Source organism: Equus caballus, chromosome 21 (genome assembly GCF_041296265.1).
Source record: "Equus caballus isolate H_3958 breed thoroughbred chromosome 21, TB-T2T, whole genome shotgun sequence".
NCBI lineage: Eukaryota > Metazoa > Chordata > Mammalia > Perissodactyla > Equidae > Equus > Equus caballus.
The window spans coordinates 38,062,090-38,165,680 of NC_091704.1; the positions used below are offsets into that span (position 1 = coordinate 38,062,090).

At 41.4% G+C, this 103,591-nt stretch overlaps 2 protein-coding genes and 1 long non-coding RNA gene across 11 annotated transcripts; 2 read left to right on the plus strand and 1 right to left on the minus strand.

The window, feature by feature from the left end:
• The first annotated feature begins 246 nt into the window (after positions 1-246).
• On the plus strand, positions 247-37,376 carry CCL28 (C-C motif chemokine ligand 28). Of its 2 annotated transcripts, XR_011430382.1 has the most exons (4): positions 247-444; positions 22,090-22,216; positions 27,774-28,018; positions 36,983-37,376. XR_011430382.1 is itself a non-coding variant. In XM_070246301.1 (3 exons), exons 1-3 carry the CDS (start codon positions 375-377, stop codon positions 27,964-27,966), a joined length of 390 nt encoding a protein of 129 aa, XP_070102402.1. In that variant the 5' UTR covers positions 285-374; the 3' UTR covers positions 27,967-33,249. The 2 variants fall into 2 exon arrangements, 1 of the variants encoding a protein (XP_070102402.1); XM_070246301.1 differs by lacking the exon at positions 36,983-37,376 and having other exon boundaries at positions 285-444; positions 27,774-33,249.
• On the minus strand, positions 32,943-52,169 carry LOC138919812 (uncharacterized). The gene is made up of 3 exons (XR_011430383.1): positions 51,967-52,169; positions 47,191-47,306; positions 32,943-33,730 (listed from the first exon to the last, which is right to left on the minus strand). It is a non-coding gene; the product is annotated as an uncharacterized lncRNA (long non-coding RNA).
• Positions 52,170-58,662: 6,493 nt separating this feature from the next.
• On the plus strand, positions 58,663-94,751 carry HMGCS1 (3-hydroxy-3-methylglutaryl-CoA synthase 1). Of its 8 annotated transcripts, XM_070246317.1 has the most exons (13): positions 72,932-73,068; positions 78,986-79,046; positions 80,419-80,556; positions 82,762-82,916; positions 85,879-86,336; positions 86,664-86,789; positions 87,337-87,501; positions 88,975-89,140; positions 89,967-90,137; positions 90,607-90,713; positions 91,541-91,666; positions 91,883-92,046; positions 92,953-94,751. In XM_070246317.1, exons 5-13 carry the CDS (start codon positions 85,889-85,891, stop codon positions 93,040-93,042), a joined length of 1,563 nt encoding a protein of 520 aa, XP_070102418.1. In that variant the 5' UTR covers positions 72,932-73,068; positions 78,986-79,046; positions 80,419-80,556; positions 82,762-82,916; positions 85,879-85,888; the 3' UTR covers positions 93,043-94,751. The 8 variants fall into 8 exon arrangements, with proteins under 8 accessions (XP_070102421.1, XP_001498396.1, XP_005604347.1 ...); XM_023625687.2 differs by lacking the exon at positions 82,762-82,916 and having other exon boundaries at positions 72,924-73,068; XM_023625686.2 differs by lacking the exon at positions 80,419-80,556.
• Positions 94,752-103,591: the final 8,840 nt, after the last annotated feature.

Here is a 103,591-nt window from a genome sequence, read left to right on the forward strand (position 1 = left end):
CGTGCCCCCAATTCTGATGTATAGATCTGTGGAGAAATTCATGTAGACAGCTATTTTTTTTTAATAGTTCCCAAGTGATTCTGATGCACACCCCCAACTCACAATGACCTCACCAGCTGCCAGATTGTCTGGCCACCGACATCGTCTAACACTGCTCCCCATTCCGTGGTTTGACCACAAGTCTGCTCTTAAGAAAGAATCTGGTCTCAAGGAAAGAAACAGGAGAAACAGGTACCCCAGCACCTCCCAGGGCGGGGCTTCCTGGCTTATTTTTCCTCCGCGCGCTTTTTCTGCACCCAAGGACACCTTTGGCTTCATTTCCTGATCTCACTGCCTCACCTGCGGTGCTGTCCCAGCTGGTGGAGCAGGCGGGCATGCAGCAGACAGGACTCGCTCTCGCCCTCGCGGCTTTGGCTGCCTGTGTGGCTCTTCGCACCTCCGAAGGTGAGTGGGGGCGCCTGCTAACTAAGCCTCCGGTGGGAGGAGGGGGGGGGGTGCCGCCCAAGATGGAGCTGGAAGGAGCTCCGTGCTGCCATCAATTTGGGGTAGGAATTTCAATCTCTTCAGGTAGGAATTTCCAGTTATCTACAAGAGAATGGCATAGGTTTAAATTCCGGATCTTCAAGAAGAAATTTCGGGAAGGAACCTCATGAGCAACAAGATTAGTAATTTACCACCTGGAGGATGAGATCTTTCACGTCAGTCAGTGCAACTTTGAGCTGCGTGTCCTTTTCTGAGGACAGTGTCTTAGAAAATCCCCAGGTAGAGGTTGGAGGAAAGACCCTGTTGTTCATCTGTCTCCCCCTGCCCCTAACCTGCTAACCTGTCTGGGTACGAGTGTGCACATTCCTGGAAGAGAGACTCGCTTGACCTTCTGTGTTAGGATTTGGGAAACTGCAACTTCTCTGAACAAAGTCAGCCCTGTGGATACAGAAAACCAAAACTTCACTCTGACCTTTAAAAAGGGACCCAAGATAAAGGAGGTTGAACCATACAAATTACGTCAAAGAGAAACTTAAACTGTGAGTTGCTAGCATATATATGAAGATTACAACCATATTTGGACAGGAGGCAATCTTTTCTACTGTATTTAGGAAACTCTAAATATAGCTACTTAATACTTGGCTGATTTGACTCTTTTCCACTGTCTTCTTTTCTGAAACTTTATCCTGAACAGATTCTCTAAATCCAGAACAGAGGAGAAATATAGATTTTGTTTGGTCTGCTTTTTAAAAAAGTAAGCCAACATTTTAAAACTGATGAATTTCACATATGCATATTCATATCTAAACATACATACAAACTGGATTTTAAAGCTTCTCTTGAAAAATCAGGTCTGGCGTCTATGGTTCCACGTTCCCTGGCAAGAACTGGCTGGAGCAGACTAGCCTCTGTCCTTCTCTGAAGTTGGCTATCATCCCATTAACTGCATTTGTTTAGGGACCCACATGTAGTGCATCAATATACTGGGCTTGTATTACTGAGCACAGGAAAAATCTGGATAATCTCTGATTGATTTCTATCAATCTATCTTTTCAAGACAAAGACAAAAGTCTATTTTATATGTTTCTGTAAAATTTTTCAGAAAAACTCACCATTGAAATTTTACGACTCACTTGCACCGTTTCTCAAAGGTCTAGCTGCTAAGGCTTTATTCCTAGTTTTAGCAATGCAAGGGTTTTTTTCATATAAAACTTTGCAATAAAGGTGTATTATTTCTCTCCCTTCAGCTTTCTGACCTGTTTCCAGCTGTCCCCACAGCAGCAGCCGCCCTCCTACAGGCAAGGAGGGAGGGCAGGGCAGGGCAGGCCAAGGGCAGGGGTGATGAGGGAAGCCCTGCCAGACCCAAGGCCAGGCATCATATGGGACAGTCTTGGCAGAGGGAGTGCTACAGCAAAACACAGAGTTGTTTGAAAAGCAACAACTGGTGAAGATAAGAAAGAAAGGGAGCTGAGGAGACTCAGCAGTAGCCTTTTGGGTTGATTTCAGGGCTTTTCCTAAGTCAGTTTGGGCCACAGGACAATCCCAGTGTCTGAGAAGCCCCAAGCCTCCACCATTTAAAAATAAGTGATGTTGGGTTAAAATACCTGAAAGTACGCCTGAGAACAGTTGTGGAACTGAGAGGGGCAACCCCACTGCCTTGTGTGGCAAACTTCCATTCAAGTGTCTGTGTGTGCCAATGCCCCGGGGGAGGCTCTAAGGGGTTCAGGCTTCAGGGAGGGAGGTGGGGAATACTGAGCAGTGCAGGCAAGAGGGTATAGGTGGCCTTGACAACTGTTGCAGGCTGGGGGAGGGGATAAGGAAGTGGCCTGTGCCAGTTTGGGACTTTGGAAAATACTTTTTGTTCTTCCAGGCACTAACAGTTCCATTGCCTTAATGATACCTTAAATGGCCACCTTGATGTGATGGCTCAGTAGTTAGTATTCCCAAAGGGTTCTGCATAAATCAAGAAGCAGTTGACTAACCCATAATTAAAAGCCTAGGATTCTACACAAAGGTAAGGCATGCTCCACACCTGCTGACATGGCTTTTGGCTCCCAGAACTCAATACCGAGTCCATAAAAATGTTGATCATCCACTCTCGGGGGCCCTGAGCCAGATTATTTAAAGCCACAACCTAGGGCTTTGTGGGCCCGGCTGTTTTTATTGTACGTTCAGACTGGGGCTCTGCTTGTGTCCAGCAGATGCGAGTTGAGGGCTTTTGCTTCACTGAGTCCCCAACTGGCTTCCTTCTGACAAGCTGCTTTCTCGGAGTAGATGGCTCTTGATTATACAGATGCTTGCTAGGGACTTGCTGCTTGCATCCTAAAAGAAAACTTTCTCTTTTGTTTGTTTGAATCATAGGAGGCTCACTAGGGAGCGTTACGCAGAGTATGCATTTGTGCTTGAAAGCTGTTCTGCACAGCTGGGACTCTCCATTTCACCAGGCGTGGTCCCTGAGAGGCCTGGCATGATGCGCCGGTAATTGGCTGTTCAGTTTCTCTCCAGGTGTGCCCTTTAGTTAAAACAATACGTCCTGCATTCCCTGAATTCAGTACCATTGTTAGATTAAGCATCTAGATTTTGGTTCCAAAACCCTGTCATCATATCTGTAATGTATTTCAGGGTTTTTTTTATGTCCTTTTCTATGTCTAGAGAAGCAGAGTGGTATAATAGCAATCTTCTCAAATTTGAGTCATAAATGAGTCTCTTTAAAGGAAGACGTTCTCTTTACTGTCGATGGGAGGATGCCTTTCAAATTATTTTACTATGTTACTTGATGTATAAACATAAAGCCAGGTATAAACCCTTGTGTATCTCTCTCTTCTGCAATTGTAGAGCCAAAATAAATTTAAAATTTAAATAAAAACACAACTACAAAGCCAAGAAAATTTAAATGTGACAACATTAATTTAATGTAGTACTGTTTGGCCAAAACTAAAATCACCATTCCAAACGTGAGTACAGCACTAATTCTTGAGTTGCAGTTTTTTTGAGTTTTCTGTGCATATGTTGCCATGTTCAGAATGTGAGGTGTTTTCTTCCCCACCACTGTTTTCTGTTTGAGCCATGATATAATCTGGCCCTCCCTTGGCATGAATGCCTTATGAAATTCCACTCTGTTCTTTTCTGATTCGCCTGGGACAATTAAGGGAGGATGTGACTTTGGTAAGAACACTAGCATAAACATAAGCAAAATTCAGATGTCTGAAGTGCTCTTTTAAGATGGTCTTCCAGAAGATCCAGAACATATCTACTTAAAGATTATCATTGAAATGACATACTAAAATTTAGGAATTGTCTGGAGAGTTCATGAACCTTGAGAACACATCTATGGGCCTCCTCTCAGAGGTCTATAAAACTCAGTTTAAGAAACACTAGCATGGTGGGAAGAGTCTGGACTTTGGATTCCAAAAGGCCAAGGCAGAATTCTAACATGAAGTTGGGAAATTGCTTAATCACTCTGAGACCCAGTTTTCTTATCAGTAAAATAGGAATAACAATGCCTCTCTCATTCGCACGATTAAATGAGATAATATATGGAAAGTGTCTGGCATATAATAGGTGCTCAATAATTGTTAGTTCCTTCCCTGTCCTCCCACACAAGGTTCTATCACCTGCTGACTTTTTTAAATTGAAATTACAAAAGTCACAAAAATTAAAGAATTTAATTCCTAAAATTATAAAAATTATAACAGTAACAAGAGTGTACATTTTTAAAATATAAAATATAAAATAAAAAAGTGAAAGTCACCCTTCTCCATTCCCTTAATCCCTCTTCCCTCCCCAGAGGTCATATCCCTTCTGGGCTCTCTGTATCCTTCCAGAACTTCCTCGATACTTACAAATATGAACCCGTGCACATCCACACAGATTTTTTGTTTTGTAAAGATTGGCACCTGAGCTAACAACTGTTGCCAAGTTTCTTTTTTTTTTTCTGTTTTTTCTCCCCAAATCCCCCCAGTACGTGGTTGTATATTTTAGTTGTGGGTCCTTCTAGTTGTGGCATGTGGGATGCCGCCTCAACATGGCCTGACGAACGGTGCCATGTCTGCACCCAGGATCCAAACCAGCGAAACCCTGGGCTGTGGAAGCAGAGAGTACGAACTTAACCACTCGGCCAGGGGGCCGGCCCCCACACAGATTTTTAAAAGTATAAATAGGACTATCATCTACATATTGTTTTACTTATTTTTTTCACTTAATCACAGATAGCAGTATATCTGTTCAACACACATAGTCATTTCTTAAAAGTTTGCATCATTCATCTTACAGACAACATACAAATTTCCCAGAGCAATTGGAAATGTTAAAATTTCATTATCTTTCAGGGTCCTATCAAGAGACAGAAACCAGATGATAATTTGAATAGGGAAAGTTTAATATAACAAATTATTAACTAAAACAAGAGACAGGCTAAAAGAAGTAAAGAGATCGCTAACGAATATAGGAATAGTAGATATTCCTAGGACTGAAACGGAGTTTTCAAGGAAAAGATCCTGTACCCTCGCCTGCCCAGTGGAGATCCAGACCTTGTTGGAGAGGACATAGCCAGGGCTCGCCAAATCCATTTTTTGTCTGTCTTCCAGTTTGTGGGGGGAAGTTCCTCACAGGGAGCTGTCTCCCTAGAGGCCTCTGCTACTGAAATGCCTGGGGAGGGGAGGATGCTCCGAGCCACCCCGCACTCCCAGGGCCAGGGCTGGGGCAGCCGCAGCTCTGCAGGAGTTGGGCCTAGAGGAGCCTGCTGCCCGGAGCACACTGGAGCCAGGAAGGAAAGCCCCTTCTTCCTGCAATGTCTTTCCTGGGTCCTCTACCAACAAAGTTTAACATCATGCCAGCTGGCAGAGGAAAAATATTTCAAGGGCCCATCTTAATTTCCTAGGACTGGCAATTAAGGGTGAATTTGAAGCTGAGAGGCAGTAAATAGACAATGGGCACATCCCATGAACACTTAATAGGCACCTGAATACCTACTATGGGGCAGGCACTATGCTGCTCATTGGCCCCTAGATAATGTTTTTTTGTTTGTTTGTTTCCTTTTATTGAGTCTACTACTTGTCACCCCCGTTCTAAGCACCTAAATCTATCAACTTATGCAATCTTCATAACCACCCTATGAGGTAGGTGTTATTACCATCCTCATATTACAGAGAAATAAACTGAGACACAGAGAATTAAGTAACTCACCCAACTTCAGCTAGTCAGTGCCAGGAACTGAACCTGGTTGTCTGTGTCCATATGCTTAACTACTGTGCAGTAATGCCTCTCAGCACATCTCTATGGCATAAAATCATCCAGTCCCTTTCGAGACTCCCCCCGACCAGTCCAGCTTCCATGCTGGGAGAAGTACTGGTGACCAAATGTGTTCATATAAAGGTAAAGAAAAACCCTCACTCACTCTCCATTACTCCAACATTATCCCAGGGTTCCAAATAGTGTCTGGGAGGACTTTATTTGGGCATAGCAGTTTCAGGCATCATGGCTTGGTAAGCCCTTCCTGCCTGCTCAGTGACACCAGAGGATACCTTTAAAGGCATCCACAATGTGATGTGGCTCCATGAAGGCAGGAAGTCCACTAGAATGGGGAAGTGTGTCCCTAACCAACCACATTCAGAATGTTATGTTTATTTACAAATTGCCTCGCTTAAATTGCATTCATAGACTGGAGATACGACAGCAGCCAAGTGAATCTTTCTTACTGTTTTTTATCTTTATCCTGGGAATCCTTTCTCCAACAATGGCATGTACCTTTACTCTATATCCATTTTGCTGTGTCCTATGAAGTGTTCTTTATACCAGTACTTTTTCAAACTACATTTCTAATAAGCCCCCAAGTAATGCCATTGCTGCAGCTCTGGGAACTGCACTTTGAGTAGCAAGACCCTGTACAAAACATCTAAGTAAGAGAGGAGGCTGGTTCACCTCTCTACAGTAACAGGATCCTTTCCTTAAAACCCAGAATCTCATTTTTACATCACGAATTTGATGTGTAGTGTTTTAGGTCATGAGTACAGAAATCTTTAAAGCCTTCTAGTGACCACAATTGGGTCACAGACAGAACCAAGTCAGGGAGACATTCGTGGCAAATCACCCATCCGACTCTCTGACACTTAATACTGGAAACAATGACAACCACCCCAAACCAACAGGATCAATTGCAATAACACTCTAATTAATGACAAATAGTAATGCTTTTAATGAGATACTAACACCATCTTTAAAATATGAAATATAGGGGCCAGCCAGGTGGCACAGCAGTTAAGTGTGCACATTCTGCTTCGGAGGCCCAGGGTTCGCCAGTTTGGATCCCAGGTCAAGACATGGCACTGCTTGGCAAGCCATGCTGTGGTAGGTGTTCCACATATAAAGTGGAGGAAGATGGGCACGAATGTTAGCTCAGGGCCAGTCTTCCTCAGTAAAAAGAGGAGGATTGGCAGATGTTGGCTCAGGGCTAACCTTCCTAAAAAAAAAAATTAAATACACTGAACAAATGATTTATCATATTGAGTTGACCCCTAATTACCTGAGGGTGGAAGAACGGTATGTTTCTGAAAAGTACTGTGTAGTTTTAGGACATTTGGGACATAAGACCTTGACCAAAAACTGCTAATCTTATTTCCTAAAAAAGGAAAAATATTTTAATGGCATTAAAAGCCTTAAAACAAAATAAAATGAAACATCACTTAAGACTACAACAGAGCTTAGCTCAGCTCAAGAGACATTTCCTCAGCACTAATGCCAAGCGCTGTGCTATGTGGTGTGGGTACAAAGATATCCTGAGGGAGCTCACAATCAAAATGCGTAGTCACATAAATCCTTAATTTTACATATGGTGAAGACAGGAAAGCACAGGGTGCTGTGGGACTGCAGATTGATGTGGGGAAAGGGCAAGGCTGGGAGAAGGAGGCAGCTGGGAGGCTCAGCAGGCCAGGAGCCAACTAATGAGGTCTTGAACTTGAGCAGTGGAGGGGAGGAATGCAGAGGAGACAAATCTGAGAAATGTTAATGGAGTAAAATTGACAGGACCTTGGGATTGGCTGTGAAGAGTGCAGACGGATGGAATGACACAGGGGTTTCTGGCTTGGGCAAATGGGCAAATGGTAAATGATGGTTAACTGAGATGAGAAAAGGAAAAGGAATAGATTTACATTGGCAGATGTCTTCAGCTGGGGATTTATTGAGGTAGGAAACCTGTGGGATATCCAAACGGATGTTCAACAGCAGTTGGATATATGTCAGGACATTAGGGTAGAGATTAGACAAAGATGTGTATTTTTGTGTGTGTGAGGAAGAGGTTGGCCCTGAGCTAACATCTGTGCCCATCTTCCTCTATTTTATGTGGAATGCTGCCACAGTGTGGCTTGGCAAGCGGTGCATAGGTCTGAGCCCTGGATGCGGGCCCACAAACCTGGGGCCACGGAAGTGGAGTGCGTGAACTTAACCACTACACCACCGGGCTAGGCCCTAGACAAAGATATTTTGAAGTTACTGACATATATCATGATTTAAAGCATGAGAGATGTAAATGGCAAGAAAAGAGTGGAAGGTCAAGGATGGAACTTTGAGGAATGCTAACTATTGAGGAGAGGGCAAAGGAGTTCAAGAGGCAGAGAAAGTAATTTCTCAGTACTAGGAGAACGGGGAGAGATGAGTGTCTTGTAAACCAAGGATATGGAAAACTTCCAGGAAGGAATGAGTAACAATGTCACAGGCAGCAGGGAGGTTTCGTAAGATAACGTTAGAAAAACATCTATTGTAGGCACTCTGAGGGCAGGTACAATGAGTTACTAATTTTTGTATACTTAGTTCCTGGAACAATGAATGACACAGGTAGGTACTCAATAAATGCTTAAGGAATTTTACTGATATGGCAATCACTTTCTTTTTTTTCCTATCAAATTCCTTTTTTTTTATTGCAGTAACATTGGTTTATAACATTATATAAATTTCAGGTGTATATCGTTATATATTTTGATTTCTGTGTAGTTTACATCATGTTCACCACCCAAAGACTAATTACAATCCTTCACCACATACATGTGCCTGATCACTCCTTTCACCCTACCCCCTCGCCCCTTCCCCTCTGGTAACCGTCAATCCAATCTCTGTCTCTGTGAGATTGTTTGTTGTTGTTTTTATCTTCTACTTACGAGTGAGATCATATGGTATCTGACTTTCTCTTTCCAACTTATTTCACTCAGCATAATACCCTCAAGGTCCATCCATGTTGTCACAAATGGCCGGATTTCATCGTTTCTTATGGCTGAGTAGTATTTCATTGTGTATAAATACCACATCTTCTTTATCCATTCCTCCCTTGATGGGCACCTAGGCTGCTTCCAAGTCTTGGCTATTGTGAATAATACTGTGATGAACATAGGGGTGCATGTATCTTTATGCATTCATGTTTTCATGTTCTTTGGATATATACAGTGGAATAGCTGGATCATATAGATCTATGCTCAATTTTTTTAAGGAATCACCATACTGTTTTCCAATCACTTTCCTTAGTAAAATAATACACTTAAACGTTTCAAACTGGAGAACATTTGTGTTGATATTTTCTCAAGGATGTTTTTTCTTGATCTAACCCAGTCTAAATTTTCAGTAAAAAAAAAAATAAAGGAAATGTAGAAAACTTATCAATCCAACAGAAGGGGGAAAAAAGCAAAGAAAAGGGATGATAAGAAAACAAAATGTGGATAAATAAATTTAACCAAAAGTTCGTTGTTGCACTATTAAATCAGAAAACACAGAATTTAAGCAAAAAGCTGTAATAGGACTGGAGAAATCTTACGGAAGGATAAAAAGAATCAATTCACTAAGAAGGTACACCCAGGGCTGGAGAATAAGGTGAGGCAAGTGAGGTGATTGAGGTGAGTCGTTAAAGGGCAGGGTCGGATTTTCTTTTCATTTAAAATTGTAGTATTTTAGTCTTCATCTATTTTTGGCATTTTTACTTTAAAAAATATTGCATTAAAATGTGATTTATCTTGATTACTGGGGTTTTTGGAGCCTCTTTAAATTTTCCACCCAAGGTCAGTGCCTCACTCTAACCCGGGCTGTGGACCAGGAGGTTATTTGTACGCATCCGAAAATATAAACCCAAGGGATTACTGCAGGAGAGAACAGATTCGCAAGAAAAAAATCTGCTATAAACCCCAACAATAGTGTAAGATTTTTAACATATCCACATCGGAAACTGATATATCAATCAAAAAACTAACAGGAGTAGGAAAGACGGGCACAACACAACTAAGTTTTGCTCCAGGAAAAGCAGCCCGCGGGAGGCCAGGTCTGGGCGCCTCCGAGCTGGCGCGGGCAGCCGAGACGCTGGGGAACAAAGGCTGGGGTGCGATGGGCCTGGGGACGGAGCAGGCACCGCGGAGCAGGCGCCCGCAGCTCCCCCACGTCGCGGCGCAAGACGCTTGAGCTTGCAGGCGCCTGTGGGCGAAGGAGTAGTGCCGCCGCCCCGCGCTGGCCACGCGCCGCCATCCTCCTCTCCCGTGGTCCTGATGACACCAGGGCCGCTTCTCGGCGCCACACGCACCATCCACCGCTGAGGGAGAAGCCGCCCAACGGCGCCGCTGGCGCCAACCAGGTTGCGCACGAGTAGATACCAGAAGAGCAGCGGGATGTGGCCCCGGTACATATGACAAGCACAACGGCTTCTTGTGGCTGCCATTCGGCACTCCTCCTCCTCCTTGGTCTTGGGCTTTGCTTCGCTCCAGGTCCCACACTTGGCGTCCCGCTCCCAGGCTCGCCAGCAGCACGGCCGCCCTGACGGCAGATACGCGTAGCGCGAAAGCCGTAAAGCGTCTCGATGTCGTGCTTTGGTCTTTTTCCCGTGTTTGAGAAGGTTTTCCTTTCCTAGGTTGTTGAGTTAACGGCTAGTTGTTTTTTCGTGTGTGTGTTTTAAATAAGTGCACTTAGGCTAGATTTAACTATATCCCACTTGTTATAGTAAGTTGTACTTCCACCGTTTATCAGAATATTTTGTGATTTCCTCTTTAACCCAGGAGTTAAATGAATTTTTTAGTTTCAAAACAAACGATATTTGTAAATTTATAAATATGTTTTATATATTATTTAGATCCAAACTTTTAAATGATTATTTTTGCGTAGAAACTCCCTATTCAAACACTATATAAGAACGAAAAAGGAGTCCTAACTACAGATAGGGTAAGATAATACTATGCAGCTCTGTGATGTAGGGGAGGAAGAAACAATCTTTCCCTCTACTCTTCTAGGTTCTGGACTGGGGCTCCTGTAACAAAAATAGATTAACAGGAGAAAAGCATACAAATTTATTTATTGATTTTTATTAAATTTTTTTAAATTGAAGTGTAGTTGGCATACAATATTGTATTAATTTCAGGTGTTCAACATAATGATTTGGCATTTATTTACATTACAAAATGGTTACCTTGATAAGGCTAGTAATCATCTGTCATCATACAAAGGGATTACAATACTGTTGACTATATTCTGTATGCTGTACATTACATCCTCATGACTTATTTTATAACTGCAAATTTGTTCTCTTAATCCCCTTCACCTATTTCACTCTTCTCCCCTACCCCTTCCCCTCTGGCAGCTACCAATTTGTCCTCTGTATCTATGAGTCTGTTTCTGTTTTGTTCATTTGGTTTTTTTTTTTGTTTTTTAGATTCCACATATAAGTAAAATCATATGGTGGTCTTCTTTCTCTGGCTAGCTTATTTCACTCAGCATAATATCCTCTAGATCCATCCATGTTGTTGCAAATGGCAGGCTTTCATTCTTTTTTATGGCTGAGTAATATTCCACATTATACATATCTATCTATCACATCTTCTTTACCCATTCGTATACTGATGGACACTTAAGTTGCTTCCCTATCTTGTCTATTGTAAATAATGATGCAGTGAACATATGGGTGCATATATCTTTTCAAATTAGTGTTTTATTTTCTTCAGATAAATACCCAGAAGTGGTATTGCTGAATTGTATAGTAGTTCTGTTTTTAATTTTTTGAGGAACCTCCATACTGTTTTCCATAGTGGTTGCACCAATTACATTCCCGCCAATAATGCACAGAGGTCCCCTTTTCTCCACATCCTTGCCAACACTTGTTATTTCTTATCTTTTTGATAATAGCCATTTTGACAAATGTGAGGTAATAATCTCATTGTGGTTTTGATCTGCATTTCCCTGATGATTAGTGATGTTGAGCACCTTTTCGTGTACCTGTTGGCCATCTGTTTGTCTTCTTTGAAAAAACGTCTATTCAGGTCCTCTGCCCATTTTTTGATTGGATTGTTTTTTTGATATTGAGTTGTATGAATTGTTTATATATTTTGGATATTAACCCCTTATTGGATATATAATTTGCAAATATATTCCTCCATTCAGTAGGTTGCCTTTTCATTTTGTTGAAGGAAACCATCAACAAAAGCTTCTTAGTTTGATGTAGTCCCATTTGTTTATTTGCTTTTGTTGCCCTTGCCATATCCCAAAAATATTGCTAAGACTAATGTCAAAGAGCTGGCTGCCTGTGTTTTCTTCTAGGAGTTTTATGGTTTCAGGGCTTAACTTAAGTCTTTAATTCATTTTGAGTTTATTTTTGTATATGGTGTAAGAAAGTAGTCAAGTTTCATTCTTTTGCATGTATCTGTCCACTTTTCCCAACCTCATTTATTTGAAGAGACTGTATTTTCCGCAATGTATATTCTTGTCTCTTTGTTGAGGAGTAATTGACCATACATGCCTGGGTTTATTTGTGGCTCTCCATTGTGTTCCATTGACCTATGCGTCCATTTTTGTGGCATACAAATTTATTTAATGTAAGTAAGTTTTACTTGACATGGGAGCATAAGGAAATGAAGACTCAAAGAAGCAGTTTGAGCCAATGCTCAAATATTGTTATTATATTAATATTGTATCAAGTTGAACAAAGAGTGCTAAACTATGAAAACATGACAAGACAGAGGGGCTTGGGCTAGGGCAGTTAATCATGGGAAAGTACCAGAAAGATAAGGGTTAGTTTAACAAGGTGTGTTTGTACAGATTTCTCTTGGCCCAAGCTTCCAGTGGAGTAGAGGTGGGATGTTGCCCTTTGATGATAAAAAATGTCTTTCTTCCTCCAGGTGCAAGGAGGGGACCTTTTACTTGAGAGTTTTATTTCCTGCTTCTAGGAAGGTCAGAGTGCCCTTTTTGCATCTGCTGTTTTTTTAAGTGGCTTTAACTTAAAATAATATGCCAGAGTGGCGTATTTTGGGGTGGTATATTCTGAATTCTTCAGTGACAAAAATGAGAAATTGTAGATGAAATGGACAATTACTTAGAAAACTAAGATATCAATATTGACTCAAGAAGATATGGAAAATCTAAATAAGTGAATAACTATTAAAGAATTAAATCAGAGTTGAACATCTTTCCCTCAAACAGACACCAGGCCTGGATGGTTTTGGCAAATATTGGAAGAACAGAGAATCCTTATCTTATACAAACTCTTTCAAATAACAGAAAAACAGAGAAAACTACCCAATGCAATTTGAGATGAATATAACCTTAATACCCCAAATATTCAACTATGATATCAGGGAATAAAAGTATGGACTAATCTTGTTTATGAACATAGATGCAAAAACCTAAATAAATAGCAAATTAAACACAGGATCATGTAAAATTAATACTTTATGACTAAGTATGGTTTATCCCAGGAGAGCAAGGAAGAAAATAGATTAATCCATAATATTAAGTTAAGATTTAGGTATTGAGGTTAAATGGGCTAGGCTCTGTTCTATGCATTTAGCAAAGTAACACATTTTAAAGGAGAAAAGCCTTTAATTCCTATACAGGAATTGAAAACAAATAGATAAAAACATCTCTTTACCTAGAAAACCAAAGAGTATTTACCCCAAACTATTACAACTAAAAAAGTTCGGCAAAGTTGCTGGATACAAGATCAACATAAAACAATCAATAGCACTCTTATACATCAAAAATAACTAATTAGAAAAAGGAATTTTTAAAAAAACCGTTCACAATAGCACAAAATCTATCAGTTACCCAGGAATAGATCTAAGATAAGATATACAACGTTTTACAACTTTCTTCACAAAGGTCTGGAAGGCCATAAAAGAAAATCTGAATAGCTAGAGAGATAATTAAGTCCATATTTATGGATAAGAAAACAATATTTTTTAGACGTCAGGTCTCCCAAAACTTAGTCACCAATTTATTACAACTCCAACCAAAATTTCAAAGATTTTTGCAAAACTTAACATGAGGATCCTAAAATTTATAAGAGGGATAAAAAAGCCCAAGAACAGCCCAGACAATTCTGAAGAAGAAGAAGTTGGGTGGGGGACTTATTGCATCAGATAGCAAGATATATTGAAAAGTCATCTTAGTTGAGACAGTATGGAATTGGTGCAAAGACAGATAAATAGAGCAATGAAATGGAAGTGAAAGCCCAGAAACAGACCTGTGTGTATACGGAAACGTGAAGATTTAAGGGGACTGTGTGGTTCTCTTGGGAAAAGGAAGCCATCCTGCCAACAAAAGATCCCTCTGTACGCGTATAGAAGAGAGAATACAGTATATGATTGAGTAAGCCTTAACAGATTTACAAGCTGTGAGGTAAAACGAAGGTGACTGAAATTAGAACAGAATCTCACACATTTTATACAGCAAAGCAGAAGGAAGGATAATAACTTCTCTTATCTCCTCAAAAGACAAAAGAGTCGTACCTTGTGACAGTCCCTGTCCATCTTGTGAGAGACCCTGAGCTAATTCTGGAGGTACATTATACGTATCTAGAGGTCGTTTGCCCAGTGACCTTAGATATCTAGCTATAATATAACAACTGGAGGCTGGCTTTAATCCTTAGAGAGATTTACCTCTTCTCCAAAGGTTAGAGCAAGGATTCAAATTCACGATGTCTCTAAGGAAACTCTCTTAAGAAAGGAGGAAGGGGAAAAATGTCTCTTTCCCTTTTGTAAATGGAGAAAATAACTTTCATTTACACTTAAAGTTCTGAGACATTATGCAAAAAAAAATCTTTTCCTGACTCACGGCATACATAAAATAAATTCCAGATGTAAAAAGCAGAGTTTTTTATTTTTCATTAGAAAATATTTACTGAACACCAATTATGTCCTGGGTACCAAAGATATGAAAATGGATAAAGCACAGTCCCTTTGATCAAGGAACTTAGATTCTTGTAAAGGAAGTAGACATATAAACAAAAAATGATGATAAAATGTAAATACTCTAAAAGGAAGTGCAGGGTGCCCGAGGGAAGACAGGTGGGGCCAGTGCTGTGATGTTGAGATTTGATCGTGGGATCTGACACCAGGTCCCAAGTCCTCAACTGCCTGTGCTAAGCTACATTTTGGGGGGAAATTGGCCAAGAAGCTGCTCTAGTTAAGGAAGTACTCACACTAGCTGGAACCTTGGCCTCAAACCCCAACATGGATCCGGAGGCTTTGTGAGCTGGCCTGCGCCGCCTGGAATTGACAGCCTCAGTTGCCAAAAAGCAAAACTTTTACAACAAAATGTTATTTTCATGACTTCTGGCTAGGGAAAGATTCGCTAAATAAGACAAATAGCAAACTATAAAGAAAAATTTTAAACAAAGTGAAAAGATAAGCTACCAAGTGAGAGAAAATATTTTCTAATAACTAATGAAACATTGGTGTCCAAAATATTTTTTGAATTCCTGTAAATAAATAAGAAACATTGGTGTCCAAAATATTTTTTGAATTCCTGTAAATAAATAAGACAAAAACCGAACAAAAAAAACCTGGCAAAAATAGGATTTGGCACTTTAAAAAGGAAATTTAATGATCAATAATTCACTAATAGAGAAATGGCAAGTTAAGCCAACTGAGATATTTCAACCCCATCAGATTGGCAAAAAAATTTTGTGTGTGTGTGAGGAAGATTGGCTCTGAGCTAATATCTGTGCCAGTCTTCCTCTGTTTTATGTGGGATGCCACCACAGCGGGGCTTGGTGAGTGGTACTAGGTCTGCAACCAAGATCCCAAACTGTGAACCACGGCTGCCCAGGCAGAGCACGTAAACTTAACCACTACCCCACCAGGCTGGCCCCTGGGAAAATTTTAAAGTGGCATTTTGAAGTGTTGTTGAGGATATGCAGAAATGGAACTCTCATCTGCTGCAAGTGGGAGTGTAAATTGGCGCGATCACTTTGTAGAGCAATGTTTCTGTATCAAATACTGTTGAAGGAGCGTGTATCCTCTGTGTCTCGTTTCAATTTTAGTATGTGTGCTGCCTAAGCGACCGTATCCTACAACCTAGCAATTCCATGTACAGGTCCATCTTCCTAGAGCGGTGGTTCTCCAAGTGCGTTCCAGGATTTGCAGTATCAGCACCCTTTGGGTAGTCGTTAGATATGCACATTTTCAATCCTCATCCCGGACTACTGAATCAGGAACCTGAGGTGGGGGAGGGAGTGACAACAAGCTGTGGTTTCGAAAGCCCTCCAAATGATTCTGATGCTCGTTCAACTTTGAGAACCACTGCCCTAGAGAAATTCTTTCAGAAACCCCAAAGAGACATATAGAGGAATAACAAAGCATAGCCCAGTGGTTTAAAAAGGTGCCAGACATGGGGCCAGCCCGGTGGTGTAGTAGTTAGGTTCCCGTGCTCTGCCTTGGCAGCCTGGGTTCACAGGCCAGGATCCTGATCATGGACCTAGCACTGCTTGTCAAGCCCTGCTGTGGTGGCATCCCACATAAAATAGAGGAAGATTAGCACAGATGTTAGCTCAATGACAGTCTTCCTCAAGCAAAAAGAGAAAGATTGGCAACAGATATTAGCTCAGGGCCAGTATTCCTCACCAAAAAAAAAAAAGTGCCAGACTGTCTCCATTCCAATTTCAGCCCCACCATTTCTTGGCCGTTTGATCTGGGGAAAGTTATATAGCTTTTCTCTGTATTAGGTATCCATCTATAAAATGGGAATGAATGTAGTACCTTCTGCATATAGTTCCTGTGATGAACTAATTCACATATGGCAGTCACACTAGCGCCTGGCACAGAGTGAGGACTCAAGAAATGTGACCTCTTATTGTCATGAGGAGCCTCTTATGATTCATTGCAGCCTTGCTTGTAACACTAAAGTATTGCAAACAGATTTCTTAAAAATAAGACTGAAAGCAAGCATGGAAAAGGATTAAAATTAGTAAAATTTGGATGGTGGGTATATAGGTGTTTTTATCCTTCTTGGTACTTTTCTATGTGTTGAAATATTTTACGAGCAAAGAATAGTAGTAATGTCATCAATTATCTATTCACATTTAGATTTCCACAGAAGAGTGTTAAAATAAATCATCTTGTCTTCATTAAAAATGTTTCCATAGAAAGAGGTTACTGAACTTGTGTTATTGATATAAAATATAAGGCAATCTGGTGCCAACATCCTTTTCACTTCTTCCCCTTACAAATTACATTCATAAATTCTATAATTCCAACCAAATTTGCATAAGTTCTGTCTTTTCCCACTTTTGTGCCATTCTACCTGTTGTCTCCTTAACATTTACTGCCCTATTCAAATTCTGTCCACCTTTCAAGTCCCCAGCTTACGTTAGAAATGTTTTCCCTCTATTTCACACTTCTTATACAGAAGCAAATCATCCTTTATAATGGAGCAAAGATGGACATAATCCCCAAAATGATTCAAATATTGACTTCAATTCACTGAGTACACACATCAAATGCTACCCATGGAAACTGTATGGCCTGGGTTTCACTGGCTGGTGAATAGAAATTATGATGTTCTGGGTCCCCACCTTCTTGCCTAGCAGTCATTACAGGTTTTTTTCAGGATTTCCGAATCCAAAGATTTTTGATAATTCTCAGATTGCAGGTCCTCGAGAAGGGTCCGTTCCTTCTAACAGTCTGCCGGGAGGTGGGCTGATAGGGTAGGGAGGCTCATCTCTCGCATGAGCAGAGCCCCTCCCTGCAGTTTTATGTGCCTCTGTGGGCATTTGACCCACTCCCCACCCACTAGTGGCCACCTGCTTCCTTCAGAGGACTGACCTTAGCCCAGCAGAGAAATGCATTAACTGCTCTCGTAAATCACCTTTCAAAGGAGCTTCCCAGGTGGAGCTCTTGGGCTGACACACTCTGTAGTGTCCTTCCCAAAGTAAAGAGGAATGTCTGGAGGGGTTAGGGAAGGGGCTGGGGGTGGAGCGGGTAAAACCTCACAACAAACCTCAGATCCTTGCTCCTTCATACCTCCGCCCTGCTGTTTTATCAAGCCCACTCTACAAGACTTCTTTCTTATTTGCAATAATTTTCACTATTTTCCTCCAGGGAAACCCTTACTCCATCAGATAGGTCTGTTTGTGTGAACTCCAGTTTGGGAATAAAAGCAGGTTCTTTCCCATGAGATTCCTGGCCTTATGCACCAGAGAGGTCTTTGAGGGGAGGCTTCGCTTCTTTAATCTCTTATCAGCTTGCTTCCCCAACCAAGCAATTGTATTATCTCAATAGAAAATATGTAAATGCAGAAGAAACGTCACCAAATCTTTTTTTGACCTTATTGACACCGATAAATCTCTCCTATATGGAAATTCAGGATCATTGTTGAAATCAGAAGAAATTGCTCACTCGTCTTTAAAAATGGAAATATTCTGACAAGAGGCTTCTCGAGAAAACCTCTAGGGGGCAATGTTTTCTAAAAGAATCTTACCATTGCCTTAGTCCAACCATTCTGACAGCATTCTTCATTGCCCAAGTGGGTAGGCGCTCTTCAAAGGATCTCATCTTTCCTGGCCTTCTGTATTTCCAGCTGCCTCAGGAGGGCGCCGGTCACATCTACCAACATGTAATAAATGCTCTAATTACATGCCTCTTGCCTTTTGATCGTTAATCTGACTTAGGTCAAGTGATCTCCAGGTGAGCCATCCTACCTTTATATTTGAGAAATGTAATCCAGTTTTCTAAGTACATATAGGTCCTGGGTGCCTTTCTGGCTTAAAATTATTCCTTGAATTGATGTCATCACTCAGACAACTCAAAATCCTAAACATACAGGTTTGCCTATGATTCCCATAGTGCATTTGAAAGTCTGTTTTGTGTTTTATAGTTGCTTGGGTCTCAACTAATAGCAGTGGTCTGTGTAGGAGCTCTTTGAAGCTAGTAACTCTTCATCTTTCTACCCCCAGAGTCTAGCAGAGTGATTCACTCTATAAGAATTCATGGATATAGATAGTGGTTCAGGGCCAGCCCCGAGGCCGAGTGTTTAGGTTTACACGCTCTGCTGCGGAGGCCCAGGGTTTTGCCGGTTCAAATGCTGGGCACAGACATGGCACTGCTCATCAGGCCTTGCTGAGGCGGCGTCCCACATGCCTCAACTAGAAGGACCCACAACTAAAATATACAACTATGTACCAGGGGGCTTTGGGGAGAAAACAGAAAAAAAAAAAAGATAGTGATTCACTCTATAAGAATTCATATAGTGATTCTTATAGCGTAAGATGGGTAAATGAATGCATAGATACACGAATATACCCAAAACCTTATTTTGGGATGTTAAACAGTTTGACTTAGAGAATAGGCAGCACAGTGTAGCTAAAGAAAGAAACAATTGATTTTAGGAAATCAATGTATTAATAAATATAAGGACAACCAGTGTCCCATTCTCCTATAGCACTTTTTAAAAAAATTGAAATATTGGGCTGGCCTGGTGGCGTAGTGATTAAGCTCGTGTGCTCTGCTTTGGTGGCCAGGGGTTCACAGGTTCGAGTTCCATGTGCAGACCTAGGGCTGCTTGTCAAGCCGCACTGTGGCGGCATCCCACATGAAATAGAGGAAGGTTGACACAGATCTTAGCAACAATCTTCCTCAAGCAAAAAATGTAGAACTGTTAACACTCTGTATCACTTGTGTGGGTATATTTCAACTACATCTATTAATTTAAATGCATGGTTTAGAAGTTATTGAAGACATACATTTTTGTAAATGAATTTATGTAAAAATGAATTCATGTAAATATATAATTAATATATATTTGGGGATTTTATGTATATTCTAATTTCCCGAGAATTAAAAAGTATGCATATTGGGCTGATGCTGGGTTGTTACTGATCTAGATCTCAAGCTGAGAGTCTCTTCCAAATGGAGCAGCACTGGGTTATTCAGGACAGGCAGGACAAGAGAGGCAGGTCAAAGTCTTTCTTTCTGGAGGGAGACAGCTCCAATTAATTTTATGCAGATCCTCCTTGAGGCTCTGGGACTAGGGTCAAGGCATTTTCCCCAGGGCCTGAGCATGACTTGAAGTCAACGCAGAGATTTCTGTGCCATTGTTAACAAGAATCTTGCCAGAGTAGACTTGCCCCACTCTAAGACATCAGATTCTGTGAGTTTGACTCAGATTCTGTGAGATATACAACTCAAACAAGCAATCTGTTCTTGTCTACCCCAGCACTCTTGACGTATAGCTCCTTCTACTTAGATCGCTCCACTCCCTTTCTCAGTCAGGTGAATTCTGCTCCTCCTTTAAAATTCAGTCCAAACTTCATGTCCTCTGTCTTCCTACCCTGTCTCCCCTAGGCAGAGTTAATTTCTGTAATCTTCTGTGTTTCTCTAGGGCTTGGTTCAGCTCTGCATAGCAATAGAGGTTTTAAAAAACTGCAAGTTTTACATGCTAGTTGAAAATCTCCCTGCTTTTTGGAAGTAGTCATTGCTTATAAATTTGGGCATATACTTCCATATCTTTCCCTCTGTGTATGTATGTACACTCTTTTTATGAAAATGGGATCATATATAATTCTTGCACTGAAACTTACATTTCTCACTTAACAATAAATTATGGACATTCATCTATCTCTGTGTAAATATATCTACCTCGTCCTTTATTGCATTTGGATGTACCATTGTTTATTTAACTATTGATAGACATTGAGATGGCCTCTAGTGTTTTGCTATAGTGAACAGCTGTGCACCTGTCTTTATGACTTGGGAGACCTTTAGAAGAACAGAATTCCAGAAGTACAGTTATAGTGAGTCAATGGGATTGTATCCTAAGCACTTAGTTCCAAATCTGTCTCCTCTACCACAGCCTCTTGGGGACAGGGTCATATTGTTTTATTTATGTTTGTATCCCCCAGTGATTAGCATTGTGCCTGGAACATTTTAATTGCTCAATAAATGTTTGCTGAATAATTGAATAAGTGAAAGAATGAATGGCAATGGAAGGTTTTGAGACCCAGTGGGTGAGTCACATGGACACGCTTAATTTGGTATTCAGCTCCTCCTTCTCTACTGCATGGCTGTGAGTAGGCCCCATGTTTCCATGGGGGCAAAGCGTGGGTACAGAGATCTCTCCCTGTTACAAGGGCAGCTACCTCTATTGCTTAGAGCTGACCGCGTAGAGGGCTTCAACCATTTCTTTTAATCCCTAATTCAGTGGCTAACTTCTTTCTGCTATGATGAGATTGCCACCTGCAGCCACCATTGGCTGTAATTTCTAATTTTTTTATTTTATTTACTACTCACTTGGTGGATTGGGAAGCATAGGAGAATACTGTGTGCATGTGACATTAGGAATTTGCAGATACACGTTTTCCTAGGGGAGTGGATTTCCTTTCATATTTGTGTTTCCTTCTTTTCCTTACATCTGAGTAACACAAGCTCCTTGTACCCTCACCTCCTGCCCCGGTCTCTCCCCACTTTCATCCGTCTTATCACTGCGAGACGGATTTTCCTAAAACCCTTCTCCTTTCTCAAATCTTTAGTGGTCCCTATTTCATAAAAGCTAAACCTCCTTAGAGTAACATTCAAGACCTTAGTGGTGTAACCTCAGTCTATCCTTTAATCACGTCTCCCATCACTCACCTTCCTAGACACTCAATACAGAGAAAGTGGTCTATTTTCCTCCATACCCTAAATGTGCCTTGGGCTTTCCTGTCTCAGAAGTCTTAACCTTGCACTTCCTTTAGTCTGAACAAGTCTTCTCCATTTTTCTTCATCCATCCAAATCCTTTAAGACTCAGTCAAGTCCTTCCCTGGTGGGAAAATTTCAAAGCTGCTCCAGGGGCCCATGTGGTCGTTCTCTTCTAATTGTGTGGGACATTCTGTCAACCTCTTCTTTCCTCTTCAGTCAAGTCAGTCTGCAACCCCACTAATATCCTTGACAGGAGCTGTTTTGGTTTTTGTGAGGAAGACTGGCCCTGAGCTAACATCTGTGCCAGTCTTTCTCTATTTTGTATGTGGGATGCTGCCACAGCATAGCTTGATGAGTGGTGTGTAGGTCCATGCCCAGGATTTCATACCGCGAACCCCCAGCCCTCAAAGTGAAGCACGCGAATTTAACCACAGCTCCACTGGGCCTGCCCCCTGGAGCTGTTTTTTTCATTTCTTCACTTGTTTTGTGTCCTTGCCTGTACTTAGTTTTATCTCCTGCAAATACTGTGTAAGTTCTGGAAGGTAGAGATGTGTCCTGCCCCAGATCTGCATGCACAAAGCCCTCAGTTAGTGTTTATCCTTTGCTAGAGTGGATTAACATTCTGCTCCTCTGGAGTCTTTAAGATGAGGGCCAGGCCATTTTTTTACAAACTGTAATTTTTAAGGTTTTTTTCTTTTCTTCTTTTAGCCATACTTCCCATTGCTTCCAGCTGCTGCACCGAGGTTTCCCATCATATTTCCAGAAGGCTTTTGGAAAAAGTGAATTCATGTCGCATTCAGAGAGCTGATGGGGATTGTGACTTGGCTGCTGTCATGTGAGTGTTCTTCAGCAGGGGGATCTAAATCTGCACAGTGGTCATTTCTTGGCCAATGAACAGTAGGCCGAGAAGGCTTTACCTAATACGCAACATACAAATAATCATCTAAACAAGAGTGGGAGAGTAAATATTCTGCCTTCTGTCCGGGCTCCCTGGAGTGAACGCACAATCTTTCTGCACTAGGATGTCCAGAGCCCACATTACCCTCTGCCCCCCACCTCTGTAATGCTATGATAAGGGCTAAATGCCTTCAGTCACCCGACAGCGTGCCGACTTTCCTAAGCAAAACAAGGGACACTCTGGGTGAAAAAATACAACAAAAATAAAAACGGAAGGCCACAGTTCTATTTCATGGCTTTAACTGTAACTTTTTCCAGGCAAGTATATAAGTTGCTGTCATTTTCACTCTCTGAATTCATCAGGAGTGTATGTGTATGTAAGGTTCAGATAGAAGTGTAGAGATGAGATGTCTGTGCCTGTCACAAGTGCTACTTGCAATCAAGCACAAATGCCTTTCTTTGCCTTTGGTTCTGGGCTGTTGGCTCATGGTGAAGCCTCTCCCCACTCCTACCCCCATCCCTGGCTCAGTTATTGAAAACTTTAGACTTATATGTACTTAAGGTCTCCATGGAGACTTTACAATTTGAAATGCATTGATATTTAGCAAATCTAGATTCTGACAACAATGCTGTGAGAAAGACATAAATTATCTCCATGTCACCCAGGAGAAAGCTGTGACTGAGGAGATTATGTAGCTCACCTGGTGACATACAGCTAGTGAATGGCAGAAACGGGATGTGAGCTGCCCAGGTCTCTTTGTTCAGAACACTGTATACCTCCAAGCTCTCTCAAAAGCACTGGTGGGGGCCGGCCCTGTGGCTGAGTGGTTAAGTTCAGGTGCTCCACTTCAACAACCCAGGGTTTCACTGGTTCGGATTCTGGGCGCGGACGTGGCACCACTCATCAGGCCATGCTGAGGCGGCAACCCACATAGCAGAACCAGAAGGACCTACAACTAGTATATACAGCTATGTACTAGAGGCCTTAAGGAAGAAGAAGAAGGAAAAAAAAGCGATGGCGGGACTAGCCATAAAATGCTCTCCCCAAACTCCATTACATTTGGCACCTTCAAAGCATATCAGGCATCTCCCTGGCATGCTCATTTAATACCACTTATGGCTCCAGGTGATGCTGATGAGCCATTTGGTACCCCTTCTTTGGGCTACAAATAAGCCCATTGCTTATACCTGTGTTTCTGAGAACTGGGGAACCTCTTTATTTATTCAATGAATTCAACCAATATTTGTTGCTTAGCATTTATGTACCAAGCACCGTTCCATGTGGCGGAGATGCAGCAGTGATAAAATAGACTCTGCCCTCTTACAGTCTCTAGAAGACTCTATCCAGCCCATCCTGCAGACCATTTTTTCCCCTCTTCAGAGGAATCCATCCATTACCCAACTTTGAGAAACACTGCTCCAAGAAACGGTTCTTAAAAGTTCAGAGGATGAGTTTGTAAGATGTCCATTGATAGACTTCCCTTAGGTCAAGGAGCTGTGAACTCCCTGAAATTTATGGGTATGAATGTCTGAACATTTTTCTGGGGTGAAGGTCCATAGGTTTTATAAGATCCTCAAAAGGGGCTTCAATCTAATAAAGTTTAAAAATCACACTTGGAGTTAGATATGCAGAGGAAGACAATTCCTGGCCCAAACGTTTCATAAGGATGAGCGTCTATGTGGGAGAAGGGAGAGGATTGAGAACTCTCTTAGCAGCTCCTCAGTTCATGCCACCACACTCCATCCATCGGCTCAGGTGGTTTAGTCACTGGGAACCAGTGTATCCGATAGCAATCCACAAAATACTTACTAATGAGGTACGTTCTGAGGGGTGCTTCCAGTTCCCAGCTTCTTTGAAAAACTCCCTTAGTAAGTGCCTGGCTGAGATTCTATCAGTCTTCTGTTTAATCTTAATATATAGTGCTGGTAATAGTTGGAGAGTAAAAATTCATAGGCACTTCATGGACAAACAGTGCTCTGGAAAATTGGAAACATCTGGATATTTGTGTGACATCTACCTAGCTGAATTAAATCTGCCTGAGGCTGCCCTGGCTATTCCAGAAACTCCAAATTCTTAACTTTTGGTTCCTTCCACCTCCTTGACATTTGTCACTTCAGACTAATGAAGGCTTCAAAACTTGAAAGGGCTCCCATTGGACTCCCAGGCAGGCATGGGGAAAGAACCAGAGGAAGTTTCTGTGTGTGTGTAAGAGTAAGAGATAGATGCTGGGGATTATTGCTATTGGTAACAGGATTTTCAGAGAAGTTTCTTTGGGACAAGCAGGTGTGAGATAGAGATCTTAAAGGTATAAGAACAGAAATTATGTAAGTCCTCATTTTGATAAGGAAAAGTATGATCAAAAACATGAGTCTTCACTTTAAAAAGGACTTAATTTTAATTGAAGGGAAACTATGAAGCCAATCCCTTGGATCTAAGAATATTTTATTCAAATACAAGTTTGTAAGTTGAGCTCTCTGTGCTGATAAGACAGCTGAAAAATATAGAGTAGTTATGACCTGGTCTCAAGATTAAATTTGACTGTGTAGCATTTTTAATCATAAATTACAGATCTTCTCTGTTGTGTTTCCTGAAATTCAACATAAAAATATAAAAGTTCTCTTGTTTTCAATTTATTTTTCTACAGAACACATCTTTACTTATCCAAAATATAGCCCCTTAACTTTGAATGTGTATAAAGACTTTAATGTTTGAGTCAAGTGTGTTAGATAGAGGAAATATTGCAAGCATTGGAAATATAATTCCCAAAGGGCATGTGTTATTATAAATCGCAATTAACTAATATCAATTAAGTTACAGTGAACTCACTAGATTTCTTTCCTCTTTCTTTTCTGCCTAGAAATGGGTCCTTTGTTTCACACCCTGTGAATGATCATTGTAATTTTTGATGTCTAAGACTGCAGTTTGCTTGCTTAAATCTCTACAGTGACTTAGTTAAAGAGCTTCTGGCTGTTTCTAACCATAAATACAATGAAAAGTTGTTTATCTTGGGCAGAGAGCTGAGCTTTCTTGAACCATACAGATATTATCTGTTAGGAAGAAAATTGGGGGTTATTAAATAAGGATGTCTGGGAGGCTTGAGTATTTTTTCAGGAGTGGTTGTTAAGGGCTGTTGTGCTTAGAGGAATGGGTAAACAAAGAGAGTGTAGGGAACAATGACAGTGACGATCTCTGGCAGGGCCACCCCTTTGGGTCCATTGGACTGTCTCTAGCTCCCCTCTTGCGGGTAAAAGAAGCAGGGAATTTGCCTTATGGTTTCTTAGAGTCAAACTCTCCACCTAGAAATTCACAATGGGTGGGTCGCTCGGAGCCCATCAGAATACTGTGGAGTTGGCAGTAGGGGAGGGAGTGTGGAATAGGCCACGTCCTTGCCCAGCATGACTTCGTCTCTTTTTATCCTGATGGAATACACAGAGGATACAGGTGGAGGTTTAAGCAGTCTTTAAACTTTAGGATTTGAAAACATCATAGCATCTTGGGTTTGGGAGCTGTGTTCTGGTAGCTGATTTTCCCCTTGTGTGACATTGACAGGTTGAGGCCTCACTGGTAGGCCTTTGAAAAGCGTCCCCATGGGGTTGTTGCCTGTTTTTCTGTGGCTCTCTGCCTCCCTGCATCCTCTGTCTCCAGCCCCCATCCAGTTCTCCCTTCGGCCCCCTGCCAGTGCCCATCCCTGAAGCTCCTCACTGCCCACGGAATAATGGAGTTGAGCCCTAGTTTTCTTCTGTGTAATCTGTGGGCTTGTCTGGTTGTCAGTGGACTGTCAGTGGACTCCACTGCCTGTTGCCCGGGTTCTTGCTGACACCACAGGGAAAGGAGACAGTTTTAGTCCTTTGCAAAGCATAGGAGCTTCAACTCTTTATTTTTGTTTTTTCCTCCACATTAGTACTACAGCCAAGTTTCCTCCTGTAATAGTTAAAGGCAAACCAACCAGCATAGTGAGAAGTAGCTTTCCTTTTGCAGCCTCCCAGGCTAATACACTTAGAGAATATATTGTCCTCCTATTAAGATGCCTCACTTCTTTCAAACTAATATCCCCACATGCCAGCTTTATTATGCTTAAGTTTGTTCAAGCCTGTCCTAACTTTCCCTCCCATTTGTTGGCTGGTGATTCTGCCTGGGTCATCTGGAGATATGGCAGCCTACTCTCTGTCCCCCATACTTTCCCCCCACATAACAGGGTCAGGAGTTTCAGTTTATCCAGACACAGAAATATCGTATATGTACAGCCAGCAGGATTTGTGACATTTAATAAGAGCTGGAGGGCACCTGATGGGGAGTTAAAAGTCACAATATCTTTTGTAACAAGAAATTCTTCTATTTAACAGAAATTGTGAATGCTGCTATAGGATTCTCCTACCCCAAGTTCAAAGTTTCATATAGCAAAAATGAAAGGAAAACAAATTCTGACATATGGTATAGATTTATATTACATTAAAATATTAACAAAAGCTTAGAATATTTTAGTTAATTGTTTGTTGAAAACAGAACCAGACTTTTCTTATTTTGAACAATTTTCCCTTTATATATACAAGTAATTACTGAATTGCTACTGTGCACAAGGCCTTTTCAAGACAAACTTCCAGACTAGTCCTCCTTCAAGGAGCATAACATCACAGGGAAAGGAGAAAGTTTGAGACCCCACTCAAATAAAAGAGCAAACAAGGGCCGGCCCAGTGGCGCAGTGGTTAAGTCCACACATTCTGCTTCGGTGGCCCTGGGGTTCGCAGGTTCAGATCCTGGGTGTGAACATGGCACCGCTTGGCGGGCCATGCCGTGGTAAGCGTCCCACATATAAAGTGGAGGAAAATGGGCACGGATGTTAGCTCAGGACCAGTCTTCCTCAGCAAACAGGGGAAGATAGGCGGCAGATGTTAGCTCAGGGCTAATCTTCCTTAAAAAAAAAAAAAAAAAGAGCAAACTAAGCCCCAGTAGAGAAGTAATCAGCACCACAGAGACGCAAAGGAAAAAAGAGAGCATTTAGCTGAGAAGATCTAGAAAAACCTAATGGAGGAGGATATGTTTGAGATGCGCAATGAGGAGTGAATTGGTTTTGATGAGTGAAGCTTGGGGTCTGGAAAGAAAATTTTCACCTGGTTTTTCTTCTCTCCCTCCTCTGCCTCCTCCTCATATTCTTTTCTCCTTTGTCTTTTTCTTTTTTACTCACTGACTTGTAAAGTACCCTCCTTTTTATTCAGGTTCTTCCTTTTTAAAAAATTTTTTTCTATTATAGTTTATATATACATATACATTTTATTGCAATCTCCTTCTCCATCTTTTCACACTTCCTGCCGATGTCTGAGGAAACACAGGCAACAGTGTAGTAAGGTTAAGATTCAGCCTTGTGGTGCTCAGCTTTAGGATTCAGTCTCTAAGAAAACACTAAAAGTGTCTGAAAGTGGGAACTGCCCAGAAGTCACTAAGCTTTTACTTACTTGTACTTTCTATCAGTGATTTTATTTTATTCCCTTCTTGGCAGCCTTCATGTCAAGCGCAGAAGAATCTGTGTCAGCCCGCACAGTCATAATATTAAGAAGTGGATGAAAGAACAAGCAGCCAAGAAAAATGCTAAAGGCACCATTTGCCATAAGAAGAAACACCCCAGCAAGAGGAACAGTAAAGGGGCACATCATAGGAAACATGAAACACACGACCATGAAACGCCTTATTAGAGAGTTGACGAGTGAATCTACGCAGATGATTCCTGAAGTGAACTTGGCCACGGTTGGTTATAAATTTATCACGTGAATGTTCCTTATTGGAAGCCAAGAGGGCAAAACAAAATATTTGTTTTTAAAAGGAACAATTATACAGTAGGCAAATGTAATCAGTAATATACTCAACTGAAAAATGAAATCAAAAGATAATACAGTCATGTGCCACATAAGGACGTTTCTATAAACAATGGACCACATATCCGATGGCAGTTCCATCAGATTAGTACCACAGAGCCTAGGTGTGTAGAAGGCTATGCCATCTGGTTTGTGTAAGTACACTCTATGATGTTCGCACAAGGACGAAATTGCCTAACAACACATTTCTCAGAATGAATCCCCATCGTTAAGCGGAGTATAACTGTACTTATCTTCATATGATATTTTGAGAGCAGCATACAGACATAATTTCCCCAACTTTTTTATTATGAAATTTTCCAAACCTACAAAGAAGTTGAAAGAATGGTACAGTGAACACCTGTATATCTTTCACTTAATCATTGTTAATATTTTGCCACATTTGCTTTCTCTCTCTCTTCTCTTTGTATGTATGTGTATATAAAACATTTTATATCTATATAAATATGTAACTTTTTGCTAAACAATTTGAAAATAAGGTGCAAACATCATGATACTTCACTCCTAAATTTTTTTTGGTGTTACAACTTGGCATCCCTCAAGAATAAAGACATTTTATATATAATCACATTACCAGCTTTAGACCTAAAAAATTAATAGTTTCAATAATATATACAAATACATATTAATCTAACCTAATATATAATATTGTCATCTAATATATATTATATATATTTATGTTTCTACATCCAAATTTCCCCGACTATTTCCAGAGCATTTTATATAGGTTTTTTTAAAACCAATCAAGGTTCACATATTGCAATGAATTGTTATATTTCTTTCATATCTTTTAATCTAAGAAAGTTCTTCCGCTTTTTTTCTTTTCTGTCCTCCCATGACATGGACTTTTTAACAGAGCATGAGCCATAATCTGCTCCACATTCTGGATTTGTCTGTTTTCTCATGATCACGTTCAGGTTTAACATTTTTGGTAAGAATGCTTCCTGTATGAATTTGTATATTTATTATTGCAGTATTTGGAGTTCATGAACATTAGAGTTCATTTTCTACGTAGAAAAGTTTTAGCTGCATATCACTTTAAAACACCTAGTTTGAGCACTACTGTTGTTTGGATTGATAAATTCTGATGCTGAAAAAAAAAATCTGCTTTGCTTCAGCGGCTGTCTGCCTCCCACAGTCAGCTCTTGGAGCAGCACTAGGGAGGGGTCCAGAGTTGGGTTTCAGGAGGGACGATTTGACGCTTTCCCTAAACAAGGGGCCTACGTCTTTCAACTCCTAACCTTTCCCACATCTTGTGCATTGATTCCCATGGCACTGCTCCTCTTTTGGACTCTTTTTTGCTCACAGAAGCTTCGAGATATAGAGTAAGATCTAGCTTTCATAAACAGTGTCAACACAAATAATCCATAATCAATCTATAAATCAAAATTGGGGGGCCGGCCCAGTGGTGCAGTGGTTGGGTTCTCACATTCTGCTTTAGCAGCCCAGGGTTCACTGGTTTGGATCCCGGGTGCGGACATGGCACCACTTGGCAAGCCATTGCTGTGGTAGGTGTCCCACATATAAAGTAGAGGAAGATGAGCACGGATGTCAGCTCAGGGCCAGTCTTCCTCAGCAAAAGGAGGAGGATTGGCAGCAGATGTTAGCTCAGGGCTAATCTTCCTAAAAAAAAAAAAAAATTGGGATGAATTTATTATATGATCAAGTTTTTTAAAATTATCTTTTTAAAGATTGGCACCTGAGCTAACATCTGTTGCCAATCTTCTTTTTTTCCCCCTCTCCTCCCCAAAGCCCCCCAGTACATAGTTGTATATTCTAGCTGTAGGTCCTTCTGGTTATGCTATGTGGGACACTGCCTTAGCATGGCTTGATGAGTGGTGCCATGTCCGCACGCAGGATCCAAACCGGCAAAACCCTGGGCCACTGAAGTGGACTGTGCAAACTTAACTACTAGGCCATGGGGTCGGCCCCTACATGAGGCAGTTTTGAGGACTATGGCCTGGGAGAGAACCTTCACCAAGGAAGGAAGCACTCTGAAGAACCGTGGTCATATATCGTCTTAGAACAAAGAACTCCCATCAAATATGACAGGAATCTCTCTCTTACTACAGTCACAAGATGTTTTTCTAGCACAGCAGGTCAGTGGTCACAAGATGAGCACAGCAGATCAGTAATCAATCCTTAGGTTCTGGGAAGAAAGGCTTATCTTTAGAGAAATGCTGATATGGGGAGGAGGCATACATCCTTATCTTTAAGGGCATCATTCTTGGCTTTGGGACATTATAAATGTTTAAAGCAGATGTACAATGTATGCTTGATAGGCCATGTTCAGCTTTTCTGGAAAAACAAGGCCAGGCCAAGTTAGTTTTAAACTAAGTGGCTTCCTCATATACCCCAATATATCTTATTGCTTTTCACTTATTCATCAACAGCCATCAGATGGCAGGAGCACAGCGTTCACTTTGCCAGGGGTCAGGTGTCCTGTGCCTCCCTTCTGGCCAGTCCCAGGAAGTGGTGTTGCCAGGACAATTTGGAGCGGATAATGGGACACATGGAGGTGCTGAACGTGATGTAGGTTAAAGTATCACCAAATAGCCTTTGTGATAAAATATCACCAAATTGCTCCTTGACACTAATTTAGCATGTGATTTATTTATTCTCACCAACAATCCTGCAAGCTTTGTACTGATATTTCCACCTTATGGAGGAGGAAACCTGAGGCTCATAGAGATAAAATGACTTGCTCAAGGGCAAGATAAAAGGCTCCCTCTGTGCTCTGGTCACCCTGGGGTAGTGGGTGAGTTTTATATTTACCCCCTTTTTTGTGTGTAGGAGGAAGAGTCCCCCTGAGCTAATATCCATTGTCAATCCTTCTCTTTTTTTTTGCTTGAGAAAGATTAGCGCTGAGCTAACTTCTGTACCAGTCTTCTTCTACTTTGTATGTGTGATGCCTCCACAGCATGGCTAATGCGTAGAGTAGGTCCGCACCCAGGATCCAAACCTAGAACCCCAGGCTGCTGAAGTGGAGCACACAGAACCTTAACCGCTTGGCCATGGGGCTGGCCCCCTATATTTACCCTTTTTGATGGGAAGATTACTGCAGCTTTCAATTTAATCTAAGTTGAAAAGGATCTCCCTTTTTATAGAAACATGGACTCTCTGTTTAGTGCCATTAAACATCCACTAACTATTCCAGTCCAAATTGGGTTGGCTAGCAGATAATCCAAAATGCTCCCTCTTTCTTGTACCATGGAGTTTGACTAACCAATGCGGGAAGGTGGGTGAAGATTACCTAAGAGGGGTATTAGTGCCCCTCCCTGTGAGATCTAAACTTTTATATTATCACAGAACAAATCGAACTATGACATATGTTTCACAATTTACATAATCAACGTGATGCTCTTTTGACAATTATGCACATTGTTTTTTTTATAATTATAGAATCATGCTTTCCCTCTGGTCAATTTAAGAGAACTTCAAGTTCATCCCATCCTACCCCCAATGCTGTGATTCTGCTGTTCCTCATAATTCATTGTCAGATAATTTGATTAATTGGCATATTGTAGCCTCTCCACCTCTACCTCCGCGTAAACTACCAAAACAGTGGGCATCTCCTTCCTTCATCTGGGGCTTAGCACATAGTAGATATTCAATAAATATTTACTGATAAAGCATACGTAAGCAAGTGGCCTCTCATTTGGCTAATTATGATGAAAACAAGACACCACATAACAGTCATACACCCCTGTAGTGACCAGCCTGTACTGAAGAGTGAGAAGGATAGTAAGGGTTAAATTCTGCCAAGACCTGGTTGGGAGAGTGAATTAAATAAACCCAGTGTGAGTGGGCTCCTCTGTTTTCAAGCTTTTCTTCATCTCAGAATTTTTATGTTCTTTACCTCTTCCCTACAGCTCTGACATCAACCTCCATAAAATGGACTGTGTCTCAATTCTGTTCACTTTTCTCTTCAGGGCATAATGATCTGTATCAGTGAGTTAAAGAACCTTCTTTGCAGAGGAGGTAGAGCAGAAGAGATGGCTTCTGACAGATTGACTTTGCTAAACCCAGATCACAATGGAGGCAAATTGTACAATCTGTGAGAAAACCTAGGTTTGGGAAGAAAGTGGGGTCATGGTGTCCTCAGGGATTATAAAGCATGAAGAAAAGTGATGACTCCCTGTTTGATTCTCGACTTTCAGAGTGACCCTGGACCTACCAGAATGGGTAAAATTAAAAAGATGAAAATACTAAGTGTTGGCAAGGATGTGGAGCAACCAGAACTCTTATGTGTGCTGGGGGTAGGGGGGGAGGTGTAAATTAGTAAAACCACTTTGGAAAACTGTCTAGTCTTATATACTAAAGCCATGTAACTACCCTATGACCCCAAAAATTCCACACTTAAGTAATATCGAGTTAAGTGAATATGTTCACCAAAACAAATGTATAAGAATGTTCATAGCAGCCTGAAAATGGGAAACTATCTAAGTGCCCATCAACGTTAGAATGGATAGATTTTAAATGTTATATTCATAAAATGAAATGCTATCCACCAATGAGGAAGGGCAATCTATAATTCATGCAACAATATAGATGTATCTCACAAGTTTATTGATGAGGGAACAAGATCAGACACAAAGGAGTCAGTATCACGAACCCCAACGAGCAGCTCCCCAACATGCCTACCTTATTTGTGCAGCTTAACTTCAATTCACTTCATTGTCAGTTCTGGTTAGTGATTTGAAGATTTGCAGGGGAGACATCAGAAATGCCCATTTCTAGACTTCATAGGTTAGCAAAGTGATAGACAACCAAAATTTCATATATAAAACATTCGGTGGCATAAATATACAAAATATTTTTTATTTATATATAACATCCGATACAACACACATGCACATGTTTTGCTTTTGTGGAAAACTACTGTCCTTTCTTTCTCCCCCTCAACCCCCACCTGCAACGCATCACTTTGCTCTGTGTTGCTCTAGTTAAAAAATAATCACATATGATCTCACTTGAATGTGCAATCTAAAAAACCTGAGCTCACAGAGAATAGATTGCTGGTTGCCAGAGGTGGGGGTTTGGTGGGTGGGAAAAATGAGTAAATGTGAACAAAAGGTACAAACTTCCTGCTATAAAATAAAAGAGTCATGAGATCTAATGTACAGCATGGTGACTATAGTTAACAATACTGTATTGGACATTTGAAAGTTGCTAAGAAAGTAGATCTTAAATGTTCTCATCACAAGAAAAAAAAATTGTAACGTTTCACAGCAACAGATGTTAACTAAACATACTGTGGTGATCATTTCGCAATATATACATATATCAAATCATTGTGTTGTACACCTAAAACTAATACAATGTTATATGTCAATTATATCTCAGTGAAAAAAAAATCACAATGTTTGTTGGAAAATGAAGTCTGTAAATAAGAATTCTCCGGAGTCAAGCAGATAAAGTCTCATCCTTCTCTCTCCCCAAAGATGAAGACAGGTGAAGCAGTGCTATTGTGGTTTCAATTATCTCAGCCTCTTTTTTTCTGGGCAGAGACAGGAAGTCACCTTGGGATGTGATTTGGTAGTCTCAGTTGTTCTGTGAAGGGTTTCTTGAGTGGCTTCCTTTGCTGCATAAATGTAAAGGTCAGTGGGCAAAGGCAAAGGTCACAATAAGATCTCCCACTCCCCCTTTATGGCTTAGCGGCAGTTTCTTCCACTGATCTATGCAAAATTCTGGGGAAGAAGTATACGATTTGCACAAGGGGGCCAGAGCATCTGGGAAAAGGGACCAGCACTCTAACCTGAACTGCTGAAATGAGAGTTAGGAAAACCTGTCAGGATAACAATCCAAGGTCCACGGGCAGGCAAGGCATCAACTGGCACTAAGGGAAATTCCCCTGAAGGGAGGATTCTTCTCAGCTTATGACTCAGACTCGACATCACAAGAGGCCTGGTGTTTGGGCCCGGAGGCAGATTCTTTCTACCTCAGTGTGTGGTTGAGAGACAAGGCTCACAAGACCCTGCCACTTAGGACACAGTGTCTGAGCTTGTGTGTGACCCAGGAGGGCTGCAATTGTGGAGCTCTCCCTAAGCTGGTCTGTATGTCTGGTCCAGTAAGGGCATCATCCTCTGGGCCCCATTGTATTGGGAAAGGCTGATTACAGAAGCCATCTCTAGTGTGTTTCCAGCTACATCCATGGTGCCTAACACAGTGTCTGGTACATAGAAGGTGCTCAGTGAATATCTGAGCGTAGAAGTTGCTAATAAAGGATACAGGAGCTGGAATTCAGTAACAACGCCATATGGTCGCAAGCACAGCAACCATGCTAGGAGACTCCAATCTCTGTCTCTACCTGGTTTTGGAAAGCAGGACTGCTCTGCTGTGGGTTGAATTCTTATACTATTCAGGTGGAGGAGACAGAGAGGCCTTGAGAAGGAAATAGTCTAGTTCTTGTGAATAAAGGTAAATTGATTTGCAATTGATTGATTGGAAAAATAAAAGAAATGTGACTGTATTTACAGCCCAAGCCAATGGAGCAAGGCTTACTAGTTGCATAAGATATTATTTCAGATATCTGACTCGTGTAGACAACAGATGACAATTCCAAGGTTCTGTTTCCCTTAAAGGACATGCCCAAATGAGGCTTATTTCCCCTGGGTGTGATCCTTAATACAACTACATCAATTTTTTAAGTTAGAAATAGCTCCTGGATCCAAAATGGGCTCAAGCCACTTTCCAAGAGTAAAAGGAGAAACTTGGCATTTCTAGTTCCCCAAAACCAAATGTCAAAATCTGGTCAATTTTCCCATATTTCAGGCTCATAAGTCAGAGGCATTGAAGGCAGAGCAGATGTTGTATATTATCTTGAGCTAATATACCATATTCACAATGACCACTATGTAAATAGTTAAAATATTAGTATTAATATGCTTGCCTGAGTTTTTGTTAGAGTTAGCAGTTGCTATTTAAAAACTACATATACAACTTAGGAACTGTATGTGAATCTCTTTTCTATAAACTAAACATTCCTGAAAACTATGTCAGTATTCAATTTATTTTTATAAATCGAATTCAATTGTAAATACAGTAGAAGAGTTTTTTAAAGAAATTTCTCCAAAAAATCATTTGATAAAATGAATGTTTTTTTAAAGCTAATGTTAACATTTGAGTTTTTATTCATGCAGCATTATGTGGTAGAAAAAGCACTGGATTGTTGGGGTCAGACCAGCCTTGATTGGAGTCCTTGTACAGAGTGTCAGTTTGGAAGGTAGATTTGAGAAAACCCATCCTCCCACCTTCTCATTTTGGCTGATTTGAACAAACCTTTCTCCATCTCCAAAAAAAAAAAAAAAAAAAATAAGAAGAAGAATGTTGGTTTGTTTATCTGTAAATGGCCGTAAATGGAGATGATAAAACCTGGCTCAAAGATTGTTGTTGTGAACAATCATGGATGGACCTTGAGGGTATTATGTTAAGCAAAATAAGCCAGACAGAGAAAGACAAACACCATGTGATTTCACTCATATGTGGAAGATAAAGAAACACGTGGACAAAGAGAACAATTCAGTGGTTACCAGAGGGGAGGGTGGGCAAAAGGGGTAAAGGGACACATTTATATGGTGAAGGATAAAAATTAGACTGTTAGTGGTGAGCATGATACTGTCTATACAGAAACTGATAAATAATAATGTACACCTGAAATTTCATAATGTTATAAACCATGATGACATCAACTAAAAAAAAAAAAAGATTGTGGTTTTGGAGTCAGAGACGGGGATGTGACAACAGAAGAATGATCTGTCTCTGAGAAGAACTGTGCTGGTCTGTGAGAAAAATTCGACCCACTGTGGCTGGCTTAGAATCTGGAGGAAGAGAGCCACAAGCCCATGAATAAGGCAGCTTCTAGAAGTTGGAAAGTGCAAGGACGCAGATGCTCCCCTGGGGCCTCCGAAAGGAAGGCAGCCCTGCAGATCCCTCGAGTTTAGCCCAGCAAGACTCATTTCAGATTTCTCACTTTCAGAACGTTAAGATAATAAATTTGTGTTGTTTGAGTTTGAAGTCATTAAAAACAAAAAGATTCTTGTGAGGATTTAACGTAAAGCACAGTGCTTGCTACATAAGGGGTGCTCAGTAACGATTAGTTCTTTTTAGGGGAAGACTGTATTCTGGTTCGTTTAAATTGAGAAAAACCGTTGAGATGGTATTCTCTCCAACTCGACTCTCACCCTCTGATTCCTAGCACTTGCGCCCCTGTTAGACATTACAACCTGGCCTCCATCTGGCTGTGGAGAGCTCAGGAAGGATCAGCTTTGTGTTCAGAAAGAATAGCTAAGGGGAGAGCAGTGTCCTCACAGGGCCTGGGTGGTGACATTGGGGGCCATCACCAATGGGACAGAGGATGGCTCTGCCCCTAAGAGCAGCAACTTCATGTTGGTCATTGATAGGTGAGGCAGCAGAAACAAGGCCGGAGTAAAAGCACACAAATCATCTGTCCGCAAGCACAGTTGAGACAATACCCCTGGGCCCTGGGGGGTCACACTGAAGAAAGGTAAAATCTGATCATTTGGCTGGTGGTATTACAAGATATTCTCATTGGGCATCAAAAAAACGTATCCCTATCTTTTAGACATGTGTGTTACTTGTTTCACAGCATGGAAATAGCTTCTGTTTCATTGATTTGTGTTGGATTGGAGAGAAGTTTGAGAAAATGTCACAGTCTAACCTCCTCTTGCCGTTTATCAGGAACTTCTGAGACTTGGGTGGGAGGGAGGTAGAAAGAGAGAGAACCCAAGAGCAAAGGATAAAGTATAAATACAGCTCTTTGAGATACGGGCGCTTTGTAATGTTTTGTTTTTGCTTTTTTTCCCTCTTGTGAAAGATGACATGAGTAGAGCCATATTAAAATAGAGCCAGAGCAGCCGTTTCAGAGGAACTGCCTTGCACGTCTTGTTTTCTTTATCTTCCAAACTGGACAAAACCACCAACATTCCAAGAAGTCAGTGAGAAAGAATATCCTGTCTGTCAGGACTGATGAAATCGGACTTTGCTGATGATGGAATCGCTAACCAGTCAATGAAGTACAAACCTAGCCTTCCCTTATCTAGCACCAATGAACTCTTCTTTAATACAACTCAGCTCATCTCCTTTTTTCCCATAAAACCTCCAAGTTTTTCTCCTATAATTGGGACACTATTTTAGGTTTATACCTAAATCCGTGCTCCCTGAATTGCAATTCTTTGATCCCAAATAAACGCTTTGCCTCTTAAAACCAATTTCTGTTTTTGTTGGTTGACATACGGTGTTAGAAGTGGGATCTGAAGTGATCTCACATTTGAGGACTACCATTCCCTAGAAACAGGTTTGGTACCAACACAAGCCCTCTTGTGTACTTAGCCGCTTCCACACACAGATGACTCCTCCAATCGTGGGGCCTCTCAGGCTCAGATCTCCCTCCCTTTGGTTGAGGTTAGTGCTCTTCTTTGGGATGGGTGCAGTGGCTGTGGTCATTGCAGGAGAGGTTTCCCTCATGCAATGAGGGGACTCCCGCTGACAGTGTTGATGCAGCGTTTGCTGGGAGGGAATGCCCCCCGTAGATATGTGAGTACTTTGAATTTTGGAGGGATTCACTCAGTAAAATTCTCTGCTTAGATGAACGTTGCTGTGGGTTAATGTGCACATGAAGTAAAAGCTATTGCTATGGGACATCTTGGAAGCCAAGGGCGAAAAATTGGTGGGCATGTGTTGAGCATTTAAAAGCCATTAGCATGCTCACCACCTTAAGAGATCTCCCAGATAAGGTGGTCACAAAACAGGTTAGACTAACACTGTGTTACCTGTCAACCTCAAGAAAACTTCTATGTAATGAGGTACACTGTAAAAACATCACACAATCTCCAACCCCATGAAAGATCCCTCTTAAGTATTAGTTTGGCTACAAGAGACTCAAGGCTTAGCTAACCCATTAATGTACATGTAAAAAAACCTATTGTCATTCTAAGGTGCAAGCTTTTCTTTACTATGGGACTTTTATAAATTTTTGTCCCCGTAGACTGATAATACTAAAGATGGTTTAAAATTACCGTGGACACTTTGGGGCTTCTCTAAGCTTCCAAAACTTGTCTTTTTGAGCACTAGATTTGAGAATCATGGACCAGACAAATTAAATGCAATCTTTAATTTCTAAAGAGTCAAGCACACCACCTTCCAGCACACCTGCTTAAAAACTACAGTCTTGGAAGCTATAAATATTTACAAAGAACAACAAAATCTTACTAAGCTTATTTCATGTCCTGAGAGCTTGGCTTGGTAACCATCAGGTTGGGGGCCCAAAGTATGGTCAGACAGAAATGGGGGTTGCACCCCATTTGAGTCAGATATGGCTGGACAGAAATGTGGGTTGAACTTCATTTGTGACTAGGGTCCTACCAAAGTGCTGTCAGCCTCAGAGGAATTACATTGGCAGTTAGAAGTAGTGTTCCAATTAGATGAGATTATTTAAGAAGTGCATTTAAAAGCAAAGGCTTTGAAATTCCAAAGTAGCCTTATGGAAAGTTTTGTTGCAAAAAGCTAATGAAAAATTACAATATGAGAGGGACCTAAATGAAAAGACTATAAAAAAGTCTGGTAAGTTAATGGCTTTTCAGACACCCCCATATCTACTTTGAAGGAGGGCCCTCGTATGGGCTCCTTCCAGAATTAATGAAACTCTGAGAGATTTCCTGGTACACTGCTACATTATTCCCATATACAGTCAAGGAGAAACTAAAATTAAAAATTAATGGAATTGCCGGTGGGACCAAGATGGCGGAGTGAGTGGTCTTCTTTGCCTCTCCCCCTTCGAATCTACAACTAATTGGGCATTCACCAATTAACAAAGGATGTCCAGATAGCATCTCAAGATGCCTAAGAGACTTGTGCTGCTATACATCGGAAGGAGGATGGACTTCCCCCTGGGAGGAGGTGGAAATAGGTGAAAACTCTCCGACTCCCGACCCCCAACCCCTGGACAGCCTAGTACCTGCTAGAGGCTCTCTTCCAGCGGACTCCCCCATAGCATCGTCATGCACCAAGGGTGGGAGTGTGCACTCACCAGCTGAGTGACGGTGGAAACAGGTGACAACAGCCCTACCTAAGCCCCCCGTGATGACACCTAAGCCCCCCGCGATTACACCTAAGCCCAGGGGGAATCTCCAGGGTCCCGCACCCGCTGGCAGGGAAGGCCTCTGCTCACCATTAAAAGGGAGGCCCCGCCCAGAAACCAGAGCAAAAGGAAGCTCCCAGGGAGTGGATTCCCCGGCACAGCACGAGCCCGCCAGCTGCTGCTGGGCCCATGGTCTCCGGCTGTGCACGGGTCAGTGCAGGGGGTGCCCGGACTTCCCTTGGACATACTGAGGGACTGGGTGGAACTCCAGCGCCCGGCTCTGTGGCCCAGGGAGAGGCTCCAGGGTCCTGCACCCCCTGGCAGGGAGGGCCTCTGCTCGCCATTGTCAGGGAGGCCCCGTCCAGCATTCGGAACACCAGGAAGCTCCCTAGAGAAGAATTCCCCGCAAGGCAGTGGCTTGTCAGCCGCTGCCAGGTCCACAAACTCTGGCCGTGTCCCAGACGAGGCAAGGGGCTCCCAGAGATTCCATGAGAGTGGTGTGGGGCAGAGTGGAGCTCCAGTGAAACGGCTACATGGCCCAGGGGGGAACTCCAGGTTCCTACAGCAGCCTCAGTGAAAGCCTCTTCACAGCACTAGTGGAGAGGTCCTGACTGGCAATCACAAGGCTGGAAGGCCCTGGGGCAAAAGTAGCACAGCTAGGTGAGCTAACGACAGACTGCAGAAGATACCCATAGCTCTGCTGGGACCTATAGTGGACAAGTGTGATCTTGTGGGCTCTGTCAGGGACAAAGCTGTGATTATAGGTGATCCTGCTCCTGGCTGCTGGGAAAGCCCATAACACCGCTGCAGAACCCAAGGAGGGAGCATGTCTAAGTGGGCTGCAACAGTAGGCACCAGCAGCCTGAGGCCTGCTTGTGATTGCCCCCACAACCAACGAGGGACCCCACAGGACCACTGTGACTATGAGGAGGGGTCCAGGTCCAGTCAGTAACAGCTGACAGGGTTCCTTGTTGGTGCAGTCTAAACAGCTGCTCCCCACCCCCACACCAGTCACAACAAGTGGAAGCAGCGACTAAACTCTATCTCTAGGCAGAGGCACAAATCCATGCCATCAACCAGTATGAAAAAATATATTAAATCTCCAGAACAGAAGGAAAATGATAAGCACCCAGAAAACAATCCCAAAGACAATAAAATCTATAACCTAAATGACGATGACTTCAAAACAGCCATTATTAAAAAACTCAATGAGTTAAAAGAGAATTCAGATAGACAACTCAATGAGTTCAGGAGCTATGTCACAAAAGACCTTGACACTATAAAGAAGAACCAATTAGAAATACTGGAGATGAAGAACACAATGGAGGAGATTAAGAAAAATCTGGACTCTCTGAACAGTAGGGTCGATAATATGGAGGACAGAGTTAGCAATTTGGAGGACAGGAATATAGAAATGCTGCAGACAGAGGAGGAGAGAGAACTAAGACTAAAAAGAAATGAAGAAACTCTCCGAGAATTATCTGACTCAATTAGGAGATGCAACATAAGGATTATAGGTATACCAGAGGGAGAAGAGAAGGAGAAGGGGGCAGAAGGCCTGTTCAAAGAAATAATGGCTGAGAACTTCCCAAACCTGGGGAGAGAGATGGAACTTCATCTGACAGAAGCCAATATATCTCCAAACTTTATTAATGCAAGAAGACCAACCCCAAGGCATACAGTAGTGAAACTAGCAAAAGTCAATGACAAAGAGAAAATACTAAGGGCAGCCAGGCAGAAGAAAATAACTTACAAAGGAAACCCCATAAGGCTATCAGCAGATTTCTCAGGAGAGACCTTACAGGCTAGAAGCAATTGGAATGAAATATTCAAAACTCTGAAGGACAAAAACCTGCAGCCAAGAATACTCTACCCAGCGAAAATATCCTTCAAATACGATGGAGAAATAAAAACTTTCCCAGATAAACAAAAGTTAAGGAAGTTCATTGCCACAAAACCTCCTCTTCAAGAAATGCTCAGGAAGAACCTCATTCCTGAAAAATCAAAAAAGGAAAGGGGTTACAAAACCCAGAACAAAGGAGATAAGCAGGAGGACAATACACAAAGTAACAGCTCTCCATCAGGACAGGTTAGCAAAAGTTAAATAAAACATTAAAGATAAATGGAATGGAAACACCAAGAATAAATATAGCCTAGTCATTTTAACCACAAACTCACAACACAAAAAAGAAGAGAAAAAAAAATCTGACAATAACAACTTAGAAGGGGAAGAGAAAAGGGATGGAACGTTTTACTTTAAGGAAATAAGAGGCTATCGGAAAAAGGAGTATCTCATCTACGAGATGTGTTATACAAACCACCTGGTAACCACTAAACAAATAACAAGAATAAAGACACAAATTACAAATAAGAAGAAAGCCAATACAGAAATTTACCTACTTGAATTAGGAATCCAAAAATCATGGGACGAGAAACAAAGAAAATGCAAAAGAACCGGAAAACAAGTGATAAAATGGCAACAGTAGGCCCCCACGTTTCAATAATCACTCTAAATGTAAATGGATTGAACTCTCCAATCAAAAGGCACAGAGTGGCAGGATGAATCAAAGAACAAGATCCAACAATATGCTGCCTCCAGGAAACACACCTCAGCCCCAAAGACAAACACGGACTCAGATTGAAGGGATGGAACACTATACTCCAAGCTAACAATGAACAAAAGAAAGCAGGTGTTGCCACACTTATATCAGACAAAGTAGACTTCAAAGCAAAACAGATAACGAAAGACAAAGAGGGGCAGTATATAATGATAAAAGGGACAGTCCACCAAGATGACATAACAGTTATAAATATATACGCACCTAACACAGGAGCACCAAAATTCGTAAAGAAACCATTAACAAAACTAAAAGGAGACATCAACAGCAATACAATAATAGTAGGGGACCTCAACACCCCATTAACACCAATGGACAGATCATCCAGACAGAAAATCAACAAGGAAATTATAGAATTAAATGAAAAATTAGATCAGATGGACCTAATAGATATATATAGGACACTTCATCCAAAAACAGCAGGTTACACATTCTTCTCAAGTGCGCATGGAACATTCTCAAGGACAGACCATATCTTGGGAAAGAAAGCAAGCATCAATAAGTTCAAGAGGGTTGAAATAATATCAAGCATCTTTTCTGATCATAATGCTATAAAACTAAAAATCAAGTACAAGAATAAAGCTGGGAAAGGGGCAAAAATGTGGAGACTCAACAACATGCTACTGAACAAACAATGGATTATTGAAGAAATTAAAGAAGAAATCAAATATTATCTGGAGACAAATGAAAATGAAAACACACCGTACCAACTAATTTGGGATGGAGCAAAGGCAGTCCTAAGAAGGAAATCCATTGCAATACAGGCTCACCTCAATAAGCAAGAAAAATCTTACATAAACAACCTCAAACGACAGCTAACGGAATTAGAAAAAGAAGAACAAAGCCCAAAGTCAGTAGAAGGAGGGAAATAATAAAAATTAGAGCAGAAATAAATGATATTGAAACAAAAAAGACAGTAGAAAGGATCAATGAAACAAAGAGTTGGTTCTTCGAAAAAATTAACAACATGAATAGACCTTGAGGGTACTATGTTGAGTGAAATAAGCCAGACAGAGAAAGACAAACTCTTTATGACTCCACTCACAGGTGGCAGTTAACATATGGACAAAGAGAACTGATCGGTGGTTACCAGGGAAAAGGGGGGCTGGGGGGAGGGCACTAGGGGTGAAGTGGTGTACCTACAACATGACTAGTAATGATGTACAACTGTAATTTCACAAGGTTGTTAACTACCATAATCTTAATAAAACAATATGGAAAAATATATATATATTTTCACATGTATGTAGGACTCAAAATATTCTTGCAGCACATAACATTCCAAGCCATTTCCTTATATGCAAAACAGATTTTTTAAAAAGCAGGAAGACACTGGCAGTATTCCTAAATATTTTCTGCAGATACTGTTTTATTCCTGCGTTGTCATTCAGAGTTTAATTTGTCACTACAGCATGTTTCTATAGTTGTTTGTATGATAAGACACTGGTGTTTGGCCTTTTTCTTGTAGGAAAAATAAATCTTGAATTTTGTGTATCAAGTCTTAAAAAAAATTAATTGAATTGTTTAATACTGTCAGAAATATTTACTGTTTGTCCTGGCTGAAATTTGACAAGACCTTTGAAAGGATTTAATAAGCTATGATCAGAAATTTGGCCAGACTGGAAGCTGATATTTGGAGCCAGATAGAAATTTTTTATAGGTCTTCTTCCTTAAGTTAAAATAAAACTACACACCCAGAGGGAATGAAGAAAATTAGGGATGATGTAATTGGACAGGTTGATCAAACTATAATGTCATTTAAGTTACAATCTAATTTCTGAGGAACTGAGAGCAATTATCCTTATCTCGCAAAACTAGAAATGCAGCTCTAGAAGCAGTTCAGATTCCACCCACTCCCTTTCACCATCCCAAAACCTCCCCTATTTATCTCAAAAAGCTTGTAACCAGGGCTGGCCCAGTGGTGCAGCAGTTAAGTGCGCATGTTCTGCTTCGGCAGCCTAGGGTTCACCAGTTTGGATCCTGGGTGCGCACATGGCACCGCTTGGCACGCCCTGCTGTGGTAGGCGTCCCACATATAAAGTAGAGGAAGATGGGTACAGATGTTAGCTCAGGGCCAGTCTTCCTCAGCAAAGAGAGGAGGATTGGCAGCAGTTAGCTCAGGGCTAATCTTCCTCAAAAAAAAAATCCATAAAATTAAATTTAAAAAAAGCTTGTAACCTCTCCAGGAACTGTTACCTAGACCATTACCAATTTCTAAGACTGAAAAAAAAAAGAAAAAAGAGAAAAATGTCTATAGAAATGCCCTTTTCCAAAATCTAACATCTTTAAGTAAATGTAAGTAAGATTAAAAGATTTTTTTAGGTGAACTTTTAAGCAACAATTGTGTTATGGTATATGTACTTAAAAATAACCTCAAAACATTTTGATAACTCAAAACCTTAGAGTTTTGCTAAATTAAGTTAAACAATGGAAATTTATTGAGTATCTAGTCATTTCCAAATAAGACAAAATACTAGATATTAATTACTAAACATAGGTTTATCTACTTTCAGCTTCTTATTACAGAAAAAACTAAAAGATGTTTAGGTCTGTTAATAAACATGTCTTGTGCCATGTATGTTTTCAGTAACAAAAAAGAAGGATTAAGAAATGGAGATATTTTTGTTGAGAAAGCAAATTTGTTCTAAAGTAAGCCTGGGTAAAAAAAGGGCAAATTCTGAATGTAAAAAAGAAAGTTAGAGAAGGTTTACTGAAGAGGAACCCTGAGAAAAGAGTTTTGTGGATGGTCAAGCTGGCTAAGTTTGAAATTGATTTAATTAAGTAAATGAGTTTTAGTATCAAAAGTAAGCTGGCAAAAAAATTAGACTTAAAACCAAAAAACAACCCACCAATTGGGAAAAAATATTTGTAAGTCAGGTATCTGACAAAGGGTTAATCTCCATACTACATAAAGAACTCACACAACTCAAAAAATCAAACCACCTGATCAAAAAATGGTCAGGGGACGTGAACAGACGTTTCTCCAAAGAAGATATATGGATGGCCAATAGGCACAAGAAAAGATGCTCATCATCACTGATCATCAGGGAAATGCAAATCAAAACTACACGATATCACCTGACACCTGTTAGAATGGCAAAAATAACCAAAGCAGAAAAGTAACAAATGTTGGAGATGTTGTGGAGAAAAATGAACCCTCATACACTGCTGGTGGGAATGCAAACTGGTGCAGCCACTATGGAAAACAGTATGGAGAGTTCTCAAAAAATTAAAAATAGAAATACCTTATGACTCAGCCATCCCACTACTGGGTATCTATCCAAAGAACTTGAAATCAGCAATTCCAAAAGTCCCATGCACCCCTATGTTCGTTGCAGCATTATTTACAATAGCCAAGACATGGAAACAACCTAAGTGCCCATCAACTGATGACTGGATAAAGAAGATATGGTATACACACACACACACACACACACACACACACACACAGTGGAATACTACTCAGCCATAAAAAAGGATAAAATCATCCCATTCACAACAACATGGATGGACCTTGAGGGTATTATGTTAAGTGAAATAAGCCAGATAGAGAAAGACAATCTCTGTATGACTCCACTCGTATCATATGTAGAAGTTAAACATGTAGACAAAGAGAACAGATTAGTGGCTACCAGGGGAAAGGTGGGGTGGGGAGTGGGCACAAAGGGTGGTGCACCTACAACATGAATGACAAACAATAATGTACAACTGAAATTTCACAAGGTTGTAAACTATCATAATCTCAATAAAAAGTTTTAAAAAAAGGAAATCTTTCTCCTTTGGTTTTGGCATTTTGGGTTTGTCATCAGAAGCATCATCTGTACATGAATCTAGAAAATTCTTTAGTACATTTAATTACCAATGTCTCCGCCATTCCTCCCCTAATTCATTGTGCTAGGTGTCTAGAACTTCTCGTCTAACCAATCTAACCTCCAGAGATTTAAGAGGTAACTGCTGTGAACACCTCTTGTTTTACTTGGCTAAACACCTCTGGCAAGGTAAAGATGGAACTAGACAGAATTTGGGCACAAGCCAAATGGTTAAATGGAGTGCCCACTGGCATCTTGTGGTTCCTTGATCTCTTTAGCTTGCTGCCCTCGGACATTGCCTCCTGGTCAGGTCTTTTCTTCAACTTGGACTCAGCATTTTGTTTGTTATGACAGGAATTCTTGTTGTAAAACTTTGCGTCCTCTGCATAGCTTGATGTTTCAAAAACACCACTCGGATAATGGTCACTCGGTGCTTTGAAACGATTACTAAGGCTTGTGAAACTTCACATGAGAAACTTCAAGAAACAGAAGATGTTTACCTTTAAAAGAACTTGATGGCTAGAGCCTTCTCTGCTCTGGTTCTCTTTATGCTCAAATGTGGTCTAAAAGTTCTTGAGGAAACCGCTTTCCCTCCTACGTGGGACATGGCACATCAGGAATGAGCCTTCCTGGTGCTGAGGAACCAATGATGGATGTTTAGCGATGCTTTCCAATAGTTGATCAGCAATACTTTCCAGTGTTTGATCAGTGATGCTTTTGGAGACAGATCATGATCAAAAGGGGGAAAATGTGAAAGATGATCTGAGTGGAGCGATATTAAAATAGAACCCAAGCAGCCATTTCTGAGGAATTGCCTTGCACGTTTTGTTTTCTCCTCCAAACTGGACCAAACTGCCAACATTCCAAGAAGTCAGTAAGGACAAGAATATCCTGTCTGTAAGGACTGATGAAATTGGACTTTGTTGATGATGGACTCGCTAACTAATCAATGAAACACAAGTCTAGCCTTTTGCCTGATCATTGAACCTCAAGCCAATCTACAAAGTACAAATCTAGCCTTACCTTATCTAGCACCAATGAATTCTTCCTTAAGACAACTGACTTCATCCTCCCTTTTTCCCATAAAAATCCTAAGCCCCTCTCCTATAATTGAGATACTATTTGGCTTTCTACTTAAATATGTGCTCCCTGAATTGTAATTCTTTGATCCCTAATAAAGGTTCTTGCTTTCCCTCTTAAACTAATTTCTATTTTTGAAGGTTGCCATTCTCTTTCCACTTTCCACCAAGGCTGCTTCCCCAATACCATAGCTGAAGATCAATGACAATAACTCTTACTGGCTTTCCTGTCATCCATATCAAGAGTGGTGTCAAAGCAGGTTCTTTCCTGGACTGAAATTGGGATCCACTGTGATCATCTGTGATATATTGCATTATTGGCTCCAATTCTTCATCCTTCCCTGTAGCCATGCCCATTGCCATGTAACTTTGCAGCTCCTCCCACAAAAGCAGAGTGTATTTCCTCTCCCCTTGACTTGAGACTTGACCCCATGACTTACTTTGGCACATTAGCAAAAGTGATGCAAACGGGAGCTTAAAAAGCGCTTGTGCAGCAGGCCTGGCTCTCTTGTCATTGGAGAAGAATCCTCTGCTCCAGGTAGCTTCTCCCTCCATTCTGGGTCCCAGAATGAAAACACATAGAGAAGAGATTTAAGGTGGCCAGACCCAGAGCTTCAACAGAGCTGTTCTGCTGAACCCAGTTTGAATCAGCTGATCCTGGCTAGCAAATAAATGATTGCTATTTTAAATCACTGAGTTTGGGGTGATTTGTTATACAATAGTAGCTGATTAATATACTACATTTTTGTGAAAAGGAAGTAGAGAGACAGGAATGCTTTTTTCATAGGGATTCATCTGTCACAGGGGAAATGCCACTACATCAGAAAATGGAGGAGAAGAGAAGAGGTGATGGGCCAGAGTGACAATGAAGCTATGAGAAAAACAAGACAAACCTAGAGGACGAGAGAAAATAAACTCAGAGGAGTATCACCCCTTAGTAGTAGGCTAAGTACTACTATTTCTTTAGTACATTTAATTATCGATGTAGGCTGCACCAAGTAACTTCCTTCCAAAAAGTATAGTATGGAAAGGGGAAAAAGAATATACTATACTCTCACAGTGGAGAAACCTAAGCAACACAGCATTATCCAGGTGATCAAGGTCAACATCAACAGGGATAAGTCCTGCTGATGGTATGTAACCTTGATAGGATGTGATGAGAGTGGCACTTTAACTTCTGAGGACTTCCTCCAAAAAGCCCATAAATCCAGGCTAACCATGAGAAAAACAACAGACAAACCCAAGTTGAAGGGAATTCTACAAAACAGTTGACCAGTATTTCTCAAAACTGTCAAGATCATCAAAAACAGGGAAAGTCTGAGGGGTGGGGGAATTGGATGAAGAAGGTCAAAATGTACAAACTTCCAGTTATAAGGTAAATAAGTACTGGGGATGTAATGTACAACATGATGACTATAGTTGACATTGCTGTATGGCATATTTGAAAGTTGCTAAGAGAGTCGATCCTAAAAATTCTCCTCACAAGGAAAATATATTTTTCCTTTTTTTGTACCTATTTGAGATAATGGACGTTAACTAAACTTATTGCAGTAATCATTTCACAATATATGCAAGTCCAGTCACTATGCTGTACACCTTAAATTTACACAGTGCTGTATGTCAATTATAGCTCAATAAAACTGAAAGAAAAAGTACTTTTAAAGCAAAAAAACAAAACAAAACAGGAAAAGTCTGAGAAACTGTCACAGCCTAAGGTGATGTAACAATTTAATGTAACGTGGTATCCTGGACAGAAAAAGAACATTAGGCAAAAACTGAGGAAATTTAGATTTAGAACACAATAATCTATCAATATTGGTTCATTAGTTGTGACAAATGTACCTTATGTAAGACATTAACAATAGGGGGATCTGAGTGTGGAGTATAGGGGGACTCTGTAAATATTTGCAACTTTTCTGTAAACCTAAAACTAATCTAAAATAAAAGTTTATTTAAAAAAAATACAAGAGTAGATTTTCTTAATCAAATTTTCACTTTTCCCAAAAGGCTTTTTTGATTTGATTTCACTCACTGATATCTCTTCCTCTCTTTGCTCAAGACCTAGAAATTCTGTGTCACCTGCCTCTCTGAGATAGTGCATTCAATTTCTCTTCTTGCCCTTCCATTTGCTCCCATGCCGCCTGCTGTCATCCTAGTCCTCTGACCAGGTTTCCTGCTCCCTGATTGGTGGGTGCCAGTAGCAGGCTGCCCCAGGCAGAGCAAGACAGGGCGGGTCAGGGTGGCCAAGCCAATATGGTTTCAGCAACTCAAACTTTGTCACCTTATATAACACATCTTTCTCCTCAGGGCACAGATTATCTCTCTGAAGAGCTGTGAAAACAATCTAGCATTCTCATTTTAGGCAATGAAAAGAAAATCTTAGAATTTAAGAACATCACAGGAATTCTGAAAATCATCTGACCAAAACCTCTCATTTTAAAGATGAAGAGAATGAGGGCCAGAACCGATAAGGCTATAACAAGGGTGAGCTGAAAATCAGGTTTTCTGATTCAGAGATCATATGTGCAGCTCATTACACAACATTTTTAGGGAAATAATGACCCAGATCAAATATATTCATTTCAGAAAAATAGTTGTTAAGGATCTACTTTGGGCAAAACATTGTGCTAGATGCTAGAGGCAATAGAAACATTAGCCAGAAAAGTGTCTGTCCCCAAGGAGTTTCTAATCTAAGGATGTGTGGGAAATAACATCAATATGTGGAATAACTTGTATGTGCCGTAAGAGGTATAAGGTACTAAAGAAGGAGGCATGACATCCAGTTAAGGATATCAAGAAAAATTCATGGAGTGGGTGTCATTTGTGGTGAACTTTGAAGGGCAGGTGAGATTTTGGTGGGTGGAGATGAGGGCCAAGACTCTCCAGAGAGAAGGAGAGCACAAGTCAAGGCAGAAATATGGGGAAGTGTGGACTGCATTTTAGGCAGAGTAGATGGACTGGTTTGGTGAGAAAATTCTGCAAGGGATCAGAATACTATTAAGGGAGGCTTTGAATGACTGTGGCTTTGGTATTTAATTCTGTAAGTAATGAGGAATGCCTGATTTGTGCCGCTGGTGGCAAAGATTAGGACTACCTGGCTTGGTGTTTTTCAGTGTAGAGTGGTAAGAAGGTCAGAGCCACATTTATCTCAATGTGGGGGCAGAGCATAAGATGCACTGGAGGAAGGCACGTCCCTTGAATGAGGCCGGAACCGACTGGGGAACCCAAAGTGTTCTATGAGAAGATGGGGCTTAAGTGGAACAACACAAGCATTGCCAGTTAAATGTGTGAGCCAGGAGGAATGAGACGTGCACCAGAGTACGGCCATAAGTGCAAAACTTGCCTCCAGTTTAAGAACTAGGGATGCCAAGAGATGTCCTGAGCAGTGAATGATGGAACAAGATGAGAGTGAGGGCAGGAAGTTCAGGAAACTACCAACAAAAGGCTCATTAGTCTAGACTATTCTCTTAAGCTGAACATCAGGAAGGTGCAAAAGAAAATTAAATTGGTATAATAGATATAAAATTCCAAAGTGAGTGCTAGAATAAGATGCATATTGTCAAAGGTAATACTCAAGCATTGGTTTCACAGTTCTAAAAATACTCAACCCATAATAAGGGTGTGATGGTCAGTTTTATGTTTCGACTTAGCTAGGCTACAGTTCCCAGTGATTCAGTCCAACACTGATGCAGGTGAGAAGGTATTTTGTAGATTTGATTGAAATCCAAAGTCAATTGACTATAAGGGCGATTATCCTAGATAATCTCAGTGGGCCTGATTCAATTGGTTGAAAGGCTTTAGGAGCAGAGCTGAGGCTTCCCTGAAGAAAAAGCCTTCACCTATGGAGTGCAGCCTCCTGGAGAGTTCCAGCCTGCCCTTCCTGGGGGCCTGCCCTTCCTGGGGGCCTGCCCTATGGGTTTGCCTCCACCACCATGTAAGTCAATTCCTTGCAATAACTCTCAATACATATCTCTTACTTGTTCTGTTTCTCTGGCTGAACCCTGACTAATACAAAGATATTAATGAATTGAAAGAAGAGTGCTTAAGAGACAATTTAGTGAGGAGAATTTCTTTGGACAGGGATGTGCTTTGATTTCGTCTCCTCGAATTGGGTGACGCTTCAGTGGGACCACTGAGAGTTCCCGTGTGTTCTCTGAAGTTGACAGCAGCATGGACTGAGAACAGCTCCTGAGGGGAAGAATTGGTGGGCTCCTCCTTTAGCAGAGCAGCCACTAAAACCACGGCAGAGACCTCCAAGTAAAGATGAATTAAACGTACATTGATATTTGCTTCCTAGTGAAACTGGCTAAAATGATCATACATAGATTTTCTAAAAAGCCATAAATCCAGGGGCTGGCCCCGTGGCTGAGTGGTTAAGTTAGCACGCTCCGCTTCACCGGCCCAGAGTTTCCTCAGTTCGAATCCTGGGCGCGGACACGGCACTGCTCATCAAGCCATGCTGAGGCAGGGTCCCACATGCCACAACTAGAAGGACCCACAACTAAAAATGCACGGCTATGTACCGGGGAGCTTTGGGGAGAAAAAGGAAAAATAAAATCTTTAAAAAAATAAATAAATAAAAAATAAAAAGCTATAAATCCATAAAGATTGGAAGCCTAGGAAAAGAGGTGACAGGAACAAACTTTCATTGGGAAGGAGATAAAGGAGTGGTAAAAACCTAGCAGAACCTATGAGTATCATCTGAATACATAATCAGCTATCTGGAGAAGAAAAATTCTCAGTGTTCCCTTAGAGGGAACAACAGAGAGTGCAAATATTTACCTCCAAGCTCTCAGCTGCCTGTGGATAAACACAGATATTTACTACTTTATGTGGGGTTACCCTGAACTTTCAAAAGCATTTAAGAGTGTCAGAAAATAGAATCAACTTGATATCACTGTAAAATACAATCAAATCAGTGTCTAGGTATGCCGGTTATGGATCTGTTGCCTCTCAGCTCCAAATTCACCATTTTTGCCTGCTTTGTGAAAACAGTTCTGGAACCTTTAAATATTTTTCCATTGTCAGCTGGCATGATCGATGCTAAGGTTTGTTAGTAGAGGGGTGCTAGAAAGGTATTGCAGGAGTTAAAAAGGAGATTTTGCTTCCTAATTCCTTGTCTCCCCCTCAATGGGCTCCTGGGGAGCACAGTGCACTGGGTGGCAGGGGGGTGAGTGGTGGCAGCAGCTCTCCCCCTCCCCCTTCTGGTTCCTTACCTGGAGCAGCCTTGTAGCCCAGTGCCTCCAGTGGACCCCAACAACTTCCCCAGCACCCTGGAAGGTGAATTTCCAGCAAATTCCAAAGGACATGGCACTACGTCAATTTCTCTGCCGTTCCTTGAGCCACAGCCAAGGTCTTTCCAACAAAGTCTGGCTCTCAGCCTGGTGGAGCTGAGGTGTCTCCTTTGAAGGTCTCTCTCAGCTCTAGGGATGGTGGCTACTCCCTCTATCTGCTATTCCTATATTCTGTAGAGTTCTCTTTACTTCTGGACTAGTTTATCCCTCTTATACCAATCATGTTTTTAGTTAAAACTTCTTTATATTAAAATTTTCCGGGGCCGGACCGGTGGCGCAGTGGTTAAGTTCACACGTTCCGCTTCTCGGTGGCCCAGGGTTCGCCAGTTTGGATCCCGGGTGTGGACATGGCACTGCTTGGCACGCCATGCTGTGGTAGGCATCCCACATATAAAGTAGAGGAAGATGGGCACGATGTTAACTCAGGGCCAGGCTTCCTCAGCAAAAAGAGGAGGACTGGCAGATGTTAGCTCAGGGCTAATCTTCCTCAAAATAAATAAATTAATTAATTAAATTAAATTTTCCTGTTTAAATTACTGTGCATTTTCTCTTTCCTGATTGGATCCAGACTGGTATAGAAGAAAAAAAGAATAGCAAAACAGACAAATATTAAACTTCTAAAATTTTACTCTGAAAGTACACATGGAATCATTTGTATAAATCTGTTAGAGTCTGAGGGGGGCTTAAATAAAAAGCTGTCTTCTTCTGTCAAGTTCTGAAACAGCTAGGGGTTGAGATTTAAGTATTGCCTTTGATGAAAGCCAAGGTAAAGGACGTGGTCTAGGTGTATGGTATTGATACCGACCCTCATATCAGTTTCCCTACATTAAACCCAGCATATATGGGGTTAAAACCAAAACACTCATTCCCTGCTTACTCCCTGCCTTCCTGCCTCCAGAATTCACTATCCTCTATGGAGACAGACACCACCAAGGACAAGCACCTGGTGGGAAAGCTGGTGGGAAAGCTCCGACCAGCAAGGCCATGTGCTCCCCCTCCCCTACCTAAAACCCCAAATAAAAACTCTTCCTTTTAGGTTTTCGGATTTCAGCGTTAGCTGCACTCTCTCTTTGCTCAGCTCCATGCAATAATAAAATTCCTACTTTCTTCCATCACACCCAGTGTTGGAGATTGCCTTGTTGCACAACGGGTGAGTGAACTCACTTCAGGTTCAGTATCAATTTGGCGTCCCAGATGGGACAATGTCCCAGGTGGACGTCTTGCCTGTGGCACACTGGCCTCTGGCTACAGGCCTCTCTTAGAAGCTGTCCTACAGCTGCCTGAGCCCCTTGTCTCAGGGACAGCCCCAAGTGACTGGCTGCTGACCAGACGTCATTGGCCCACAGCGCTTTTGCTTTGGTGGTGGAAGAAACTAGGTTTATGACTTAGGAAGACGTCTCTTGTAAGTAGCTGGTAGTTTTCGTCTTTGTCTTTGTGTTAACCTTTTCCAACAAGACCGGCTGGAAATAATGGGTATCCAGCAGTCCTCTGGGCTCCCTTTGTTTTGAAGTTGCGATGCCCTGGCCAGATTTTGGTAAGTCCCCTGGGTGTGCACAACCGAGGCCCCTTGTCCTCGCTCATTTGGGAAGATCTGCGTAGCATATCTTCATTTGTTGGGCGCCCCCGAGTGCAGGACACGGACTGAGCTGGGACTGGAAGCACTCTGGCTTGGGGATTTGATTTTGGTTTTTGGTTTCTGTTTGTGGCTGAGAGCTTTTGGGAAAGCGTGCTTGTTTGGTATTTGTTATTGTTTGTCTGTTTGTCTTTCCTTTTAAAAGTGTTAACATGGGAGGTGCCCCATCTATTCCACCTAAGAGCCCCTTGGGAAAAACTTTGGCTGATGGTTGACCTATAGCTATAAGCCAATGTCTAAATGGGGATGATTTTCTTTTCTAACACCACATGGCCACAATATTCTTTAGACTCCGGAGAGAAAAAAAAAATGGCCAAATGATGGATCCTCAAGTTGGGAAACTTTTTAGATAGCTCTTATAATAAACAGCTGTTTTATTGGTACCTAAAAAAGACCAAATTAAAAGGAAACTATAATGACTAGTCTTAAGAACTTAAGCAAACTTGGGGTGTCAGTTTCTTCCTGTGGTCTTACAGATGCTAATGAAAACATTAACAAAAAGAAATTAGAAAAGGATGAGTCACAGGACTCACCCCAATGGGATAAAAATCTTTAGCTAGTTATTGAAAAGAAAAATGGGATAAATGGAACAGACATGAATAAAGTTAAAACAAAAATTTTAATAAAACACTGCCTAAGTTTGGATGGGCTAAAGGGATCCCCTATTAGCTCCCCAACATTAAAGGACATCAGACAAACCTGTTCTATTTACCCCAGTTTGAAAAAATTTAAAAGATCAGGAGGCAGAAATCAGAATAAGAAACCTGACCACCAATTGTTTGGGGCAACAGTTAGACTACTAAGGTTAACAAGACTATAAAGATTAAAGAGTTTAAGCTAATATTATATGAAGGCCATGTGCTCAACTTTGCCTGAATGTTTGCTTTGGGAATAAATGTTATGTCTAACTGGAAATGTTTCCCCTACACAATATAGTAATACCAAAGCTTGTTAATGGAATTCTAATGTAAGTTATAATTAAAAGCATAAGAGTTAGTAAAACTAGGATAAAGTTTTGTAAAAATTAACACACTTAAATGGGCCAATTTCAGTTCACCCAAACTGATGTATGCAATTGAAAAAGCCAGCTACAACAACGGAAAACCTGTTTTAATCTTTTGAGCCTTCTAAATAAAATCAGAAATACTTTACTGCCTCTTTAAGAGAAAATAATTAAATAATTAAACATGCCAGCAGCCAGACCCAAATCTTGCTGAGCTTCCCAGCAAGCTGAACTTCACTTCAGCTCCCCCAAAATTCCTGATCTAAAATTGAACAAATGAAAATAAATAAGCTTTTGAAATAATTTGGAATGGTAACGGCCATTCTGAGAAACCCGTTTCAGAAAAGAGAGGATTCAAAATCTCTCAATGAAATTCAGTCTTCAATTAATATGCAAAAACTTCTAAGAGACAAAGTTATTTAACATGATATAAAATGATCTTTGATGAATGAAAGCCTGTTTCAGTTTGCTGGTTTAATTTAAAATAGACATGTCCTCAAAGTTATCAGCGTTGGATATGATGCAGACACACAGCCTGGGTTTACTGGTTATCGTGTCATCTCTGCTACAAAATTTATCAGCAAAACTGATAACTCAGTATAACAGCTGATTTTGTTTAATGTCTTGTGAGGTTTTTGTAGATGATCTAAATATAATTGCTAAAGACAAGTAAACTAAATAAATGTAAAAAGATAAACATTTTGGAACAACTTTTTAACAATAATTATATGTATCATGACATATGTACTTAAAATGACTTAAAATAATGGTTCACTACTTTAATGTCACATAAAGTTTTTAAGAGTAATTTAAACATAATTATTAAAAGTGCATAAGAGTTTTGAGTACAATAATTATGTTTCATAGTCTGCATACTTAAAAAACAGCTTCCAAAATCTTTTTGGAAACTTAAACTTTGAGCTTTATTAAGGTAAGTTAAATAATAACAGTTTATTGAGTGTCTAGGTCATTTCCACATCAGATAAAATATTAAAGGTTAACTACTAAGCATATATTTGTCTGCCTTTGGTTTCTTACATCAAAGAAACTGAAAAATGCTTAGGTTTATTGATAAACGTATGTATGCTGAGGAATTTTCTATGAAAAAACATATATTTCTAAAAGATCTGTATACAAGGAAAGTAAAATATATGTTTTCAGTAAAAAGATAGAAAGAATAAAAATATTTTTGTTTCTTGAGTTGAGAAAGATAACTTTGTCCTAAAGTACTGGGACAAATTCTGAATGTAAAAAAAAATAACTAAATATTTGTAAATATAAAGCCCTAAAGAGTTTTATATATGGTCAAGTTGGCTAAGATTAAAGTAAATCCAATTAAGTAAATAAATTTATATGTCAAAAATAAACTGGCACTAAACTAAAACTTGGTTTCCTCCTTCTTCAAAGATAATTTTCCTAAACTTTTAATCTGCTCTTGATAAAAAGATTATAAAAAGGCTTTTTTTTTTTTTTACTATTTTAACTGTTTCCCCTTGACTGTTTCTGTTGTCACTTCGAATAGGTACCTGAACATGGTTTCACAGTGAAACTGGTTTCCTATCTGAATAAATGTTTTAAAGCTTTTAATATTTTTGACAAGCTTCCCCCAACACACAAACATTCAAGTCCTGAATAAAAGCTTTCTTTCGACCTGAAGAAGGAGAAAAAGTTTCTCTGGGGATTTTCAGAGGGCCCCTGAGACTTCTCAGAGGGATTTGCTCTCTTCCTCTAAGAAAAAATGCTAAACTAATTAGGCTTGTTAGACTATATGGGAAGTGTTGTCAAATAAGTAATAATAAACTTTCTTAAATGGTATTATGTGAATGAGTGTTATTAATACAAGTATTTTAAAGATTATCTAGAATTCTGATCTGTTCTGATTGTCAGCCATGATTCTCATTATTATCTCAAAATGTACATCACAGAGATGGTCAAATGTCTTTGTAAATTGCCACTTTTTAAATGTTTTGTTATTTACGACAGTTGTTTGATGTTTTTGCAAATGTGTTTCATCTTCGGAGAAATTCATAGAAAGGACTCTAACACTCTAGAACACAGGTTTCTAATAAACTCTGAGATTATAAAACTAAACTGGGTAAAAATTACAGAACTCTAACAGAGAAACTGATGACCTCACAGACTGCTACCAAGATTAAGATCAAGAACCAATTACACAGTACTAAATAAACCAATAGGGATGATTATAATTTTTATGGCTTTTTACTTAAGATATTGCTGATTTTTTATGTTTTGTTTTTTTCAGATTTAAGGAAACCTTTTTCTCTTAAAAACCTGTGACTTATAGCAATTTGTAAACAAAATTGAAACATTTATCTTTTTCTCCCTATCTGAGCCCTCCAAAATGTAAAAACTCCTGATGAGTAAGTATTCTTATTCTCATGGCAATATGGTTGTTTGCATAAGTTCAGTAAGAATCTGTTCTTCTTATAACAGGACACGATTGGAAACACTGGTTATATTACCAAGGCTTTGACTGGAATATCATATTTGAAAAAAACATATGGGCTTGGATATAACAAGACAACTTTTGAGGAAGAAAGGTTGACATTCTGGAATAAAGCCACTTGGAAATATTGGCCTGGTACCTTGCTTATGGGTTCAGTGACCTGGTAAGGTTGAGCAAAGAATGTCACTGCCTTTGGCAGGTACAAGGAAACTCAATATTTTGGGGAACCTCGCGAAGAGAGGGATTCACCCAAATCTGTAAGTACTGCAGGTGGAATCTGATGACAGATCCTTTGCTTGGCTTTCCTTGAGAGGCCTTTAAAATTCAACTGAGATTCCTTATGAGGTTCCAGCAAAGCAGATTTAAAAGAGCCTATATAATCAATTACTATTCTTGCTATACTTATGTAAATAATTATGCCAAATTTATTTAAAACTAGACATATTTTGCAAACCAGTTAGTCTTAATTTGGCTATGTCTAGTGAAATTGAGGGTGATTTTAGAGAAAAAGATTATGTTTCAATAGAAACTATAATACACATTTATGGATATTAAATTTTGGTTTTGTCAATCATCTTTAAGATTTTTGTTACATCTGTTAACTGGACTGGATCCTGAATTCTTTTAGTCTCCTGAAATATCTGGCTACAAACCTCCGAACTAATATTTTCAGGGTTGTTTTCCCATCATTTTCATTTGGAGTCATTGAAAACGAAATCTGCCCTTTTTCTTAAAGACTTGCAAACTGAAGCTGGAGGACTCAGTCTAAACCTAAGAGAGATTCACGTCCACTGCTGTGTAAGCCTCTCAAGAAGTGACCTGAGTGACCGATGGCACCATCAGAAACCTTTCAAACTGCAAAAGATGCTTCAACCCTGACTTTAGGAATCTTGATTTGCTGCCCCCTGGGCTTAGAAACTGGTTTATAATTTGCTCCAACCATTAACCTTGTTTTTCTCTTTTTGTTTCTCTAAAAAATACTTCTTATTAAACACCTGGTTACTTACATGATACAGGCCTAACTTTGGGAGCCCACCAGCATCACTGCCTTATTAAAAGACTGGTTCAGTGAGATGAAACAACCTATGCCCCATTTCAGCAGGAAGTAGATGGATCAGTTGCCACCCCAAATCCCTCAAGATGGACATAAAATAGGGGGAATTGATACTGACCCTCATATCAGTTTCCCTACATTAAACCCAGCATATATGGGGTTAAAACCAAAACACTCATTCCCTGCTTACTCCCTGCCTTCCTGCCTCCCGAATCTGATATCCTCCATGGAGACAGACACCACCAAGGACAAGCACTTGGGTTCACTATGTCCTCCCCGCAAAGAGATACAGGCTGGTGGGAAAGCTGCTGACCAGCAAGGTCACAGGCTCCCTCCTCTCTGCAAGTAGTCTCAAGGCCAAAGACAGGCTGGTGGGAAAGCTCTGTCCAGCAAGGCCATATGCTCCCCTCCCCAACCTAAAACCTCAAATAAAAACCCTTCCTTTTAGCTTTTTGGGGAATTTGGGATTTCAGTGTTAGCTGCCCTCTCTCCTTGCTCAGTGCTGTGCAATAATAAAATTCCTACTTTCTTCCACCACTACATCCTGTGTTGGAGATTGGCTTGCTGCACAAAAGGTGAGTGAACTCACTTCAGGTTCGGTATCAGTATCTGTGGGCTTCCTAACACTGCACCCCAGAATCAGAGACTCACCCTCCCAGGTGTCAGCAGTGATAGACCAGGGCAGGCCTATTTCAGAAGGGCCAGGCTGACGCTGCAACTTACCACATGGTAGAGCGCAAAGGAAAGCACCTGTTCTCTGCAGGCTGACTGCTCCCAACAGGGACAGAGGAGGAGCTGTGCCACACATATCTGGTGCTTTCTCCCAAAGCCTATAATTAGGTAAGTCACTCTTTCCTCCCACAGGAGCCGGGAGTAAGTAAGTATGGAGAGGCCAGTAGGATTATATAGTCATGCCCTCCACATGCCTCCACCCAACCTCACCAAGGTCTATGCCATTTTTATGTTATTTTTCTGGGTTTCACAAGGACCAATTAAAAAAAGACATTGGCACAGTTGGCTTATAACACATATCCATTAAAGTCCCATGTTTATAATCTCCCAATACCAATATGAAGATCAAATAACTTCAGAGGTTTGTTTTTTTTTTAAATATAAAATTAAGTACAATAAATCCAGCAAGTTGCAACTATAGAAAGTTAGCCATTTTATCAGACACCATTTCTGGCTGGTTTAAACCAAAAAGGGATTTATTGAAATGATATTGGGCATCTTGGAGAATTTCAGGGAAGGCTGAAAAATTAGGATTGGAAAATGGGCAAAAATAAAGGGAGGCTAACCATAATCATGCCAGTCAGGAAGGGCTTGTTGCCCCTGTTGAACACATGGAGGGCAGTGGCTTGAATCACTGATTCTGAACACCCTTTTGGCTTTTGCCCCTGGGAAATGGAAGTTCAGTCACAGCAGCCACTGTCAGAAAGGACTGTCCACTTGTCTTGCTTCTTTGCAACATTAGCTTCAGATTTAAAGTCCCAGGTGGAGGCAGCTGACAGGTTGAATGCAGGTCATTTACGTTCTCTAACAGGTGATCTGGGAAAGTGATTATCTGCTGTTCTCATCTTCTGACTGTGGGAGAAAGACATCAAGAAACATTCATGCAGAAGTCCCTAAATATAGGAAAGAGGTTCATGTGCTAAGAAGTGAAGAAGAAAAACATGACAAATGTGCACTCCAACTATTTTTGACATGAGTGCAAATAACCAAATGTTTGCATGGATTAAAATAGGTCATGCCTGGGGGGCAGCCTGGTGGCATAGTGGTTAAGTTCACGGATCCACTTTGGAGGCCCAGAGTTTGTGGGCCCTGATCCCAGGCACAGACCTAGCACTGCTCTTCAGCCCACACTGTGGTGGCATCCCACATAAAATAGAGAAAGATTGGCACGGATGTTAGCTCAGGGCCAATCTTCCTCACACACACACAACAAAAGGTCATGCCTAAACCTACAATTTTGTATTCTGTACCCTTATTACAACAAGAGAGATGAGACACAAAGTTCTCCTTTTAAATAATTAAAGTCTACAAAACAAAAAGTTAGTGCAGCAAAAAATGTTTATCTTCATTCCAATTAGGAGAATCAAGTAAGAAATACCTAAACCAAGAAAGATGAAAGTTCTCATGTTCATGAAATCACATATTTACATGACTTTTTAAAGTGTAAGTATTCAGTATGTGGGTACAGTGATTTAGCATCCTTTTCTCAGTTCAGAAACTGAGTTTCAAGCCAATATTCAAAAACAGCAACCAAACTTTCATTTTTTTTCTTCTGGTCTTTTTCTCAAGCATTCTGCTTCAGTAACAGTGTTGATAAATGTTCTGGGCATAATGCCCCTTAATTATTCTTTATCTTAACATTTGCTCCAATCTGGGACTCTCATTTTTGAGAGTAAGGTTATAACGGAACATAAACAATTAGTATTTTAAAACAATTTTTGCATAGTAGCATTTCGTTCGCTAGGCTGGAAGCCATGAGAGTTAGCTCCCTCTTCTTTTCCCACATAAAGAAGGCATTAATGCTGCACGGGGCATACCTTCACACACCAAAGATATTTTCAAAAAAGTGTCTTTTTTTAACTTGTTTGTGAACTGACATTTCATATTATTGACTACATATTTTATTTGCGCTTTTCCAGGCAGCCATATTTGAAACTGGCATTCTGATTATAACACGCGTCATAAACTTGGTTGATGTGAGTTTACTTCTGAGCCTTTTACTAAAAGCGGGCTTCGGAGCCCACCAGGCCAAGTGCCAAACCCTTGAGCATGTTTAGTTCCTCAAAGAAATGAGTACTGTCCTGTGTGGCCTCTCTGTAGAAGCTACCCACCATCCGTCTCTTTCCAATGTCTGACACCCACTCCATCCCTAGACAAAACTGTGCTTCTTTTGGGTACATAGAATAGTGGAGAGAGCATGAGTTTTGGCACAGAAAACATGGATTTGAATCTCAACTTTGCCATTTATTGTGGGCAAATTACTTAAACTCTCTGCAGCTCAATTCTTCACTTATAAATTGAGAATAATATCTACTTGTAGGTTGGTGGGTAGGATAACATACCTAGGATGCCTATTACAATGCCTAGAAAACAGTAGACATTCAATAAATGGTAACTAGTATTAAAACATTTTCAAGTAATTAGCAGGAAACTCCTAGAATCACAGACCATGGAACTCACTTCTTTTGCCCAGGCGGGAACAGAGGAAAAACCCAGCATGTGAGAAAATTTCTATGCTACTGACCATAACTTCCACATTTTCCCTCATTCTCATGGTCTATTGTTACTTTTAAGATAAGTGTCTCTTTTGTGGTTACAGTTATGGTCCCCATACTGCTACTCTTCTTTTTGCCTTAAATAAATTACCATCATCCCCACCCCTCTATCTCCAAGTCTGGCTAACTCCTGTTAGTTCTTTAAAACTCGGCTCAGTCATGCCTGCCTTTCATCTGTTCTTCAAACAGGTGAAGTTATTTCTGTCTCAGAACCTTTGTACTTGCTCTTCCTCTTTTTGCAACACCCAGAGCCCATATAGTTGGCTCCTTCTCATTGATTTCTCAGCTCAACTGTCACTAGAAATGAATGTTTTCCTAACCACCTCATGTATCGCCATCCTCCTCCTAGCCAATCATATTCTAACTGTTAAAAAACAAAATCCAGCTGAGTAAATTTGGAGATCTAATTGGCTTTATTCAACAAGTCATGAACTGGGTAGCATCCCTTCTAGCAAATAGGAAGGAACTCCAAGGAGCTGTACCAAATGGAAGGCTTTTATAGGCAGAAGGGGGTGGGAAAAAGGAAGTTTCTAGCAGAGTAGATTATTTTAGGCAAGGTCACCTTCCTTTGGGGTCTTTTGTGATTTATAACAAACCCCTTTCAACCACACCTGAGTTTATGTTAACAAAGTGACTTTTGGAAAGCACTTAAGGATAGAGGCTGGTTGCCAGGGGAACCAACCATGTAATTAGAAGGTTGGAACTTTAAGTCTCACCCGCCCCCTCCCCCTGCCATGCCCCTAACCTCCAGGGAGGGAAGAGGGGCTGGAGATTGAATCCAATTACCCAATGGCCAGTGATTCAATCAACCATGCCTAAGAAACGAAGGGTTTGGAGAACTTCCGGGTTGGTGAAGAAGAAGGTACCCATATGCTGGGAGGGTGGCATACCCGAAACTCCACAAGAACTGATGCTCCTGTACTTGAGACCCTTCTGGACCTTGCCCTATGTATCTCTTCATCTGTTTGTTGGTTTATATCCTTTGCTATCCTTTGTAATAAGCCAGAAATCTAGTAGGTAAACTGTTTCCCGGAGTTCTGTGAGCTGCTATAGCAAATTAATTGAAGCTGAGGAGGGAGGGGGTCATGGGAATCTCCAATTTACAGCTGGTGGGTCTGAAACATCGGTAACAAACTAGACTTGTGATGGTGTCTAAAGTGGGTTAGATGGGGGGCAGTCTTGTCGGACTGGGCCCTTAACCTGTGGGATCTGACACTATTTCCAGGTAGATGGTGTCAGAATTAAATTGTAGAACCCCCAGCCAGTGTTGAAGAATTGCTTGCTGTGTAGAAAACTCACATCTGGTGTCAGAAGTGGAGTAGTGTTGCAGTACAGTATTGAGAGTAGAGGGGACACACAGGAATGCGTTTTTTCCTTAGACTACCACACTAGACAGTAAGCTCTATGAGGACAGTAACTTTGCCTGTCTTGTTCCTGACTGGCAACCTTGTAGGATGGGAATCTTGAGCAAGAAGGGAGCTCTTCTGAGAAAAATGCCAACACTGAGGAAATCATTCCTGAAAGATGGAGAGCACAATAATAGTAAAAGACATCAACTGTCGTCTTGGATCCAATTATCCTCGAAACAAAACAAACCTCCTGGATTTTTCATTATGTGAACCAATTGATTAAGCTAGTTTGTGTTGGTTTCTGTTCTTTACAACCAACTGTATTGACTAACACACCAATAAATGGAATCTACAAAGCAAATCAACCAGCAACCAATTAGGGCTTAGAGAGAGTATATTGTCATAAAACCCCAAGCCTGGCAGGAAGAGTCTTGTAATTGTTAAACCTCCATGCAGCCCCCAGGTACCCATACCCACCCATAGGAAGGAAGCTACTCAAGTGGACCAGCTCACAGCTGGGGATTCCTCCACATGGCAGACATAGTTTCTGCCTCTCCTTCAGCCCTTTGCTTCATCTTCCTTGTGAAGAGAATCCAGAATTTCTTTTATGGAAGGCTCAAGCTAATTATGATCATTGTATTTCCCCACAATAATTGACTTAGGAATGGGCATGTGGTGCAATTCTGCCCAATGACATATGAGAGGAAGTCCCTGGGGAGCTTCAGAAAAGTTGTCTTTGCTCTTCCAAAGTGATTTAGAGAAGGATGCCCTTTTGCCCTCTTCCAACCTTTGGATATTATGTGAGGACATGATGCTTAGACCTGTTACAACCATTTTGTGAGGTGAGGAAATAAGCCTGAAGACAAAAGCTAAACAAAGCCATGGGGGTGGTGGGGTAAAACCACAGCAAGGTCTATAGGCGGCAGCCATACAGTTCTTGCTCCTCCTGTACTATGAGCACCTTTATATGGAGCCATGGCAAGCACTGAGGTTCTCTTTATTACTCTCTTAGTGTTATGGTCTCCTAGGATAGGGGTATTCCCCCATCTTCTTCCCAGGCACTGGAAAAATGGACTACAGTCTACCCTTACCTTCATGAGACCATTCCAACAAGTTTCCTTTCAAAAATCTACAGCCCAAAAAGCAGGCACCAATTTCTATGTTTACACGCTCACCTCCTCTCCCCTGGGGGATGTATGTAAAGCTCTTCTAAAAATTCTCTCTCCACGCCCTACAGTGCTCCTAAGGCAGCAGAGGGCCCTGCATTCAGCAATCAGCCAGTGGGAGAGAGAAATATCAGTCTCCCCTTCCTGTCAACAACCCCAAACCTTGTTTTAACCTGGGGGGAACAGAGGAAGAACCACACTTCTCCACAGGGCAGGAACAAATTGCCCTCTCCTTAGAATACTGCACTCCTCCTGGGGCTGTTGCCTCTTGACCTCTCTTCCTATCCTCACCATCCCATATTCTTTCAGGTTGTGGAGGTAGAGCAGGTGGTAGTTGATCATAGAAAGGTTTTTCTTTCAACAATTCAAAAGTCCTTTGAAGGAATGTACCTGGCCCTAGTATTGCTCTTAGAATGTAAGGTATCCAGTGCTTCTTTATTTCTCAACTTTGAGCCTCAATGTTCATGCCCGCCTGTGGGCTCCAAATGTAGGGTGACTCACTTGTAACCACATTGCATAATTCGGCTGTGTCGGGGCTGGATACCGTCCTAATACATTCGTTCCATACACTACTGTGAGGCAAGTGAGGGCAGTATGTGCTTTCGGTAGGTGGGCTCTACTGTGAGGTGTCCCCCAAGGACCTGGAAATGAGATCATCTGCTGAGGAATAAGCTGTAAAAAATTGACATATATTGGAGTAGAGATAGAAAAATTCACTTTCAAGAAACCAAATGTCACTCAGGCAGTTAAGACTAGACTTTACCCTGATTGATTGTACTGATTGATTGTGACTTGTTTAGAGAAGTCACAGCTGGAAGTGGAGATGGTTAGCCATGGACTCTGAAAAAAGGGGAGTCACAGATACAAACGCAAACAGTGTCCAACTAAGGACAGTCCACAGAAGAAGAGAGCGTAGCAGTGGATTTCAAGTGTTCTAGTCTTACTAGCAAAGCCAGTCTTAAAGTGGCATGAGTAAAGGCAATCAGCAGCTTTATGACCTTGGCATATCTCCACTCCGACTGGGAAGACTATCTTATTGAGAAATGGATATGTTATGTCATCTTAACCCGATAGCTTGAAAGAGCCGTGTTTCTAACTTTCCTCCCAATTCCATCTTTACCAATCAGTGTTCCGAGGATGACTTGGTTTCCCGTGTAGGTTAACCTGGAGGGTGAGTCACGTAGACTTTGAGGGTTGTGGCCCCTCTTGTACTACAAATAGTAAACTGACATTCTGATCTTATACATCATAAACTTGGTTAATGTAGCGCACCCCTCAGAGATGGACTGTTCTTAGCAAGCTGATACAAGAAGTCTGCTGAGCCCACGAGCCAAGCATCAGAACTGTTCTGTGATAAGACTCCTCAGGGCAATAGGTGCTATCCTCTAAGGCCTCTCAGGAGAAGAAAACTACCCTCTCTTATTTGACATCTACCACCCCACCCCAGTCCACCTTATCTTTGAGCACAACTGTGTTTTTATAGAGAGAAACAGTGGAAGGAACATGGGCTATAACATCAGAAGACCTGGGTTTGAATCTCAGTTTTGCTTCTTTGTGATTGACTAACTTGGAACAAGTTACTTAACCTCTCTGAGTCTCAGTGTCCTCATTTTAAATTGGGGTTTACCCAGTGGGGTTGACTGGAGGGAAAAGGTATATAAGACACTTAGAATCTCTGGAAAATGGTAGATAGTAAACTCTCATTACAAGTGTTGACAAATGAGTAGTAGATTACTCTCAGGGTCACAGTGGGGGAAGGATATTCCATTGAACTCATTCCTTTCCCTCCCAATGTACAGAGAAAATGTTGCAGCCTGCTCCATCAACAGTCTTTTTACCTGAAAAACCCAGCACAAGGGAGATTTCACTGCTATTTACCGGATCTTCGACTTATTTATTACTCTTGATTAAAGTTGCAGTTCCCACATCGTACAGTTAATGGATCCCTTTCCCTGAAATGACTACTCCTTCCCTTTGTCTTCTTCCTGCCCCTTGGTCCACAACCCACATAACTCCTTCAAAACTCAGCTCAGACACATGGGCCTTTTGTTTCCTGTTCTTAAAACAGGCAAGCCTTTGGCCCTCCTCGTCCCACCCCTTGCATTGTTCTGCCTCCAGAGCTTCATAGACTGGCTCCTTCTCATCCTTCAACTGTCACTATTTCAGAGGGATCCTTCCTAACCACCTCGTGCATGTATCCACCCCATAGTCATTTTCATTACTCTGCATTATTTTCTTCATAGTATTATCACTGTCTGAAGATACTGCAACTTACTATTTTTCTTACATAATGTTTCGTTTTCCTCCACTAAGCTTGACTGGATCAGAAATTGTGTTTGTGTACCACATAGAACCCCTGAGCCTAGGACAGCACCTGGCACACAATCATGCTCAATAAACGTTTCTGAATGTGATACATGAATGACTATCGCCTGCTCTGGAAAGTCTTCCTAACCACCAGAATGGATTAGTCCTCCCTTGAACCTCCATTGTCCTTTGGGCATGCTTCTTGGTGTAGCACTGGAACTATATTGTAATTGTTAATTGTGCTATTTAAAAAATACCTTTCAGGGCTGGCCCTGTTGCCTAGTGGTTAAGTTCAGCACACTCCGCTTTGGCAGCCCATGTTTGGTTCCCAGGTGAGGACCTATCCCACTCATTGGCGGCCATGCTATGGCAGTGACCTACATACAAAGTAGAGGAAGATTGGCACAGATGTTAGCTCAGGGTGAATCTTCCTCAGCAAAAAGAGAAAACCTTTCATACAATCCCGTTTACAATTGTAACAAAAAGAACAAAATATCTAGGAACAAATTTAACCAAGGAGGTGAAAGACCTATATAATGAAAACTATAAGACATTATTGAAAAAAATCAATGATGACCTAAAGAAATGGAAAGATATTCCATGCACATGGATTGGAAGAATAAATATAGTTAAAATGTCCATATTACCTTAAGCAATCTACAGATTCAGTGCAATCCCAGTCAGAATCCCAATGACATTCTTCATGGAAATAGAACAAAGAACCTAAAATTCATACAGGGCATCAAAAGACTCTGAATATTGGGGCCAGCCCGGTGGGGCAGTGGTTAAGTTCACACATTCTGCTTCAGTGGCCTAGGGTTTGCCGGTTCAGATCCCGGGTGCAGACATGGCACCACTTGGCACACCATGCTGTGGTAGGTGTCCCACATACAAAGTGGAGGAAGATGGGCATGGATGTTAGCTCAGGGCCAGTCTTCCTCAGTGAAAAGAGGAGGATTAGCAGCAGTTAGCTCAGGGCTAATTTTCCTCAAAAAAAAAAAAAAAAAAAGACTCCAATAGCTAAAGCAATCCTGAGAAAAAAGAACAAAGCTGGAGGCATCACAATCCCTGACTTCAAAATATACTACAAAGTTATAGTAATTGAAACAGCATGGTACTGATACAAAAACAGACACATGGATCAATGGAACTGAATTGAAAGCCCAGAAATAAAACCACACATCTACAGACAGCTAATCTTCAACAAAGGAACCAAGAACATACAATGGAAAAAAGAAAGTCTCTTCAATAAATGGTGTTGGGAAAACTGGACAGCCACATGCAAAAGAATGAAAGTAGAACATTATCTTGCACCACACACCAAAATTAACTCAAAATGGATTAACGACTTTAAGGCAAGATGTGAAACCATAAAACTCCTAGAAGAAAATATAGGCAGTACACTCTTTGACATCAGTCTTAGAAACATCTTTTCAAATACCATGTCTACTCAGGCAAGGGAAACAAAATAAAAAATAAACAAGTGGGAGTTCATTGGACTAAAGAGCTTCTGCAAGGCTAAGGAAACCAGGACCAAAACAAAAAGACAACCCATCAACTGGGAGAAACTATTTGCAAATCATATATCCAACAAGGGGTTAATCTCCAAAATATATAAAGAACTCATGCAACTCAACAACAAAAAAACAAAAAACCCAATCAAAAAAACGGGCAGAGGATATGAACAGACATTTTTCCAAAGAAGATATACAGATGGCCAACAGGGACGTGAAAAGATGTTCAACATCACTAATCATTAGGGAAGTGCAAATCAAAACTACAATGAGATATCACCTCACACCCATAAGAATGGCTATAATCACCAAGACAAAAAATAACAAATGTTGGAGAGGATGTGGAGAAAAAGGAACCCTCATACCCTGCTGGTGGGAATGAAAACTAATGCTGCCACTATGGAAAACAGTATGGAGCGCTCTCAAAAAGTTAAAAATAAGGACGTCAGTGTCATGGCAGAGTGAGCTCGCCCGAGGCTCCCTCCTCTCCAAATTACAACCAAAAGGAGCAACTGCATTCCAACAAAAAAATCCTAATAGCACAGAAATCATCAGAGACCCACAGCAGCCAAACGACGGAAGGCGGAGAGGCTGCAGCCCTCCTCAGAGGAGCTGGATCAGGGTAAGAGAAAACTTTGCTCCCTTCCCTAGAGACTGGGATCGCTGTCCAGGGAGGATCCCTGAGGGAAGGAGCAGAGGAGGGGCCGGATGTCTGGGGGATGGTCCAGGACTCCCACAGATCAGAAACCATCTAACAGGGAAAGCTTTCACATGGGGGGACCCCATCAAGCCAAGGCCCCAGGAAACCAGAGAGCGAGAGCCGATTGGAATCAAAAAGTTAAAAATAGAGACACCATATGACCCAGCTATCCCACTACTGCGTATTTATCCAAAGAACTTGAAATCAACAATTCAAGAGACTTATGCACCCCTACATTCACTGCAGCACTATTCACAACAGCCAAGACATGGAAGGAACCCAAGTGCCCATCAACTGATGAATGGATAAAGAAGATGTCTGTATATATATATATATATATATATATATATATATATATATATATACACATATGCACACACACACACACACACACATATATGTATATACACACACATACAAAGGAATACTACTCAGCCACAAAAAAAAGACAAAATTGTCCCATTTGCAACAACATGGATAGACCTTGAGGGTACTATGTTAAGCGAGATAAGCCAGACAGAGAAAGACAAACACCACAGGATTGCACTCATATGTGTAAGATACACAAACACATGGACAAAGAGAACGGATAAGTGTTTACCAGAAGGGAAGGGGGTTGGGAGGGTGGGCATAAGGGGTAAAGGGGCACATACATATGGTGACTGATAAATAATAACGTACAAGTGAAATTTCACAATGTTGTAAACTATTATGACCTCAATAAAATAATAAAATAAAATAAAACCCAGGTGGATTATAGCAGATAATGGTAATAAACTACTATAAACTTAAAAGAAAATACCTTTCATGCATCCTCCCATAGTAGTAACTCTTTTAGAACCAGATGGGAAAGAGGAAGGGCAAGAGGTAAAATTCTAGAGGGGAGTAGTTTTGGAACCAATACTGGATTGTTGGGGTGGGAGTGCTAAATCAGTGGGGTTTTCAATCAAGTTCCCATTAAGAACTCTTGGGTGGGAGGGCGGATAGTTCTAGAGAGAGGAGACTATCTCCTGAACCACAAGCCTACTTGGAGTATAACAGTAGAGTAGAACTAGTGTCATCATGCAGTCGGGTAGGGACAGGGCCCTGAGCCTCCTTCAGCTCCTGAGTTGTGTGGAAGCATTACAGAAGCTCCTCATGTCATGCAGAAGAAAGAAAACAGCTGAAACTCTGGTTGGCAGGGTTGAGGGGTTTAGAAAATCCCTCAAAACTCCTGTGAAAGGGGCTGAGTGAGCCTATAGTTGAGGGCTGCTATAGGGCTGCTGAAGCAGACTAGGGGATAGGCTATCAAATGAGAGCTGTGGTGAACCTTAGGATTCTGCAGCACCAGAGAGAGACAAGGCCAGGTCCTGGCCAGCCAAAGGAGGCCAGTACAAGAATCCACAAGTTGGGCTGAGCCACCTCCTCCGATGCAACAACTCAGTAAACTCCATAAAATCCAGATGCCATCTTGGACTAGAAGAGAAATAGCCCTGATGGGGAATTAAACTTTGAATTGATGGGTCATTTAGGCAAAATAAAGCTGTTTAAAGCTTTAACTGACAAATCTGAAGTTTCCTCCTACCCTACCCTCTCCTATTCTTTATCTAGTGAGATACAGCCTAGAAACTCAGCTCTCTGCATATTTGTTTTTTTCTCCTTCACTCTTTAGATTACGAGCTCTTTAAGGACAGAGTCTATCTTTCGATTGTGTCTTCCTACTGTCTAGCACAAATGGGGGCCACAAATGGGAGCTGCATATGTACTTTGACATTTTCTAGCAGCCACATTAAAAACTAAAAAGAAACAGGTGAAATTAATTATAATAATATATTTTATTTAACCCAATATAACAAAAATATTATCGTTATGACATGTAATCAATATAAAAATTATTGTTTCCTTTTTTTGTACTAAATCTTTAGAATCTGGAGCGTATGTTGCACTTATGGCACATCTCATTTTGGACTAGCCACGTTTCAAGTGTTCAACAGCCACATCTAGCTAGGGCTTGCCCTATTGGACAGCACAGGTCTGGCACAACCTCTGTCATGGAAAAGGAAAAAAGTAAATGTTTGTTCACGGAATTCATAATACTAAATGCTATCAGTACATCTTCCTGCCTCTTAAAAAACTTTTGTTCCTTTCAATGTAGGGCAGAAAAATAAATTATACTTTACTTTTGACATACAGCATCTACAGAGCTTGACCAATACTACTTAGCATTAGATTAAGAAACAATATAACAAAACATATATTTTAACATGTCTTAAAAATGCACATTTGTTGGGGCTGGCCCCGTGGCTGAGTGGTTAAGTTCGCGTGCTCCGCTGCAGGCGGCCCAGTGTTTCGTTGGTTCGAATCTTGAGCGCGGACATGGCACTGCTCATCAAACCACGCTGAGGCAGCATCCCACATGCCACAACTAGGTGGACCCACAACGAAGAATATACAACTATGTAACGGCAGGGGGCTTTGGGGAGAAAAAGGAAAAAAAAATTTAAAAAATCTTTAAAAAAAAAAAAGCACATTTGTTATGCTTGTGCCAAACTGTAGCTCAAAAAAACCTGCAGTCGTTTCAAAAATAAATACATGTATACTTTGCCCTCAATTGCATGGGCTATAGCAAATATTTGTATAGCCTGGTATAATCTACTATTATATTTCACAGAATCTCAGAGGTTTGTTTTTTAAAATTCAATTGAGATGTTCTATATCTAATTATCAACCCATTTCGTTGTCCACTGCTTGGCTTCCCAATAATCAATAACCATGCTCACTTTGCTGAATTGAAGATTAATTTGATCAAAAACCAGTCTGTGCCTTGTGGGAATTTCCTGTTGTACAAGATGATCACCCTCTCTACCACCTGGCTAATCATTTGCTATTGTATGCTCCTGGAGTTGGAACTATTTGCTATCCCCTTCTAAGGACAAAGCTGTGTCTTCTTGTGTTTGTCCTTACTGACTTTTGAGGCATTCTAACATACCAAGAATGTTTAATTTGCCCCTCAAAATTGCTGTTGATTACAATCAGGCAATTTCTCTTTCTCTTTATCACCTAGTTACTTTATGAAGGTATGAAACGACATTGATTCTGGAACAGAATGAATGTCATGGGCAATATCGTGGAGCGATTACCATTACTGAGTGTTCCTGTCCCCCAACTAATACCACTACTTCGCGGTGGTTCCATTGCCAATATATTTTGCCACTTTGCTGCTGAGAATGTCTCTTACTAGGTTAGTATCTAGAGTGGATAATAAATTTCATGTAACAGTAGTTGTGAGATGCACAGAATCATCAGTGAACCCTTCTCACCAGAGTTCCTGGGTTGTAAGGAAACTTAGAAGCAGGGAGATACAAATAACTCTGAACTTCTGGTCCCCCACCAAAGCTAAGTATTATGGTTTCTCTATCTGAGGAGGAGAGGCGGCACAGTCTAATATAAGGCCATAATTGTCCTCCTTTGGATTCTCCCAAATAGTATTTTAGTGATTTCTTCGAGCTTGAATTTCTATTTTCTGGGGTGGTTGGCAATCCTTATCCTGTGGATTCCCTATACTGAGAATTATAGGGCCCCTTTCTTCTTTCAACAGTCTTATATTTGGCACCTACCACATATCAAGGTCAGAAGACACAGTGGGGAACGGCCAGATGGAGCCCTTTCTCTCAGAGCACGTGGACTAGCAAAAATCCTAGACTCAGGATCGACTTCCCTGCTCAGGCAAGGCCCCTTCCCCACCTCACTGGTGTCTAACCCCCAACTACCTAGTTTTAGGTTTAGTTAGGAAGAATTGTCTCAATAACAGTCTCTTAAAAAGTTAAGATAGTTTTGAATAGAGATGACAATATTGGGTATTTACAAATCGGATATTTAGAATATTTGCAAATTTACAAATTCTGGGTCACGTATTCTGCTCCAACTTGTAATGCAGGCGCACTTGGCTGCTCTGGAAACCAGAAAACGTTGAGATTGAATTCAAATCAAGTATTTCAGAAATCTCACAGGTGAAGCCCAGCTCCTGGTTGCTGGGCAACCTGACCGCCTCTCCAGCAGGGACCAACTTGCCTCCCACACTTGACCATCTCTCCCCAGCGGTGGGACGCGGAGGCCTCATTGGCCCCCATCTCCACTCACTGGGTTCCAATTGGTCGGAGAATCTCTCACTCCGTTCCCGTTGGCTCCCGTCGTCTCTCGCCGCTCTGTCATTGGCAGGCCGGCTCTCGGGCCACCCCACGTCACTCTCTCACCCCACTACCTTGGCCCTCCGACTTTATCCCCGCCCCTTCCCCCGCCCTTCCAGCCACGAGGGACAGCCCTCGCGAGTGCCCGCCTCTACTTTGCTTCGGATTGGTAGAAGCCGGGCTGGGGGGCGGGCTCTGCCGGGCTATTCTGCCGGCCGCGATTGGCTGCTGGAGCCACTGTCCCGCCTCCCGCCGACTCCCGGCTGTGCCGGAGTCGGGTGGGTCGGCGGCTATAAAGCTGTTGGCGGAGGTGGGGCTCTGCGTACTGCCTCTTCGCGGCTCGCTCCCCTTTCCTGGTCACCGCACGGTCACGTTTGGGTGAGTGCCCTGCGCGGAGGTGGGGAACTGGGCTGCCGAGGCGTCGCGGGCGGGGTGGAGGCCGGGCGGAGGCGGTCACCTTGACCAGGCCCGGAGAAGCCCCGGCTCCGTCCGGGTCAGGGCGGAGGCATAGACCTGGCTTGGGAGCATGGGGCGCCGAGAGCCGGCGCCGTGCGGGGCCTCCCCTGCCAGGGACCTGGGGCCGACAGCGGCGGGTGTGAGGAGGGCCCGAGGACACTGTGTGGGCAGGCCAGTCACGGAGGGGAGAAGGCGAAAGGGCGTTGAGAGCTAGGGTTCTAATGACATAGTCGTCCAGGAGCTGGAGGTGCTAGGGAGGTGGCTGTTGCCACCGGGAGGGGATTGGAGTGGGGGGTGCATCAGGAAAGGACGAGAAAGGAGCTGGGCTGCCAGGGCGTTCCCGGAGCCTCGGGTTAAGGGTGGACACCGAAGGATGGGGAATATCACGCTTACATGGAGACTTGTAGGGTGGCAGGGGGTGTGTCCTCCTGCTGCCGTAGATCAAAAGTTGATGGGAGGAATGGGAGTGGTCAGCATTACTTTTCTTCCGTAACTCAGATGCAAGAAAGCTTCACAACCGTGATTTAACCTGGCTGAGTACTTGGGCTCTGGACTGGTTCGGTCTGCGCTTGCTTCACATATCACAGATTCCTGCCTCCTGCCTTCCTCCCTCCCTGTTTTTATGCCCATTTTAAAAAACAGATTTCCTCAGTGTTCTGAAGTCCTGTACTTCCCTCCTGCTAATAGCTTCGGGGACAGCCTGACCTGATATGAGATGTAATGGGCAAGCACCCATAGGGCCTTCACACTCAGTAGGTTTAGGGTTAAACCAAGGACATTTCAAAACCAAGTATATGGAGTCTTTGAAAACATGTGTCCTGCCTTGACCAGTGGTGGAGAAAAGACTACTCTGACCCACCCTGGAGGAGGAATTTGGACAACAAGTAATGTGAGGTTGTCCCTGCTTGTCATGCTTGCCCTGTGGCCTTGGCCTTAGGGCGGCCCTGGCCCTTTCGCTGCAGCAGCAGCGCTTTCCCTCCTGCTGATGCTCTTGCCAACCTGCTGCAGTAGGATGAGTTCTTGCGGCTGCTGAGTAACTTTTCCTCTGTTTCAGGGATGAAGCATGAAAAACAATGGCAAGATAAGTGACAAAATTAAGACAAATGGAAGTGTTCGTACAGTTAACAGATTTTTTTCTTCTCAGATGGAGTTTGGACTTCTTTTGCACAGATTCTGTTAGAAGGCAGATTGAAAGTCCTCAACATGTATCTGTGCCGAATGGTTCCTTGCAGCTTGAGACATCTAAGCAGTCTGTGTTCTTTCTTTGATCAAAACTTTATTTTTTTAAATTTCAGTTATTTTTGTGTGGATAAGGAGGGAGGGAGAGCATATCTTAGGGGAGAGGAGAAAGACTTCTTTGTGTCTACCCTTTATAGATCGCTCTTGCCTAAGTTTGTAAGTTTGCCCCATATTCACTTCTAGTTTAGCCAGTAAACCCAGTGCCTAGAAAGTCTTTCTGATGGGGAGAATTAGATGGGTATTATGTTTGGGGCCCTACAAGACCACGTCGTCTGTTGGGTTAATTCTGGGCCTTGCTTTTGGTTTGTGTTTATTTTCTTTTTAAATAATCCTGCAGAGTGCTTTTACATCTTGTTTCTCCTAACTGTGGGATTGATTTGAGATTTTTGACTGAGATTTTAGATAGCTTTTCTCACAGGAAATGCAAAACCCTGATGTTGATGTAAGGTGTGTTTCCTGGGTACCCTAGAATTTAAAACCATAATCCAGTGGAACTGAATGTGGGGAGATGCGTTTGGCTTTGTGGATGGAGGAGCTCGATGGGCTGTATATCAGAATCTCTATTTAGTTTCATTTGGAAAGGAATATAGTCTTATAAGTTTATGTTGGATTACTAAAAACCCTAATATCCTAGAAGGGTATGATAATTTTATATTTCTCTAGAAGGTAGTATAGATTTAAAAGGTTGAGAAACATGTTAGCCAGTCTAATGGGAGGGTGCTAGTACTCAGGTCAGTTCTTAATAATGTGTTCATCCTAAAGCTTGGCACTAGGGGCTGCTCACTTTGTTCTCTCTGAGCTGAGTGTAGTTGGAGCTGTAGAGGAGAAGCTAACCTTTCAAAGTTCACAGTCTTCATCATTGCAGGGTGTATGGTTGGGGAGAGGTGCATGTGCGAATGATCGTAAGACCAACAAATGTGCTCTTCTGATTTCATTTGGATTCCATATGTTTTTCAGGTTAGGATCTGAGAACAATTGAAACCTACCCTTTGCTTTGAACAGCGGTAGTAGAAAGCCAGTTTTCTTAAACTTCTAGGCACACTTTGGTGCTGCACCTTGTCTTAAAAGTGATAGCAAAAAGAACTTGACTAATGAGGGCTACTTCAAGTACTTAAATCTGAAAGATTTGTCCTCTAATTGTTCTAACTCCAAATTCAGCCCCTTAAGAAATGGCAGTTGAGTGCCCCTTTACTCCAGGGTCCCAAAGGGATTTCAAAAGAAAATACAGCTCCTCTCTCAACAGGGGTCTAGGAGTCCAGCGTGGACAAGCAGGCTGCCCATAACTAGTTTTCCATAGAGAGTAGACTGTGAAGACATAGGTGCTGTGGGAGTGCAGGGCCCTGATTAGAAAGCTCGAGGAAACATCCTTGGGAGAGGTAGCTTAGAACAAGGCCTTGAAATATGAATAGAATCTCTGATAAGCAGACCAGTAACTCGAGGGGAGGCAGGGATGTTCATATTTTTTCCTTAGAGAACTAGACCAGAGTGTACAGGCATGAGCAAGTCTTTCTTTGTTTTTGTTTTTTTTTTTTAAAGATTGGCACCTGAGCTAACAACTGTTGCCAATCTTTTTTTTTTTCTGCTTTTTCTCCCCAAATTCCCCCAGTACATAGTTGTGTATTTTAGTTGTGGGTCCTTCTAGTTGTGGCATGTGGGATGCCGCCTCACCATGGCCTGATGAGCGGTGCTATGTCTGCGCCCAGGATCCAAACCGGCAAAACCCTGGGCTGCTGAAGCGGAGCATGTGAACTTAACCACTCAGCCACTGGGCCGGCCCCAAGGCTTTCTTTTTTTATTATTATTACTTTATTGAGGTCATATTGGTTTATAACAGTGTGAGATTTCAGGTGTACGTTAGTACTTATCAGTATTCTGTATAGACTGCATCATGCTCACCACCAATAGTCTAATTTTTATCTGTCACCATATATATGTGGTGGGCAAGGCTTTCTTAATCGTAGTTTTGCTTGCTTCCTCCTAAGGAGGAAAGGTTGCCAGCTCATTCTCAATTTCCTGGATTTCTCGCCTGTAACAGTGAAAAAGATCAGCAGGTAACTGCTCATAGTTTATCACAGTACCAAAATGTGTACTGGATGAACTTCAACCACTTGTTTGAATCAAGGCTAAGGAGGAAGCCAGACTTCAGAACACTGAATAAACCCCAGAAGAAAGTATCATTTCAGGAACCTGGTTGGGCCTAGGCAGTCTCATCATTCTTCAGTTTTAATCTTTGCCAAACTCACGAAGTGCCTATGGTCTGGCCCTGGAGTCTCCAGATGTGGTTTGTGGTGACCTGCCCAGCAGCTGGTGCTTCGTTAACTGCTTCCTGACCAGAGTTGCTTCCCCCTATCTCTTGCCTTGAAAAGACCTTCTGTTAGAAATAAGCTGACCTGCTTGAGGCTTTCGCAGTGCTTGAGGCTTTCACAGTGCTGTTTTAGTCAGAATAGCAATGAACCCTTCTAGCTGTTGCTGAGGAGAGGGAAGCCTGGTCCCTTTCTGACGGACTCTTCTACACAGTGGTGTTTGCTGCCTCCATTTCCTTCCCTGGTCTCCAGGCCCCTCTTTCTCCTGAGTTTAAGTAGCGCAGCAGTCCTCTGGGAGTCCTCTTTGTCCTTCTGTTTCTTTCTTTGCTCAGTGCTGCTCTCCCTCATCTTCTGCCTCTTCTTTTTCCTCTTCCCTCTCCCTCTCCCTCTCCCTCTGCTTTTCTCTCTCTCTCCCTTCCTCCTGCCTCCCCCTCTCTCTCCCTCCCCAGCTAACCTCCCACCCCCCAGCTAACCTCCCTCCCCCCAGCTAACCTCCCTCCCTCCCCAGTTAACCTCCCTCCCTCCCCAGCTAACCTCCCTCCCTCCCCAGCTAACCTCCCTCCCTCCCCAGCTAACCTCCCTCCCCCCCAGCTAACCTCCCTCCCCCCCAGCTAACCTCCCACCCCCCCAGCTAACCTCCCTCCCTCCCCAGCTAACCTCCCTCCCTCCCCAGCTAACCTCCCTCCCCCCCAGCTAACCTCCCTCCCTCCCCCCCAGCTAACCTCCCTCCCTCCCCAGCTAACCTCCCACCCCCCAGCTAACCTCCCTCCCCCCCAGCTAACCTCCCACCCCCCAGCTAACCTCCCTCCCCCCCAGCTAACCTCCCACCCCCCAGCTAACCTCCCTCCCTCCCCAGCTAACCTCCCTCCCTCCCCAGCTAACCTCCCTCCCCAATTTAAAATAATCAGAATTCAAAGAGGGAATACCAGCAGTTCAGGGGAAATTTCCCTTGATCCAAATAGTGTCAAATGCAAATCCATACATGGCTTCAAGAAGAAATATTACTAAATTATTTAAATAGTCTCAACGCAGAAAGGGAATTATTTTTTTCCCCCCGCCAGTGAGAACTGGTCCCTGGGCTCTGCTTAATTTGCAGATTGCAAAAGCATAATTTGAGATAATAACAATAAATAGGTTATTTTCTCAAAATATATATATAATTCTGTAATCAAAGAGGTTTATTAGAATGTAGTAGTCTTATATTTTCCTATGAAACTCAGGATTTGTTTATTTTTGCGGGGAGGAAGGTAAACTTAATGAAATAATAAAAGGAACTAAGGCAGTAAAGAGCCCTTAAATGATGTAATCATGTAGAGGTAAAGCTTTACTAAATAGCATCTGAATGTAGTCTCTGCTTAATCAGGCAAGGGCAGGTGCTAAATTTGCCAGTAGAGAGCAAGGGAAATTGTGTTTGTGTTAAACATAAGGACTGTCCTCTCAAGTAACAATCCTTCAAAACAGATGAACTGAAGGAAATGCCCGAAGTCATCTTCCCATTTTATTTCCACATAATTTAAATGATGATAAAGCTTAAGGCTCCTTTCTCTTGATATCTCAAATGCTTGTCTTTTTAATACAAGCAGCAAGGGGGAAATCACTTCTATAAGATTAGGGAGGGTGAAGATGGCCATGTTGAAAAACAGGAGAATAAGATTAAATCAATGAAGGTAACTAAGTTTGCTAGAAAGATATGTATTTTGTTTGAAAAAGATTGAGAACTAGGATAATAGTCCGTGTACTGGTGCTTTATATTATAAAGTGTTATTCACATATTTTATCTTTTCAGCAATCTTTCACAGTGAGCCAGAGGGCAGGTATTAGCTCCATTTTACAGATGAGAAAGTTGAGGCTCAAAGAGGCACAAATTGTTGTTAAAGCCATAAGCTGTTACATGCAGAGCAAAATCTTGAATGTGCAAGTCTCTTTACTCCAGAAATTTCTAGTCTAGTAAACTTATTTATATTTCTTTCCCTCAATTCTTGAAACCTCAGATTTAGTAAAGAAGACTACAACTCTCCCAGCATTATACTTGGTTTAAGGCCTGAATCAGTGATATGAATTTGTCAGTTCATTGCCAGGACTGAACTTACTACTGTAAGAGCTAACAAAATAAGGGGGAAAAAGTTTTATAAGCTTTAAGTACCATTTATTTCTAAGCAAAGTCAAATTCTGTTTTACGTAATGTAATTGGACGAGGAAATGTTTATTTTATAAACTCACTTGGAATTGGAGTCATATTATTTGAATTTGTGTGGTGACTTGCGACTTTAAAAGAAGTTCTTATTTGAAATTCCCAGTGGCTGAAGAAGGAAACAGAGTGACAGACCTGGAGACTGCAGTTCTTTATCCCTCACACAGGTATGGCATCCTGTCATGCTGCTACAGGACAGTGGTCCTCTCTGATGGAAGGGGGAAATTTAATTGTTATCCTAGAGCAAAGAACACATTCTTAGAACCCTTTACAGGGCTATACCTTATCTTTAAGTATTAGTTAATGCCAGAATGCTTCAGGAGGCTGTCTGATTTTGTGTTTATTAGGCTAATGTTTAAAATCTAGAAACTGGTTTTAAAAAATTAGTGTTCACTCATAAGAGACAAAAGTCTGGATAATAAAACGTAACCACATAAACTGCTTAATCAGGCACAGTCACAGGTAAGCATACATACCTATAGTGCTTTTTAAATTATAGCTTCAAAAGATACCTATCTGGGCTATGGATAAATGTTTATGTGAGATTGGACAGTAGTGATTACAAATATGTTTGAACCAATAATCTAATTTTTGCAGCCATCCTTTCTTTTTTTTTTTTTTTTGCTTTTTCTCCCCAAATTCCCCCAGTACATAGTTGTATATTATAGTTGTGGGTCCTTCTAGTTGTGGCACTTGGGATGCCACCTCAACATGGCCTGATGAGCGGTGCCATGTCTGTGCCCAGGATCCGAACCAGTGAAACCCTGGGCCGCTGAAGTGGAGCACGCAAACTTAACCACTTGGCCACAGGGCCAGCCCCAACTGCCAACCTTTCTTGAAAGTATTGCCATGGAGCTCCTCTCTTATGATTCTGTGTTTGATTTTGTTTTGTTTTTTTGGTGAGGAAGAGTGACCCTGAGCTAACATCTGTGGCAATCTTCCTCTATTTTGTATGTGGGTTGCTGCCACAATGTGGCTTTGATGAGTGGTGTAGGTCCACACCTGGGATCTGAACCTGTGAGCCCTGGACCGCCAAAGTGGAGAGCACTGAACTTAACCCCTACGCCACTGGGCCAGCCCTTATGATTCTGCTTTGTGTGTGTGCTTCAGTATTATTTCCCACAGTTGTTACTGATTTCAGATTAGAAGACTAGTAGGATTTCGTTTATTCAACATTCAGCTTCTACCTTATGCCAAGTAGGGGGCTGGGTAGCAGGGATACAAAGGTGAACAAGGCACAATTCCTGCTTTCCAGAAACTCCTTGTCTAGTGCAGAGGCTGACCCTAAACAATGGGAGGAAACTTGGAGTAGTTTTCAGTAGCATCTTGACTAAGGTCAGATGTGCATTTTAGAAAGATTAGCCTAGGACAGGGGAGGGAGTGGAGGTAGAGAGCTCACTTAAGAGGCTGACGTCAGGGTCCTGGGGGCTGATGCCCAAGTCCCTCCCTTACCCAGCCAGAAGAGCCAGGTCAGGTCTGCCCTTGCATCAGCATCCTCAGCTGCCTTTTTTTCCTTTTCCAATTCTGCTTCGTTCACAGATTTTAAAGATTCTCAGAGGATCTGTTGGTCCCTTTTGTGTCCTCTTGGGCAGGAAGCACTCTGAAAGTATTAACAAGGCACCTTGCTTTGCCCACTCTGGAAACAGGACCTGTGGCTCCTTTTGTCCACCAGAGGGGGTGAGCCTTCACTTCAGGACAAAAGACTTGAGTCTTCTGTTGGTGCTTTCTTGTTGGAAGAGAGTTTTAGAAGGTTTACAGAGTTCTGTGGTGAAAATGTACTTTTTCCCTCCTTTTAAAGGAGAAATTTAAAAATAAAATTTACATATTTTATTATAAATACAGAATGCCCATTATCCTACTTAGACTTTTTATTGTGAATATAATGCTCTGAAAACTAATGAAGTACCTTCTTCTCAGCAAAAGATTAAAAAGATAAAAAAGATTAAAAAAAGATTAAAAATACGCAGGTAATTTTTTTTAACTGTCATATTTTTAAACTGTATTCTAATTTTTTTGTGATATTTAGAATAATGAATTAACCAGAATACCCTGTTCTCTATGCGGTTAACACCATAATGTGAACGTCTCGGATCTTTAGCTGGCCTTGCTTTTTTTTCTTTTTCTAATTTATATCTGGCCTACTTCAGAGAGCGTTTGAGAGGACAACATAAGAGCATACATTTAATAAGATAATTAAAAATAGGGTTACAGACCAGAAACCATATCAAGACTTCTTGTTGTTTGAAATGCCATGGAAGCAATTACTTCCCTGTAGTTTTTCCTCTTTCCCTACTTAATTTCATTCTCACTCAACTTCAAGCAAAAGCTAAATATTTCAAGTTAGATGGCTTTTTAGCAAGAATGTAATGAAACACCTTGGCTGTCAAAAACCCTCAGCAAATGAACAGTACTGACTGAGTTAAACAATGTAAAATTTTTTTCCACACCAAGATCAGAGTCATGATTCACTTTCAACTTGATGCATGTGGGTTTAGTTAAGCTACTTTTTTTTTTCCCCAAATGAAGCAAGTCACTTATTAGTCTCTAGGAGGTTTAAGAATAATAGAGTTATACCTTATTTTGTAAGTACCATAATACAAGAACTGCTCAGAGCTAGTCAGATTATGGTAAATATGGATTAATTCTGGAATTGAAGCCTTGCATTATGGCTTTTCATAAACTGGTTTATACTTTCAGAAGATTATATATACTTGTCCATTTTATTTCCAAAAGCATTACAAGCCGTTGGGCCAGGAGGGAAAATGATACCATCCTCAGCATGTTTGGAGCAGTTTGAAGAGTTAAAAGAGTCTAAAGGGTAGCCTCGTGGGAAAGGCTGGGAGGGTGGTTAGTCCTACTGCCTCTCCTTTGGTAGCTTAGAGGGTGGCATATAGGAGGAGTTCCTGCCTATGAGTACATAGACTGGTCTGTTGTTTTTTTTTTAACACTAGTTGTAGAGCTCTTCTGTGGACTATGCAGAGGACTTAATTTTTTTCACTATAAACTTAGAATCTGCCTAGTGACATACTAGATAGTCCGTTTATGTCTTTATTTCAACTTCAGTGCAGCAAAGTAGGCATCAGGTTTAGATGATCCTAAAATGGCCAGCTTTGCGTGGGAGGGGGCACGGGAGAAGAGTGGAGAGGTGCTTCTCCCTTCACTCGGTGCATCTGACAGTGAGCCTGTCAAGTCATAAAACAGGTGAGGCTGGAAATCTGGGAGTCGGCCTAAATACTTGCTTTTCCTAAGGTCTACTCACTCCCGAGTTTTTGCTGTTTCCATATCTTTTGAGGCTGCTCCTTCCTCACCCCTCATGTAGTAATTGCTGTAGTTCATGCCCTGTGTCTTATCTGGACTGCTGTTATCAGCTTCCTAACTCAGATCCGTTCTCCACACAGCACCAGTGACTGTAACATGAAGCAGTGACTCTCGAGCGTTTTTGACTGACTCTTAGTAAGAAATACACTGTATATTCCAACTCAGTAGTTGTATGAATAATTGAAACAAATGCTTCATGAAAAAATTCTCGTATTCATATGAGCCATGCAATCTGATATTTTCTGTTCTTTTTCATTTAAAAAAATGTTGTTTGCCATCCACTAAATTGATTCCAGAGTTGGAAAAACACTCATCTGAACACTGATATGATCACGCTACTCCTGTTCCAAACTCTCCGATGGCTTCTTATTGTCTTCACAGTAGAGTTGAAGCTTCCTACCATTAGCACCAGGTCTTGGAAGTTCTGATGTGCTGACGTCAGGAAGCTTCAACTTTATCATGAGGACAAGAAGCAGCCATCACAGTTCTGACTCACCTGATTCACTCACTGGGCCTCACCTTTCACTTCAATAACTTAATAAAGCTCTTTATGCTTCCTTGTAGCATCCCTTTGTTTATGCTGTCCACCCTGTTGAAAATCTTCTACCACTGTCTGCTTCTGGTGAGCTTTACTGATGACTCCTGCTCCTTCCTAGGACTCGGGTCAGGCACCAGGAACTCAGAAGCCTTTCTTACTCCTTCTCCTGCCACGAGGCTAGGTCAGGAATTTCTCCAGAACACAGTTTGCCTGTCTCTGGTTTCACCTGTTTATTATTGTGTGTTTGTACCTTACTATCCCACAAGACAGTTCATATTTGAGAGGGCAAGGATTATCTCCTATTAAACTCATCCCAGATGTTTGGCTTATAACATGTAGTCAGTGTTTGGATGTATGAAAAAAATATGAATAAGATTTTTATATTTAGAAGGAAGACTCAAATGGTATTCCTTAAGACCTTTAACTTAAGATTTTGTGATTATATTTTGAGGGGCTTATTTAAGGTTTTAATATACTCATAACTTGATGCCCTTTGGAGTAAGGGTAGATTTCCTGATTTAAAGTCAGCCTTTCTGTTTTAGATATTCTCTCCAGATTTCTATAATTAACCCACTGTGGCAATGGTCTCTAATTTCAGTATACCTAATACTATACTAGAGTTTGCAGAGTGGTGGAGGACAAATGACATAAATACAGGACTCAACTTTTCATTTTAGGAGTCAAATTACTGGTGAGTTGGCAAATGCTATAGATTAGTGAACCCGTTTCACCCAGGTAACTCTCATAAGCCAGGTACCTTTAGGTCAACGAAGAGCTGAAATTCTGCTCCCTAAGCAGCACCATCCAATTATGTGATGCCTAGAAAAGAAATTGAGTTGTAGAAGTTTAAATATGGAGAGAAATCTTTCTCTAAAATTGAGGGGCTGTGCCACTCTTCAAAGCCTGACAGCGACATTTTTTGTGACTCCTGTGCTGGCTGGGTTCTGGTTAGACTGCCGATGGAAATACTCAGGTGAGATTAGAAGAGGGGAAGAAGTAGCTATCTTGGTTTTGTCAGTGGCAGCGGCAGCAATGGGAGTGTGGGCCACACTCCTCCCAGCTCAGCAGCAGAGGTGCTGCGCTGGTGGCTCCAGCAGCCCCAGTGAGAGTGTAGGCTCAGGAGATCTGAAGAACCACCTTTCCCCTTTGGCTCCTCACTCCTGGCCAATAAGTTTATAACCATTTCCCTGTATGAAATTCCCCTCTGTTTGAAATATCCAGAATAACCTCTCTTTTCCTGATTAATACAACGTCTAAAGAAATAGAGGCGCTAATATGTTATCTGGCTTGCCCATGGGCACATAGCAGTGGCCTGGAGTGGCTAGCACATTTTTGTTCATATTGGTAAATAAATCTAGGCACTACTGAAAGTCTTTGCAGTGTGGCAACAGTCCAGCATTTTAGTGTCTTTTTTTAAAAAGAAGGGGTGGTTTGGGGCTGGCCAGGTGGCGCAGCAGTTAAGTGTGCACGTTCCGCTTTGGCAGCCCAGGGGTCGCTGGTTTAGATCCCGGGTGCGGACATGGCACCACTTGGCAAAGCCATGCTATGGCAGGCGTCCCACATATAAAGTAGGGGAAGATGGGCACGGATGTTAGCTCAGGGCCAGTCTTCCTCAGCAAAAAGGGGAGGATTGACAGCAGATGTTAGTTCAGGGCTAATCTTCCTCAAAATAAATAAATAAATAAATAAATAAAATGTAGTGACTTCCTTAAAAAAAAAAAAAAAAGGAGTGATTTTAAGAAGTGTTATTTAAGAGTTAGTTGCCATACAAATAATATGTGGATTACCAGTTTTCAAATTTGAATCAGAGTTTGTCTTTTCCCCTGAATTAGAAACTAAGTGCTATCTTGTGGTTTTGTGATCATTTATCGGGTATACACAAGCTGTAGAAAGTATAGAATATTGGCATTTGACCCTGTGATGAGTCCTGGAACTGTCTTTGCTACAATTTTATTTTATTTATTTTATTTTATTTTTTTAAAGATTTTACTTTTTCCTTTTTCTCCCCAAAGGCCCCCAGTACACAGTTGTATATTCTTCGTTGTGAGTCCTTCTAGTTGTGGCATGTGGGGCGCTGCCTCAGCGTGGTTTGATGAACGTGCCATGTCCGCGCCCAGGATTCGAACCAACGAAACACTAGGCCGCCTGCAGCAGAGCGCGCAAACTTAACCACTCAGCCACGGGGCCAGCCCCCTACAATTTTAATCATTTGGGTTCTCGGGGGGCGGGGTGAGGGGGCAGGATGCTCTAGAAGGCTAGGATTATAGGAGCGAGGCCTTATATGGATTGCCTTGGTGGACGTAATTACTGTGTGTTTTCTGCTTGCTAGGATTATTTAGATGAATAATGAATGTAATATTGTTTGATATAATAATTTTTAAAGTCCCATAAACTCGGTAGCTGTGAATAATCAATATATCTGTGATTAATGAATGAGTGACTAATTTGAACTCTTCTGGGTGGCCAGGAATAGATCAAGTACTTGAATTCTGATTTGTCAGCCACACTACTAAATTGCCATTGTATTTTATCTTATAGTTCTTTACAACATAGAAGAATCTTGAGTTTTCTTTGCCTCTAAGAATCATGTTTTAAATCTAAAGTTGTCTAATTTTGAATAAAATGTGTTTCTAAAAGACCATAATTTTAAATAATAATATTCTGTTCATACTGTACTTGCTACTTCCACATATTTAAAATTGGCTGCCCAGGGGCCGGCCTGGTGGCACAGTGGTTAAGTTTGCACGTTCCACTGTGGCAGCCCAGGGTTCACTGGTTCGGATCCTGGGTGCGGACATGGCACCGCTTGGCAAGCCATAATCTGGTAGGCGTCCCACATATAAAGTAGAGGAAGATGGGCATGGATGTTAGCTCAGGGCCAGTCTTCCTCAGCAAAAAAGGGGAGGCTTGGCAGCAAATGTTAGTTCAGGGCTAATCTTCCTCAAAAAAAAAATGAAATAAAATGTCAAAATTTAAATAGATAAATAAATAAATAAAAATTGACTGCCCAGAGTAAAATATACTAAACTTAGAAACTAAGCTAATGTTTCAGGTGATACTTGGACTCTTAATGTCTGTTTCTCAAGTTTGAATATGAAAATCTGCAACTTATAACCTAAAACAGTATTTTTTTCTTTCTAAAGCTCTTTCACCATGCCTGGGTCACTTCCTTTGAATGCAGAAGCCTGCTGGCCAAAAGATGTGGGAATTGTTGCCCTTGAGATCTATTTTCCTTCTCAATATGTTGATCAAGCAGAGTTGGAAAAATACGATGGTGTAGATGCTGGAAAGTATACTATTGGCTTGGGCCAGGCCAAGATGGGCTTCTGCACAGATAGAGAAGATATCAACTCTCTTTGCTTGACTGTGGTTCAGAATCTTATGGAGAGAAATAGCCTTTCCTATGATTGCATTGGGCGGCTAGAAGTTGGAACAGAGACAATCATCGACAAATCAAAATCAGTGAAGACTAATTTGATGCAGCTCTTTGAGGAGTCTGGGAATACCGATATAGAAGGAATAGACACAACTAATGCATGCTATGGAGGCACAGCTGCTGTCTTCAATGCTGTTAACTGGATTGAGTCCAGCTCTTGGGATGGTATGTTACATGCCCCTATTACAAAGAAACTCTCCTTGAGGATGAATAGCCCCAAATGACCTTTTAATTAATGCCATATGCAAACTTTTACCAGTTATGCTTGTTTGAATTTATTCAGAAAGACAGCTATGACTTGCAACTTATCTGAATTATAAATTGGTTATTTTTGTCATGTAGGACAAAATTATCAAAATTTAGTCAGAACATTTCTTTCTTTACCAAAGATGGGGAAAGCAAATTCTGGGGAAAATATAACACTTTAGTTTACGTCTATGGTATTTAAAGTGTCGATCTCCTTTTTGGATACTAACAGAAAATATTTTTCAGGACGGTATGCCCTGGTAGTTACAGGAGATATTGCTGTATATGCCACAGGAAATGCTAGACCTACAGGTGGTGTCGGAGCTGTTGCTCTGCTAATTGGGCCAAATGCTCCGTTAATTTTTGACCGAGGTGAGTGCTTGGAAAAGCATTTTATTTTTTTATTAGCACAGTACGCTGAGAAATTTGAAAATAGAAGTAGAAGCTAGCACTTACTGAGTGTACATTAAATGCAGGCAGTACCTGCTATGTGCTTTCTATGTGTTAGCATATTTAGCCTTCTTAGCAATTATATGAGATAAGTGATGCCATCCCTCACATTTTACAGAAAAGTGAAATGGGTTTAAGTAGGGTTTAATTAATAACTGGAAGGAATAACTTGCCCATAATCACACAGTCAGTGGCAAGTTTAATCTGTTTTCAGTTCAGTGGAGCTATTGTGATCTCCCAGTTAGATTTATGAAGCTTGCATAAAATGCTGTATATCAAAGGAGACTTAGGCCGTAGATACTGTTAGATTTCATTTCAATTACATAATGCTTGCACCTTGTGATTTCTATTCTGCAAGTGGTGAGAGTTGAATAGTTATGAAAGGTCCACAGATAAAGCAATATGCTTACTAACATACAAACATCGAGAAGCAGAAATACATGGACATCCTCCTTTTTGGTTCTCCTAGGACTTCGTGGGACACATATGCAACATGCCTATGACTTTTACAAGCCTGATATGCTTTCTGAATATCCTATAGTAGATGGAAAACTCTCCATACAGTGCTACCTCAGTGCATTAGACCGCTGCTATTCTGTCTACCGCAAAAAGATCCGTGCCCAGTGGCAGAAAGGTAGGTTTTATCCATTTTCCTTGGTTTTGGTATCTGTTGAGGACAGTGTAATGAGCTGGGTGTCTTCAGTGACAAACAGCTTTGTGGGCATCCTTCGTTAGTGTCCTGTAACCGTTTCTTCCTCACTCACCAAAGAGCATTTTCCCATAGTTTCTGGGAATATATAGTTTAGGAAAAGAGGTAGGCTTCGGAAGTGAGGTATAGCTCTGCAAAGATACTTACCTTGACCGAACCGTAGTAAGACATCAGAATAGGGTAAAGGAAAGTGACTTGAATTTTATTCATCTTTTGAGAGAGGTATTTTCACGAGGTTTTAATTTGCAACTGTGATCCAGAGAAAACTGTAATAACAAGAAATTGCTGAAGTGATCCCCCCCCCAGTAGTCTGTTTGCACTTGAGCTGGGAATTCATACTGGCTTTTTTAGTGTTGTCATTAATCTCCACCTGCAAGCCTGAAGAAGTTCTTGAGATGCTGAAAAGGAATAGTATTTGAATTAATGCTGTTACAACACACAGTATCATATAAAGTATGCTTTTTTCATAGTCCAGCTTTGCTTTATAGAGGTGTGAGAGAGGATTAAAAAATAATATTCAGTAACAGATGTTAAGAAACATTGTAGGTCTGGCTAAGAACCATTGTTACAGTATGTAAAATGTCATGCTGTTTAACAGTATGGTGATTTTCTAACTTTTTATTAGGACCCGCAGTAAGAAGCATGCTTTACATTGTATATGTATGCTAAACTCAAATGAAGCACGCTTTACATTGTATATGTATGCTAAACTCAAATGAAAGTGTCGTGAAATTACTTTCCCATGCTGCAAGTTAGGCAGTCTGCTATTTTCTGTTCTATTCTGTTTTATTTAAAAAGTACTCTAATTTAGTAAGATAAAAAATTACTGGCCATGACCTATTGAATTGATTACACAACCCATGAATGGGTTGTGACTCTTCAGTTTGAAAAACAGTGATGTAATAGTGTACATTGTTCTATCTCTGGATGTCTTTTTGATATGCATTTTAAACCAGAGAGATATTTCATTATATTTTGGTTTCTGTTTAAAGATATAAAAACATTCTAGGCCTGTTCTAAAATCAAACTTCAAAAGTTTTAGTGGGTTATATATATATATATATATATATATATATATATATATATATACTTTTTTTTAAGATTGGCACCTAAGCCACCAACTGTTGCCAATCTCCTTTTCTTTTTTTTTCCTGCTTTTTCTCCCCAAGTCCCCCCAATACATAGTTGTATATTTTAGTTGTGGGTCCTTCTAGTTGTGGTATGTGGGACCCCACCTCAGCGTGGCCTGATGAGCGGTGCCATGCCTGCGCCCAGGATCCAAACCAGCAAAATCCTGGGCCGCTGAAGCAGAGCGTGGGAACTTAACCACTCAGCCACGGGGCCGGCCCCTTTAGTGGCTTATATTAATTTCATAATTTTTTTGGATTTCTCTTTCAGAGGGAAAAGATAAAGATTTTACCTTGAATGATTTTGGCTTCATGATCTTTCACTCACCCTATTGTAAACTGGTTCAGAAATCTCTAGCTCGGATGTTGCTGAATGACTTTCTTAATGACCAGAACAGAGATAAAAATAGTATCTATAGTGGCCTGGAAGCCTTTGGGTAAGAGGAGTTGTGATTTTTTTTTTCCTTCTGTAAGAGAGCATTTTTATATCTGCTAAACTATTATTGGTACAGACCTGAAAAAGTTAGAGTCAAAGGATCTTAGATGTTGTCTACTCTAACCTATTTATGTCATTGATTAAGAAACTGAGTCTCAGAGAAGTGATAGCTTACCTACATGAATTCTTTAGTCATTTTTGCTGAGATTTTCTGCTTTCCTCCTTTTAGCCTCCTTCCCATTGTCACCACGATACTGTAGCCCCACAGGTGCCTATATTTACTACAACAGCCTCTTTCTCCCTGCCTCCCTGTAGCCCCTCTCGCCCATGTCTGTCCTGCACACTACCTCTGTTGAAGTCTGCTTTCATCCTCCTGCCACGTTTTTCCCACTTTTAAGGATCCCTAGCATGCTATGCCTGTTCAACTCATTCTGTTTCTTCTTGCCTGTGTCCCGTCTGCATCTGATAAAATTCTACTCAACTTTTAAGAGGCTCCTGTAACAGCATGACTTTTCTAACTAAACAGACACTATTGTGGCCTTGAAGTAGTAGTGTATTCTGTTTGGTGACAACAAAGCTTTAGTAGGTGTATTAAACCAATAGAATCAAGGTGTCTTACCCTGATTATAAAAAACTTTGAGAAAAAGGACCATTTGTGTATGATGTTATGTCTTCTATAGCAATTAGCATGCTGTTGTTTGGTTTTTTAATAAACAGGAAAACAGAATCATACACACAGGTTAAAATATTAGTTAGGTCCACTATCTGATATAATAAAAATGTAGTCTTTGGACACTGTAAAATTGTCTTTTTTATAAATCTTCCAGGGATGTGAAATTAGAAGATACCTACTTTGATAGAGATGTGGAAAAGGCATTTGTGAAGGCTAGTTCTGAACTCTTTAATCAGAAAACAAAGGCATCTTTGCTTGTATCAAATCAAAATGGAAATATGTACACATCTTCCGTGTATGGTTCCCTCGCTTCTGTTCTAGCACAGTGAGTATAAATTTCAGTGGTTTAACTCCCCTCATTTGGGGATGTTAGATTTCTACAGCCGCGTCTGGTGTCGGGCATGTTGGTAGCAAGTCAAAGAATATTTTATGTCCAGGCTCTCTAACCTATTGTCCATTGACTTGAAGGATATATGGGGTGAGACCACAGTTATCCAGAATATTTAATTTCATGTTGGCTTTCCTAGTTCTCAGAGTCTCACTATTCTTGACCTGCAGTTGACCCATCTCTCCCTGGTTGACAAAGGAGCTTATTTTATGGCATAATACCTTTCATAAGCCCCATCATTCTCAAGGAGATGAAATGCTTGTTTTCAGCCTCCTTGCTGTACTAGTAAAGCTTTAGGTTGGGTCTCTAAGGCTAGAGGATGAATTTTTATTGCAACTTATGGCTTTCTACACATTGTAGTTTTGGATCAGTGAAACTTGTTAATAGCTTTTCCTCCCCTTCATAGGTACTCACCTCAGCAGCTGGCAGGAAAGAGGATTGGCGTGTTCTCTTATGGTTCTGGTTTGGCTGCCACCCTTTACTCCCTTAAAGTTACACAAGATGCCACACCAGGTAAATGCTGAGTCTTTCAACAAGAATGTATTGAGAACCTTCTGTGGTAAGGTCGATTCAGCTGCTGAAGCGAGCACTTGAATCTGTCCCATAGATCATTATAGCATTTTAATCCTCTTTACTTCTTTCAACATAGCCGGATCTTTTATTCTCTACTCTAAAAATCTACCTCAGCTGGGTAAAGGACAGGGCTATATCTGAGACAGAATGTCTTCTTTTCTTCATTCCAAGTCAGAAAAAATATATAACCAGCTTAAAAATTTTTTGTATGGCATAATGTTTGACTTTTCCTTCTTTGGCAAGTAACTTTATCTTTTGTGTCATTTTTTAAGTATATGTAGCCAGGGGATGTAGGTAAGGAAAGGGAACTATATCTGTTTAATGCAGGCAGCTTTTGAGTCTGAGCATATGAGTGAATAATACCAAATCATTTCTTGTTGGTTTGTTTTTATACTAAGTTCTAATTTTTATGGGTTTATGGTCTTGGCCATATTCAAGGAAACTTTTGTATCTTCCCTGAGCAGGAAGGAGCAAAACATGGAGAAAAACTGGTGGAAGACTTGTCATTATGTTAACACTGTGTCCTAGATTAACTATAGACAAATTAGTTACAGTTTGAAATCCCACCCATTGCCTAACTTGACAAATGTTTAGTCAGAGGCTGTAGGAAGCTCTGCCAAATAGGCACACCTTTAGCTTTTAACTGAACAGCAGCCAGCAGTTCTACAAGAAATGAAAAATTGTTTCTGCCATTTGGCAACATTGTGTTCGGGCTTTTGGGCATGCTATTTTTAGTCTTTTGATATTGGAATTATTTACTATTTTAGGGTCTGCTCTTGATAAAATAACAGCAAGTTTATGTGATCTTAAATCAAGGCTTGACTCAAGAACTTGTGTGGCACCAGATGTTTTTGCTGAAAACATGAAACTCAGAGAGGACACTCATCACTTGGGTAAAAATATTAAACTGTGTTTAAACATATACACGCAGAATGTTTAATATAACGTGAAACATGTTATGTAGAAGATAAGGATATCTAGGCTCTCTTCAGTACTAATCTGATGTAGGTGAGAAATGTAGGAAAATATGCAACTTCTTTTCTCTAGTTTTATTATCAGATGAATTATATGTCATAACTGATGTTTCATATTCTCTGCCTCTCCTTTAGTCAACTATATTCCTCAGAGTTCCGTCGATTCACTCTTTGAAGGAACGTGGTACTTAGTGAGAGTGGATGAAAAGCACAGAAGAACGTATGCTCGGCGCCCCTCTCCAAATGACGACACTTTGGATGAAGGAGTAGGGCTTGTGCACTCGAGCACAGCTGCTGAGGTAGGTCGAGCTCATTGTGTTGGTCTTGGGCTTTGGCAGGGTGAGAAATTTCCATCACCAGATCTCAGGACTAAGGGGACCTAACAGATTTAGCCACTTAAAGGAGTATCAATAAAACAGAGTAGTTCAGACAAGGGATTGGATTCTGGCTGTGTCATTTTCTAGTTGTAGGGAGTGCTTTGCACTTAGATTATTAGCATTTTAAAAGTGCACAGTAAATACTAGGTTTTATTAATAATAGCAGCATGTGAGGAAGACTGATTAGAGAGAAGGCTCATTTGTGGAAATGTCTGGGGAGAGATGAAGTAGGCACAGGGTGTTGAGCCCCTTATGTCTCTTCTCTCCGGCCATTGTCAGAACTATCCTCAAATTGTCAAGATGTGACAATAATAGCAATGATTTGAATTCCTGTTATATGCTAGGCACTTTATTTACGTTTTCTAATTTAATCAATCCCTATAAAAACCACCTTGAGGTAGATATCCCCATTTTAGAAGTGAGGCTGCAAGAGGTTAAATCACTTGCCCAGGATCATAGCCATGCTTCAAGGTCTTTATAACCTTGAAGTTATTTATTTTGTCTGTTCATCACAAATTTGGTGAATGTGTAGTCTTCCTTCTTGCTATGGTACTAATTAGGTAGCAGGTCAAGCCACTGGTGTTGAGTTGAGAATGCCAGACGTAGCAAGTAAAATACTGTGTGTGGTGGATCTCTGGCCTTCCTCACTCTCTTTCTATATGAGTAAAGAATGGCTATTTCGTTCCTCCATGAAAAGTTATATGGAAGATAAATGTAGCATAAACGTCTCCAAAGTTGTCCTTTATCAGTTTTTCTATTGGAATTTTAATTAGCACCATGACTTTTTTAAAAAAATATGAGACAACACCATTTTTCCTTTGATTTTAGCATATTCCAAGTCCTGCTAAGAAAGTGCCAAGGCTCCCTGCCACAGCAGCAGAACCAGACGCAGCTGTCCTCAGTAACGGGAAGCATTAAGACACTTGTGTGAGGTGGAAGACTTCAATGTGGGTTGGGGCGGGTGGGATGTATATGGGAACGGTTGGGGGAATGGGATGTCTTGGAACAATTTTAAAGGATTACATGTTGCTTAAATTTTTATGTGACTGACATGGAGCCTAGAAAACTATCGTGTTCTTGGGAAAGTCTCTTTGCTCAATTTGCTAACATGCTTCCTGTTGTGGTCTAGCCAACGCTTACTGTACTCGAATGATGTCAAGGGCTCTGTAAACTTCATACCTCTGGCCATTCGTATGCATGAAGTTTAGTTTTTAAATGTACTATGATGAATCGTGTGCTTCTGGCGAAGAGAGCAGAGGTACTAGTCTCCAATTTTAATTTTTTTAAACATGTAAGAATTTTATACTTTGAACAAACAAGATTACTGAAAGTACCTGTGGTTTTTGAAAAAAGTTTCTAGTTTAGGGAATGTGGTCTTAAAATATGATATGCACAAACCTTGTTTGAAAATGGCAAGACAAACATGCTCTTTTTCTAAAACTTAAAAATCCTGAAGAGGAAGAAGAGTTGGGATGGTGACACTGGTTCTGGAAACTGGAATGTCACTTTAAGTCCAGGCCAGCAGTGACAAGTTACTGTAATGACCTCTGTGAACAGAGCGGTGCCAGCATTGGGCAGACATCCGGTACAGACAGCGTGGTACATTCGGGAGCCGTGGGAGCAGCTGTGGGGCTGCTCCCAAATGCATTCCAGGTGGATGGCGCTGAGCAACATTGACATGTTTTTGGAGATGTGTATGAGGAAGTCGATTGTTGCAATCCTTCTTTGCACCTTATTTTGAAGAATAAATAAAACATTTTTCTGGCTGCCTTTTAAACATTTAAAATAAAAAGGAAAGATGGGGCAGGGCATTGTTAAGCTAATTCTGATGCTTCAGTGTTATAAACTCAAAGACTGACAGCCTGAATTCATGGTGTAAGTATTCTTTTCCTGTTTTGTTTTTTTTTCCCCATATCTGTTCAATGAAAATAAAAAGGTACAACCAAGTTTTTATATAAAATGACCAGCCAAAAAGAGTATTCCACTTCAGGGTGTGGAAGTAGGATTTTTTTAAAGCATTTTCTCCGACTTTCACCCTTAAAAAAACAACAAAAACTATCACATGGGATGAATAAGAATACTGGTTAGACAGTTTTGTAGATCTCTTTGGTGCTGAACTATGACATGAGCCTTATAGACTGTAAAATAGAGATAGTTGGAACTAATGTACAGAACTAAATTTTTTAAACTTTATTTGCTGTTAAATTCTGTGAAGTTTCAGTTATCTAAAAAAACTTATTCCAATATGAAATGTAATGTTTCGAATTGCAAGGTAATATGTAATGTAGTGTTTGTAAAATACTCTTGTCTAATATTAACTAGTGGTATTTTGATTTGTACAGTCATAATTTGTTAAAATTACTTCATTTTAACATCCACTGATGTAGATTAATAATGTAAGTTCAGATTTAAAGATTGATGGGGAAATGGTGCATGTAATACTTTTGCAAGTATTGGGAGTTTGGTATGATTTGAAAAGAGTAATTTAACTTTTGGGTGTCAGGAAATGGGTATTCTCAAAGTCCATTGCCAGCAGTGGGCAGGCCTGGCATTATTGGCACAGAGCATTAACTGTGCACCTTATTAACTGTGAGGTCAATAACTTTGAATAAAGTTTTAGAGAAATATTTCAGATATTTGAGTATTCTTTTTCCCTCCTGAACTAAGAGTTAAGGCAAGAAATCAGCTAATATGCTATTTTTAAATATGAGCATTCATTTCAATTCATTCATTCACCATTCCACAAACATTTTAAAACCTGATATAAGCAAGGCACTCTGCTTAAGTCAGAAATAAAGATTTCTAAGATACATAGTCTTGCCTTCAAGGAGCTACTTGTCTAGTATGAAGGAATTTATACTGATAATTCTTTATTCTTACACTTCAAACCAAGAAATTAACTCCCGAATTGGGTGGTAAGTATGTATAAACTTTGCTGTAAACATTTATGAAGAGAGTTAACTGTTTTTTCCTAAAAACAACCTAAAATTAAGAGTTGGCAGTTAAAGATTAAAAGCAAATTTTATTGCCAATATCAAACTGCCTACTCCCAGCTAGAGCCTCCAGCCTAAGGGTCACATGCTGCTGGCGCCCGGGCTTCTGCAGAGGGGGTTTTTGCCTTGGCAATAATATTGTGCTAGATCATCTGCAAGAGCCCTGTCAACTCTCAGGATTGTATGAATTAGGGATAAACCAGATTATTTTCTAACACTGATCCATGTTTTATCATGTCATGTCTAGATTCAATACTTAGTAATAATTTCTCTTATTTTCTGGGCCAGTCTCCTATCCCTCTGGCTCATTTAGAAAATGAGGCCAGTCCAATGTTTTCTAAAGTCACATCTGCAAATTGCAGGATCCTAATTCATATGGCTTTAAGAGTTCTGTTCTTCTCCTTCTCCTGTCTAGAATTTGTGCTTTCTCTATTTGTGCACCTAACTTTTTTTTTCACCTTCTGGGTTTTTGTTTATTTTTATGAACACTGAGTAAATTTAACACTAGATGGAACTCAAACAGATACAGGTGTCTTTTGATCTTTTGGTCCTTCTGTGACTTAGTTGAAACACTTCCTGTCTTGTCTGCTGTTTGAAATGTCCTGAAAGAAACACTAAAGTGGAATGGATAGAAAAGGAATGGAACAGGATCTTTAAGTAATTTAGAGGGGCCTCCTGGTGGCGCAGCAGTTAAGTTTGCACGTTCCGGTTCAGTGGCCTGGGGTTCACAGGTTTGGATCCCGGGTGTGGACATGGCACCGCTTGGCAAGCCATGCTGTGGTAGGCGTCCCACATGGACGTGGCACCGCTTGGCAAGCCATGCTGTGGTAGGCGTCCCACATATAAAGTAGAGGAAGATGGGCATGGATGTTAGCTCAGGGTCAGTCTTCCTCAGCAAAAAGAGGATTGGCAGCAGATGTTAGCTCAGGGCTAATCTTCCTCAAAAAAAAGTAATTTAGAGCTATGTAATCTTGACATACAGGTAAACACTTTCTGTAAAATTTCTAGCAACTGCTCTTAGATAAATCATAGGTTTCTCATTTTTTTCCTAATTGGTGGTGGAAAAAAATAGTTGACCTGTGATTTTTTTTTCCCCACAAATTATTATAAAAGCAGTAATTTGGTGCTGATGATTATGAATGCCAGTCCTCAGGAAGTTTATAGTAATAAAAAATGCATTTTCAGGGGGCTGGCCCCGTGGCTGAGTGGTTAAGTTCTTGTGCTCTGGTTCCGTGGCCCAGGGTTTTGCTTGTTTGGATCCTGGGCGCGGACATGGCACTGCTCGTCAGGCCACGTTGAGGCGGCGTCCCACATGCCACAGCTAGAATATACAACTGTGTACTGGGGGGATTGGGGGAGAAAAAGCAAGAAAAAAAAGATTGGCAACAGTTGTTAGCTTGTGCCAGTCTTTAAAAAAATGCATTTTCGTTTGAAATGTTTAGAAGTGAAAAATAACGAATTCATCTTTTACTTTGTCTTATTTCATTGTTGTGCAGGCATCTACAGTAAAAAATTCATAAAAGTTTTATTAGACTAATTTTGCAAAAGCTTCCCCTTGCCTCCAGTTCTTTCACATGCTATTAAATTAGCACCTCCAACCCATCTTAGCAAAGAAAGGCTTGTTGATCTGTGGGGTTTCATCTCAAGAGCTGCTTCCTCCCTGAAGGCTGCCTGGACTACCTTAGTAAGCACTTTTCACCCTATGTATCAAATTCCTTATTCAAGCTTGCAAACTCTTATGGGATCTGTTCCCTACCTACTCAACTCGATACCACACTCATCAAGGCATACTATGTTTTCATCTGCCCTGCCTTCTCCATTCCTCAAATATGCCAAGTTTATTCTAGCCTTAGAGCCTTTGATGTATGCACCAGAAACCTTGGGCCCCACATCAGACCTTCTCTGCCCTGACTTCTACTCCAGCCACACTGTGGCAACTGCTTCCATGTAGTCTGACTGGGATGTCAGAGAATGTGATGGCGCTTGCCTTTGATTCCTACCACATACCATTCACCTTTTTTGGCAGAGAATCCAGGTTAAGACAGTTAGTACCCAGAATGGCCCTAGAAAGCAGAGCTTCAGAACAGGAGGTCGGAGCTGGTTCACACACCAGTCATGGCAATCACCCCATTGCTGTTCGTAGCAGGCAGAATGGTGCCTACCCCTTGCCTCCCCCCACCAAAGATGACCATCTCTGGAACCTGTGAACATGTTATCTTAGATGGCAAAAGCAGATGTGATTATGGTTAAGGACCTTGAGATGGGGAGATTATCTTAGATGGTCTGGATAGGCCCAACCTAATCATGTGGGTCCTTAAAAGCAGAGAATCTGGGCTGCGGTCAGAGGGAGATGTGACTATAGAAGGATGGTCAGAGAGATGCAACATTGTTGGCTTTGAAAATGGAGGAAGGGGACCATGAGCCAAGGAATATGGACTGCCTCCAGAAGCAGAAATAAGCAAGGAAATGGGTTCTCTCCTAGAGACTCCAGAAAGCAACCTGGTCCTGACATCACCTTGATTTTAGCCCAGTGAGACCCATGATGAATTTCTTTTTTGAGGACTATTAGCCCTGAGCTAACATCTGCTGCCAATCCTCCTCTTTTTGCTGAAGAAGACTGGCCCTGAGCTAACATCCGTGTCCATCTTCCTCTACTTTATATGTGGGATGCCTGCCACAGCATGGCTTGCCAAGCGGTGTCATGTCCACACCAGGGATCTGAATCAGGGGACCCCGGGCCGCCGAAGTGCAATGTGCAAACTTAACCCCTGCGTCACCGGACCGGTCCCCTGTGATAAATTTTTATCTCACTGAACTGTCGGTTGATAAATTTGTGTTGTTTTAAGCCACTATATTTGTGGTAATTTGTTACGTCAATGGAACACTAATGCACTCTTGGGAAGCAGGGTGCTGACAACCCCTGGCATGCAGGAGCAGCCAATTACGACCAAGACTGTCATCTCTAGGTGTAGGTGGAAGATGAGGCCTTTGACCGTGTGGTGCCTGTAGCTCTTGAACAGTGCAGGGGCAAAGATAAAGACTGGATTTGGCTGGGTTTTATTAACTGCTTTGGAAGCCTGGAAAAAAAACGACAGGCTCAAGTCAGCCAACTCTCAACTCAAGGCACACTGAATGCCTGAGAGCCTTTGGAGCCAGGGTTGCAGAGAGCCTTATCTCCTGCAGCTGAGGAAAACTACCTAAAACAGGCCCGGGATCTAATTGTAAGGTTGGCTGAGCTGCAAAGGAAATAACATACTCAGTCTTGACAATTCTCCTTTATCAAAGTCAGAGCCTTGATAGGAATAGAGTGGGACACTGGGGCCTAAGTTAGTAACAATAGTGTGCATGAAAATGTAAAAAACCAGATTCCCCTCATGTGATGCTGGCAGGAGCAGCTCCTCCTTCCTGCCTGAAGACCCTGCCAAGGCCTCTAGTGAGGCAGATGCCTGCAAGATGATGCTTGACCTCGACATCCTCTTCCAATTAATTCCAGAACAATCATAATTCCAGAACAATACCGGTATTCTCCAAACGAAGAACCAGGTCAGATCTCAACACAGCCTGAGCGGAGAAATGCCACCTCTGTCTGGGAGGAAATAGCTTAGACACAAGGAATTGCAGAACCTGGCTAATATGTACTGTCAGGAACCACGGGAAAATGTGCACGAGTGGATCTTGAGGGTATTGGGCCAGTGGTGGAGGTTGAGAGAATATTAGGCAAGATAAAGGAGAGTTCATTATGGGAGCATTTACCCATGACATGGAGTGAAGGACATCTGAAGCTGGTCCTCATATACTGCTGGGATGGCTACTGAGGCATGGGCATGAGTATGGCATACGGTAAATGAGGTGGAGATGGTGAAACTGCAGTGGCATAGTGTTAAGGGAAGGGTTGGAAAGTTCAGGAGGTGTGAATGTTAGAGTGGATTCATCATGTGAGACTGAAGAACCGCCTAGCTACGTTCCCCAGGAGGACACCGCCTTCACTAGGGCAATAAAGAATGCACTGGGAAGGGGTGTACCAGCACCCACAAAAAGCTCAGTGATGGCTGCCCACTACAGGCAGGGGTTGACAGTAGGAAACACTGGCATGGAACTGTACATGCTGTTGTCAGTGGGGATGGTGGGATTCTAGAATGGCAGAGGCCATGAATTATTACTTAAATGCCACAGGTGAGATAGACAAGATAGAATGCAACGTAAGGCTGGAGTGGAAATCGGGGTACATTGTAGATCATGGAGTAGTGAGTGACAGCTGGCTAGAGTGTTGTTTGACTTGCAGAACCAAAAAAAAAAAAAAAATAGAAAAGAGGCAAGCTGGTGAACAGAGGCTGGTGTAGCCTGTCACAATGAGAAAACCATGGTCCCAGATCTAAGTTAATTTACAAATCCAGTGCACAGTGAGCCGGAGGCCAGCTCTCCTTGAGGAAAAGTCCTGCTGCCACAAATGTATATGAGCTACAGACCCAGAGTTTTTAAGGACTATTGGATAAAAAGTCTGAGATAAAAAGATAAAAAGCTGAAATAGCTACCAGGGAACCCTAAATGCTATTATCACCCTATGTATGAATGGGGGGCCTTTGGAAACCAGGTGATAATTGGAGTTCTGGCCAAAGTCTGTCTCACAATGGGCCCTGCCTTGGGGTTCTTTCCTCAATCTCCAAATATATATTTGGGATTAATATATTTAGACCCCTGACCTGTGGAGTAAGAGCCATTAGGGGAGGAAGACCTGCATGGAAACCTTTGAAACTGTACCCCCTCCCTGGCCATGCTAGTAAATGATGAGCAACCACTTGAGGAAACAAACCCATCAGTGTCACCATCAAAAACTTGAAAGGAGACACGGCTTATGGGTGTGATCATTACCCTGTTTAATTTACCTTATCCGTCAGACTCCTAAAGAGAGCAGATAGATAGTAGAGGGTGATGGATTGCTTGCTGTTCATTTGTTGTGGCTGCCAGCTGAACGTGGTATCTTTTCTGGAAGCCTCTGGCATTGATATGCAGCTATTGCTTTGGAAAGTGCATTCTTCTCAATTTCCATCAGAAAGGGGGATCAAATGCAGTTCACATTCCTCTGGGATGGACAGTGTTTCTCCTTTACTCTATTGCCTCTAGGCAATGTTTAATCTCCTGCTGTATGTCACAGTATAGTCTAAAAGGGCCTCGATCATCTTGACATTCTGCAGAACATCATGCTAGTCCACTATAATGTGATAACATACTGGGTAGATTTGGCGTCAGAAAACGGCAAGTACTCCAGTTGCCCTAGTAAGACTAAGCGTGCCAGAAAGTGGGTGATAAACTTCATGAAGAAGCAGGGGCTTGCCACACTGATCAATTATTTAAAAGATCAATGATGTGGGGCATGCCTACATACTCCTTCTATGATAAAGGATAACTTGTTGTACCTTCTACCCCTCAGCACTGAAACAGAGGCACAGGGTTTAGTAGGCCTCTCTGGGTTTTGGAAGCATATATATTGTGCTTGGTATATTCCTCCAACCCATTTATCAGGGTTGCCAGTTTCAAGTGATCCCACACACGAAAGAAGATCCAGTTTCAGGCTTCTATGCAAACTGTGTTGCTACTTTGGCTGTGTATGTGGCAGTTAAGAATACTCTGTGGAGGGGGCCGGCCCCATGGCCGAGTGGTTGAGTTCGCGTGCTCTGCCGTGGCAGCCCAAGGTTTCGCTGGTTCGGATCCTGGGTGTGGACGTGGCACCGCTCATCAGGCCACGCTGAGGCGGCGTCCCACGTGCCACAACTAGAAGGACCCACAACTAAAATATACAACTGTGTACTGGAGGGATTTGGGGAGAAAAAGCAGAAAGAAAGAAAAAATACTCTGTGGAGTCTCTGGCAATCCCAGTAGAAGGTTATAGCACAGCCCCATAGGGTCTGGAGTGAGGCCGTGCTTTCTGCAACCGAGAACTAACAACTCAGGCTCTTGGCATCCTAACGGCTCTAGCAGAAACTGAACACCTGATTATGGGACACAAAGGGACCTAGCAAATGGAGCTCTCTCCTCAGGAGCTGGGCATTGTCAGTTCCACAGAGTCATAAATTCATAGGGCACAACAGTGCTTCATCCTTATTGGAACTGACATCTACTCAGGATGTGGGTTTGCCTTTCCTGCCTGCAGTGTATCCTCCAATACAATCATGCTATGACACAGAGAATATCTTCCATTGTCATACGATCTCATATAACATTGCCTCTAGGACCACTTTCCTGGCAAAGGCAGTGGGGGAATGGGCACCTGACCATGGGATCTACTTATCTTACTATTGTGGGGGACTGGAATTGGCCACCCCAAGATATGTCTCTTTGGCGTGAGGATTATTTTGGGCTGCTTACTTTTAAAAACTGCAGACAGGAAAGAAACTCTGAAAAGCAGAATTTACTTACCCTTTGTTAAGTGACATTTACATTTGTAAAGGAAATCTCCATCTGTAAAGGTGTCTCCCTCTCTGTACCAGGAAGAAGGGGGGATGACCTTATCTCTGGAAACTCTTAAACAATTTGGAAGGCAAGGACTTAAATCTGCATAATAACTTTACCCTTGTTTACTGTGCTTTTCTGGTAATCTCCCATAACTGACTCTCCCCACCTCCAACATCCTCCTTTGTCATTACCTGAGGATGGTATTTAAGGTGAGAACTTCAGCCATTTTGGTGAGTTGCTCAGTTTGCCTGAGCCTCTCCCATGTATACATGTTGTAAAGCTTTGTGTAATTTTCTCCTGTTATTCTGTCTCATGTGAATTTAATTCATTTTCCGGCCAGAAGGACCCAGAGTGGGTAGAGGAAATGTCTTCCTCCCCTGCACTATATACCTCAACACCAAAGCAGCCAGCAAATATAGAAGAACAGAGTGGCTCAACTAAGGCACCAGCTATAGGACAGTACCCTGTAGAGTTGAGGTGCTGTCCTCTAGGATGCTTTAACAATGACTGATAGATAAGTGTCCCCTATTGTCAAAATATACAGGTTTGGGGACCAATGGGTAGAAGTAGGATTGCCTTCTCTCACCATCACAATCAGCAACCCACTTGAAGAATTTCTCTTTCCTACAACGTAGGGTCGGCTAGATTAGAGGTTTTGGTTCTTGGGGTCAGGGCGATGCTTTCACCAAGGGACCCAGTGAGGGTCCAGTGAGTTGGAATCTATGACTATCACATGGTCACTTTGGGATCTCTGTGCCAGTGGACAAGCAAGCAAAGAAAGGAGCTATTATGCTGGTGGAGATTATTGACCCTGACTATCATACGGAGTTAAAGCGGAGTATGTCTGGAACCCAAGAGGTTCACTTGAGTGTCACTTTTGGGCCTCATGATAATGGTGAACAGGCAATCGCAGCAACCATGGCCTGAGAAAGAAAAGGCAACTAAAGGCTTGAATTCTTTGATGATCATGGTCTGAGTCATACTACCCAATCTAGAGCAGCTAACCTGCTGGCCAAAGGTGAGGGAAATTTAGAATGTGTGTCGGAGGAGGGAGGGATGAGCCCACATACAGCCTCAGGACCAGCTGCAGTAATGACTGTAGATTAGCCATTTTCAAAGTGTGGTCTCTGACCAGCAGCATCAGCATCACCTGGGAACTTGGTAGAAATGCAGATTCTTGGGCCCCACCCCAGATGTACTGAATCAAAAACTCAGTTTGGTTTAACAAGCCCTCCAGGTGATTCTGATGCACTAGAACTTGAAAACGAATCCTGCTGCATTAAGTCTTTCCAGGTCCCAACCCATAGAAGGAGATGACTGCAATAGATTGGATTTAACAGCCAGCAAATCTGAGTAGACCCTGGGGTGGGGGTGGGAGTGGGCTGTGCACCACTTCAGATCCTTTTAGCCACATTTCTTCCTCCAGCCCTGAGGCAGTGACCATTTCCATGCAAGTTTGGGCAGCTTCATGCAGGTCCTACTTGACTGCATCTTATCTCAGGCAAATGCTGTGTACCTCTTACTTCTCGCTCCAGGGCTTCTCTGACACTGAGGCATGGGAAGCACAGGGTACCCATTTGGCACTCACACTGCATAATCTTGAAGGACAGGGCAGGTGACACTGTGAGGCCACTCTTAACCAATGGTGAACAGGAGCTGATGGATAAATGTTTTTCCCTTTGTCCCCTGGGCAGACACCTGAGATGTGTTTCATAAGTCTCCTCAGGAGATCCCACAGGACTAAGTGCCAGTCACCTGTAGCACTGGCCAACTGGTAGTGGCTTTCCCTGTTTCTCTCCCCTGCCCTTCACTCCTGCTCCCAAGGACCACTTCCCCATAAGCTACTCTATAGGGAGCCTTTGTCTTAGGCTCTCTTTGGGAGGAAGCTAGTCTAAAATCCTTAGCTGCCTGTAATGATCTTGGCCTGCTTTTCAAGAGTCACTCTTGCTTCTCATTCAGATCTCAGATTGTCATCTACTCAAAGTGGCCTTGTCTAATGATCTAATGCAAAGTAGCAAGACTCT

Bases quoted from the DNA above. Each gene is read 5' to 3' on its own strand.
- CCL28 (XM_070246301.1), top strand. From the start codon at position 375: ATGCAGCAGACAGGACTCGCTCTCGCCCTCGCGGCTTTGGCTGCCTGT. The intron at 445-22,089 runs GTGAGTGGGGGC...TTCTTCTTTTAG, and splicing joins GGCTCTTCGCACCTCCGAAG to CCATACTTCCCATTGCTTCC. The intron at 22,217-27,773 runs GTGAGTGTTCTT...CCTTCTTGGCAG, and splicing joins TGTGACTTGGCTGCTGTCAT to CCTTCATGTCAAGCGCAGAA.
- HMGCS1 (XM_070246320.1), top strand. From the start codon at position 85,889: ATGCCTGGGTCACTTCCTTTGAATGCAGAAGCCTGCTGGCCAAAAGAT. The intron at 86,790-87,336 runs GTGAGTGCTTGG...TGGTTCTCCTAG, and splicing joins TCCGTTAATTTTTGACCGAG to GACTTCGTGGGACACATATG. The intron at 90,138-90,606 runs GTGAGTATAAAT...TCCCCTTCATAG, and splicing joins CTCGCTTCTGTTCTAGCACA to GTACTCACCTCAGCAGCTGG.